The sequence below is a fragment of the Furipterus horrens genome, unplaced genomic scaffold, assembly GCF_987537825.1.
Source record: "Furipterus horrens unplaced genomic scaffold, mFurHor1.1.pri manual_scaffold_7, whole genome shotgun sequence".
NCBI classification, from domain to species: domain Eukaryota; kingdom Metazoa; phylum Chordata; class Mammalia; order Chiroptera; family Furipteridae; genus Furipterus; species Furipterus horrens.
The window spans coordinates 134,113,019-134,242,500 of NW_028327177.1; the positions used below are offsets into that span (position 1 = coordinate 134,113,019).

The 129,482-nt window shown below is 52.2% G+C and overlaps 1 protein-coding gene and 1 long non-coding RNA gene across 4 annotated transcripts; one reads left to right on the forward strand and one right to left on the reverse strand.

Moving 5' to 3' along the window:
* Positions 1-7,818: 7,818 nt before the first annotated feature.
* On the forward strand, positions 7,819-16,754 carry LOC150005270 (uncharacterized). Its single transcript, XR_016512431.1, has 3 exons — positions 7,819-7,951; positions 15,688-15,871; positions 16,449-16,754. It is a non-coding gene; the product is annotated as an uncharacterized LOC150005270 (long non-coding RNA).
* A 2,905-nt stretch (positions 16,755-19,659) lies between these two features.
* SCN5A (sodium voltage-gated channel alpha subunit 5) lies at positions 19,660-96,568 on the reverse strand. Of its 3 annotated transcripts, none has more exons than XM_090284523.1 (27): positions 96,246-96,568; positions 93,728-93,846; positions 84,838-84,927; positions 83,369-83,497; positions 76,660-76,751; positions 73,265-73,495; positions 71,645-71,708; positions 70,239-70,380; positions 69,523-69,720; positions 68,373-68,552; positions 67,414-67,785; positions 62,512-62,644; positions 61,412-61,650; positions 53,970-54,143; positions 52,189-52,545; positions 47,544-47,987; positions 45,874-46,035; positions 43,056-43,176; positions 42,032-42,186; positions 35,659-35,832; positions 31,845-31,967; positions 29,854-30,135; positions 27,640-27,693; positions 26,904-27,041; positions 26,204-26,308; positions 24,770-25,040; positions 19,660-23,220 (listed from the first exon to the last, which is right to left on the reverse strand). In XM_090284523.1, the coding sequence occupies exons 1-27, from the start codon at positions 96,516-96,518 to the stop codon at positions 21,980-21,982; spliced, it is 6,063 nt and encodes a 2,020-aa protein (XP_090140649.1). In that variant the 5' UTR covers positions 96,519-96,568; the 3' UTR covers positions 19,660-21,979. The 3 variants fall into 3 exon arrangements, with proteins under 3 accessions (XP_090140649.1, XP_090140648.1, XP_090140647.1); XM_090284522.1 differs by having other exon boundaries at positions 45,874-46,038; XM_090284521.1 differs by lacking the exons at positions 62,512-62,644; positions 67,414-67,785; positions 68,373-68,552; ... (7 more) ...; positions 93,728-93,846; positions 96,246-96,568 and having other exon boundaries at positions 45,874-46,038; positions 61,412-61,646.
* Positions 96,569-129,482: the final 32,914 nt, after the last annotated feature.

Below are 129,482 nucleotides of genomic sequence, written 5' to 3' on the forward strand. Positions count from 1 at the left end.
GAAAAGTTCAAGCAAATTCTTACATTTTTCCATCTTAGTGATAATTCACAAAATACATCTGGTGAAGACAGACTATATAAAATTAGACCTCTTTTGGATTACTTTATTCCAAAGTTTCAGTCTTTGTATAGACCTAACCAGGAGTTATCCCTAGATGAAGCAGTGGTACCATATAGAGGACGTATCAGCTACAGAACATAGAACCCAGCAAAGATAACAAAATATGGGATGTTAGTGAGAATGTTTTGTGAAAGACTGGCTACAGTTGAACTTCAAGATCTATTTGGTGAAGGCAAAAAGTTAAAAGAAACTATATTATTTGTCTTAGAGCTGTATCTTGATTCTTGGCACCATATATATCAAAGTAATTATTATAATAGCGTTTCTACAGCTAAAATATTGTTAGAAAAGAAAACAAGAATCTGTGGTGCCATAAGGGAGAACCATGGTTTGCCAAAGGTACTGAAAGAAAAGTCAAAGAATCTTCAGAGAGGGGAAGTGGCATTTTTACAGGAAGGACCCATTGTTGTTATATCATGGAAAGATAAAAGACTAGTGAATATAATATCAACTGTTCACGATGCCTCTATGAAATCCACTGGAAAGCGAAAGAGGAATTCTACGGAAGACACAGTTAAACCTGCGTGCATATTAGACCACAACAAATACATGAAAGGAGTCGATCAAGCAGACCAGTATTTGGCGGAGAGCAGTATCTTTCAAGAAAGTAGAAAGTGGTATAAAAAAGTAGCATTCTTTCTGATCAGTTGCGCTTTATTCAATGCATTCAAAATGTACTGTAATTACAATTTTCAAAATAAAATAAGAGACACAACTTTTCTACTAGAAGGAGCTAGGGAAGGGAAGGGAGCGGATAGCCGCTGACTCAAGTGAGTGCGGCCCAGAACCTGGCACCTCTGGTCCCTCTGACAGCGCTCCTGACGTTGATTCACGTTCAGGCTTTCAGGACAAAGAAAAGGCCACGTTTTAGAAAAAACAGTCACTGGCATAAAACAGAATCCAATCAGAACATGTAGAGTATGCTCTTCAGAAGGGAAGCGTAGCAAAACCAGATGTATTTGGAAAACCTGTTGTGTACCGGTGCATGTAAGTGATTGTTATACAGTTTATCATACCAAAAAAATATTAAAATTTATATATAGAAGATATGTACAAAGTTTCAGTTCGATTCATTATGTATGAATAATGTACACTGAAGTTTATTAGATTGTTTCACTTTTATACTCAATTACGAAATAATAGCCGGTGGCATGAGATAGCTTCTGCGTAAAATTGCAGGTCAACAGTGTGTTAATACAAGTAACGTGATTACAGGGATATGAGGGAAATGGGCTGCTCCTATGTAACCATTCATAAAAGTTTTATCTTTTACTGATATTGTTTTGACAATAGAAGTGACTAATCCATAGGTATTATAAAAAGGAGGTAGATAAGAAAAGGAATGGCCTCTACTTTCTAATGGAAATATTTAGCATTCATTTACATGTAATTTATTTTTCCATTAATTAGCCCAAACCTCTTTTCTATGACAACCTAGAACAGGACACTTGCCTTTTCAACATTTCTAACCTTCAGATGTTTGCATATAATTGTTTTTCCCCACAGACCTCTCCTTTTTAAAATATTTATTTTTATTTGTTGGTTCGGGGTGTACAGCTCAGTGGTTAATCATACACTTTACATAGTGTTCCCCTCAATATTTTCAGCACCTCAGCTGGCATCATACGTAGTTATCACAATATTATCGACTATTCCCTGTGCTTTACCAACGTCCCCGTGACTATTTTGTAGCTACCCATTCGTGCCCCTTAGTCCCTTCACTTCTTCCACCCTGTGCCCCACTCCTCCCTCCCCTCTGGCAACCTCCAGCTCTCTCTATGAGTCTGCTTCAACTTTGTTCGCTTGTTTTGTTCTTTTGATCCCACATAGAAGTGAAATTCTGTGGTATTTGTCTTTCTCTGACTGACTGATTTCGCTGAGCATAACGCCCTCTAGGTCCATCCATGTTGTCACAGATGGTGAGATTGCATTCTTTTTATGGCCCAATAATATTCCATTGTATATGAGGACCGCTGCTTTATTGATGGCCGCTTGGGCAGCTTCCATAGCTTGGCTATTGTAAATAATGATGTAATGAACATAGGGTGCATATGTTCTATCAAATTAGTGTCGTTTCTTTGGATAAATCCCCATCAGTGGAATCGCTGGGTCATAAGGCAGTTCCATTTTTAATCTTTTGCAGAAACTTCATACGAGTTTTCACGTTGGCTGCACCAGTCTGCATTCCCACCAACAGTGCACTAGGGTTCTCTTTTTTTCCACATCCTCGCCAGCACTTGCCATTCTGACTGGTATGAGTTGGTATCTCATTGTGGTTTTAATTTGCATCTCTGACAGCTGGTGATGTTGAGGATCTTTTCACATGTCTGTGGGCCCCTCTGTATGTCTTTGGAGAAGTCCATTCAGATCCTCTGCCCATTTTTTAATTGGATTGTTTGGGTTTTTGGTGTTGAGTAGTATGAGTTCTTTATAAAATTTGGATATTAACTCCTTATCAGATGTATCATTAGTGAATATGTTCTCCCATTTAGTATATTGTCTTTTATTTTTTGATAGTTTCCTTTGCTGTTGTGACACCAATGTTGTACGCAGCAAAGGTGGAACTTATGCAAGTGGCAAAGGTAGAATGAGTGTGGCAGTCCCTTAAACACCTGCTAGCAGTTCCGACCTTGTACCTTGACCTCCAGGACTTTAAATAGAGCCCAGCAGGAAAGACTTGGAATGGCTTCCTGCAGAGCTGGGCTCAGCTGCAGCCCTTCTCTTGGAATCACCCTGAGTACTGCCCTGTCACCTGTGTTCCCTAGTCTCATCCTGGTGAGTACATGATGTCATGGGCATCAACATCATGAATCTCCAACTTCCTATCAACAGGTCAGGCCCATCCCTGACCCCATTTCTGCATCAGGGTCTGCTGTTGTGTGTCCCTCTCATGTCCTCACACCTCCACCTTCCTCCTTGATGCTCAGTGCAAGTCGTCCCTGTGGGACTGGTCAGGGAAGGCCTCCCAAGCATGGAACTCCTGCCCCTCCTGCCTCCGTGCCCAGCCTCCCTTGGCCTGCCTTTCTGGGAGTCATCATGGAGATGGTCAAGGGATCCGGTGCTGTTATATCTAGTCCAGCCGCTTCTCCAGGGACCCAGGCTGAGGTCATCAGAGAGGGCCAACAGGATGAACCGCACCTTGACACGGGCCCTGTGTAATTTGGGCAAGGGAAATGTGTGTGGGGGCTTCTCTTTGGTGGTCCTGGGCATGCCAATATGGCCTAGGACCGCTAGAGGGACACTGGCCTAATGCCACACCAAAAGACTCCAGATCTGATGTGAGGCCAGAATTATATATTTTAAACAAGCAACACTGGCGGTTCTGATGACCAACCAGGATTTGGAACCAGCCCATGTCCTGCCTTGCCCCCACTCTCCCCAAACACACATCCTCTAGACAGGTGTCCCTAGACAGGAGACCTGTGGCAAACAGGTGATCTTTGGAGCTTGTGACTGTAAAGGGAGAACTTTGTCCCATCGCTTTTGGCCCCCAGTTACCCAATTTCCTTTGTAGTAGAGCTTCATAACATTAAGCTGAAACCTCCCCCATAACTGCTACCCATCAATGACAGGCCCATTCCAGGCTACACAACTGGCTGGCACCTGCTTTCACCTGATAGTCCTTTAGAGATAGGAAGCTCCTAAAGGCATCAGCACATCTCATTTCGTGCTCAGGCATTCGCCGATCTCAGACCCTTCATTGTGATTTTACATGCCCTCATGGTGTGGCAGTCACGTCTGCGCAAGCATTCAGGCTGCGGTGATAGCAGTGCTGGGCTGAGTGGGAACTGACCTCCCTTGTTAAGGACAGTCCACGCTCCTCACTGTGCCATTGGTTCGTGTTAACTGCCTCGGGACTTTTTCACATGATCTACTGTCAGATCACTTTCACTTCATGCACATACAAAGTCAGTTTTTGGAGCACAAACGTGGGATTATGTTTATGCCTGACTGTTAAGATTTTGTTTTAGTATAGTTTCTACCCACCTTCCAGCAAGTTCATATTTGTGATGATCCTGACTCGGCTGACGTGTTAACTATGCGTCCCAGCTTTGAGATTGCAGATTGGGTAAACAAGCGTTTAGTGTGTCTGTTAAAAACATTGAATGAGACAGAGCCAAGGACCAAGGAAGATCCCTTCGGTTAAAGAAAAGAAAATCATTTTATGTGGCGACCTACTTCACACCCCCAGCAAGTTTCATGGGATAATAATGTGCTCTGATATTTTCTTTAAGTTCAATTCTCTTCTATTTCTTTAAAAAGAAAAAAAAAAAAATACCCACTGAATTGATTGCACAGTGCAGCAATACAGCTCCATCACAGTTTGCCTGTGAGTCACTCTGGGGCAGGGACGGTGCCTGCTGCATCTCTGGGGGCACACAGCATGGCTGGGCCAGTGCTCTGGGCACCTGCAGTATGTACTGAGGCACCCTTGGGTCCCCATCCAATCCGCCCACTGACCAGCTGGGCAGCTTTGGCAACTGACTTCATCCTTCTGAATCAAGTTCTTCATCTGGGGACAGGTTGAGGATTAAGATGACATGTAGTTTGCTGAGCCCTTTGATAAATGGTAGCCAGTTACTGTGAATTCTTCGGAGTGATCATCAGTTACTGCCACAGACAATATGTCCCCCAAAAGTTTGTATGTTGAAAACTAATCCCCAATGTGATGGTTTTAGGAGGTGGGGCTCTGCCCTCATGAATAGGATTAGTGCTCTTATAAAAGGTACCCCCAGAGAGCTCCTTTGTGCCTCCCATCACGTGAGGAGGCACTATGGAAAGAGCTGAACCGGAAAGCAGTCACCAAGTCTGCCAGCACCTTGATCTTGGACTTAACCTCCAGAACTGTGAGAAATGCATTTCTGTTTATAAGCGGTCCAGTCTGTGCTATTTTGTTGCAACGGCTCGGGAGGACTAAGACATGGCAGATGAAAGTCATCTTGTCCTGAGTGAGAGACAGGGCCTGACTCAGTATGGTGTTAAGCTCCGGACCAGGTGGAAGCAATTCCATCAGCCCCAGTCCTAGGACTGTATCATGTGTTGCTACTAACCTCCTGAGCAGGTCGGTGGTTTGCAATTTGCAAAGTGCTTTCACATCAGACTGGATTCAGCCTACCATTCAAATAGCTGCTATTCCTCCCACTTGACAAACTGAAGAAACCAACTCCAGGACTTTATTACTCAGGGAGATTTCCTGGCTCCCACTCTAATGTCTGTCTTCCACTCTGCAAGGTTGTTGGTTATTTGCTTTGTAATTCTGCCAGTCTTGCATTCACTTATCTTAGGCCTTAAGAGGACCTGTTAACTCCTGGAGGCAGGCAGGTAATGGAGTTGCCTCCTTTCTGGGGCCTCCAGAGGGTTCTGTAAATAGTACATGCTCAAAAAATGTTTTGGAATTAGCAACAACTCAGAAACATTGAATTTGTCCTGCCTCAGTCCCACTGTGCTCACTGGGACCTGGGAAGGGTAGGGACTGGGGCCCCGCTGTGGGTCAGCACCTGTGGGGACCAGTTAGACACAAGCTGGGGCAGAGTGAGAAGGGAGGCATCTCAGAGGGGACAGGAAGGCACGTGCATTGGTCTGTAAGTCTCTCTTCCTGGGGCTGGCTCTGCCTGCAGGCAGGCAAGTGTCAGTAGAGGGGAGCTGGGGGCCCTGTGTCTGGGATAGCATCCCGGGGTGCTAAGCATCACTTTCTGCAGGCTTGAGTTCCCAGGGCTTTTTCCCCAGGGCCCTTCTTCAGGCCCCCTGGCGTCTGCTCGCAGGTCTGAGCAGCCTGCCCCGCGGGAAGAGCTAGGAGGCAGCAGGCAGAGTGCTGAGCAGGGGCTTCTGCGTGTTTGGCCCTGGGGGAAGCAGAGCTAAAATTAGGTCTCCCAGCTGTGTGCAGGTGTGGACCCCCGCCCTCTCCCAACCCCCAACCAGGACATTGGAATCATTCTCATTCTCTCTCTCCCTCCGCCCCAGTTTCTCCAGAGGCACAGGATGAACTGTCCTCCCTGTGGTGATGCCAGGGGCCCTTCCCACCAGAATGTCCTCTAAAGCTACACACAGGGTGACAGTGACAGGCAGGGGCCGTGCGTTTGCCAAGCCTCCCCAGCATCTCTGAGGTCGAGGTTCAGCTGGGGCCCAAGTGACTCCTTCTTAGGCCACCAGACACGACAGATGATTTCGTTCCCAGCCACATTCAGGCTGGGCCCCTGACTGTCCGCACTGGCCTCCCAGTTTCCGTGCTTTGTGCCCCTCTCACTCCTCTGTCCCTTCCTGCCCACTCTTCACAGGGAGCCTTTCGCCCCTTGTCATCCATTGCCATTCAGACACAATTGGGGACCGTATCCAAGGTCAGCAGACTCCGGGACACTGGCATGTGTGTGTCCTCTCCCTATGTGAGGCTGAAATTGGGATAGACCGGTGCTTCTCCGGGATAAATGTGCCCCTCACACCCCCTTCACTGTGGCCCTCGGGCTGAGAGGTGCCGACCCTTACGTGCCCTGGTCTCGGGTCCAAGACTAGCTCTGCTCTTCTGTGTCCTTGCAATATGATTTTAAGTGGCGTCTTTTTCCTCCTAGCTTGCCTATCTGTAAAGCGAGGAGGGTCGGGCCAGACAGCCTCCAGGGCCCCTCGCTGTGGTGTCCCCTCTGTGTGTCCAGGGCAGAGCATTCCCCTGGGAAGGCGGCCTGCAGGGGAGGCAGGTGGGGCAGGCTGGAGGCCGCAGGGGATAAGTGGGCTGAGGGGCCTCTGAGGAGGTGTGAATGAGGGAGGCAGAGGGGGGCCGGTGCAGACAGCCCTGTCCCAGCCCTATCTCCCGTCTGCGACACCCTCTCCACACCCCAGCCCTGATAAGCAGGTGTGAGACACAGCTGCCTTGTGACAGGCCCTTCAGCAGGGAGGGGATGGCGGGGGTCCACTCCACTTCTGAGTTCAGACGTCAGCATCTTCCTCCCCTGCCACCCCACCCCCCGCCATTTCCCTGCCAGACTGGACAGGCCCAACCAAGGGGGCATCCTGCCTGAGGCCGCGCCCCTTGCTGTGAGGCCTGAGCCGCCTCCGGGGTGGTAGGGAACAGACCTCTCTCACGGGGAGGAAGGCCACCTCACCAAGCTTGCTCCCGCTGGTGCTGGTGCGGGGACTGGGCACACTGGTGCTTGTCACTGGGCACACCTCAAGGCTGGTCCTCTGGCCTCCTCTCCTCCTGTCCCTGTGGCCATCTGCTTTGTCATCCTTCCTCAGCTCTGGCTTTGGAGTCACGGCTCCATCTGGGCTCCCCTTCTTTCCTCCAAGGCCCCAGCCACTGTCACCAGCAGGCCAAAGCCAGAAACACCTTGTATTTGGGTTTGTGGGCAAAGAATGGGGAAAGCAAAGAAGGCTGGGGGGAAGAGAAACAGAGCTGGGAGCCCCAGGGAAGGGGGTGGGGGCAGGTAGGACTGGGCCGGGGTCTGCAGGAGACCTCCTCAGGAGGGAGGGAGGGCCTTTGTCCAGGCCCCCATCCCCACAGGTACTGAATCAGAACTTCCTTGTACTTGCTCAAAGGCTCCATCTTCCACATCCAGATCTCAAGACTGTTTTAGTTCTCAGGCCGCAACCACTCGGTGCCAGGCGGCCCATCTCTGTGTGCTGGGTAGAAGTGAGTGTGTTCTCGTCCTTTCTCAGGCTCAGGGCGACGGCTTCCGAGGCCACGGAGACACTGGCTGAGATCACGGACGCTGAGCCAGGCAGACTGACCCGGGGTCACCTCTGAGCTCGGCATCTTACCTAAGTGCTCTGTGTCTCAGTTTCCCCATCTGTAAAAGGAAGATGACAGCAGAGATGCTAGTGCTATACACCTCGTCGGTCTGCTGTGAGTAGCAAATAAGTTAATACAGGTAAAGCGTGGTGAACAGTGCCTGGCACGGAGGAAGCACTGCCTAAGTTTTGGCCATTATTATTTTTTGAAATTTTATTTTAATGCAACTTCAAACTTAGAGAAAAGTTGCAAGCGATTCCCGTGTCTCCTTTATGCAGCTTCACCGATTATTTATATTTTATTATTCTCTCCATATGTGTGTATAATATCCCCTAGACCCTATATTATATATGTCCTGTAGTCTATATACATATAATACACATTTATTTTTCTGAATCACTTGAGAGTAAGTTGAAGACATTTTGCAGTTTTACTCCTAAATACTTAAGGGTATATTAGTAAGGACAAGGATATTCTTTTACAAAACCACAGTACGCTTATCAAAATCAGAAGATTTAACATTGATAAAGCACTGTTATCTAATCCACTGTCCCTATGCAGATTTCATCAGTTGTCCCAATCCCGTCTTCTTTGTGTCCCCGTGTTTTCCTGGTCAGGGGCACCTGTTGAGTTAGCTGTTATGTCCCTTCAGCCTCCTTTCATCTGGAAGAGTTGCACAGCCTGTCTTTGTGTTTGTTGAACATGACATTTTTGAAGAGTCCAGGCCAGGTTTTTTGCGCAGTGATGTCACCCCACTTCTGTGTGCGGTTTGCTCACCCTTGGTTTCAAGTTGTGCTTTTTCGGTGAGGTGACTGCAAAGGTGACATTGACTCTTGCCTGGAGAGTCATGTCAGGACGCACCTGAGGTCCGTGTCCCTATTGGTCAGAGACGTTGTCGTCCCTCGGCTGATGTAGGTGGTGTGTGCCAAGTCCCCCCACTGCAGAAGTGCTGTTTTCTTTTTGTAATGGAAAGGTAACTGTGGGGAAATGCCATGTTCCTCATCAACGCTTTACCCACTAGATCTCACCCGTTGGTGATTTTCTGCGGCACCCTTCCTTCTAAACTGACTAATTGGCTTGTTGAAACCGGCCCCCAGGTTTTCTGACACGTCTCCCTCCGTCTCTGAGCACGCTCTCACTTTTTGGCACAAGACGTTCCAGGCTCCTCTTGTGTCTGCTCGGGGCACAGACCAGCCATTTCACCAAGGAGTCCCAGCACCTCCTGTTGGAGAATGGTACTTAGAAACCAAGGTTTGGGTGCCACGTGTGCTCATCGATCCTGGTGTATTATTGCTTCTTGTGGACCATTCTCGCCATCGGTTCACCTGGGCGTGATGGAGGGGGGAGCACCGGAGACACGGAGCCAGGAGATGGGAGGGGGGAAAGGAGTGACATGACCCAGCGATCCCCGTCTCCTCCTCCAGCTCTCTGGCTCTTTCTGCCTTCCCTTTCCTTCCTTTCCCTCTTCATCGTGACCTCATCTCCTCTTCCTTGGTCAGAATTCCTCTTCAGATTCCAGCAGTGGGAACCTCTGAAACCGTTTCCCCAGCTACGTGTGCGCTATCAGAGGCGGACAGCTATGTGACCTTTGTGTGTGAATAGCCAAAGACAAAGATAATTTACGAGAAAGTTTTTGCTTAGAACAGTCTGGTGACAAGGTGCTTGGGGAAGACACATTTGGAAGATTTCCACCTGGAAGCGTTCCTTTTTCCTGCATGGAAAGCACTCAGACCAAAGCCTGTGCTGAGGTGGGGGATGGGGTGCTCGTCAAATCAGCCTCCGCAAGGCTCTGGGACCAGGAAGGAAGATTAAGTGTCCGGGACAACCCACTTACCATGTCCACAGGTAGCAGGTACAGGAACAATTTAAAAAGAAAGTGACTGGAGCCCAGCGAAGGCCCCTTGAATGGCTTTCTTAGTTAAGCAAAGGTACAGTGAGTGGGTAGCCTTGGTTCCCCACTGGGACTTAGTTAACTGGTTTGAGAGTAGATTCAAGGCTTCTTCTCCCTGAGAGCCCTGGTATGCAAAGCTTGTCCCTGGGGTGGGTGCATCCATTTACTGAAGAAGCCCAGAGCCTCTGAGAGGGAAGAAGCAGTATTAGTATGAGACATGAAGGGACAGAGACCCACTGGGGTGGAGTGGGGTTAAAGGGAAATTATCTTGAGGAAAAACAGGAGTCTGGGGTGGTGACGGAGGTTTGTGACAGCCCACCTGTGTGTTCTGGTTGAGCGTGGAGTGAGGCTACCGTTCGGAAGCTCCAGAGACTCTGCCCTGCTGAGATTGTGCCTGTGCTCTCGACTGGGGACTGTGGCTGTTCCTCCACAGGACTGTCACCTAGAGATGAGGCAAAGTGGGGGCCCCCGGGTTCCCCTTGACTTTGAGGAATGGTACTGCTTTCTGGTTCCTGTGCTGGGTGGAACCTGTGAGGTGTCTTAAGTGTCCTCAACAGAGACATGGCCGGGCTGTTCAGCCCCCAGCCCCCAGCCCCCGCCCCTGTACTGGTTTCTAAACAGTTCAGGCAGAAGGCGACGTTCCCTCCGGGGAGGTGCCGGATAGATTGTGTAGATTCTTGATTGGTTAATAGAAAAAATTACAAGTGAATGGAGGCCGCCTTGGAGTATTCTGTGCTCAGGGGACAGTTCCTACAGCTGCATTTGCAGTGACCAGGAGGCCGGTGTGTTCCCTGTCACCGTGAGGTCCTGGGAACCTGCTCTGCTCACGGTAGGTGTAGGAGGCAGGAATAGGGGAGCTGGACCCTAGAGCTACTTCTTGGATAGAAGAATGCCTTGACATCCTTGCTGCTTGCCAAATGCTCCTTAAGGCAGATGTAGGAGATCTGAGGGCCACCCTGGGAGGTGGCCCGAGGAGGCCTCTTGTGGCACCTTCCCCCTGTCCTGGCCAGAGACCAGAGGAGCCTCCTCCCCTACCCTTGGGTGCCGTGCCTACCAATTTAGTCTCGTAAACAGCCCCTTGTTTTCCTGCTCTCCACTCTCCCTGTCCTGGTCCAGGCCACCATCATCTGTCCCTACAGAGGCCACTTGGCCTGCTTCCTCTTTTCATTCTTGCCCTCCACAAACCTTTTCCTCAGAGCAGGCGGAGGGATCTTTCTAAAGTACAAATCCAGTCAGCAACAACCTCCTCCCTGCAAATAATTACAAGTATCTACAATAACCCCGTCCAACCACTCCATGGTGCCTCAAGGTCACTTTCCTGACCTCGCCAGGCTCGGTCCAGCCACATGCGCTGTCTTTCCCTGGTGGACTGGGCCACGTACCCTCCGCCTTGGGACCGTCACGCCTGCCCTTTGCCTGGAAACGCCCCCCTCAAGCCAACAAACATGCTACATCTTCAACAGACGTCTTCCTGGGCCCGTCCCCTGGATACTCTCACTCATTGCTCATGGCATTTTGTTTGTGGATTTTGAGGTTAACACCTGGTTCCTGAACTTGACAGTGAGTTGCATGAGGGCAGGGGCCTTGTCTATTCCGGCTCATTGTTATAACTCCAGTTATCGTAGGCTTCAGATGTGTTTGCTAAAGAAAGAATGGACAGGTGCCTCAGTTTCCTCAGCTGGTCCCATCACTTAGTGGGAGTGAGTGAGGAAGCGGACCTCTGTCGCTCTGGGTCCACTGACACCTGCCACTCGGTCCTGGGGTGCACCGCTGGCGTCAGCCCTGCTGGCTGGGCTGTGGCCCCACTGCTCAACTTTCATTTATGCACCGGAGAGGGGGCAGCTGGGTACCGTGGCAGGTAGGGCTGGTGGGGGCAGGTGCATGGCTTCGTGTGGGTGTATCCTTGGGGCTGGGTGGTCTTTTGCTGGGACACAGGAGCAGAGGACTTGACGTGGGGGGCTCTATGGCTGGGGCCTGGCAGCAGGTGGATGGTGAGGTGGGGGGGGCTGCCCCTGGGCAGAGGCAGTCATGGGTGGCCAGGGTGCCAATGGAGTCTTGGCGGGGTGATGGCTGAGAAGGCTGGGCGGGGCCGCCCACAACTGAGGAGGTGACAATGAGCGTGAAGTACATGCTTAGTGGGAGTGAAGGACTGGGAGGGTGGAAAAGGCCAGAGCCTCGTCTCCCCCGACTCCCTGCCCCCCAGCTCGCCATGCGCCTTGCTCTGATCTTCCTCACCCCTCCTGCACTCCGCTGCTCAGTGCCTCCTGTTCTCCTTGCCCTGGACTTCTAGAGCCCCCAGGCCTCCAGCCCCCCAACCCCCTCAGCTCTCCCAGCCCCTCCGTCCCTCAGCGCCCCCGGTCACCACCCCGGCCCGTCCCGCCGGTGGCCGGGGCCCTGCTGGCCTGCCCTTCTCTCATCACCTCCTCCTCACTCCCTGCGGCACCCTGGCGTCGGCCCCAGATCCGTGTGCCCTGCTCCTGCCTCCCTCCCCACGTGGGGACCCAGCTTTCCTCCAGAGGTCGGGTGGGGTGAGGGTGGGGCTGGGGGAGGGCTTGGCCCACGCTGAGCTGTGGAGCTGAGCTAGGGAGGAGGTGTAGGGGGACCCTACTGAGCCACTGTGGGGCAAGTGGCGTTGTCCCTGCAAGACCGCGCGACTTTTCACAGCCTCCCCGGGTCTGTTGGTCTTGCCTGGCATCATCTGCTCTTCTCAGCTCTTCCTCAGTCTCCTCTGTTTCCCCCGCCAGACCTTCTGGTTTCTCACAGCCCCTCTCACTGGTGACTGAGGAGCTGGGCGCTGGGCCATTCTGTGGGCCAGGAGTTTGGGGAGCTTTCCAGGGCTGCGTGTGCTACTAGTGTCCATTGGGGGGCGCCCCTGGGTGGAGGAAGGAGTCTGTAATCAATATGTCGGGGTAAACAGAGAGAGATGCCTGAAGTCAGCGGATGTTACTGTAGATTGTCCCCAATAATTTACAGATGAAAACACAGGGCTCTGAAGAGGGAAACGGGATGGACCGGTCATGGAGGGATTAGTAATAAAAATTATTATCTTGCTGGACATTTATGAAGTGCTTACCATGTACCAGAGATTGTTGTAAACTCTCTCCATGTCTCACTTTACACGATGGTCACAGTGTGTGGGAGGTGGGGGTTGTCATGCCCATTTTACAGGTGAGGAAATGGAGACTAGCACAGTGAGGTCGGTTTCTTTGGCTCATACAGAAGGCCCGTGGCAGAGCAGTGGAATGTCGTCACGCTGCCCAGGAAAGTCTTGCTCCTTCAGATGATGATGTAAGTACAGAAAGCATTTGCTTGACGCTCCTTAAAAACAACGGCAGACATTTCACCAAAGAAGATGTAAGAATGGCCAGTAAGCCCTGGCGGGACAGCTCAGCTGGTTGGAGCATTGTCCAGGTACACCAAGGACGCAGGTTTGAGCTCCGGTTAGGGCACGTACCAGAAGCCACCAGTGAGTGAATGCATCAGTGAGAGGGGCAACAAATAGATCTTTCTCTCTCTCTCTCAAATCAATAAATAAAAAATTTAAAAAAGAACTGCCAATAATTGCATGAGAAGATTCTCAAAAGCCTTAGTCATCAGGGAAATGCAAATTAAAATTATGGGATACACCCATTCATATGGCTAAAATTAAATAAAATAAAAAGACAACACCAAATGTTAGCATGGATATGGGGCAACTGGAACTCTCATCACTGATGGGAATGAAAAACAAGCACCCATTTTGGAAAACATTTTTATAATTTCACGTAAATTTAAACACACACTAATCATATGACCTTGAAATTCGATGCCTAGGTACTTATCCAAGAGATAAAAACGTATGTCCACACAAATACCTGAACACAAATGTTCACAGCAGCTTTATTCATGATAGTAAAAAATTATAAACAACTCAAGCGTCCCTCAACTATTGAATGGGAAATGAATAGTGGTACATCCACGTAATGGAATACCACTCAGCAATGAAAAAGAGCAAACCAACACATTTGAGTCTCAAATGCATTATGTTGAGTGACATCAGCTGGACACAAAAGGCTGTGTGCATATTAATTCACTTACTAGCACTGTCCAGTAAAAGCAAATCTGTAGGCACAGAAAACAGCTTGGTGGCTGCCCTGGTTGGGTTGGGGAAAGGGTTTCCAAAGCATCACGAGGGAATTTTGGAGTATTGGAAATGTTTGAAACCTTGATTTTGGTGGTAGCTGTACTGCTTGTGCATTTGTCAAAACTCATCAAACCATGCATTTAAAGAGGGTGAATTTTATTTCATGTAAATGAAACCTAACCGAACCTGCTTTAAGTGTAGAAACAGTGGGCTGGAGGGGTAGGAAATCAGATGATCATGGCTGTCTCATTGCCAAGGTGACATTTGGGAAAAGGCTTGAAAGAGAAAGGAGGTAAACAAAGGGAAGAGTGTGATAAACAAAGTGAACAGCGGGTGCTGAAGCCCTGTGGCCGGCGGTGCCTAGCCTGGGTGGGGACCGGTAAGGAGTGGGTGCGGCTTACGTGGAATCAGAGCTGGCCGTAGAAGGGCGTAGACCTGGGGACTGGGGCAGGTCATGGGGGCTGCAGAGGGGCTCAGGCTGTTCTCCAAGTGCGACGGGGACCACTGAGGGTTTGAGCAGAGCAGTGACATCCTCCTCCTGGGCTTTGAACAGACCCGCTGGCTACTGTGTTGGGAACAGTCTTTGGCAGGACCAGTGGGGAGGATTTTGCAAGAAACCAGGCAAGAGATGATGGTGGCTCAGACCAGCACGGAGGTGGTAGAGGTGTTGAGAAGTGGTTGGACTTGGAATATATTTAGAAGGCAGAGCCAACAGGATTTCCTGCCGGATTGGATGCAGGGTGTAAGAGAGAGAGAGAGAGAGAGAGAGAGGGAGGGAGGGAGAGAGAGGGAGGAGGCAGGGGTGACACCAAGGTTTTTGGCCCTAGCGGCTGGACATTCAGCCAGGCATCACTGAGGAGGTTGTTGACCAGTTTTAACTGTCCCCAGGGGCCTGTGGCTGAAGTCAGGACAGATTCAGAAGGGAGGGGGTTCACATACTGGTTATTCCATTACCCTTTATTTATTGGCCTTATTGGCTTTTGTCATTTCCTCCTTGTCTCCTGTCGGGAGAGGACTGTAAATTTGATGGGTTGACACAGGATACAGGAGGCCCAATTATCGCTGTTATGCCGGCCTGTCTTGGTCAAGCCTCCCCGCCCTCCGCGGTCCTTGAGCTCCTCCCACAGCCTTGCACGTAGAAGCAGCCTGGTCCCTGGCCTTCCAGGAAGAGAGGGTGTAGCCTGTGAGAGTGAGTGACAGACAGAAGGACACCCAGGAAATATGGCTCCAAGGACAAATACTGGAGGCAAGCTCAGCCCCCTGGTCAGTCACACCTGACCCAGCACCCACTCCCCAAGGCTCTGACCACAGAGGCTGGGCATGGCTCAGGATGGGAGACAGGACATACTGCCCACCGGTCAGTCCATGTCTGGGGCAGGGGGCTCTGCTTCGACCCATTTGTGGAATCCTAGCCAGCCTGTCTCTTCATAAAGGCTGGGATGACGGGGCTTTTCTCTTCGACAGCAGGTGCCTGGCAGCTGCCCAGGATGCCAGCCCTGTGAGCTGGCATGGGAGGAAGTGCCTGTCAGTGTGGTCATTACACGTGCTGGGCTCAGGCTGGCCGGGCCCAGCCTCTGACTTGGGACACTGTAGGGGATCGGTGCCCCCAGCAGGGCTCCCAGGGTCCCTCTGATAGGGATCCCCCCATTCCAGGCTTGGCAGCTGCCAGCCCTTGAGCGTCATTTCTGAATGAAGCCCGCTCTGGCCTGTCTGCCTGCGTCTGTCCCTGGGAATGTCCTGAGGTCCCTAGTCCAAGCGGGGTTGGGACAGAAAGCTGGAGGTTCATTCTTGGGATTTTGGGCATCTTGTGGTAACACCCCTCCCCCTTTTTAACAGGGACCCTCATAACTGAAACCTGAGAGTATCTGCATGTGAATCCACATGTCTCCAAGTAGGGGAGGCTCTCCAATGACCCTGCATCTGACCTTCCAGAAGAAAGAAGTGCGGAAGGGGGACTGCCAGTGAGAAGAGGGCTGGGGACCTCAGGACAGGAAGGATTCAGATAGAGGAGGGGATGCAGGTGAATTCAGCAGACAGTGAATTTGACTGGGTTGTCTCTTCTGCAGACATTCTTGGCTCCTAGTCTGTTCCAAGCACAGTGGGGCGGGGGGGCGGGGGTTAGGGGTGTGGAGAGGGTAGTTCAATGGCCCGGCTGGCCTGGCCGTGCCTGCTGTCAGAGTTGAGGCCAGCCATGCCATGCAGTGGGCTCAGAGCCCTGGGGGGGCGGAGGTGCTGCACCAGCCCAGATGGCTCCAAGGGCCTCCAGGGCATCGGATGCTGGTCCCAGGCTCCCTGGGCCCCTCAGTGGTGGCCTGTGGTGGCTCTTCACTCTCCATTGCTGCCCATCCCCTCCCTGTCTGCCTGCGCGAGCACCTGCGCTCTGTCCTCTCCCCCTCGCGGCCTCCGCTCTGGGTCTCGTGGCTGTCAGGGCTGGTGGGCGGAGGAGCTGCTGGCACGGGGCACTGGAGCTGCCAGGGCCGAGGCCCCAGGGTGACAGCTGAAGTCTGTCCAGGCGCATCTCTCTCCCTGCCAAAGGCCGAGCTCCCGGCGGCACATGCCTTCCTGCTGACATAGAAGCCGATGTCTGTCCCTCACAGAGCTGCTCGCCGCCTGGACCCCCGCCTCGCCCCAGAGCAGCTGGCGACAGCTATGGCATTGCTCCGAGCACAAGGCCCTGCTCCAGCCTCCCTCCAGATGAGCCCACCACGTCCCAGGCCAGGGGAAGACCCCACAGGACGCCTGAGAACTTCAGCCTTCAACCCTTGGCTCTGAGAATGATGGGGAAGCCGCCGCGCAGGCTCTGACACCGTGGTCACATCCTGGAGCTTGTGAGAGAAGGGGCTGACCCCTTCGCAGCCTCATGGTGGGCACAGCCTCCTTCCTGTCCCCTCCCACACTGCCACACAGGCGCTGAGCTGCATCAGTGAGCAAAGCAGACTCAGGCCCTGTCCTCATGTTGCTTCCGCCACCTTGTCACTGGGATCTCTGATAAGAAATATGTTTCATACCAGGTACACACAGGCACTCACTTAAGGTTTATGTGTGTCCGAAACGAGTTCCACAGAACAGCACTACTCCTGGCCACATAGGACACACAGCTATTTTAAATCTGATATATATATTTTAATCCTCACTGAGGATACGTGTATGGATTTTGAGAGAGAGATGTGAGAGAGAAACGTTGATCGGTTGCCTCCCGTATGCACCCTGACTGGGCATCGAACCCACAACCTAGGTTTGTGTGCTGCCCAATGCTCTGCCCAGTGCACAGGATGGTGTTCCAGCTGAATGAGCCACCGGCCAGGGCTGACACTCTATTTTTTTTTAACAGCTGGCCTTGGCCGACTGCACTGGATGTGACCTGCTCTTTGAAAAGCCCTAATCTGGTTGGGAAAAGATGATTAAACAAGTGTCAGAGGAGGTTAAAGTGGACTGTCTCGGCCCTGGTTTTGACCAAAGGGCTAAAATCAAGGGTTTCGGGATACCAAGTGACGAGTCTCTCCTATGCAGATTGTTTATAAGGGGAGTGGCGCTAGACACTGGGACATGCAGTCACATCAAGTCATACGTAAAAAGGGGTCCAACAGCGTGAAGGGCCTAGGAATCTGTTGGCTGGTTTCTTTGGAGAAACGTGTCCAAAGATTCCAGGACCCTGTGGAGCAGAGCCTGTGGGCAGGATGGTGGCACCTTCTAGCCCAGGCCTGCCAAGGGGGCTTCTAGGAGACCTTGAACATGTGGGAGATGTGGAGGACAGGGTGTCACTCGGCCTAAAAAAAGCTCAGGTGGATGGGTGACAGGGTCCTGACTCGCCCTGGGACCTGGAGAGAGGGTCTCGGGCCAGCTGTCCTGGTGGTGACCGTGGAGCATGCTGGGGCTGGGCAAGTGCTCTGGGTGCTTCCTGTGGACAGAGGTGGCAGGCCAAGAGGGCTGGTGTGTGCCACCATGATGGCCACTTGGAGGGTCGAGGGCCTTGGCAAGAGGCTGGGGGTGGACTCACAGGTGCCCTGGGGCAAAGGAAGGGGTCACAGGGCACCCGGAAAGAGTGCATCTCCTGGGCTGGGAGGTCTGCAGGGAGGACGCCCCGAGAGAGTCTTCAAAAAGCCCGCAGATGCCTGTGTGAGCGTCTCCTCTGGCTCCTGCTGGCCCAGAGGGAGGAGATGCCTGGCCACCACAGCCCTGAATGTCCATGGGCCTGGACGCCCTAATGATGAGGCTGAGACTCTTTACAAGGTCAAGTGACTGGAGGCTGCCATTCCTTTCCCCACGGCTGAGCTGAAAAGCCAGGATCCACCCGGTTCTCATCCAGGCCCGGGGAAGATTATCCGCACTGAACGAAGCCAAGAGGGACCGGGAGAGACAGAAATAAAAGTTGGGCTTGATGACACCGGCGGTCATGTTTGTTTATATACGGGCTTTGCAGGTGTTTGCAATGAGAAGTGATAAGCACTGTGACAAGAAGTGCTCAGAGGGGGGCCAGTGATGGGGCAGGGGGCTGGGCGGTGGTCAGGGAGGGCTCCCAGAGGGAGGGGACATTAAGATGAGGCCTGAAGGCTAAGTGGAAAGAAGAGTATTCTGGGAGGCGGGTACAGCAGCTGGAAAGGCTGAGAAGGGGAGGAGCCTGGGCCTCTGAGAGGTCAGAGAGACTTGTGGTTACAGAGGTTGGCAGGGCTGGAGGCCCCGCAGGGGCTTGCCTGGATCCTGAGGCAACAGGAAGCCACTGGAGGGTTTTATCCAGGAGGCAATCATCTTGGATTAGAATGTCCTGGTAGCTGAGTGGATTTGGAATGGCTGAGGTTAGAGGAAGGGAAGCCATCAGGCAAGACGCTGGCCTCAACCAGCAAAGCAGCAGCAAGAAAGACCAGGTGTGGAGGCTTAGAGATGCTGAGGATGGAGTGGCAGTGGGGCGTGGACTCGGGGAGCGGGCGCGGGAAAGCCTGCAGTGGAAGAAGGCACCTGTGGGGTACCTGCACCCGTGGGCTCGGGGCCGAGACAGATGAGTCAGTGCTGGCAGCTCTGGAGATGCCCCGAGTGGAGTGGGCAGCCTGATGCGCTGGCCAGGGGCTCAGTGGCGAGGCCGGGCCTCCAGACATAGGTCGCAGACTCTTCTTTAAAGCATAGTGGGGGTGAGGGGAGGTTTCCACTCTCTTCTCTTTAGGCCCGGGGCCTAAAGAGCTTAATCACGCAGTCTGATGCTGGAAAACGTGCCCCCATAAGAGGCAGTCCAAGAGAATGGAGGACACCCTGGAGGGGGCGGTGCCACAGCAGGCCGAGGAAGGGAGGACTTCCAGAAGGGGCCGCCATCCACGGGATTCAGTGCTGTGGATGGATGGGACCCATGAGATGAGGAACGAGAAGGCTCTGCTGGATCCAGCCACAGGGAGGGGCTTGTGGTGGGGGCTGGGGCAGCAGAGGCAATGGACTGAGACATGCGGGGGAGGTGAGGGTGAGGACGCCAGTGTCAGGTGTCACAGGTCCAAGCCTGGCGTGACACACAGGTGCCACCATCTGGCTGTTCTCCATGGCAACTGCCCCTTCCTACAGCCACTTTTGCAAACCCTCCCCAGGGTGTGAGCCCCAAACCGTGGTCCTCCCTCTGCCGTGCCCCAGACCAGAGTCCTGGAAGGCATGGCCCGGGTGTCCTCTGGGAAGACATCTTCCTGGGAAGACAACAGGGAGTCCTGTGTGGGTCTCAGGATATGACCCCTCTCTCCTGCAACACCACTGCCATCCAGGTTTGCTCAGAACGAGGCCTCCTCACAGGCTCCTTGGGCTTTCAAACCTCAGTGCAAGAACAGAGCCCAGGCCAGATCATGTAAGCCATTTATTGGTTTGTTTTAAAAATATGTATCTTATTTATACACGAAGTTTGGTGAGAAGTACTCGATTAGTTCAGACAACAGCTGGCACTGGGTGCTTGTCGCTGCCTCCTTTTTCCTCCCCTCTATTCCCCATCCTGCTGGTCATGGTGCAGTTCTAGAAGAATTAAAAAAAAAGAGAGCAAGCCACCCTAGAAGCTCAGGAGTCAGGTCTAGCCCGTCCCTGCCCTCCACCACACCGTGCGCAGCCACTGGTGCTGTCAGCGGCTCCGGGGCCGTCCACACAACACCACAGTCCCCTTCCGGCCAGCTGGGCTGGCGGCCTGGCCACCTCCCCAGGCGCATTCCTGCCCGCGCGGGGTGCTCAGTGCAGGGAGGGCACACACCCCTCCAAGCCTTGAGAGCAAAGCACAGAGATCTACAAAAATAAGATTTCCACTCAAGAGAAGTGTCGCTGGGACAGTTAAAACCACGCCCCACACTGTACTCAGAGGGAACACAGGGGAGAAGAGAAATTGCTGGGGGGACGGAGGGGAGGGGGCTGGGGTAGCCACCGCGGAAGTCTGAGGTGGCAGGAAGAAATGTAATACTTTGCTCACTGGCAATGCCATCAGCACGGCCACGAGCTCAGAACGTCCAGCCCTCTGACAGCTTGGCGAGGTAGGTGAGGAAGAGCCGGTTTCCGGCTTCCTGGGCTGCCCGAGAGGTGAGGTTGGATGCCCGGTGGAAGACAGCCTTGCTGGAGAGCTGGCACTGGGCAGCCAAGCTCCGCCTGCCCGGGCTCCAGCAGCCAACGCTGTCACTCTCAGAATGACAATTCTCTACATGAAAAGGCTTGCATATGCTAAATAGGATTGTCAGCAGCTGAAGAGGCTCCCCAGGATAATTGTACTAGAAATAGTAGTTTTCCCTGAAAAAGCCTTCTCACAAGACCTGTGGGACAGCCTGGACCCTCCCCTAGGAGGTCCTGCATGCGGGTGTCTCCAGGCCCCCAAGCTGAGCCGGAGGGGCTGGTCCAAGGCCACACTCCTCCCTTCCCAAGCGGTGCTATGGTTCATTCTCCCCCCCAGGGCACGGGAACAGGGCCTGACCATGCCGAGGCCCCTTCCCTGCACGGGACCCACATGGTCCTCCCCACTCCCATGCCACTGCATCTGGAGAGGAGCTGGGGACCACGCAGGAGTCCCCTCGCCCCCATGGTTAGAGCAGAGAGGCCAGCAATGATAACAGGCTCCCTTCTTCAGCTGGGCTGAGGGCTGTTGGGCTTCGTAGCCCCAGCCCCATGTGCTCAGCCTTCTCTCCCGGCCCGTGGGGCAGGCTCTGCCGGGTTCGGCAGCAGGGACAAGCCGGATGCCAGGCTGTGAGTGGGCTGGCTCCCGCAGGCCCTCCAGTTTTACGTCAATACTCTAATAAGAGGCCAGGCTCTCCTGGGAAGAAAAGGCAACCCCAGTGCCTAGGACCAGCCCTGGGACCCCGACAGCTCTCTCCTGGAAGTCTTTTATTTTTGTGGCACTGACCCTCGCAGGGCCTGCCTAAAAACACGGGGGGGAAATAGGGCCTTGGGGACAATGGAAGGCCAGAGTGAGCCCCTGCTGACCTCCCTTGGGCCTGGGAGGGAAAAGTCTGTCTCCTTTAGGCTGGGGCAGGGGTGGCTACCTGACATTCATCCAAGGGGGCGCAGAGTTGGCCTTTGTGTGTGAGTGTGTGCACATGTGGGCATGACAAACGGGGTTCAGCCATGCTGGCCCTCAGCCCAGGTGGCAGGGCAACCGCTTTCTGCCCCTGGGCATGGAAGGCCTGTGGGAGCCACACCGGATTCCACTTCCACTTTGAGAACAGAGTTCCAGCAGCTGCAGACACTCTCATTCGGAGTTCAGAAGAGGCGGTAGGAGTCGCTGCTGATGTCCACAGAAGAAACGTTAGTTCTTTGCTCAAGTAAAAAAATATCAAATATAATAAATTTATGAAAGCCCATTCACAACATATACAGTCTCAGTTTTATATTTTGCCGCAGCAGCTGGGGTGGGGTCGTTTTTCGGAGCCCCACGGTGTTTCCTGACCAGACCAGGCCACTGGCATTTGTGGGGCCTCCAGGGAAAGGCCGCCCGAGTGGTCGGCTTAGCCAACTGCTCCCGGCCATCAACATGGGCGCCACAGAACTTTGCCTTGTAGATCCACGGGGCTGAGGCTCACCTCTCATCCCCGAAGCCCAAAGCAAGAAGGCCCAGTGGATGCCGGTTTGTGGCTGCACTTGGGTTTGCCTTGAGGCAACAGGCCACCTTTCAGTGTGTCCTGACCAGCTAAGGAGAGGCTCACACGATAGACTCTCGGTCCCTGTCTGGGGATGGAGAGAACTCTGCGAGGTCTTCACTGCGGCTGTAGTCAGACACCCGCACCTGGAGGTTATCGCTGGTGGCCCTGGTGACGCTGTCATAGGAAGGCGGGAAGGATGTGGAGGAGATGGAGGAGCTGGAGGGCGGGCCAAGGCGCTGGGAGAAGTTCTCATTCATCTTGAAGGCAATGAGGCCCTCTTTCTCAGGGGCATCCTCTTCGGAGAGGCCGCTGCTGCCTGCCTGCTGGCGGAAGAGGAAGGAGGCATGCTTCACGGAGCGCTGCAGCAGGTGCCTCCGGAAGGCCCGCTGGATGATGGTGGCCGACACCTCCTCGTGCTTGCGCCGGAGCGTGGTGGTGATGGGCTCATAGGAGATCTTGGATGGGTTGGCCGCCATAAACTTCTCCTCCATCTGGATCTTCAGGGCATCCATCTCCCCAGACTCACCCAGGACCCTCTTGGTGAAGGCAAAGAGGATGTCCATGCAGTGGATACGGTCCCCGCTCACCATGGGCAGGTCCATGTTGATGAGGTTTATCTGGTTGGGCTTGGCGATACGGAGGGGCTCAGACAGGGCATCGGCGAAGTCAGACAGGGCTGTGTACTCAATGAACTGGGTGGCCTCCGGGTCGAACTTTTCCCAGATCTCATAGAACATGTCAAAGTCGTCCTCGCACAGGGGCTCGGTGCTCTCCTCCATGGCCACGCTGAAGTTCTCCAGGATGATGGCGATGTACATGTTGACCACAATGAGGAAGGAGATGATGATGTAGGTGGTGAAGAAGAGGATGCCCACAGCTGGGCTCCCACAGTTCCCCCGGGAGCCATTGTTGTTGGGAAGACTGGGGTCACAGTACGGGGGGCCCGTGTTGAGGATGGGGCTCAGGAGACCGTTCCAGCCAGCCGAGGTGGTGATCTGGAAGAGGCACAGCATGCTGTTGGCGAAGGTCTGGAAGTTGAACATATCGTCGATGCCAGCTTCCCACTTGACATAAGCAAAGTTGGCCATCCCGAAAATGGAGTAGATGAACATGACGAGGAAGAGCAGCAGCCCAATGTTGAAGAGGGCAGGTAGGGACATCATAAGGGCAAAGAGCAGCGTGCGGATCCCCTTGGCCCCGCGGATTAGCCTGAGGATGCGGCCGATCCGGGCCAGGCGGATGACTCGGAAGAGCGTTGGGGAGAAGAAGTACTTCTGGATGATGTCTGAGAGCACAGTGCCTGTGGGAAACAACAGAGACTGTGGCAACCATGACATCTCTGTCCTCCCTCCAGCCCAGCAATGCTGGGTGGGTGCGAGTCTCTGAACAGCAAGGAGCCAGGAAGAAGAGGCCCTTCCAGGAGGAATGGTTTTACTGCAAAGCCCTGCTCCCCCTGCCTCTCTGAATCCCCACTTCTGCATCTGACCCAGAAAATGAGGACCCATGTCCTTTGAAAATTGCCTTCTGAGAACACTGCACAACAGAGCTGTACTAGGTCCATCTTCTAGATCAGCGGCTCTGAGGCCTGAGGGAACTTGCTCAGCATTTTGGTGCCCTAAAGTTGGATCAGAACTCAGGCCTCTTACCTCCTTGCTACTCAACATGTGGTCTGAGGGCCAGCAGCCTTGGGATCTCCTGGGCACTTACCAAAAACACAGAACCTCAGCTCTGCCCCAGACCCACTGCATTTTCCCAAACCCGGGTGGTTCATGTGCACACGGAGTGCAAGAAGCACTGGCTTGGAAGTCAGCACTCTCTTTAACACCACACCATGCTGCACTGTGCTGGGCCACGCTATGCCACGCCACACCATGTCACACCACGCCACACCACGCCAGTTGCTGCTCAGCCTCCCTGAGTTGGTTTCGCTCATCCTCTCAACTCCGCCAGCTCCCAGGGCTTGCCCACCCCTCTGTCTCTGTTGACTATTCTGGGTTGGAATTTTTAAGGAGCACGAATATAACTTCTAGGAGAAAGAGTAAAATTAACTTGCCTCGTATTGGCCCAGGTGGTCTTTCCAGACTCTTCATGTAATAATAATGTCACTGGCTGACATGTGTCCAGTGTTTACTGTCAACCGGGCACTGAGCTGAACATTTTATGTCATCCATTAAGCCCTTCCAGTCACCCTAGGTTGTAAGCTGATACCATCATCCTCATTTTCCATAAGAGGAAAGTGAGAGGTGAGGTAACTTACCCAAGTGGCCACCTCGTCAGTGAGAAGCTGGGATTTGACTCAGACACTCTGGCTCCAAGTTGACCTGTTAATCCCTGTTAACTGTCCCTCTCTGGTACAGCCAAGCACTGGGACTAGTTGGTGTTCTGAGGTACATGCTGAACCTCCCGAAGCCTCTGAGGCTGGCCCTCGTCAGCTCCATTCCTGCTGCTGATGCCCTGCATAGTCTAGTCCCACTAGGCACACTGTAGCCCTCATCCCTGCCTGGGGCCTCTCTGGTGTCTCCGGATGCTACTCCCAGCTTTTAACCAAATGCCCATTACTGCAGCTGCAGCAGCCCTTGCCTTAGCCCCTACATTTCCCTCTGAGTTCACCAAAGTCTGTACATGGCATTAAGACAAAAAGTCAGTCACTCCAAGGCAGAATTCTGTGTGTGGGGGCAGGGTCAGGAGTTTAAGTGTGTGTTTCTGTGTGTGATGGGGAAGAGGGGGGGGAATACAGAGAGAAAAGAATAAAGGAGTATCGGTGTCCTTGGCATTAAGTACAGACCTTGGTCTGAAGGAAAGATCTGGCCTAGAGAAGGTGTTTCTGTCCAGACAACTGGTATACCCACCCACGATGGAGAGGATGACAACCACAAAGTCGAAGATGTTCCAGCTGTTGGTGAAGTAATAGTGCCGCAGGGCAGCCATCTTGATGATACACTCGCCCGTGAAGATGGCTACGAAGAGCAGGTTGATCTTGGTTAAGATGTTGACCTTCTCAGGGCTCTGGTCATCTGTCTCCACCATCATGGTCACCATGTTCAATAAGATGAGAAACATGATGGTGACATCAAAGGCCTGCTTGGTCACAATGTCGAATATGAAGCCCTGGTACTTGTTCTGAAAGGAGGGGCAAAGGATGGGCTCAGCAGGGACCTGAGCAGGTCAGCAGGCCCCCTGTTGCTGCCTCTTGGCCCAGATCACCCACCCGCAGTCTACTGTTGGGTGAGGCCAACGCCCCAGCAGACTGTCACAGTGAGAGGAAAAAGTCAGGAGCTCTCAAACAGCCTGGCTCTCCTGCTGAAGTGCTACCTGGGCTCAAGGCCCAGCCTGAGGCTTCCTCTTCCCTCGGTCCTTCTCTGATGGGTCTTGAGAAAGAGATTTTTTCCTACTCTGAGATTCCTTAGCATAATGTTCACTGTGCTTCTCTTTTTGTGCCCACTGTCTGAAGGCTCTAAGTCAATTTAAAGTTCAATCCTAGTAATTGTATTAGACCTCAGGTTAATAAATTTTCTCCACTCTTTTTAAGGAATTGATTTTATTTATTCTACTAACTATATTTATATGTATCTTTAATTGTAAGCCACCCAAGATTATTGTGGGAAGAGAGAAGATTATAAATAAGTGAACACACACACACACACACACACACAGACAACCTAGAACAGAGCATGGTGAACAGGAAGAAATCAGATGAAATTGACAACTTGGATTTTAAAGAACCGGGGCTGCCATGTACTAGCTAGCGATTTAGGTTATGTCACCTAATTACTTTGGTTACTGCCTGCCACCCTGCTCTAACAGACACATACTGTTTTTGGAAAATGGCTTGATCAGGCCAGGGAATCAACCTGACCAAGGATTCAGCAGTCCTCCTGGCTCCATGCACCAGGGGACCCTGCCATTCAGAGGGTTGCATGTATGAGACAGTGGATGGGGGTGGGGGCTGTGAAGACTGCCCTGCTCTCCCTGGGGAAAGCCTGAGCCCTTGCAGAAGAGGTGGGGGCTCACTCAGAGGCAGATGGGTTTCTGTGGGAGGGGAGTGTCCCCTGGTTGTCACAGTTTTCTCCTGCCTTCCTCACTGTATCTATGCAACAGGGACCTCTGTGTACAGTCAGATGCTTGCGAGTCCCTCTCCTTCCCTGGGCTGGCCAAGGGCCCCCGTCGGCACTGAAAGACCATGAAGAGGCCGTGGTAGCTGGGCGTGTGGTGTGGGGTCTCCCCAGGCTCCCCTACCCCCAGCAGATTCTGCCCCCTCTTGCTGAGTTGAGAGCCAGGCTCACCAGGGGCCGGGGGATGGGCTTCTGGGGCTTCTTGGAGCCCAGCTTCTTCATGGCGTTGTAGTACTTCTTCTGCTCCTCGGTCATAAAGATGTCCTGTCCCCCTAAGTGCAGAGAGAGGCACCAGACTCATTCTGGGGTTCTTAGAAGCTCCAGCATGGAGGACAGGGGTCTCGCCTCCTTAATGAGGGTGCCATGACTGGCCTCCTCACTTCCTCTTTCCGTAGAGAAAACTATGTCCCTATCCTGCACCACAGCTTCCTCCCCAAACCTCTTTTTCCCTGTTCACCTTGAGCTCATTCTGGCTTTGTGACCTGCAAATCTTATCCCTACTCCCTCCTTCTCCCCTGCCCAACGCAGCCAGGCTGGAGGTTCTCTCTGTCCACTTGGTTTTACCTGCAAACCAATCATGGCCCTTCTGATGGGGCTCCAGGAAGATGCTTGCCTTTGCACAGGCCCACCCATTGTCCCTAATCGTGGACCAGACATAGAGTCCCCAACCCCACCCAGCTTTTCTCAGGAGCCTCATCTCTCAGGTGGACTGGGGTGAGGGTGGGGCCCCTAGCCACACCCATTTCCCACCCTACTCTATCCAGCAGGAGCAAGCAGAAGACCAGGCTCAGCAGAAAGCCAAAATGGGGCCAGAAGCCAGAACTGTTGGCGCCCCGCCCTGCCAGCCCAGCAGAGCCGGCACTCTACGTATCTTTTTCTTCTGTTGGTTGAAGTTGTCAATGATGACGCCGATGAAAAGATTCAGGGTGAAGAAAGACCCAAAGATGATGAATACGACGAAGTAGATGTACATGTAGAGGTTGTATTCCCACTGGGGCTGCTCTTCATACTAAAGGGGAGAAGTTAGACAGGGAGCTCAGACAGGCAGGAAGTGGCCTGCCTGGGGGTGTCCATTCTATGGGAGACCGGGGGCGGGTGGGGGGGCTGTCCAGGGGAAGGTCACCAGCACAGGTGTGATACACAGCAGGGCCAAGGGTGGGTGAGTGGGGAGTGGAACTGAGAAGTGGATAGTGAGGACAGCAGGCATGCTAGGCTCAGGGCTGGCCCAGTGTCACTGCATGAGGTTTGAGAATACGGGATGTCTCTTAGTCTTCTGTGAACTGTCAGTGTGAATGAGTGGGGTACAAAGACGAAGTAGAAGCTTGATTTGCATCTCTGTTGCTTCCACCCCACCCTACTGGGGTAAGACTTTAAGATCTAAATGAACTACAGTGAATTCAATTGGAAAGATATTTGAGAATTTTGGGACTCCTTGGGAGACCATTGCTTCAGGGCCAGGCCTGGGCAATCTAGAAAGGTTCAACTGCAGATTGACACAAGACATCTGGCCCTCATAGGGTGGGCTTTCAGATGTGAAACCTTGATTCCCTGGCGGCCAAGCAGCCCAGAGCCTCAAGTGCCTGACTTGGTGGGAGAGGCCAACTTACGCCCCTGGAGTCCACAGCCGCGTACATAATGTCCATCCAGCCTTTAAACGTTGCCTGAAAGGAAGAGACAAGAGTAAGAAAATCATTCAACTCTGCATGGATTGAGCTACCTGTCTGGACAGGTTAGGCTGGGAAGTAGCCTCCTGCCAGAAGCTAGCAGCCCACCCCACCCCTACAGCAGGGTCCACATGGCTAGCTAGTCAGGCAAAGGCCTTCCTGTTCAGGGCTGGAGGTGGAGGGGAAGCCAGCAAAACAGATACTCCAAGAAGGCCGCACTTGGGGGAGATGTTGGCCGAGAGACTGATGAGGCCTGAAGGAGGTTGGCCCTTCAGGTCCACATTCACTTCAGATTCTAAAATGACAGAGAGTCCTATAGTGGGTGTCAGGGACAGAGAGGTGAGGCTTGGGCTCTCTGTTCCGACCTGGCCTCCTTTGTCATGCACCTCAGAGAACCTTGTGGCCTCTGCTCCATGTCTTTTCAAAGAAAGTCTCTAAAGAATTCCAACCTTCTCTCGTACTTAAGGAAGTCCTTTTGCCAGTGGTGTGTGGGTAAATGGCGAACAAGTGACTTTCCGGAAGGAAAAAAAGCCCCGATTGTTGGGTTTGTCAATTTCCCTGTGTGAACCCTCCCACCATGGCTGATTTCAAGTTGCCAACGTGCTGTTCCAGGACACAGAGGTGGGAAGACATACACAGGAGCATAGTATTACAGGATTTTCTGTACAGATATAATAGCTGTAATAACCTCAAGAGCACAGATAATACTACATGGTAATGGTGAGTTTTCATTTTGTTATAATATCACTTAATTATAAGTTTATAAAATGTAATTTTTAATAATAGCTCGCAAAATCCCTGAAAATGTAACCATCGTCTCTTGTGAATCCACATAGGCCGGCTCTGGTGCACCGTGGCCACGAGACAGGGCCCTGGTGCTGGCTGCGCTGGCTGCCCCAGGCTGGGCTGCCACGGAGATTCAGGAAGAGCCCGAGAGACAGGGTTGGCGGTGAGACCTACTGCCCAGTGGGCCTCACTTAAGTCCTTGGCAAAATTCAATCCCGCCCTGAGCCCCCTTTCACGGTACACGCTTATCCACACAAATGTTGCCCATCTGAGAGTTTTTATGAGGCTGGCAGGGCAGATGGGGAAACTGAGTCTGTCCACAGATGACAAGCTATTTCAGCCCTTTATGCCATGAGGCCCTCACCTGTCCAGAGAGGCCTAGAAATGCTTTGGAAACTGATGAGGACCACCCAAGGTTCTGAGATGCCTGTGACTAGATTCTTCCCCGTCACTATGTTGTTCTCTCTGGAATCGTGGGCAGTCTCCAGTCTATAAAAGGGGCCTTTCCTTCCAAGTTCTGACATTTAGAGGGACAGTCACAGGGATCAGAGGACCCCTGGGTTTGGGCCTGAGACTGTTCTCCATTTGGTTATTTCAGGGGAGTTTTTGGAGAAAGCTATTCCTAGGATTTAAGAGGTGCGTGGAGGTATGAGTGGACGTGCGTTAAGTTGTCAGGCGGGAGTACCGCTGAGCTTACCTCTGCCATGGGGACTGAAAGCAGGTGCCTGGGCTTAAGACTGGGATGGTGCAAAAACCAAGCTGCAGCTTCATGAGTTATGGTTCTATTTGCATTTCTGTTGTTAAGGCTATTCGAAGGTTAATTTTATGGCATCTGTTATATTCACAGAAGCCACTGTCCATAGAAATCAATGAAAACTTTGGAAAGACGGCAGGGCTGTGTGTGTCTAAACATCAAGCATCTTGCACATTAGGGATGGAAGGAAACATTATTTTAAACAACGCAGGAGATATCACTACTTTTTGTAACAGAGGGATGGCCAGAGCCACAGTTTTGCTAACAGTTCATCCCCTGGGTCCCTGTGGTCTTTCATGTTTAGCCATCACCCTGCTAAACTGACTGCATGTTGGGGTGAGCTTGACTGCTGGCTGGAGGGGTCATTCTGCCTCAGTGCTGAATCTCCACATCATGGATCTTAGAGAATGGGGCATCTGCTCTAGAAAGGACAATCTGGAGACTTCCCAAGGAGCCCAGAAGTCTCTGGAGAACCTTGGCTTCCTTTGGGCAATGTGTCCCTACTGTGAGGATTCAGAGTTGGCCCCACTGTCCCCTTCTGGTCCACACCATGGGTGCAGATGCCAGTTGCTAGAGAACCCATGGGAGGAAGGGGGTCCCTTCTCTCTGAGACTTACCACCTGCAGAAGGGCCAGGTACCCAGCCCCCACGTTGTCGAAGTTGACTTTCACCTTGGTCCAGTACAATTCGCCGGTCACATTGGAAAACTCACAGTCACTCTTGTTGTTCACGATGGAGTAGTTTAAAGGCAGGTCCCCCTCGGTCTGGTTGATGCACCTCCCAAACTTCCCCGCAAAGAGGTTCACACCCATGATGCTGAAGATGAGCCAGAAGATGAGGCAGACGAGCAGCACATTCATGATGGACGGGATGGCGCCCACCAAGGCATTGACCACCACCTCAAGTGGACAAAGAAGAGACTCAGCTCCTGGGGGTGCCCAGACAATAGGCCCTTTTCAAGACCCGCCCACCCCCAACCTACTGAACTCCCTGGCCACAGGACCCTGTGGGGAAGGGGGTGCAGAACAGTTCCTGTCCTCAAGGAAGGGCCACCCATTGCTGGAAGCCCTGGTGGGGACTGAGGGGAGTGAGAAAGAACACACACACCTGTCCCTTTGCACCCCAAAGTCTGATGTAACTCCAGAACATCTGCCTTTCTCTGCTTGGCCCTGCTTGAGTCCATGACCTTGACACTTAATGTCCAGCAGGGTAGTTTAGTATGCCAGAGACAGATGGGAAGGGACCTCGGAGACTATTATCTGAGCTAAGTTTCTGGTTTACCTTAGGGTTCGGTTCCTAGACCTTCGTGTGGGGTGAGTAGAGAGTATCTGAGATTCCTCTGTTGCTGTGGGGGGAGCAGGGCTGGGAGGGCAGGAGGAGGGGTGTTCCCTGTGCCTCATGCTCTTCATCTAAAGTCACAGCACCCAGGAGAGACTTCCTGGGCAAAGGCATATGGTTGTCCTTCCACTACCCACGCCCCTAGCTGTCCACGAGCCAGAAACACGTTGGCCACAGACTGGAAGTGAAGCTGGGCAGGGCTGTGTGGTGAGTATGGGGCCCAGATGGGTAATGCTGACATGTGCGAAACAGAGGGGGATCCCTGGCTCCCCCGCAGGCATGAGGATCCCGGGAACAGGGTGGGAGACTCAGCTCTCAAGTGTGCCCTTGGCTGGCTCAGTGGCCGAGAGCAACTAGCATCTCCCCCATGTCCCTCTGGAATCAAATGTCCTTGCTCCCAAAGAGACATTCAACTAAGGTTGGATTAGTCACTTGGGAGTAGTTTCCATGGGGAATAAGCACTTTGTTTCTCCATAAATGGGGGGGGGGGGGGCGGGGGGATAAAGTTTAAAACTATCAACCAACTGGGAGCGGTGTGAGGGTGCCGGCCGGCCCCGTGAGAGGCACAGAGACGTGCTGCCGAAGCCGCAACAGAACTGTGCACATTTTGGAAAAACAAGAACGCTGCACATGCACAAGCACACTCAGGGTTAGTGTTCTCGCCATTATGATGAGTAAGGTTTCTCCTTGGTGAGCTTTTAAATTTGCTTTATATGAGCACTTAACAAAAGAAAACTTGGTGACGACAAAGACGCACAGGGCTCTGTGCTTAGAAAACCAAGTTCACTCCTTTGCAAAGACAAACTGGTATCTGATGGTGAGGATGCCGTTGGCTCCTTCCCGCTCGCTCCACCCTCCCTGCTCCAGCCCTGCTGCCCATCGCAGGCACGGGGAAGGCGGCCTGTGTCTGTCGGGAGTGGGGACACACACAGAGACGAGGCCCCGCGGGACAGCAGGAGCTGGGGGGCCGCGGAGACACCTGTGCCCGAGGGCCTCACCTCCTCTCCTCTGTCCAGCGCCCTCCTGGCCCTCCAGGAGGCCACGGGGCTGGGGGGTGGGCAGGCCTGGGGGCATTTCTCACAGCTCTCCGCCCTCCACGTGCCCCCATGCCCAGCTGCGCGTCTCCTGGAAGCTCTGCCCCGTGCTCCTACCAAGTCAGAGGCCGCAGTCCTAGCTCCAGGCTGGGCAGCTTGGTCAGCAAGTGAGCATAGGGGTCCCCTCCGTGGAGCCACCCCCCACGACCCAGTGGGAAGGCAGCCACCCCTCTTACCCTCATGCCCTCGAACCGTGACAGGGCTCGGAGGGGTCGGAGCGCCCGCAACGTCCGCAGCGACTTGATGGGGCCCATCTCGGAAAAGCCCAGGGTGTTGGCCACCAGGCTGATCAGCGAGACCTGTGGGAGGAAGGTGGGGCGTGGGGATAGCTCCAGGGACGGGTGGAAGGGCTCTTGGTCCGCCTAGAACAGCCCTGGGTGTGAGAGGGCCAGCAGGCCTGCCTGTGTCCGATCTTCGTTGTTCCCGACGGGCTCGTCTGCACGTGCATGAGGCCAGCCTTCCTGGGGCCCCGGAGACGGGGTGGGGTGGGGGGTGGGGTGGGGGCAGGCCCACGTGTGTCCCGACTTTCAGACCTTAACTGAGAGCCTCCAAAGCCACCCGTTGGGGTGCAGGAACAAAAATACAAAGCCTTTAAGTCAAATTCTTGGGCCTGTTTTGGGGAGGGAAGACCTGTCCTGGGTTGAGGATGAGCAGACAGACTCTCTGGGGGGGCATTTCCCGAAAGTCAGACTTCCCCACATTCTGACAGCTTCCGAGAAGGGAGGCGGGGGTGGAGACTATGGGGCAATGAGAGCCGCAGCTCTCTGCTCCCTCGGCCCCACCCCCGCCGTGGCATTTCCTTCCCATGGACGTTATCCGTCTAAAGCTCCATGGGCATCCAGTCCCTCTTACTTCGCTGCTGGCCTGGGATCACAGCCTGGAGGCGGCCCCCTGCCTGATCTCGCATGCAAACAGCATAACAGCACCTTGGCAGTGAGGGCAGCCTGCGGGCAGTGAGGAACTGGGGGCAAGGGCCTGACAGCCACAGCCTCCTCCCAGGCTGGGAAGCACCGGGTGGGAGGGGGCTGGGCAGAGGGGGCACCCCTTGAGGATGGCCAGCTTTGGGTCTCCGTTCCTAGAGTGGCAGTGGGACATCTCCTAGGGACCATCTCCTGAGGACAGGGCGCAGTGGGCAGTCAGCCCGTCTAGCTCCCAGCAGGCCACCTGACGTCTGTTCTTGCCCCCACCTGCCCCACCCATAGCCCCCCCCAACCCCCATCCGAGTGACGGCAACTCCATCCTTCCAGCTGTCGGGCCACAGCCTTGGCATCATCCCTGTCCCTCTCCGTCGCTCACACCTTACATCCAACCCATCAGGATTTCCTGTTGGCTCTGTTTTCAAACTACATCAGAAGTTCAGGCATTTCGCACCACGTTCACTGCCACCACCCCGGCCAGGCCACTGTCACCTCTCCCCTGGATCGCTGCTGTGGCCTTCCAACTCTTCTGCCTGCTTCCACGCTGGCCCCCTCCCCCACCACGCAAAGGGTCTTCTTTTAATGACATGAGTCAGGTCATGTCACTTTTCCATTCAAAGTCCTGCCATGTCTCCCCATTTCATTCTAAATAAAAGCCCCTGTTTTCCAAAGGCTGCTGCCCTTCTGTGCTATGCGTCTGGTCTCACCTCCTGCACCTGTCTTCCCCACTCACTCTGCTCCAGCTGCTCTGGCCTCCTTGTAGTTCTGCAAGTGTGCCAGGCACGCACTGACCACAGGACCTTGGCACTGCAGAGCTTGGAATGTTCTACAGACGCCTGCCTGGCTCACCCCAGCTTTCCTCAAACCTACTCAAGTGTCCTCTCAGTGGGCCCAACTCCTGCCAGCCTATTTAAAGTTGAGGTCTACATCTTCCCCCTCCCCGACCACCTGGCTCTCCTAACCCTTCCCCTACTTCTGTTTCTTCCTTGTACAGATCACCTTGTGACATAATATAAATTTGGCTTATTTAGGTTTATTGTTCCTCGCAGTGGCAGGAGTTTTTGTCTGTTTTGTTTCCTGAGGTCCCCAGCACCTACAACAGCCCTTGCCCACAGGTGTTCAATAGGGTTTAATGAAAACAAAAGAAAGCATGAATTGATCCTGAAAATATCCTTCTCCAGACCCTGAGGCCTGAAGACCACCTTTCCCACCAGGTGTGGGGATGGGGGGTGGGGGCAGCATGGCCAGTGTCAGGAAAGCTGGATTCCAACACTCACTTCCTTCTGCTGGAGCCTGGGCAGAGCAGCCCCTCCCTGCTGTGAGCCTCCGGTGCCTTCTCCGTGAACCACCTGTCCAGTCTTGGGACTGGGTGACAAGCACTGACAGTCCCCTTTGCCTGGCCTCAGTAGGGCTCCCCAAGGCGGCAGGTGCTGGGGTGGGGGTAGGCTTCTCCAGAAGTCTTTGCAGACTCCCTGGGGCCTGCCCTGGGACAGCCCCTCAGCAGGTCTGATTGCTGAGTGGGGGGGTGGGGTAGGGGCGAGGGGCCGCCAGGCTGAGCTGCCAGGGTCTGAGGTCCACCCAGGGTCCCTTGGCAGGGAGGCCTCGGGGGTCTTCCCCTTTGTTTCAGGGAGGCTCCGAGGGCTCCAGGCTGTAAGAGCACCCAGCACTCCCTCCCTCTTGAGCACCCTAGCAGCCCTCACCCCAGCATTAGCACCATCCTTTCAGCCATTTGGGGGGACAGAAAGAGGCCTGGGCTGGAGGTCCAACGAATTGGTCGGTGTCCCCACACACATGCGAACCCAGTGAGCCTCTCCCGCCACAGCCACTCAAGGTCTGACCTCCCACCCAGCCTGGACCCTGGCCAGGCCTCCGGGGGATTGAGTCCCTTCCCTTGGTGACAGAGTAGGGCGTGGGGACAGGGCACAGGCCTGAGCCTCTTCTGCAACTGCAGGAAAGATGGCCCCTGCCGGTGAGCAGAGCCGGCGGCCAAGCCCAGAAGCCATGGGCGGCTGCTGGGAAGCTCTTCCCTGTCTGCAGATCCCGACCTACGTTCTGTCTGTGGGACCCGCCACAGCCAGATGGCGGGCCCTCGCCTGAGCCCTGGGCCTTCGCCGCGCCCCCCGCCCTCAGGAGCACAGCTCCAAGGCTGCCCTGCACCCAGTCTCATTCCCTCCCCTCCAGCCACTGTCCCACTTGACAACTCAGGAAGCCCATGGGTCCCAGCTCCCACCCTGCTTGGCACCCAGCAGTGTCCTGGGATTGGGTAGCCACGGGGCAGGTGTCTCTCTCCTCTGCCAACTGGGTACTCAGCGGATGTGTCAACCTCCTGTCCCAGGTCCTCCCTGGCCACAGCCGGGGCAGGTAAGCCCTGCCAGCTCCCCAGCCGTCCAGGGCAGCTGCTCAGAACCCTCTGGCCAGGTTCACGGCTTTCCTCCTTTTCACAGGTGACTCCACCTCTCTATTCCTCCGCAGGTGGTATGTTCTACCTAGCCAGGAGGGTCTCTCCTGCCTGCCCAGCACCTCTTCACCAACTCTGTCCCCTCTGGCCTTCAGCTCACTCTATGCCCTGTGCAGATAGTCCCCTCCTGCGTGCGGAACAGTGGCTCTTCTCTGGCCACATGTCTGGTGGGCCTGACAGACATTTCACAATATGCCAAGAGGGAGCCCCCACTCCTGCCCTGGCTCACACCCCTGCCTGAAATGCTCTTCCCCCTTTCATATGGTGAGTCTAGTCTCCCCCAGAAGCCAGGGGGATCCTGAGGACAGGGCCTATGTCTCCCCCTGCTCCAGTCTCCCCAAATTGGGGGTCCTGATGGTAGGGTCCAGGTCTCCTATTTCTCCCCTTCCTCCCAGATTGGGGACCTGAAGGGCAGGGCTCAGGTCTCTCCTTCATGTCCCCAGACTCCGGCCTCCTTCCCCTCTGCGCATCCTATGACGCAGCTGAGTATCTTCTCTTTAGCCCAACCCCTGCCAGCCTGGTCATTCTGTCCCCCTACCCCCACCCTCTCTCTCAGCTCCTGCTCACACTGGCAGTGTTGCCCCCTCCTTCCTTCCCTTCAGGGGCCACACTCACGTCCACAATGAGGAAGTCCAGCCAGCACCAGGCGTTGGTGAAGTACTTCTTGAAGCCATAGGCCACCCACTTGAGCAGCATCTCTAGCACGAAGACGTAGGTGAACATCTTGTCGGCGTATTCGAGAAGAGCCTTGACAGCCTTCCGCTCCTCCAGGTAGATGTCTTCGAAGGCCTGCAGACCAGGCAAGGCAGATGGACATGACATCCTGACCGTGGCCCGTCCCACGCTGCACGAGACACCAACCCTAGCAGTAACTGCTACCCAGGAGGGCGGGAGTGGGGCAGAGGTGAGCCGTGCAGGGGAGGGGACCCCCACACCGTCGGCATGCTCCCCTGGAGTGTGTGCGCCATTGCTGGGCCAGGAAACAATCTGGCATGGTGCACGGACACCAGCGCAGGACGTGTAGCGAGAACGCTTCTTCCTTTACGTTAAAGAGCAAGTATCGGTTCTGGGCTAGGGTATTTTAAAGAACTTCCTAGAACTTGCTGATCTCCCATTTTAATAAGGAGAGAGGAAGGCTTAGCTCACTCAGAACCTTCTGCTGGAAACAATGTGAAACTTTTTCTTGTTTTCACCCCCTTGATGCAGTTACCTGCTTTTCATAGGACATAATATTGGTTTCCAACTGCAATCATCATTAGAAGTTCCCCTTTATAATGAATTTGTTTAACCAAACAAAAAACAATGAGAATTAAGAATTAATCTAAAGCAAGACCTTAAATAAATAAGGACAGTTTATAGCTATGAAGTTCAGGAAACACAGGACCTGATAAAGCCAAACCTCCTAAAACCCTCAGAATCGAGGAGTCCACGTTTCTAAAATGCTCCAAGCTGTCTTTCTCCTCCTCCTCGCTCCTGCCTCAACCGGAATTCCTGAGCCAACTAAGAAACCCCCATGGTCCCAGCTGCCCTCTTCCACCTCCAGCCGTCTGATCTATACCTGCTCCACCTGCGCTACTGCTCCGGGTCCAGAATGTGCTCTGAGCCTCCCAGTCTAGGCAACTGAACACGTCACTGAGGGCCCCGGGGAGCTGCCTCCACCTGCGGCTCTGGGCCTGCCGGTCTGACTGGGAGCTGCAGGACCCAGGTGGCTGGGACTGTCCAGTGCATGAGCAGGCACTGTGGACGCATACGTATGACTAATCACACCAGCGTACATGGGACAAGGGCATAACTCAGGTCCCAATATGGACCGGGGGAGTTGTTCAAGTAGGTTTGCTTTTTCTGATGATAAAAAATGTGCGCTTCTTATAAAACATAAATAACATAGAAATTATAAAGAAGAGAATAAAAGGCACCTCCAATAGCAAAACACTAACGTAACCACCGCTAACATTTAGGCAAACATTCTTTTCGACACGGTGTGTGCGTGTGCGTGGGCACACACAATTTTGTAAGAAATACTAAATATTTTGCTTTGAAACTTCTTTGTCCCCTCAACAACCTTTTGTGAATTATTATTGACTCAATGATGTGATTACATACAATACTGTTCTGTTTAAAGGCTGCGCCACATTGCATTAGTTGCATTGGTTGCATAAACAACTGTTTATTTAGCCAATAACCCCGGCAATGAACGGAACTGTTGTTTCCAATCACGCAATGAACAACCGTGTCTCATTAGCTCTTGAGGATGAATTTCTAGAAGTCTAGAACTGGGGTGAAAGTCAAAGGTACACTTAGGTCCAGATTGGGAATAGGCCCCCAGAAGGGGACACCTAGTGACGCTCTCTCCACAATGCCTGAAGGTGGCTCTTTCCTCACCATCGCACCTGCACTGATGATGATGCTTCTCCTTTGTCGCTCTTCCCAGCCTAGTGAACAAAAACTGCATTTTGCTCCATTTTTATTCATTTTATTACCAGGGATGTTGACACCGTTTCCTTGGATATTTATTTGCAGTGTGCATCTCTTTGGCTTATTTTTTTTTACTTGAGTGTCTGGTTTATTTGGGGACATTAACTCTATTGGATACATTTTATCCTAGTTGTGTACCTTACAATCTTGTTTCCTCTTGTTAGCCATACTGAAGGTCTACACTTCATCTCCATTTATTATATAATTTAATATAATTATATCATTATTATGACTTTTACTTAGTAAAACCTTTGGCATGTTAAGAAAGCCCTTGCCTATTCCAAGGCTAGAAAAAAAAAATGACCCTTCTTCTTTTGTTCTTAAAAATACTTTCTGGTTTCATTGTTTTATATTACAGTTTTAAAAATCTAATTTTGATAACGAGCAAATATTTTGATTTTTTTTTTCAGAGTGGCTGGTCAATTGTCCCAATACTTTATTTAAGAATCACTTCAAATCCATAGATTAGAAGTCAACTTTATCAAACACTGCATTTCATTTCAAACCACTCATTATAGTTCTTCTCTATTTCTGAATTAATATTTTTTGAGTTTTCCTGGCCTTTTTCTTTTTTTGAAATTTCCAAGATAAAAAATTTAGCAATATTTTGTCAAATTACCTCAGAAATGTTGGAAATTTATTGTTAGTACATTAAATTTATTAACTGTTTTAGGAACTAATACACAGCCTTCCTACCCAAGACTAGAGTATATTTATAGTATATTTAACTATTTGTCTTCTACATTCCTTACCAAAGTTTTATAGTTTTCTTCATGAACCTCTTATAACATTTCATGTTATATTTATTCCCAGTTATTTTGTTTACAATGCCTGGCATGTAAGAAATATTTGAGAAATTTTACCTGTGACTAAAAGGTTTCGGTTAGTATAAAACAGCAATAGCAACAATTCTTTGTGTATTTTATGATTGGCCATATAATGTTTTTAATACGTTTTAAAATTTTTCTAGGCAATAATTATCTAAAAGTAATGATATATTTATATTTTTATTATTAACTCCTGTTTTGTACTTGACTATATTAACTTTAATTCTTCTATTTTCCTTTTTTATTTTTATTGTATGTTTAATTTTCTTCATTAATTGCACTGGCTAGTACCTCAAGATTATCAAGTAATGAACAATAGATAAAAAGTAGTTAAATCATCCTTTTTCTTATTTCTAACTTTAATTAAAATGTTGACGTGATGATAACAGAAGTTAATTTGGGAGTAATTTTTTCACTAAATTAAGGAAATATATTTTATTTCTATTTCAGTTTTAAAAATCAGGAGTTTGTTGACATAACTTTTATTTTTGTCCTATTTGTATAAATAAATTTTCTAATATGGCACTACTTTGACATATATCTAGCTGTGACTTATTTCATCTTTTAAATATATTGTTGGATCCTCTTTGTATGTATCTTAAGATTTTTGCATCACTTCATAAACATGGAATATGAAAACTGGTCTATAATTTTCCTTTTGGCATGCTTAAGGTTTTAAAAATCAGCATTATTTAGCTTTCATAAAAGAGAATTTGTAGACTTTCCATCTGCTTTCATACACTAGAATATTTTAAATAGGACTGGGATTATTTTCTTTCTTGAGAATGTGAATGATTTCACCCTTGGAGATGTGAGTTTACTTATTTGATTGTTTCACTCTGAACTTTTATCAGTTTTACTATTTATTTTCTAATTCATTAATTTATGTTTTTATTTTATTAATTAGTTATCTTGTTGTTATGGTTCCAATTTATTAAGTTATTAGTTTACATTCTATTTAATAATGAAATTGTTTAGGTCTATGAATTTTACTCTTATTACAGCTTTGGCTGCATCTCACATGCAATATTCTCAATATTGTTATTTTCTAGTTTCTCTCCATCCAATTACAGTGTTTTTCACTACCTCTATTTTTCATTTCTCATTTTTCTAGATTTCAGGTAGACAGAACAGGCTGAGAGTCATCGTTGATCCCTGTGTAGTCTCTTTATTTTATTTCTTTGCTTACTTATTAATGTAATAAATGCCCATGAACTTATCACCAAATTATTTTTTGTTTAATCCAAGATGTATTTTAGAATGACTTTTACATTTCTAAGCGTTTGGTTTTAATCTTTCTATTTTTTCTATATCTAGCAGTGTCCTTATCTGTAAGATAGGCTTAATAATAGCACCTACTTCATAGGGTTATTGTGAGATTTAAATAAATTAATGTTTCTAATGTGCTCATAACAGAGTCTGGCACACAGCAAGTGCTATTTAAGTGTTAGCTATTACTTTTATTATTATTAGGGTAAATGAAATTATTAATTATATTTTTTAGTTTTCTTATTCTTTCTGTTTGATTTGCCAAAAGCGAATAGGTGTGTGGTCAGATCTCCCTGTACTATTGCCCATTGCCACTTTCCCCACCAATGATTTTTGTTTTACATAATTGCTATGCAATCCCAAGCAAATATATTCATAATAGTTATGTTTTTAATATAGGTTGGATTCTCCTTCTATCTCCAGCTTTTTACCCTGAATCAAACCTTGTTTAACAAAACAAAAGCACTTTTGGTCTTTGTTGTCATTGTTTTCATTTGCTCGATATATCCTACTATTTCACTTTGAATATTTCTGAGTCATGGGGTTCCAGGTTCCTCATTTCAGAGCAACAGCTGCCATTTAAAAAAAATTTATTCAGAGTCCTTTTCTTTTAAAAGATGAATTTTATCCTGTTACATTTATTATTAAAGCACATGTTTGAGCTTGCCTCTGTCATATTATTTTGTGTTTCCTGATTCCATGCTTCCTTGCTGCTTATTCTTTCTCCTATCTTTTGCTGTAAGATCTGTTTTTTTAAAAATTTCTTTTCCTTCAGCAATTTGCAATGAATGTATAGTCTGCTTTCTGTTAACCAAGTTTATAACTTTAAATAACACATTCAGACTTCTTTTTCTCAATATATCATTGGCTTTTTTTTTTTTTAAACAGTGCTTGGCTGTCTCCCCTGATTGGATTCACCTTTGCTTGCCAAAACTCCTCCTCACTGATGCCAGGCTGAGCTTCTCCTCCACAGCCCAGACTACATGGCTCTGGCTGCCCTTGTTTGCGGTTGTTTAAAAACAAAACTCGTTAACATATTGTCAAATCATCCCCTGAAGACTGCAGAGATTTCACTCTAGCTGCCAATGGTAAAACAGCATGCAATCTGCAAGTCATGGCTCCAGGCCAATTCTGGAACCAGAGTTGTGGCAATACAGGGTGACGTGGGAGATGCAAAGGTTTAGAAGTGACAACCACAGTGCCTCCCCATGACCTGCCCCCACAGGGGGCATCACAGACTGAAGGCACAGAGTCTTGGATCAAAGGGGCCCTCTCCCACTCTGTAGTCCAAAGCATTTCCCTGTTGGTTACTCATCCCCAACAGTGACAGGCACTTGCTCCTCCTGGGTCAGGGAAGTGTTTTCCTTCTGATTTCTTGATCATCCCTCTCCCTGCTCACCAGCACCTTCCAAAACCCTCTCCAGGGCTATTTCATCTCTTCCAATAGGGATGTGAGAGATCAGAGTTGGGTGCTTGCGACCCAGACGAGGGCAACCCTGGAAGGCCTCACTGCTTCTCTTGGGCTCAACAAACCTCCCTGTCCTCCACAGTCCAGTTCTATCTGCTTCTTCCAGGGAGTCTTCCTGATTGCTTCAGCTCCCCCTCTGACCTACCATCACTTGAGTCATCTACTCCATTTTTGGTCCACTTTCTTGAGCTCATCTCTGACTCTTTGAAACTCGCTGAGTCTGGTTTTCCCAACTAGACGGGGAACCCTTGATGCCAGGGCTAGGGTCTCCTCCTCCTGTTGCCCATTCCCCACCCCGTGGCTCACAGAGGTAGATACAAGGAGAGTTTAGAAAAGAACTATGAACAAATGGGTGGTCAAGACAGAGGACTCTGGAATCCGACTATTTAGGTTCAGTGCTGCTTTGGGTGGTGGGACCTTGGGCAAGTTACCTAATGTTTCTACAAAAGGTTGTTGTGGGATGAAATGTGATCATGTGTGACCCACACAGCTTGGTCTCTGCCCTGGAAAACCGGGCATAAGTGGGGCCACCAGTGCAGACTCAGCCAGCACAGTGAATTGCATTGGGTCAGCCTGGCGCAGCCAGAGCCTGAGGCTGGATGCGGAGGAGGGGAGGGGTGTCACCAGAGCTCCGGTGTGGGAGGCTGGTGACCTGTGACCTATACCAGTGAGGCACTGTGATGTGGGGCAAATCATTGCCCTTTCGTGGAACAAGGGGGCCTGGCCAGAGAACCTCTCTGAGTCCTTTCCACTCTGACCACTACATGTGCTATGGATGCTGAGAGTCTGTGAGTTGATTATTGATCTGGGGCCCCGAGGGAGCACATTTTCAGCAGAGGTACTGCCCCCGCTGCTGACCTGGCTTTCCAGCTGGAGACTTCCTTTCCCTGCCCTCCCCCTCCCCCTCCTCCATCCCTCCCTGCCCAGCCCTGCATCCCCGGGAGGGTACCAGCGCTCCACTGCTGAGCAGAATCATGAAGATGATGAACGTCTCGAACCAGCTGTGCTCCACGATGCGGTAGCAGGTCTTGCGCAGTCGCCACCAGACCTTCCCTGGGGCCTCTGTGGTGTCCACAGCGCAGCAGGGACAGCGTTGGACACAGCCTGTAGGGAAGGGAGAGGGGTCAGGCCCAGCCCAGGGCCTGCAAATGCCCATGTCTGATGGCAGAAGGTTGGGTAGTTGAAGGGATTACTGAGAGAGAGAGATGACAGTGATGGGTGATGAGCAGGACAACATGGGGGGCGGGGAGGACTGTGGGTGCTGTCCACAGGGGCCCCCACTCAGCAGGTACTCTGTGGAAAGGTCACATGGCCCAGGCACCCAGAGAGTGGATGAGGGGCCTGGCAGGTGTGGGCAGGGGCAAGGCTGGAGTTGGATGGGCTCCATCTTGTCCACTGCTCATCTGGGAAACCCTCCTTCTTCCGAATGTTCTAGAATTCTCTGGGCTGCTCTGTCCCTGGGTCTTCTCCATGTTTGCAGTTTCTGAGACGAGGACAGGATGGCCCTTCACTGGCACCCCCAAATGTGCCACATGGAGGTCAATCCCTCATTTTATCCCTAGCTGCCCTCGAAATACACCACCAAGACACCTTAAAAGTGACAGGTGCCAGTCCCCACCACAACCACAAGTCACACCCACCTCAAGTATTTACAGAGGGCTTACTATATGCCAGGCACCCTGCCAGGGCCTGAGGGGACAGGAGTGACTTACACCCTGTCCCTGCTGCTGTGGGGACATACAGTTATGCCACCATCCCACAAACACAGTGTCAGCGGTCCTTGGTGCAGCTGCCCCACAGCTGCCCAGCCCAGGAGACTGTTGGCTGACTTGCCATGACCCATGTCAGCATGGAGGAGCCCTGAGGGTCATGGTGAATGGGGAATGGAGGGCAGGCAGCCGGGCCAGCTGCTGGTCCTTCTGCCCCTCCACGGCAGCACTGAGGCTGGGGTGCAGGGCCACCCAGGGCAGGACCTTCGGTGAAGCAGTCTTCTGGGTCCTTGACATCCTCGCCGAGGTCGGGGATCTGCTCCAGGAGGTCGGCGGTGTTGGTCATGTCTGCTGTGCTCCCCTCAGAGAGGCTGTCCTCGTGCATCTGTGGGCAGGAGTGTGGGGCAGGGCGGGCAAGAACGTGAGCGTGGGCCACGTAGCAGCCTCCAGCCTCCAGACCCCAGCCCAGAGTCCGAGGGAGCCTGAGGCTCCCAGAGGGGAGGTGCCCAGACCATCTTCCATTGCACTCCCCGGGGAATCTGAGCCCAAGATGAATGAGAACCTGACCCAGAGGTCACCTGGGGCCAGTCAGGACTGGGCTGAGACTGGACCTCAGGGCTTCCAGGTCTGTGGTTCTGGTCTGCAGGGGCCTAGGGCCGGGTGCAGGGGATGTGAAAGCATCTGGGAAAATACTATGGATAAGGGATTCGTCCAGCTGGAAACAAAACAGACATGGATAGCAACACAGACACACACTGGGCCATGGATGCAGGGCGGTAGCTTGGCACACGCAGAGCAAGCAGGCGTGCCATTCCCAGGACAGAGTCAGAACCAGCATCACGGGCACACAGAAGCTCAAGGTCAGACATGCAGAGAACAGGCTGGCAACCCGCCCAGTCTTCTCACCCAGTTCCTACCAGTGCTGGTGTGAGGCGCAGAGCCTGGGGTAAGAGTGAGAAGGTGCTAGAACATTCCCCGCCTGGCCATGCAGGGCTGTGTTGCCCTGACCTCACTTAACCTGATTATAGAGAGATGTGCGCATGCGTGTGCCCTGTGAGTATCTGGGTGTGTCACGTGTGAGTGCTGGGCTATCGGGGTGCTGTAGCAGCCACTGCCAGTACTCTGCCCAGTTCCCCCCTGTTAGGCCATTTGCAGAAAACGTCATTAGCTAGGGAGCTGCCATTTCTGGAGATTGCTTGGGGGTTATGACTATAGTCAGGCGTGGCTGACACCCAGTGACTGACTGATATGAAGGGAACCGATCTGAGGCTAGAATCCAGCTCCCATGCCTCTTGGAGACGTTCCCTTTGCCTCATCCTGCTTCTTTCTTCCTTGTGGGTCTCTCCTGAAAGCACCCCCTCGATGAGTCCTTTGCAAAGGAAGCCTGTCACAGGCATTGCTTCTAGGAGCCCCCCTAGGGACAAGCGTGGAGGGCAGGGTTTCTGTGAAGGAAGAGGAGGCTTCGTTGGCTTCAGATCACATCTAAACCCCCAAACCCCCAGCTCAGTCGGCCCGTCTTGCTGCTCAGGCTTCATGTAGAGATGCTCAGGTCTGCGATCTTGTGCCTTGGCTCCTCAAGCTGCCTTCTTCCCTCTTCCTTCTATGGCTAACTTCGCTGGTGCCCTGAAGTCCTCTAACACTTAGGTTCGCTAAGGGGAAGTGCTGAGTCCCGGTGGGAACGGAGAAAGTGCTGCTCTGTGCAGGATGGGTCCATGGCCCAGGGGTGAGGCTTCGCCTTTGTGGTCCCCTTGGCCTGAAGGGTCATTCCTTTTCCTCCCAGCTTTGTTGGGGGGCACTGAGCAGGGAAAGGCACCGCCAGAGGTCTTCACCCTGCTTTTCTTTTCAGACATAGGAGCTGCCTGAAGGATGCAGGCTTGTCTCAAGGGAGGACAAGGTCTCAAGATCCACTGCAGTGAGAGGACAGAGGCCTTCTCCCAAGAAAGCCCCAGTCCACCCCACTCCCCTCTTTTATGGGATCCAACATGAACTGATTTGAAGGCAGGGAGAAGTCACAAAAGTCATTCAAAAGTCAACATTCCGGTATAAAAGCCCTTCTCTCCATGACTTTCTGCCCCTCCCGTGTCTTCCTGTCCCCACGTGCCTTTGTGTGGCAGAACCTCCACAGGTTGGGACGATGGCTCCACCAGGCCCTCACGCTCCCAAACTCGCCACGACCGCAAAGCTTCTCATAGGCCCATCCCATGAAAGGGACGAGGCAAAGGAGAAATGTTCCTTTGGAGCAAGTCACAACTGCTGGACTGAGGGCTGAGGGCAGGCTGCAGGACAGTGGCCTCTAGCATGGCCCCTGAACACATGACCTCCCCCTTCCACGGTGTTTGGTATGAGCAGGTGTGGGGTGCGGGGTGTAGTGAGCAGTGCCAGGGCAGGGGTTGCAAACGCACATGCTCGTGGGGGCCAGGCAGGTGATGAAAGGAATGAAGTCAGGCAGGTGGGCTCTGAGCAAACCAGAGAGCTCCCATCAGGAGGCAGTTACCACTTGTCCCCAGCAAGACGGCCCTTCCAATTTTTTTTTCAAGAGAAGCCAGAAATGCAGATTTTGTACATAAAATCTCTCGGGTTTTAAAGGTTGGTAGCTAATTCAAATTAAAACCCTTTTTGTGGTCAGAACAAAGCCCTAGAGTAGGCCTCCCATTTGTGGCCTCCGCTTTCTAGTCCAGGTGATAAGTAGCTGGTGGCCAGTGTGCCAAGAAGCCAAGGATTTGTTTTCAGAGCTGCCCAAAGTCCCCTGCGATGGGGCCATTCATGGGACAAATGTTTGCCAAATAGGACCCAAGCACAGGTACTGAGTGAGAGGGGTGAGCACATGCAGGTTTGGGGTTAGCCCTGCATCAGGGTCCTGGGATGGCTGCTTTTAGAATTTCCCTATGGCTCGGGACCCCACGCCATCCCATCCCTCCTCTGTAAGGACAGGGCTGCCCATGGCCCCCCTCTGCTAACGGGGCTCCCACGCTGCCTGGGACAGCTGCTGTGGGTCCCCTCAGCCCACGCAGGCATGTGCTGGGACCTCTCGTGGCCCGAGAGGCAGCACCCCGCTAGCTTCAGGGACAAAGGTGTGCGTTACCTCACTGCACCCTGGGGCCTGGGCCTCCGCTTTCCACTGCTGCCGCCAGTCTGCCTGAGCCGCACCGGCCTGGGCCTGGGACGAGGGGGCGGCCTCTGACACCTGGTTCCGGGCCCTGGGCTCCGGGAGGGCCTCTGGGCCGCTGGACACGGGCGGGAGCTCCTGCTGAAGAGACCTCCAGCCCATGAGCTCCCGGCCCAAGCGTTTCCAGGGCCCTGGCTCTGCCTCATACCCTGCCTATGCCTCCTGCCCTCCTCCTGGGGCCTCATCTCACTGAAGATCCTCCCTCAGAAGCCCTGAGTGGGTACCAGGGAGGCTCCTGGTAGGTGCAGGTCTAGGACCGATAGCCCGACAAAGCCTCTGGGACAGCCTGGCAGAAATCTCCTCCTCTTCCAGTCCCTAGAGGGGTGCGGCTAGGCCACCCTGCCCGGCTCCCATATGTGGCATCTCTACTTCGGAAGGATACGGTGATTTTTCCTATGAGTTCCCATGGCACCCCCAGCTTGCTTGTGTACGTACGTACACACACACACACACACACACACACACACACACACACACACACACACACACACACACACACACACACACACACACACACACACACACACACACACACACACACACACACACCCCCCCCCCCCAGGGAGCCAGAGCCCACAGGCTCAAGAGAAGCAAAGGAGAGGGAAAAGGAGGGGCAGTCGGGATTCCACTCTCTGCTGGGAGCATCCTGGAGATAACTGGAAGCTGCTGCCCTCCTGGAAACACTGACACTTCCCTCCCCCTGCTGACACGGTCACTGTCACTGTCACTGTCCTGCAGCCTGACTAAAAGAGTTGAAGCTGGCCTCGGGGACCATAGGGAGGCAGGAGGCTGCGGAACCAAGTCCGAAGCCTCAGATCAGATTCCAGCCGGGGGGAGCAGGTGCTCCTCACGGCCAGACCCACCCAGGACGGGCCCAACTAAGCAGAGCGAGCCCGCCTCCACTGTTGGCCTAAAGACCCAAGAAGAAGCCCCATGAGCTCGGCTCGGGCCACGGTAAGGCTGAGGGAGCAGTAGGGAGGCCCTGTCTCTTTCGTACAGACTCTGCTCCTAAGTGTTAAAAATAACAGGTTGGGAGATAAGATAGTGCTGTCTCTGACACCTGCCATCTTCGGGATGCTTATTTTTAAATCTCAGAACGAGACCCGGGCCTGGGAGGAGGGGAAGGGGCAGTCGAAGGTCAGGAGACAGCGCTTTTCCCTCTCCAAGACATTCCCCACTGGTAGTCCTGAGGGGGACAACAGTCAGAGGGGGTCCGGACCAGGGGTCCTGGCTCTAACCAGATGCACGAGGAACTCCCAGCACATCTCCCTCTCTTTTTCTGTGCCTCAGTTTCCCCTTCTGTACAAACAGCTGCCCATGAGTAGCCAGAGGATGATTCATAGACAGGAGCCCCTTCCAAAATCCCTTCCAGGGCTGGGTTGGGGAGAGAGCTGGTGTCAGAGCCCCTCTACGAGGCCCGCTGATGGGGGACACCCTGTCTTCTACGTCCACCCCAGTTCTGCTGTGGCAGTCTGGCAGGGGCAGCTGCTCTGAGCGGGGCCGGGTGCCCTGCACAGCAGAGCCCAGGTCCTACGTAAGTGGGTGCTGCACAGAAGTGGGGGAAAGGTGGCCCAGCGGGGGCTCACCTGCTTGCTGGACTCTTCCTCTGTGTCCAGGCTATTCTCCTCGTCGTCCTCCTCTTGGTCATCCGTGTCTGACTCCGCCACAGCAATGGGCACACACATGGGCTCCGGATCCCCAGGGGTGCCCTGGCCTGGCCGCTTGCCTTCCTCAAAGCGTGTTTCCTTGCGGGCCAGAGGGGCCTTCTCGGTCTCTGCAGGTGGTGGGGAGCTGGTGGCAGCGACGCAGCTGGGCAGCTGGCCCTGCGTGGCAAGGGCGGCGGGCTTCTGAGGCCGCCGCTGCAGGAGCCCATAGCAGAAGTCCCAGGTGGTCCGCTTGAGGAAGCGCAGGCCCCTCTGGATCCGTGCCAGGGCCAGCTGCAGGTTGTTCATCTCCCCGTCCTCGTCCGGGGCTGTGAGGTTGTCTGCGCTGAAGGAGCTGAGCAGCAACGCCAGGAAGAGGTTCAGGACCTGTGGAGACAAGGGATCAGGCTCACCACGCGGGCGCCATGCCACGGGCGCTCAGCCTTGCCTGTGCTGGGGAAACTGAGGCCCAGCAACCTTCAAGACTGCCAAAGGCCAGCCCTGGCTGCTGCAGCTCAGTGGATTGAGCGCCGACCTGTGAACCAAAGGGTTGCTGGTTCTAGTCCCAGTCAGGGCACATGCCTGGGTTGCAGGCTAGGTCTCCAGTTGGGGGCACACAAGAGGCAACCATACATCGATGTTTCTCTCCCTCTCTTTCTCCCTCCTTTCCCCTTTCTCTAAAAATAAATAAATAAAATATTTAAAAAAAAAATAAAAAGACTGCCAAAGGCAAACAGCTCTAGGCTCAAAGCCTGGGCCCTGGGCCTAACCCTCATTCTCTTGACTAAAGAGAGCTTGGCTCTGAAAGGAGAGACAAGTCCTAGTCCTTCCTCCCAAGGTTCAGACAGTGTGAGTTGAGGTTGAACAAATCCAGGTCTCTTGTGTCTTGGCCCGGGTTCCATGGGAGAACCTTGGGTCCATTCGGTGTCAAAGCCTAGAGATCGGGCTCTGCTGCCTTGGCAGCAACAGGGGGCAGTGTGGTCAGAGTGAGCCCCGGGCTGTTCCTGGGAAGTGGGGTCCAACGTGGGGTCACCTAGAGTGTGGGGGGATTTCTGGAGGAGGGGCCTCCACCACTGTTGGTGAAGGAATGGCAGGGGTGACCCTCTGGGTTTCCCACTGAAGCTGGTTTCCCACTCAAAACCCAGGGATCCTACTGTGGAGCACCCTCTACCTGTGTCCTCAGGTCTGACTATGCTTTCCAGCTGAGGCACAGGGGGCACTGGGCAGAGAAGGGGACCATGGCAGGACAAGAGCCCAGGGGGCAGTCTTTGGGAGTCCGGGACTAACTGCTGGGTCAGGCTACTGAGTCAGGGTTAAGTCTAGGTGGTGAGGGGTACTTGGATGGGTGCTGTGTGGGGGACCCAACAACTGGGGTCGGGTGAAGGGACCCAGGGTTGGTGCGAGGAGCCAGCCCAGGCTCCCAGGCCCATTGTGTTGCAGGAAGTCTGGGGAGGGGCTGAGGTTTCAGGGGTTAAGGATTTGAGACCCCAAGGGGGGGGGGTTGCATAATTCCTGTGTTTTTGGATGGTCTGGATTACTGCTTGTTAAACCACCCTGCAAGGGTGAAGTGGAAGCTTTTGTTAGAAAACTGTTGCTGAGAGACGAGGCTGGCACGGGCCCATTTCCCAGGTTCCTGAAGGTTAAACGAAGATGGCGGGGTCCTCCTCCCCCAGTGGGTCAGACAGCTCCTGAGCACCGACCACTGCCAGGCCCACAGGCCAGAGACACACCTCCCCACGTTGGGCTTGGCATGTCCTCCTCCCGGAAGGGAGCTCGGTTGAATGGGGTCCCCTCCAGCAGGGTGATGTGCAAAGGTGAGTGCACAGTTCTCAGTGGAAACCCACACTGAGCCCCTGCTCTGGCTTCTCAGAAGCCCTTTTGATGCATCTGTTGGAAAGCTGAGGATGAGAAAGCAGCGGGGAAGGTTGGGGTGCCCAGCCTCTGAAACTGGCCTTTGGTTTAAAAAGCAACACACATTCACATGGATAGCACCGGAGGGTTGAGAAGTGGGATCTCCAGGTCCTATCTCTAAGGAGCCATGATTACTTTTGATACCTGGCAGCCCTTTGTATGTTGGCCCTGGGCGGGGGGCATGTGATGTGATTCCGAGCTGCCGTCTACACCTGAGCTCTGGCCTGCCTCTGCCCCTGGCGGCCTGCCCTGGGTCCTTCCCCACTGCCCTTACTCATGCCCGGCCCACCTCCCCTGAGCCCCAGGCAGCACAGGGGGCAGGGCAGGGATCACCTGGGCAGCCTCATCCACCCACACAGGACTCTAGGGCCTCCCTCATCGCCAGCTTCAGAAGTTTGTCTTCTTCCAGTGCTTTCCCTGTCAATCACGCTTCTGCTCCCCAGCCCCTGCCTGATCATCACTTCCCATTTTAATGGCAACTGCTTCCTCCCACGCCTGGGCCGCAGCCCAATTCCCGGGCTGGAGGCGGGGGGTGGGGGGGGGTGGGGGGGGCAGCAGTGCGTGGGCCGTTAGCTTCCCTCTCCCCGCAGCCTCTAATCTTCTCATCCCCAGACAGATCTGCTTGCAAATCGCAGGGCTGTGTGTTTGAGGGCAGCTCGGCCTGGCTGGGGGCTGAGAGCTCCGAGTACTTGTGCCCTTGTTGGCACGCACAGAGTCTGGGGGTACCCAGGGCTAGGCCAGGGGCGAAGGCTCCACCCTGACCAGCAGCTAGTCTAAGGAGATGGAAGGGAGTTGTGGAGCCACCCAAAGAGCTGGGTTTGATCAGCGCTGTGCACCAAGGCCCTGCTTCCTCTCTGGGCTCCTCCACCTATGGGGCCTGAGGGAGGCTGACCCCACCTTGGCCTAGGCCTGGTTACAGCACATGGGGGTGCAAAGCAGTCGGTTTGGGAAAGGGCTCTAGAATCTGCAGCCCACGGTACTCGTGCCACCTAAAACCTCTCTGAGCTGATGGGAGCCTGGGCTGCCCAGGGCCCTCGGGAGCGAGACCATGCAGGTGTGATGTCAGAGCACGTGTGGGCCACCTATGTCCCAGGAAGGTGGCCCTATGTCCATAGTGGACACTGACTTATTCCTGAACTACTGACTTGCCTCAGCTTTGCCTCTTGCAAAGGCCCCTTCACTGGCATTTAGATTTTGATCTCTCTCAACTCCAGAATTCCTCACATTGTAAAGACACAAGGCAAGAAGCACTTGCCCTTGGCAGACAGGTAGCAAAAGTCTGGATCCCTCATGACAGAACAGCAGGCACTCCCACCACAGCTAACCAGGAAGGCATACAAGACTCCTACAGACCCCGCCTCCACCGGACCAACACCTGCTTGCACCTGTGCTTTGCTCACCCTTCCCTCTCTAGCATCTCTTGCCTATTAGGTCAGTTCAAAATGCTCCTCCAGGAAGCCTTCCTTGATTTCCATATGGAGGGGGTCAGCACCCATGGGCTTCCCCTTAATGGTTCTGATTGTTCTGACCAGTTTGAGAGTTATTTCCTGCTTTTTTGAACTGCCCACCTCCCCACTCTCTCAAGTTTATGAGTAATGTCAAGGCCACATACACCTCTATATGTCCAACAGCATCTCACACAATATTTTGCATGCAACAGGGGCTCAGCAAATGTTTATAAAGCTGAATTGAAAAACCATTGATAAATCATTGCTAGTGAATGACTGATAAAACAATGGGTAGATGAGTAAGTAAATTAATGAATATAAAATGACTAAATAATGAATAAAGAGTCAAAAAAGCAGATGAGTGAATGAATGAATGAACACATGAAGAATTATATGAATGGATGGACCAATGAGTAAGTGAGTAGATAGGTGGATGGGTAAGTGAGTAGTAGGTGGGACTGGTGAATGAGGGAATGCATGAGTGGGTTGACAGAGGATGTGGGGTGGATGAATGAGTGGAGAAACAGATGAGTGAGTGGAAAGATGGGTGATGGATGAATGGATGAATAGAAGGGTGAGCAATGAGTGATGGGTAGATAAATGAATGGGTAAAGGAGTGAATAAATAGGTTATGTGAATACGTTTGTGTATGAATGAATGGGGGTGATAGATTAGGGGTGGTAGACAGAGAAATGGATGGACGATGGATCAGTAGATGGATGGTAAGTGAATGAATAGATATGGGTTGATGGATGGATGGCTGGGCGAGCAAGTGAGTAAATGAATATGAAGCTTTATAACTGAGTAGATAGATTGATGGAGAAGTGAACAGATGGATGGGTGAGTGAGTGAGTGGGTGGTTTATGAGTGGATGGCTGGCTGGGTAGGTAGATGTATGGATGAGTAGAGAGAGAGAAGAATAAATGGTAAGTGAATGGATAAATTGATACAAAGTGCTAAGTGGGTACGTTGGTGGGTAGATGAACGGATGGATGAGTAGAGAGATGGAAGGATGGGTAAAGGAGCAGGTGAATGGATGGGTAAACGGATGGACAGATGAGAGATGATGGGCGGGTGGGTGGTTTGATAGGCAGATGGCTGAATGAATGAGTGGATGGATGGAAGGAGGGGTAAGTGAATGGACAGATGGAAGATTGGGTGGATGGGTAGCTGGTGGATAAATGGATGGGTAGTTGCATGCGTGTGTGGGAGGCCATTGGCCAACTTACCACAAGGTTGCCAATGACCATAACAAGCAAGAACACCAGCAGGCACAGGGACTGCCCAGACACCTCCATGCAGTCCCACATGGTCTCGATCCACTCGCCACAGAGGATGCGGAAAATGATGAGAAAGGCATGGAAGAAGTCCATCATGTGCCAGCGGGGCGGCTGGCCCGAGTCACTGATGCGGTGCTGCAGCTCCGAGTAGTTCTTGCCGAAGAGCTGCATGCCCACCACGGCGAAGATGAACACGATGATGGCCAGCACCAGCGTCAGGTTCCCCAGCGCCCCCACGGAGTTCCCGATGATCTTGATGAGGGTGTTCAGCGTGGGCCACGACTTGGCCAGCTTGAAGACCCGCAGCTGGGGAGGGAGGGGTCCTCGTGATGGGCTCTGGCTTCCGCTGCCAATGGACACCCTTGCCTCCCTTCCCTAGTTCCCATCTAAAACCTAGGGAGCCCTGGGAGGTCCCTGACACCCATTTCTCCAGGTTTCTCCAGGAGCACACACAGCCCGAAGGGGGCTTTAGCAGGCTCTGCTCTGGGAGCCAGGTCAACAGATCCAGCCTCATCTCCCCCCCTCAGCCCTACTCTTTGTTCCTACTCCCCTTGGTCTCACTTCAGGGACTTCCTAGGTTCCCCCAACACGGAATGTCCTTCCTCTGCCAGACCCTTATTCATCAGATACCCTTCCAGGCCAGCTCAGACCATCTCTGGCTTGCCCAATAACTGCCATATTTCTCTCCTCTTAGTTATAACAGAGAAAGGGAGCCAGTGCTAGCATCTAACGAACATCTGCTGTGTCAGACCATGTGCCTAGGATGAATCAACGCTTTCAGAACTCCCGATAACCACATGAGGTTGGCACTTTCATTACCTCCTTTGACAGATGAAGAAACCAGTCCTTAAAGGTGGAGAACTTGTTTAAGTCCCTTGGCTCATGGCAGCGGAGTTGGGATTAGAATTCATAACCTAGGTTTTCTCTACTGCTCCCACCTTTCTGCCTTCCTGAGCACCAACAGTACTCAGACTTCCTCCAGGAAGTCCTCCATGACCTGCCTTCAGCCCCGTGTCTGGACCTCTCAGCATTTTGAGCTTAAAACATGGTCCACAGACCAGGAGCTCTGGCATCACCTGAGACTTACTGAACTGTCATCTGCAGTTTAATAAGATCCTTAGGTGATTTGTGTGTGCATCTGTTTCCAAAATACAGGTTCTGAAACCAGCAGGCAGGACCCCAGATGAGCTGTCAGGAGACCTGGCTCCATCTGTCCCCTGCCACGTGGTTTTGGCAAATTATTTCTGACTTCTTCCTGAACCACTGAATTGCCTCAGCCTTGCCTCTTCCAAAGGCCCCTTCTTTGGCATTTAGGTTTTGAGCTCCTTCAACTCTGGAATTGCTCATACTTAAAGACACAAGGCAACATGCACCTGCCCTTGACGGACAGGTGGCCATGGTAGCAAAGGCCTGGATCCCTCATAACACCACAGCTACCAGAGTAACAACCTCTCTGAGTCTCAGCCTCCTCATCTGTGCAACGGGGATATAGTAATCCCACCCCACTCCTGGGATCCTGTGAGGACTAAAGGGGTCACGGTGAATCATAAGAGGCTGGAGGGATATTTCCTTCTGTCTTGCCCACCTCTGTGTCCCCCTCACAGCACCATACTGGACCTGGTACCCAGGGGTAACCTAGCCAATAGCTGTTGGGTGACTGACTGGTCACACTGAAGGGAGATGTGCCACGGTGCCCCCACCCCACCTCCCTGCAGGGCCCAGCCGGGTACCAGGCGGAAGGAGCGCAGCACAGACAGGTTGCCCATGCGGGACAGGCCCAGCTCCATGAGGCTGAGGATGACGATGATGCTGTCGAAGATGTTCCAGCCCTGCTGGAAGTAGTAGTAGGGGTCGAGAGCGATGATCTTGAAGGTCATCTCTGCTGTGAAGATCCCTGTGAAGACCTGGGGAGGGAGTGGAAATCAAGGGTTCCCACGTTTGGGCTGGAAAGACCCCCTGGTCATCAGGGGCACCCTGCCCCCTGACGCTTGCTCCAGCAGGGTCTCCCTTCTGGCCTGCCAGCTCTGCCTGCACCCAGGCCTCCAGTGGGGGCTTTCTTGGCCATGGCTTAGCCCCTTAGGACTACCTCTGGCCCGATGCCCCCAGCCCTCTCTGTGGCTCACCAAGCATGACCTGCCAGCCTGTCCCTCAGAAACAGCTGGGCCCGTCGAGGCCTCTGTAGAGACTCAGTTAAGGAAGTACCTGAGGGCAGGGGACCCAGCCTCAGACTCCTTCCAGCCTCTGTTGCCGCAGGACACGTCCTTGCCCCACATGTGCCAAATACATGCATTCTTACAAACACTCATGGCTCTTGTGGCTCAGGACCTTGGTCCGCACGGTGCCCGCTTCCCCCTTGCCCACACGCTGAATGCTTCTCACTGCGATAATAACCAGCCACTGCTTCTTGAGGGCCTGGCTATGTCCTCAGAGCTGGGTGCACTAGAATGCTTTGCATATGTTGATTCTTCTTATCTGTGCAAAAACTCGACAAGGAAAGTACCATTATCCCTGTTTTACAGGTAAGGAAACTGAGGCACTGAGAGGTCAGGCAGCTTCTCTCGGGTCATGTCGCTAGTAAGCTTGGGAGCCAGAGATGAACTCAGTGCTGCTCATCAAAATTCAGAGCGACTACCTCTCTCTTCCGGAAATGGTTCTGAGGTGGCAGAGGCTGGGCTTCCGCTGGTTCACGGACTCAGGAGTCCTGCGCTGCCTAGCCTTTGCTAATTTTTTTTTTCTATTAGGGTATTTGCCTTTTCTGTTGTTGTTGCTTATAAATATGCTCTATAAATTTAGGGTATAACCTCTTTATCTACTGTATGAATTGCAACAATTTTCCTGGCTTGCCATTTAGCTTTGTCATTATATTTTCTAAAATAAAATATTCTGAGCATTAGAGAAGCACAGACTAATATAATGGGACCTTTGTATCTATCCTTGAACTCTGCCCACTATTAACGTTTTGTCATATTTGTATCAAACCTTGTTTTATTTTTCCCTACAAAATAATGTTGAAGACTTAAACAGCATTTACTATATGCTAGGCACTGCACTAGCGCTTCACAACCTAGTAAATCACTCAGTCATCACAATAGCCCTACAAGATATGGATTGGTGTTAACCTCCTTTCACAGACAGGGAAACCGAGACACTGTAAAGAAGTTAGTCCACCAGCTCAAATGCCGGAGCCTGACATTGAACCCAAGTACTTCAGCTTCTACCACGAAGAGTGAACCCTGTGCCATCACAGGGAAAACTGAAGCCACTGTAGGTCCACATTCACTCCAAGGTAATCCCTATCCTGAATGTCATGTTTATTTTTTCAGGCACATTTTTTTTTTTACAGTTTTAATGTATATAATAACAATATGCAGTCTCTTTGCATTATTTTCAGCTTTATATAAATGGGCCATGTTGTACGAGGAGGGACACCCCAAAAACACAGTATTTATAAAAAATTGTGTATTGATTTCTATATGTTTAAACTTCAGTTACCTTCAAAGTACTCTCCATTTGATGCAATGCACCTATCAACATTTTTTTTTTCCACTGCTCAAAACAGCTTTTGAACTCATCGATGCTGATGCCTTTTAGTGCTTCTGCCATTTTTTGTTTCACCTCTTCCACATTGGCAAAACATTTCCTTTTGAGGACTGCTTTCATCCAGGGAAACAAACAAAAAAAAAACTTGCTTGGGGTGAGGTTGGGTGAGTAGAGGGTGGGGCATGGGGGTCATGCCATTTTTGGTCAAAAACTGCTGAACACTCAGTGGTGTGGGCAGGTGCGCTCATAAATCACCCGTCATGAAATGGGCAAACGCGCTAAAAGAGTTTTCAAAAAATAAATTCACTGACACCAAACGCAGCCTCTCACAACAACACCAGATGGTACACTGATAGAGACGGGTTCCTAGAACACTCACCTAGTGAGGGAAGCCTGTACTACAAGAAGCCTCACCTCCAGAAGATAATTCCAATTTTTGGGGGGTCCCCCCTCATATGCATTCTTTTGTTCAAAGTTCATTTTATTCTAAACGGCATGTTTATGAGATTTATCCATATTGATACATGCACAGTGGTACCTCGGTATTCACCGTTAATTCATTCTAGAACTTGTGAGGAGAGCTGGAACAGGTGAGTACCAAACAATGACGCATTTTCTCTTGCGGGGTGGCGTCATGACTCAAAAGTTTTAGCAAGTGCCACAAGACCTGAGCAAGCACCTAGTGCTGAAACATTTTTTTCTCGTCAAAATGCAATGAGTACAGGGTTTGACAAGTTCTGAAGCCAACGAGTACTGAGGAATGACTGTACGTGTATTCATTCTAATTATGTACAGTATTTTATTGTACGAATTCACCACAACTTATTTAACTTTTTTAATGGATGGATGGACATTTATGTCAATTTCAATTTTTCCCTATATCTAACAACTTTCTTGTACATGTCTCCCACAGACATGTGAGACTTTGTAAAGAATATATATATCTGTGTGTGTATATATATATATATGTATATATACATATATATGTGAAATATATATATATGTATATATACATATATATATATATGTGAAATTGTAATCTTGCTCCCTGTGATGACTGTACTAAATCCACACTCTTACAAAGTGTGAGTTCTCACTGTTTCACACCCTTGTCAACACATGGAAGTATAGTTTTCATTCTCTCAGGGGTGAGAACTTGTATCTCCATGTTGCTCTAAATTGCATTCCTCTGTGCTTCTTTTCATTTGTTTACGGCCATCTGCATTTCCTCGTTGTGATTTGCCTGTCATTCCCTTTGGCCACTGTGCTTGTCTTTTTGCCAGTAGGTTGCCCCTCTTTTCCTTACTGATGTGTAAGCATTCAATGGCTATTCGGGATTGCATGTCTTTCTAGTTAACATACTTTTCACAATATCAAGTTCTAGTTTATGGTAGTGATTTCACTTCGCTTTACTGTATCCTTTATTTTATGGGTATTTTAAATTTTAACATAAGTACATTTACCAGTATTTTCTTTCATGGTATAAATTCTTTATATTGTTGAAGAAAGCCTTCCCAACACCAGGATTTTAAATATTTTTTCCCACTTTTATTCTAAAAGCTTCAAAATTTTGCTTTATCACAGTTAGGCATTGGATCCAATTCCCTACAACTAATTAATGAGTATGATGTGGGATAGGGATCTAAATGTACTTTCTTCCCTCCAGATAACCACGTGCCCAGCATTATTTATTATTAAGTAAGCTATCATTTTCCTACTGATTTATAATTCCATCTCTGTTATTTATCAAGTCTCCAAATATGCCTTTCCTATTTCTGAGTTCTCAGTTCTGTAGCACCGGTCCAATTTTCTATCTGTGCACCAATACTATAACGTTTTCATTACTAGAACTTTATAATACATCTTAATACATACATGCAGGGTAAATTCCCCACCTTATTTCTAATTTATCTTGATGGACTTTACTTTTCCATATGAATTTTAGTATTACATTGCCAGCTCCCATAAAAATGTATTGGGATTTTGACTGGAATCACATTAACTATCTAGGTTAATTTGGGAAGAACTGCTATCTCTACAATATTGAGACTTTCATTCACAAAAGAGGTGTATCTCTCCACTAATTTAAGTCTTCTCTTATGTTTAAAAATTTTTTTCATATAAAATTTATGATCTTTTGCTACATTTATTCCTAGATTCCTCATAGTTTTATTGCTGTTTATTTTTAAGAGTGTTAACTTTTAAAAACTACCTTCTCCACATGGTTACGGTGACTAGGAGCAGAATTAATTTTGGTAAATTGAGCCTGTACCTACCAATACCGATGAACTCTCTTATTAGTTCTAATAGTCTTTCTGCAGATTTCCTTAACCTGGAAAACGATGTTAGATCTGCTTGTTCCTTCTTTCCCTTCTCTTTCCACGGTGATACGGTCCACCAGTATAATTGGGACTGGAAGCAGGAAGACAGGCAATGTAGTACCCTTGGTTAGAACATGGGTTCCAGGTACAACTGCTTGGTTCTGAATCCTGGCTCCACTGCTTCCAGGCTGTACAATCTTGGTTAAGTTATTTGGCTACCTCATGCTTCTGTTCCCTTATCAGTAAAATAAGGATAATAATGATAGCATCTCCCTTACTGGTTATTATCAGTTTCAACCATCACATCTCTGTTCAGTTCCTGATTTTGATCAGGAAGGTCAGCACCCCCCGGTGTTACGTTTACCATAGATTTCTGTAAATATTTTGTCAGATTATTTCTAGTTTTCCAAGAGTTCTTACCACAAAGAGTTTAATTTCATTAAGATGATTTTTAGACATTGAAGGGAAGATCATATGTATCTGGAATAAACCCAAATTGATCAGGAGGAGTTTTCTCTTTATTTATTTGATTTTTCTTAACCACACACTGCTGGATTTGTTTTGGTTTATTTTTTTCTCTTTTCTTTATGGGATTAGAACTCTTCTTGGTAACTTCTATTTTTCTAGAAAAAATGTTCACTTTGTTTAAAATTTACTGGTGTTAAGTTGTTCCTAATTTTTTATACTGTGTTCATCTCTGTGTAGTTATGCTCTTTTTCCATTCATAATTTGTTTATTTGTGCCTTCAACTTTTTTATTTTAATCTTGCTAAAAATTAATTTATTAGTCTTTTTTAAAAATGTTTTTTTAAACTTCTTCCTAATTAAACTTTTAAAATTACTAAATTTCTGCTCTTTTCTTTAATTTTCTTTGAGGTGTTTTTTTTTTCTTTCTAACTACTTGAGTCAAATGATTGGCTCGTTAATTTCCAACTTTTCTCTTTTAATGTATACAGATTGGGGCAAATGTAGGTTTACAGGTGTGAGTACACAAAACAGTTTATTCTTGTATTATTATTTATTAACCATTGTATTATTTTCTATATGAACAATAGTAAACCTACCTTTGTGCCCCCCTGTATATTTCCGGCTATAAATTTCCCTCTAAGGACCGCATTTGCTGGCTGAGATGCACAAGCTTCTTTCTGTATCATTTCCCAGGGCCAGTGTGTGGATTTTTTCTCGTTCACCATTTGACTGGATGCCGGGCCATATTCCTACGGGGCTACTCAGTTCCAACCCCTCCTCACACTGTCTCAAAGCCATGTCTCTACATGTTCACTGAAATCCAACCCCCCAGATTACTCAAATCATCAACTAGTGCCTATCCCCCGAACCCCACGCCCCTCCCCTCCCCACCGCATCCTTATCTAGGGCAACTACAGAACCATTTCACATGTTTACTGCTGTGGTTTTTAAGTCCCTCTTTGTTTTGGGCACTTGGACATTTTTGTTACTTTCTCATGAACTTTGCTATGCCAAAGAATGTCCAAGAATGTTTGCTATATTTTTGTTTCATCACCAGAGATTTTTCAGGCTTTCTGGTCTACAGTATTGCTAAGAACAGATGTTTCATTTGCCTTTAACTTTTTGATTATAGAATGGGCTGAAAGTTATTTAAATCTATAGGTCTTTACCTTTCTGGAGTTTGTCTTTAGTAACACACTTCAAAAGGCTGTTCCCATCCCAAGGTTACATAACCATGCTTATTTTTGTGGTTTTGTTTCTTTACATTTAATATTTAAACCATCTAAAATATATTAACTGCAAGACAGTAAAAACCTTACATATTAGCAATACAGCTATGCAAACAGAACTAGATATAGCTATAATCCAACTCCGTGACCTTTTAATAATAATTGAACCACAATTTTAACACAGTTGCAATTCAATCACTACTTAATGATCCAGGGAAACCAAGAGAGCTCTTTATCACCTTGACTTGCTTCTCAGTCCAAACCAATGGTCACAGTCCATTAAAACTGCATTCAACTGAAGCCCTACGTAACCACCATCTGAAGACCAACACAAGGGAGGCACAGCTGTGTCCTGTGGCTCCTACAGACTGAGATACAGCTTTCCCTTCTGTCTGTATAAAAAGTAGAATTATAGCAAATAGATGCTGTAGAGAACTATCTAGAGACCTGGATATGGAAAGTAATAAGAGAAGATGGTCTTCATACCCCACAGTGTGGGAAACCGGCCTGTCTGGTTGCAGGTGGGCACCTATGCAGCTGGGACAAGACAGGACTGGGTCTGCAGTGAGAGGTTAGAGCAAATGACCCCCTCCTTCCCCTCAGACTCAGTGATCATCCAGCCTTGCCCGAGGATCCCCTGGGAAGGGCTGACTCTGTGTATCCACAGAGAGCCAATAGGGCTCTGCCGCTCAGAGTCAGGAGACAGTAGCTATATGCCCAGCTCTGTCACCACTACGTCACCTCTCAGGCCTCAGTTGCCCACCTTTATAGTGAAGAGGTAGGACCTGATTTAGTCTCAAGAGAAAAGAAAAAAATCAGAATTAGAACCCAGACATTCTGACTTCTGGGGACAGTCTCTTCAATAACAACAACAATAAAAAGCTCAGCTATCATTTATCTTTAGTGCTTATTGTTTATCAAACTCTGAGCCAAGTACATTACACACATTATCTTATTCAGTCCTCATTAGCTTCTTAGGAGGCTGATTTTGCCATACTAATTTTACTTTTATTAAATTCAACAAATATGTTTTATGCCAATTACTGAGCCGAAGAGATTTGCTTGAGGTCACATATAGTTAGTAAGAGCTGAGTCAGAATTCAAATCTGACTGTGCTTGGTTTACTCACTGCTCCCAGCTATCCATCTGTCCATCTGTCCATCCATCCAACCAGCCAGCCAGCCAGCCAGTCAGCCATCTTTCTATCCCTCTGTCCCTCCTCCTCTCCATCCAATAATCCATCCATCCTTCCCTCCAACCAACAAGCACTGATGTTCACCCCTTTCTGCATATACGTCCCTCCTTCATCTCCTACTGCCAGACCTCATGTCCCCGCCCAATGTAGGCTCACCCCCACTTTTGTTTTGCTTTCTAGCCTCTGGACATGTTCATTCACCTTTATCCCCAACTTCTCACTCCCACCTACATCTCTCAGTTCCTTCAAAGCTGATTCTGGAACTTCTAACTTCAAGATGCCTTGCACCACGACTTCCGGACTCAGAAGGTCCTCCTGTGCTCTGGATCCCTCCTCCCCGAGCCATGAAGGCTGTGACAGTTTGCCGAGAGCCTTTCATACCAGGACGCCCACGTCAGAGTCAGCTTCCGGGGCTCTTACCAGGTTTCCGACCTGCAGCATGTCCTCGAATTCAGTTGTCATGTTGTAGTGTTCCAATGCCATGAAGAGCGTGTTAAGCACAATGCACATGGTGATGGTGAGGTCCGCAAATGGGTCCATGACCATGAACTTCACTTTGTGTTTAATGGACATCCACAGTGGGCAGCACTCCCAGATCAGGTAGTGCTCGGCGAAGCGGTTCCAGCATGGCGGACACTTGCGGTGAGACTCTTCTAGCTCTGGGTGGGGGACAGCCAGTGAGTGGGTTTGTTTTATGCTGACTGGTTCATACATATCTCACGGTAGCCCGGAAAAGATGTGTGACTTAGTTGGAGAGATGACAGGGCTGACACATGACAGGGGCAGGGAAGACTAAGGGAAGGGGTAGCCCTTACCCTGGAAATATGAGAGGAAGGGCTACAGGGACAGGAGGCTAGGGTGGATGTGGGCAAAACTGGGACAGGACAGATTAGGACAGATGTGGGCTCTCTTCCAATAGTCCCACATAGACAAGGGGACAGTCAGAGCAGGACAGTCTAAAAAGGAGCCCACATGTGGGACAGGCAGGTTCAGATATGAAGGACACCCAGGACAGAACAGATAGGAATAGAGGTAGACATCTGGGACAGATCAGAAAAAAATGTGAACACATAGGGGACAAGATGGAGGATGCCAAGTTCAGACCGGACTGGATGTGGGCTGCCTAGGATGGGACGGGCTAGGACAGATTTGGGATGCCTGGAAAAGCCTGTGGTAGGTACGGGGATGGCTGGGACGAGGCCAGAGTGAGCATCCTTGTGACAGGATGGTCCCAGGCAGACATGGAGATGCTTGGGAGAGGACAAGGTGAGACTGATAGGCATCGGGGACAGGCCAGGACACTTGCAGGAATGTTAGGAAGAAACACAGACATGGCTCCTGAGAATGCCTAGGAAGGAACATGCTGAAACAAATGAAGGACACCTAGGGCAGGGGACATAGACCGAAAAGTCTGGGACAGCTGTGGGGATGGCTAAGGCCGGCCAAGCAGCTGGGGGAGAACACTGCCTAGCCCAGAAGTGAGGAGTGTTCGGTCGACACTGGGGGGGAGGGGTGCTGACCTTCCAATGCGCTGGTTAGGACACTGACGGCGCTGAGGGCCCGCTGCCGCTCTCCTGGCCCCTCGAAGCCATCTACGCATGGAGCCTGGGGGCTCAGCATCTGCGGCCTGCCCGGCTCCTCCGAGGGCGTGGTCTGGGTACAACCAGGAGATAGGTGTCAGCCTGGGGACGGGTTTCTGATTGACCTGGGGCAACTGGCCCAGACTCAGGTTGGGTGTGCCACAGGGGGACAGGACGGGGGGTCTTGATGGGACACTGGGTGCTGGACTTCTCTGCTCTCACCTTCCTCCCAGTAACTCCCCCTTCCCTCCCACCAGTTATCATCTCCTTCATTCTCGATTCTTCACCGTCTCTCAGCAGTGGTGGCTCTTGGGTGTGGACAGGAACTATATAACTAAGTTCTATTAACCAGGCGCTGCGGTACACATTAGTCCCTGTGAAAACGTCCTGGGAGTCTTAATTGACCTCAAGCTCCCCGGAGTCAAGAGCATAAAGAAGCTGGAAAATAATCCACTGAGCTCTAAGGTGACATTGATAGAAGCATAAAGCACAATGCTCCGACGTGGCTGGTGGAAAGCTTTGGTGGAGTCAGTTTGGCTCTGTCTACCAAGAAAATTTTAAACTGGCTCTGCAAGTCCTCATCTAGTAATCTAACTTCATAAATAATTATGCACGTGCACCAAAAATATACATACAAGGATGTTCATTGCAGCACGGTTCCTGTTACTGTAAAATCAATAGGAAGAATTTTAAAATCATTTATGGGTATAATCTGACTCTGGACCCTGATACAGATAATAAAGAGAACAAGGCAGTTCCACGAGTGTTCCCCTGGGAGCACATCTAAGACATCCAGTCTGATGGAAAGACAAGAAAAAGACTTGGCAGATACACACTGAACTGGTAGAGTGGGTGTATCTGGGGAATGGGGCTGTGGGGGGAGGGGAAGGAGAAGGAGAAGGAGAAGTTCCTTCTCACTCCACGTACTTCTGCACCATGGGATCTGTTTGCAACATGCTCATATCATTTTTGTCAGTAAAAGAAGCAGGTCTGCAAATGGAGACATGTCCTGATGAAGTCAGGTGGCAGTAGGATTCTCTGGGCTTTCTCAGCACCCCTCACAGAACCAAGGGAGGACCCATAAAGGCTTCATATCAGCACAGCCCTGTATCACCACAGTCTATGAGCTCGTGCTGGGGGCTGCTGAAGGCACCTGGCTGTTCAGTATGCAAAAACGAGGATCTATCACCTCTATAGAGCACAGGATGGATGGACCTAGGCTACCCAGGGTGGCAGAGCCAGGGCCTGGGGGTGGGAGCCAAATCCATCTAGGTTCAAGTACAGGTCAACCTTTGTTAATTGGCAGGACTGCCCTGAAATGTTGCCTAATAAGGTAGTGAGCCCTCAGTCACTGGAAGTATTCAAGAAGCAGAGGCACCTGAGAAGTGTTGAGGTGGCTGGTGTAACAGTAGTATCCTGGGTACTACTGACCAGCTTAACTCACCAGCTTGCTTTACATTCTCCCAACCTCTCTTCTCCTCCTTTACAGTTGGATGGTTGTAGTTATCATTTAGCAAATATTTACTCCTTCCCCTTCCACTGTGGGTAAATAAACTTCCTTGTCCCATTGATGACACACTTGCTTTGGAAAAGACAATATTAGTGGACCTGATGTGAACAGAAGCCATCTGCCTTGCTCTGGTGCTCCAGTAATCCTCCAGAAAAAGAGCTTCCCCAGGGAGCTGCCACTCCTTCTTCCTGGGCCTCAGCACAAAGACAAGAGGAGCAGCCCTGAGTCTAAGTCACAGTGGGGAGCCAAGCCAATGAGAAGTCTGAAGCACAGCTGCCCAGCCAAGCCCAGCCAAGCCCAACCTAGACCAGCCAAACTACCAGCAATGTGCAGATAAGCGAGCGTGAGAATAAAAACTTCTTGTTAGCCATTGACTTTGGGGGTAGTTTGTTATACAGCATTACTGTGGCCATAGCTGACGGATACACCATCCTAGCGCAGGCTATCATCATCTTTCCTAAAACCACCACAGCCTCCTAACTGGCTTCTTCTTCTCTTCTGGCTATCCTCTATACAGCAGAAAGGGGGTCTCTTAAAAATCAGATCATAATACTCCCCTGATCAACAGCTCCCCCCAGCCCACTGCTTCCCTAGATTACATAGTAAATAACGAAATTTTCTATCACCTACAAGGCTCCGCATAGTCCAAAACCTAACTGACCAAACTCATTCCAGATCCCTTTCTGTCGGTTCCACCACACTTGGTCTTGCCCGGCTCTCTCATCTCTTGAACATGACAGGTTTCTTTCTCTTCAGAGTCTTTGCACTTTGTTCCTTCTGTCTAAAACGCTATTCTCCCATGTCTTCCTGGCTGGCTCCCTAAAATCATTAGCCTGTCAATTTTAATGTCACCTCTGTTGGAAGGACTTCTCCAATTATTCTAACTAATACCCCCATTCCCTAAGCTCCCCATAGCTATCCTGGAAATCAGTTAACTATCTGTCTTCTTGAGTACTATGTAAACTCCCTGAGGGCAGGGCTCTTGTCTGTTTTGTTCATTGCTATAGCCCTGGAGCTTCAAACACTGCTGGGCACTCAATGCAGTCAGCTGGCACTGGATAACTACTGGCAGATGGATAAATATTTGGGAATCAGGAGGCTTGGGTTAGAGTTCTAGCTCTGCCTCTAACTTGCTAGGTGACCAGGGGAAGGGGGATGAAAGTCTAATGGGTGGCTGTTTGGTGTGCCTCACCCAGCCCCATGTGTCCTTCTAGGACAGGCATTCCCATGCAGACAGTGGACAAAGTCAACCTTTACCCCCCTCCCCCCAAATCTGGACAAATTAAACCTGAGCTGTCTGTTGGGATGGCCCTTCCTGCCTCCCCTCCCGTGGTGACTCGGCAACCTCTGTGTGCCTGGCACTGTGCTTTGTTATCAGACTAGAACTGGACAGCAAGGTCTCACTGGGAACTCAGTAGAAGCCAAGAGGGCATTCTCAGGGCCTAGCTAATCTCTTTAACTTTTCAATGTCTCCATCTCCGTCTACTAATTCCTTTAACTTTGCAAATGATCCCCCTGGCCAGCTAATCCCCTTAAGGTTAAAAATGGACGCTACAGAAGTGAGAATGGGTGAAGTCAGAATTCCCGGTAATGAAGTGTTTGAACTTGGATTCCTCCCGACATGTGCACTACAATGAGATGATTTTCTCCCTAATGAGATTAGGAAATTCTATTAGCTTCCAGGCTGCTGACTTGACTCCACAAGGATGAGACTCCTGGGCTGGACAGGAAGGGGGTTCTGCAGCCACTGGGATTTGGTGTCCCTGGGAAGTCAGATACCCCGCCCTACAGGTGATGGCCAGGGGTCTCCCCAAGCCCACCCAGAAGCTGTGGTCTGCCCCCAGTGGGTACCTGGAACCCTCTCCTTGACTTCCTGTCCCAGAAGAGTGTGAGGGCCCCAGGCACTCTGCAATGTGTCCAGGAGTCTTGATTCCTTCCTGCTCAATAATTATTACAATAACAGACAATAATAATAATTACTGGAATATGAGGCAAGTCCTGGTTTACGCATCAGGCAGATTTTAACTCTTTTAGCCCTCACACAGCCTGCTGACGTGGATATTAACTTTATTTTCCCTTTACAGATGAGGAAATGGAGGCACAGAGAACAGTGCAGTCTCACGGCTAGACCAAGTGTCTGAGCAAAACAGGCTCTTTGGCCCTTGGCCATTCCTGACTGTTTCCTTGTCCCGTCCCAGCTTCCTCAGAAAGTCTGCCCTCTTCCAGTTCCATGTGGGCAATGGGGTCTGAGCCACATGTTTGCTTTTTGCTGGGGTGGGCTGCTCTGGGCCCTGTGTCCACAAGGACACTCCATGGCGAACTGGGCAGTCATCTGTCTGCTATGGCATCAGCTAACTGAGAGATCAAAACTGTAACTGGTCTTTCCTGAACTGGCAGGTCCCTCCTCATTACCTTTTTGACAATAGCTCCAATCTCTCTCCTCTTTGCTCCCTGGGTTCCAGCCACACTAACCTCATGGCATTTTCTCCAATAGGCTAGCTTGTTTCTGCCTCAGGGCCTTTGCACTTGCTGTTTTCTGGGCTCGGAACTTGCTGTTTTCTCCACCATGATGCAATGACAGTATGTGATTATGAAGTTATTACAACATTAACATACTCATGCATGTCCTTTACCCATATTAGCTCATTAATCCTCACAACCATCCTGAGATGGATATTTTTAATCTACTTTACAGATGAGGGACACACAGGGAAATAGAGTAACTTGCCTGTGGCCATCCAGCTGATAAGCTGGGATTCTCTAAACCAGTTTGTCTCCAGGACCCAGGTGCCATCCACTCTTCTATATCACCCCTCCCAGTTTTAGAAAGCAGCCTGGCTCCCACCCTTTTCTCCTTCTGGTCTTCGTTTAAATGCCTTCTAATGAACAGGGGGCTCCTCCTCCCTCTTCTCTGCTTCTTCCTTCTAGAGGACTTACTATTTGGGTTAATATCGAGTCACCAGTTGTAATGCACTGAAATGTTTCAAACTTGGTGAATACTTGTTGCCCCAAGTCTGGTAAGTGTCCTCTTGCCACTCTGGCCCTTCCACCCAGAGCCTCTGGGCGGCCCAGGATCCAGCGGCTCTATAGGGCTAACACCTGGCACACACAGCTCCTCCAGGACATTGCTCTGTGCCACCATGGCGTCTCGATGCCCAGGCCTTACCAGTTGCTAAATACTTAAGTATCACCTCTGTTTTTCACCACAACACACCCACAGAACCCAGCACACACCAGGTGCTCACTGAATGCTTGGTATTTTTGGACCTGGCCCTGATGGTGAGTCGGGAGACCAGATCTGCCCTGGCGCTGCATCATAGGGGTCAGCTCACCATGTCCTGGGGGCGCTCCAGCATCATAGGGCGGAGCAGGCCGCTCCCTGGGGAGGCGGCCTCAGGGTCACCTGCCCCCAGCAAGGAGACCACGCCATTGCAGTCTATGGTGCTGTTCCTTTTGCCGTTGAGGGCGTGGCCGGGAACGGAGGTCCCGAGACCGGGCTGTGCCTGGGCACTAGGCCGGCGCAGGGGCCAGGGCACCAGGAGTGACGTTCGATGGCTCTCGCTGTCCCCCGCCGTGCTGTGTTCATCGTCTGCAAAATCCGTCTCGGAACCCATCTCTCGCCGGCGAAAGGTGAAAATGCTCCCGCGCCTGGAGCGTGACTTCACGGAGCTCCTGCTGAGGCCCTGGGTGATGCCGAGATGATTCTGAGGGCACAGGGAGAGGCGGCATGACCAAGACAGCTCTGCAAGTGCTCCCCACGCATCTTTCGCGGCACCGGCCCCAGCTCAGCTTCTCGGAGCGCCGAGGGCTTTAGCCCGTCACTCGAGTCTGGGTGGGCTGAGCCAGGGGGTACTCAGGGGAGGGGTGCAGGGCAAAAGCAATCTTGTAGCTTCTGGGATCTTTGCCCACCTGGAGCCTTTGCCTCTGGGGCTTTGACATTGAAGCTCACCTGGGCCTGAAGGTGGGGCTTGGGGTGGGGCAGGAGGAGAGGAGGCAGGAAGGCTCCTGCTGTGTAGACCAGCCTGGCCTGGACAGCCACGCACCTCACTCATATGGGCATGTCCTTAGTGTCCAGCCAATTTAGACAATGGGGTGTCTCTGAGCCCCGTCCTGCTGCCCAGGGCTGCTCCGCTCCAAAAATGGCCACGGGAAACAGGAATGGCTGGGAGGGTCTCGAGGGTGTCCTCCTTGGGGAGTAACCATCGAGGCTGCGACTGTACCAGGGGCCTAGCATGAGGGCTTCTGATACCAGACCTCCCACGAAAGGGTCAGCGCCACGGCTGGGGACTACCATTGCTCTGGGACCATCCTCCGAGTCCGACTTGGGGAACCTGTCATCCCCACACTCTTCTGTCCCCGAAGACGATCGTTTGCTCCTTTTGCTTCTTTTCTCATGGGTGGTCACTGGGGCCAGAGGGGACATCTCCAAGGAGCTGCGGGACACGGTGTCCACACCCCTGATCGCGAGGGCCTGGAAAAGGGTGGGAGAAGGGGGGTCTTGGTTATAGGGACTCCATGCAGCCTCAGGCTAAGACTGGTCAGGTGACTCCCAGTGTCCCAGTTTTCCCTATCAGTGAGAGGACCTGGACACTTCCTGTCACATACGGGTACCTTGGAAAGATGAGCTCAGACAGACCTGGGTTGCTGGGAAAGGCCCAAGTCCAGGGAGAAGGAGAGTGTGGCTGATATGGGTAGCTCCTGGGCGAGGGGTCAGTGGGGGAAAGACAGAAGGGCTGTGAATGAGCAGAAGAAGTGACAGAACTAGAGCTCAGAGAATCTTCTAGAAGGTTTGGCTGGCCGAAACAGGTGCTGGGGGCAGTGAGAAGAAAGATGTTCACAGCCTGGCTTCCAACAGGCTGGCTCTAGAGTTATTTCCTGAGCTGGCTCAGGCATCTGATCTTGGACCCTCACTGCCCCTCCAGAAGGCATCCCTTGACCAGGATAACTGTGTCCATGGATACATGGATCTCTCTCTTTTTCTTTTTTTAAAGTTCTTACCTGAGGATATGTTTATTGATTTTAGAGAGAATGGGGTGGGAGGGGCGAGAGAGAGAGAGAGAGAGGGAGAGGAAGAGAGAGACAGAGAGATGTGAGAGAAACATCAATCAACTGCCTCCTGTATGTGCCACGAGCAGGGATTGAATCTGCAATCTAGGTATGTACCTTGACTGGGGATTGAATTTCCAACCTTTCTGGTGTACAGGACAATGCTCCAACCAACCGAGCCACCCAGCCAGGGCCACATGGATCTTTTTTACCCAGCATGCACTATGCTCATAAGAAGCACCTTCACCTAGAAGACACTGCAGTCATAGGGAACAGCTTCCCCAGCAGGCACCCCACTCCCAGGGCCCACCTTTGCCAGCAGGCACCATGCTTACAGGCACCCCAGTCAGGTGAGGGCTTGGTCTGGAGGCTCCTTGGCTGCATGGCTCACCCACCTCATGCTCTTTCTTGAGCATCTCCATGGTTTCCTGGAATCGTTTTTCCTTCTCCTCTGTCTCAGCGATGGTGGCCTGGTTTTGCTCCTCATAGGCCATGGCAACCACGGCCAGGATCAGGTTCACCAGGTAGAAGGAGCCCAGGAAGATGACAAGCATGAAGAAGATCATATAGATCTTCCCTGCGGACCTCAGGGTCTAGGGGAGTGAGGGGACAGAGGTAATTTTCCCTGGGGCCCCTTCTGGGGCATGGCCATGGTCTTTCCAAGTGGTCTAGGTGGGTGTGCAAGGAGTCCCAATGGCCGTAGCCTGGGGAGCAGTTGAGAGTGTCCCACCTATAGAGTGAAGTGTGCTGCCCTACAGAAAATGACCTGCACACAGGATGATGTCCCACTCACAGAGGGAGGCAGAATGTCACTGTCAACAGGGAAAGTGCACCTACAGAGGGGACTGTTCCACCACATGCAGTGGAAGAGGGTCCCACTCACAGAGCACAGTGTCCTATATAAAGGGATGGGTACCTGATCATTAGCAAACAGACAGTTTCTTTTCTGAGCCTGCATCTCTCAAGTGCACGGGTCCCCTGTCCCCTACCCTCCTCAGGTCTCGCCAGTGGAAACGCTTCTGGGACCACTGCAGGCAGGTACAGCCTGGCCCCTGTGCGGGGTCCTGAGCCCATTCTTGGTGTCCCTCGGCTGGCCCATGCATGCACATACCTGCTGGTAGAGGCGCTCCCAGCAGTCCTGCGTCATCAGGCGGAAGAGTGCAAGGAAGGCCCAGGCGAAGGAGTCGAAGCTGGTGTAGCCGTGGTCAGGGTTCTCGCCTGCCTTCAGGCACCGGTAGCCCTCAGGACATGCCCTGCAGCCAGACACACAGACTCTGTCTCATGCTGTGAGGGTCCTCTGTCCCCTGAGACCCTTGCCAGGCCTGGCTTGTCTTCCTGGGCAGCCCAGGGTGTGCCTGACTGCTTCACGGGGCTGAGCCTCACAAACCTAGGGCCACGCTGCTCGGTCCCACTCCACCACATTTCACCCTGTGCCTCCTCCTTCCTGGGCCACTGTCTCCCCCTTTTCTCTGCCCCCAAGACACACCATCCCCGTTGCTGCCCCAGTCACCTCTCCCCTCACAGAGGACGTGCTGAAGGCTTGGCTCACGCCTCTCCCTCTCCCTGCCTTCCCCACGGGGAACGGGCACAGTGCAGGCACACAGGGGCATGGTGAGGCCTGGCCGAGCTGACCAGGATGGAACAGGGCGAAGGCTGGGCCATGGGATTGAGGGATGATTCTGTGGTGGGCAGGCTGGGGCCTGGCCATGTCTACAGAATGTGCCCGTTTGCACAACTGTACACCCAGGGGCAATGAGGCAGACCCGCAGCGCACGGAGCTGGAGGAGAGGACAGCCTCTCTTCCAAAGAGGGAGCACTGGGCCGGACTCATGCGTGCTTGCTGTGCATGAGAAAGAGACGGGGCAAGCCGGACTCAGCACATGGGAGGATACAGCCAAGGGGCCTCTGTGCCTTGCTAATGTCCTCGGGCCCTGTGACAACCTCGTAGTGACACAAAGGGCTCCGGAACTTCATACAGAACACCTTCCCCACCAGGGGAGCCTGTCTGCCCCCTCCCCCTGACAACCTATAGCACAGTCATGTGGCCCCAGCCCCTGGTGTGCACATGTCTAGTGGGCACTCTGGGGACCACGCTCAGAGCAGGTCCAGGGCCTGAATGCCCCAGAGGAGGGGCTAGGCTGCCAGAGAGGCCACACTCATCCAGACCCGATGGATATGTCTGCAGGGAGTGAGAACACTGAGTGAGAAGGGCAGCCCTGGAGGGCTTCTGAGAGGGAATGGGGCCAGGTCTGAGCTAGTAGGGGGCCCCTTAGGCGCTCCTGGGCTACCCCCCAGGCCCATCCCATTCTCAGGCCTCTGATCACGCTCCCTGCAGATCTGTACTCCCTACAGCTATCTCCCCTGTAGTGGGAGAGGGGTGGGGAGGAAGGGGAGGGCCTCACTGCCCCTGGGGTCAAGGGCAAAAAGTGAAAGCACCGTCAGCTGAGAAAGCACCAGGAGACTGCCCCAGCTGGGTGAGCTGGCCCTGGGCGGTGGGGCGGGGGGAGGGGCACATACCCGGCATCGGAGCTGTTCCCACACAGCAGCACATCGGAGGTGCCATTCTTGAGCATGTAATTTTCTGGAAGAGAAACATCCGGAGGCGAGGGGCATGGTGGCCCAGACTCCTGGGTTCCCACCGTGCACCCAGGGCTATAGAGGGGTAGATACACTGGTGGTTGTCTTCCCACCTCCCCGCTGCCCCTGCCCAGCCAGACCCGAGGTTCCTTCCCCGGCTTTCCTCCCTCTCCTCCCCAGGCATTTGGCTGCCAGTGTGCCCAACACTCTCCAAAGACTCAGGAAGTCTCCACAGGGAGCTTCTGCACTTTGCCTCCTGCCACTCAAGGGGCCAATGAGGCCCTGAACTAGGAGGCAGGGGTCTGGGCAGGGTTCCAGCTTGGCTGCTGAGTCACTGCCCAGCTCGGCCTGGACCCACTTTCTTGTGCATAAGGTCGTGGAAGGGATGCCTGCCAGTCACTGTGGCCATAGTGTGGTCTCTTCAGACGGGGCTGGGGCTGGACCAGGTGAGACCCAGGACCTTTCCTCTTTGTGGCCGTCTGTCAATCCCCATCACTCATGCTACCCGCCTTAGCCTTCGGCAGCAGTTCCCAAAACACAGTCCCCGAACCCGCAGCATCAAGGCATCAAGTGCATTAATTGAAAACCAGATAGAAATATAACTTCCTGAGTGCACTGTCTCCCCTTCGCCCCCCAGCTCTGCTGGCTCAGAAACTCCGGGGGTGGGGTGGGGATGGTGGTGTGTGTTTCCCAAAGGCCTCCAGGGACTCGGGTGCATGTACAATTTTGGAACCCCTGCTGCGTGGCCACAGCTGAACCATAAGCAAATTTCCCCATTAAATTTCTTTGTTTCTTTTTCTAAAGTGGATTGCTGATGTTTGCACGAGCCCCTGACTTCATACTGGCCCTCAGGGTCCTGACAGTCTGGATATGGATGGCCTGCAACAGTGTCTCCCTTTGGTTCAGCCCAATGACAGTGGCCAAGAGATGGGCTGGCCTTCAGCCCGGAGAGTGGAAGTGTCAACCACGGGGCAGTGAAACAAGAGGGGCTCATGTGACTGTACAATCATTGAGCTGGTCCCATCCCTCTCACGAGGTTCTGGGCAGCACGTGTATGGAGTTAACATCCTGGCAAGGAACCCTGATGTCAACTGAAAAATCGCATGCCAAGCCAGTGGGGCCCCCACTCCGAAACCTCATAAGCTACCCCAGCCTCGTGTTCCACCCTTTCCCAAGCTAACACTCCTGTCCCTGTAGGCAGGACGGCCTCCTCACCACTCCCGACACTCTAGGGTCAGTCCCACCTCCAAACATCGCAGCTGCTGCTCCTGTCTGGCTCTCCATCAAACCCCATCCTTCCCGACCTTTAAGCGCCCGCCATCTTCCCGCCTAGCCTGAGAGCTCACAAGAGCAGGCCCTCAATCTGTCCCCCTTCCATCCTCTCTTGGAGTCCAAAGGGCAGGGGCTGGGGTCCCTGAGCACACAGCTGCATCTTGGGGGTCGCGGGTACAGTTTGGACGGCCCTGCAGGGAGGCCTGCACCGTGGCAAGGCCTGCGTGGAGGTGGCCCAGCTCCGGGCGCCTCATAAATCCTTGCCTGGGCCCCAGGGCGAAGCCACACCTGGATCGTTGAGGTAGACGTCCAACGATATCCAGATCTGGCCATCGGCCTCCACAGAGCCATTGGTGCCGTTGAGCTCCGTGAAGTTGCGCACGCACTTATGCCTCAGGTTGCCCATGAAGAGCTGCAGGCCGATGAGTGCGAAGACGCTGAGGCAGAAGACCGTGAGGACCATCACGTCGGCCAGCTTCTTCACAGACTGGATCAGGGCCCCCACGATGGTCTTCAGGCCTAGGGGAGGCGACAGCAAGCGGGCTCACCCATGGGCATCTGCCTCCTGCTCCCCTGAGCCAGGGCAGGCCCGAGGGGATGCCAGGCCAGGTGGGCAGAGTGAAGGAGGCCTCTCGTGGGCTTTTCAGACCCAAGTCCCATCTCCTTCACTCAGATTCTGTCCTGATGCCCCAGGGTGGGAGTCCAGCCTGGCTGTGTATTTTCAGAGCGCCCAGTCCTCCTGGCTCTCCACTAGCCACGCATATGAACTTGGTGTGGAGAATGCTGTTTTCTTAAGAAAGCAAAGACTCAAAGCCTGCGCCCCTTTGGCTCTGCCCCCAAGGTACACCAGGCCTGCCCCTTTAGATGTAGCCCATGGAGGGGAGATGGAGGTCAGGCCCATTCCAGGGCAATGGAAGGGCCTCAGCCTTGGTCCTGTGATGGGGAGAGACAGAGCCATTCCTGGGGGAGGACCTAGTTCATGCGCTAGGGGGACGGGGGGAGGCCTGGCAAGGCCATGGTGAGTAATGCCGGCCCCCGCCACCTTGGGAAAGGTTCAGGAGCAGGGGAGGCATTGACCTATATTGTATTGTTCTCCTCTGCCCTGTACCCCTGGGACCCAGCCCACCCATCCCATTCCCCAAAGCACAGAGGCCGTGATCTGTTAGTTGCCCAGCTCAGCTCCCTGCAGAAGCCAGCGCCACACAGTGCGGTGACAGACAAGCATGTGTAGACACATTCTGTCTGACACTTGAGCTACTGCCGTACAAGAAGTTCAAGCACAGCATGGGGAGCGAGGGGCTTCCCCTTTCCCCGTCCACCTCCCCCACCCCACCCCACCCCACCTCATCCCACACCCACAGGCGGCCAGATCTCAGATTAAGCTCCATCCATCCATCGTCCAGCCGGTTAATGTGTTAGAAACACCCGTGGCAGCTGTGCCTGAGGCTGCTGTGCCCATGACCCAGAGACAGGGAGGCAGCGATGGGCAAACACGGGAGAGGAAGTCTCAGCCATGGTGCCAATAACGCTGCTGCCAGCCCGGGGCTCAGAGGCACTCAGTGTGCTCTGTGGAAATCGTCCTGGCAGATGTTGGCAACCACCTGGGTAGACCTTGCAGGGGTCTGGGCAGGGAGTGATGGGGGGGTGGGTGGATTCATGAGGCCCTTGTAGTCCGGAACCCCTCCTCTCTAGTGGAGGTTCTAGGACCCCTCGGTGGGCACACTCTGGTTCTGCCCACTGGGCCCAGAGACCCTGTCCCTAGCATGGGGGTGGTGGGGAACAGAGCAAGGGGTAGTAGGCAGCAGCTTGCACACTCAAGTTGGACTCTGCCTCAATGGCTAGGCTAAAGCATCTTTGGCCTAAAGCATCCAGTTCTAGGTCCAGCAAGGCACCTCCTGGTCTGTAGAGATGGTGTCCGTGGGGACAATCAGTTGCTGACAGAGTTCACCTCTGGCAAGAATAATTCTGATGAAATAAAGGGATTCTTTCTGAAAAGACCGAGAAAGAGCTGAGTCCTGGGAACCAAATGAAAAGCCCTCTTGCCACTAAAGTTCTAACAGGCTGGGCGAAGGGCCCTCAGACACCAACTGTCCCTATTCCATTCCCACTTTATGGGGAAGCAGACCAAGATCTGGAGACAGCCAAGGCTATTTAAGACTCAGCCCAGCGGACACCTCCTCCAGGGAGCCTTCCATAACACTGACCACTTTTCCCAATGCCCACTTTCAGGGTCTGCTCTCTGCTGCTTCCCTGGGTTGCTGGCACCTTGAAGAGACCCAAAGGGGCTGGGTTGAGATTGACAGGCTTCCTACTTTTCCCCAGGACTGAGAAATATTTTCCTTTGTCAGCCTTTCTTACAAGCATGCCCTTCCTTAACTGCAATAGTCAGTGCACTTATCTTATCTTGTAAGGTGTGTGCTGTGAGGTTGTCCCTGGGACCCTAAAAGACAGACCCTGAGGCTTCTGAGCATGCAGGTGTTTGCCAAGGCAAAGGACACCTGCCTCAGTGGGGCAGCTCTATGGGAGTGGCTGGGAACGGACAGCCCCACTTGCTCCTGGCTCTTAGAGGGGTCTAGGCCCTTGTGCACATCCCACGGTGGGTTCAGAGTCCAGAAGGAACATTCTGAGGCTTGGTGTGAACACAGCATAAGGTGAGGCTCCTCTTATAAGATGACTAACCCCACTGGGAAGGGTGGGGGTGTCTGAACTCCTCCAGAGAGCTCAGGGCAGGACCCTTGTCTCCCTGGGGACAGTAACAGCCAAGGGGCCAGGACCCACCAGCTTTCCAAATCAGGAGAGGGTGCAACCATCCCTCAGCTCTGACCCGTCTCCAGATCAGCGGCATGCGACCAGCCTCCAGCTGCTTTCTTAAAAGAAGTGTCTTCTCCAGTTCTGAGAGCAGCTGTGTTCAGAACGGGCTCTAGAAAGAGCCTCCGGGTATGGCCCTCTGGGCTCTGAAATCCTCGGAAGCCTTTTGGGAGCTTTCCGGAATCGATGGGGCTGACTGACTGTCTAGAGAAGCTGCCTGGTCTTGGGGGATTTCTGGGTGCAATTGCCAACATCTGTCGAGGAGAATTTCTTCCTGAGGCTACCATGCGCGGTTTGCTAAACCTCTACCGCACCATGCAGCGAGGGCCGTTAGACGCCAAGGCCGATGACACCTGTCCTCAGAGTACACTCCACTTCACCAAATGGGGCCGGGGCTCCGGCTCTGCACAGACCACCGGCAGGGACGCAAGGCAGGGACTGGGCACTCCGCCGTGAAAGACCGGGCCTCAGTTTTCCTTTTTTGTTCTGGGGGTGTATGTGATTTCCTTATGGGAGGGGGACGCTTCAGGCAGAAGCAATTCACATACAAGCGTTTAGCTATGCAAACAGCGGAGTTGAGTTTGGCGATGAAATCGCTCTCGGGGGACAAATCTGGGTTCAATCCAGGGCCTGCCATGGGGTGCTCTATGCCTCTGCGTGTCTTTCAGAGTGGGCTTTGCTGGGTGGGCAGCCTGAAGCCCAGTCTGAAGCTTGGAGGACACATCATGTCCACCGCCAACCACTCCCACACTCGAACTCTGGGGAAGGTATTCTGGTGACAGGCACATTCGGGGCGGGGCGCCTTCCTGAGGGTCACCTTGACTCTCGGGTGGCTGGAAAGTCCCTCCAGCCTTGGCGTTTAACCTGATTTTCACCTGAAATGACTGAAATAGTTTTCAGAGCCCGGAGGACGCGGAAGGTGCGTAAAGCTGAGACATTGCCCAGGTCCACAAATTCAGTTGTGTATCTGTAACAAGGGAAATTCACACACGAGACGGTGACAACACGCCAGGAAGAGACACACGGGAGGCGGGGGAGGGGGAGACAGAGAGAGTCACTTGTAGTGGAGACCTGAGAGGCCACCCTGGGCATCTTACCTGGGATAACTGAAATAGTTTTTAGAGCTCTCAGGACTCTGAAAGTTCGAAGAGCCGACAAATTGCCTAGTTTTATATTTTCTGATACATACCTGCAGAATCAAACCACAGTTATTGGGAATTACAAAGCAGCGCCTCAGCCTGCCCCCTGCCCCCCACCCCGACCAGACCTCTCCCACAGGGAGGGATGTGATGGCCCAGGGCTTTCCTCAGATTTTCTTCCTAATCTCAACCCCCCTGACATGGATGCCTCAGCCACGGTGCCTTGAGGTTGTTCACACAGCAAGCCCCAGGCGGCTTTCTTGAGGCCGGTCTGTGAACGACCGGTGCCAGGAGGCAACTACGCTGCCACCTTCTCCAAGACACTGGGGACCGTGACATAACCCATGGCAGGGTTTGAGGCTGGGGACACTGCAGGATGCAGAGGGAAACTTTTCCAGGTGGGCCTGGCCAGGTGAGAGAGGGCTTCTGAACTTGGGTTTGCTCTGAGTCTTCTGCAGTCTGGTCGCTTGTTCCTGCCTGCTCTGAACCACAGGACCCTGAAGCCCCAGCTGAGATCATCTTGGAAGTGTGGCTGAGCCTCTTAGGGCTGTCCCCCTTTCTCCTTCCAACCACAAGTCTCTGTGAGCAGTGGCTCAGGGGTCCCTGGGTACTCAAGGGGAGAAGCAGCATTCTCAAGACGATGCTTTGGAAGATGAGAAGGGAGTCTGCCTGGCTGTTCAGCTCTTCAAGTTCTCAGGGGTAGCAGACCACCCAAGAAGAGGAAGAAGCAGGATGAAGGATCCTGGGGAGACTCTACCCCCTAGCCCATGAGTTCACCCCAATTAACCCCAAGACCCTCGGTGTCCCCCAAGGATAGCCCTGGGTGTCCACAGGAATGACCTCTGGAGGTGAGCAGCCATCAGGGTTTGCTTGGACGCAGTGGCGCCCCGCAGGGCTCCCAACTGCAACTTGGACCTCTGTGGCCTCCATGGGCATAGGAGGAAGGAGTCATCTCTGGGTCGGGGCAGGGCCCTGCCCAAGCAGAGTGTGAGGACACATGTGGATGGGTCGTATGACCATGGTGTCTGAGGGATGGAGGGACAGAGTGTGACCAGGGCCATCGGGACAATGGCAAGTGACTTGTGATATTTTAACCAAAGGCTCCGCATCCAGGGTGTCTGACATTTAACCGAAGGTGTCTGATGTTTAACAAAGGACAGCGGCCTCGGAATGTCTGATGTTTAACCAAGTGTGTCTGACTTGGTGTCTGAGTGATGTCAGACCCAGGACGTCGGCCCAGCGAAGCCACGTGAGGGCCAAGGATGGGCCGGCAGCACAGCTGCGCTAACTCTGCCAGGCGGCCTGGGCCTCCGGGCACCTCCACTCTAGTCAGAGCTTCTGCGTCCCTCAGGCTGCCGTGGGTGTCCACAGGGAAGGGCTTGGCAGGCTGTGTCAGGGCCTCCAGGTCTTGGGCTCAGCAGGGTCCAGTCTGGCCCAGCCTGAATTGACACTGGCTGACACCGGCTTCCTCTAGGCCCACTGAGAGGGGCGGTCCCTCTTCCTGGGGTCTCTTCCTCCTTACTCACTCCATCCCTTCAGGGGTGCGAAGTCATCAGAAATTTCCTTCTGATCACGCCACAGATGGTGGACTCATTTTCAACCCCTGAACTCACTCCAGCTTATGAATCTTCTTCCAGGGCAGTGGTTGGATGCAGCCCCACCTGCCGCAGGGAGCAGAAGTCACCTCCCTCGTTCTTGCCCACACGGACCTATTCATTTGGCCCAAGCTCCCTCTCAAATTTTGATGGTTATTCTACTCTCTTTGGCGGTTCAGACCCTCTGGCCTCTGTTCCACAGTCTTCTCTCAGGCTCCGACTCTCCGCTCAGACACGATGCTGCCACAGGACTGTCAAGTTGAGCCTGAAACGTTGCCAATCTTGCTGTCCCATGGAAGCCATGGTTCTCGCTGGCTGGTGGCTTTGGGCCCTGTTTCCGGCTTCTGGCTAAGCGGGCGTGGCCTGGGGAAAGAGCTTTTCTTGCTCGGACACTGGTTGCGAGGCTGCCTCTTCTGGGTGCAGGGAGTGAGTGGAAACCGTGCAGATGGGAGAGGGAGCCAACTGCCCCTGCTTTTCCCCTCCTATACCTTAAGGACCCTGTCTATCCCCTGGAGTCTCCCATGACGGAGATGCTGCCTGCCTGTGCCTATCCCGGTGTAGAGCCTGCCTTCCCCACCCCTGCAGAATCCCCAGCTCGTTTGTGACACAGGGTTTTTTCCTCTGTTACTCAACCCAGGGCCCGGAGCCTGGCTGCTTCCCAGGTTGGGGCCTTAGACCCGTAGTGAGGCCTCTCTTGGGGCCCGGGAGTGTGGCCAGCAGGAGAGACCATAGCTGGCAAAGGGCCAGCTTCAGCAGGGGTGGGTGGGGCTGGGAGTGAAGCTCTGCCCATCAGGATGGCAAAATACTCCTCCAAGCCATTCTATAATACTTTTTCTGCCGGGGCCAAGATGCTAGGCAGGGGCAGGTGCCTGGGGTGGGGTCACGGGCTTGGACACAGGACGAGCAGAGGGTGGTGGGTGAGAATTCCACCCCAGCAAACCAGCCCCAGTGCAGAGGGAGCCTTTCTGGAGGCTGAGGATCCCCAAGGAAGGGCAGACCTGCGCCTTCTTCCTGCTCCACCCCAGGTCTTGCTGTGCACCCTCCCATTCAATGCAGATGGCCCCTCCTGGGCTGCCAGGCAGAGGGTACACTCCGCACTAGCTACTGCCGTGATTGCCACCCTCTCCTCTCTGTCCTCCCCTCCTTCCCCTCCAGGTCTGGTTTCCATAACAACCCCAGATAGTGGGAGGCTGTGCTAACTAGTAGGTAATGCCCAGCTGGGAGGGGGCCACAGGAAGAGCTCCGGCTGGTGGGCTTCCTGGCACCCCCTCCAGTCCTCCCACAACCTTTAAATCACGTTGAGGTGGGGTGGGGGATCAGGTAAAAACCTGGCCAGAAACACCGGACTTGAGGTGCCTCTCATGGTTATGAGCTAGAAGGCTTGGTTTCAGTCCCAGCATTGCTGATTCATTCTATAATTTGGGGCAAGTGCAGGCTCTCTCTGAGCATTAGTTTTTCCAAAATGGAGGTGGGATGGGAGTTTCATGGAATACAACTTTTCCGCCACTTAAGACTCCTTTGGTTATCCTAAGAGCGCCGTATCATTGAACCATTTTGGCTAGCGCAAAATGCATTTCACGGCATTACTACGGTGATAATTAATCGTGTTCAGAAGGCCGAATTGCTGTCAATCAAAGGTGCCAGGCCAATCCTGTCCAGAGCACGAGTTGACATGCCAGTGGGTCCATGCAGCCTAAGGGAAGTGAGCATGCCATTTCTGTGAGACGCTGGCAAACATGGAAATAGTCCGGTGGCCTCAGAGGCCCTGTTCTGCTTTGTCACCTCCCCCATTCTGGTACGGAGTGAAGGCAGGCAGGGCACCCCTGTTCTGTGAATCTGAGCAGAAGGAGTGGTTCCCTGTGGGATCCCATGGGGAAGGAGACTAGAATTCTGTCCTGAGACAGGGCAGGGGGACTTGCTAAGGGCCTGAGATCATGCAGAGCATCTCCCAGAGTCATGGGTTGAAGATAGGTCAGGGTCAGGGGCACATTGCCACGAAACTGTCCTATTCAGGCTCCAGGATGGCAAGGTAGGAAAGGCTCAGGGGGCTGCTGTGCCCCGTGACACCTGGCCCGCAGGGGCCCATGGATCACTGCACCCTGGAGCCTAGGTCCAGCAACCATATGACTCCATTCCCAAGCCAGTGTAACCTCTGGCTCCCACTCTCCTCAGACCTCGTGTTCTCAGTTGCTGATCCTGCTTCTTGTCACTGAGAAAAATAGAAGCAATCAGAAGAGAAATTTCTTCTTCTCTCATCATTGACTCTATCAGTCCACCTCCGTCTCCACCTGAAATTCTGCCTTCCCTGCACTTCACACTAACGCTTCCCCCGTCCCCGGACTCCACCCCTGGGACCAGCGATGGGCTTCGCTCCTGCAATTGCCCCTCCTCCACCATCAAACGGCCCCTTTCTCCTGAATGCTTCCCAGCCGCCTGCAAAGACATCTCCCTTCACTCATCCTCCTCTCAGGCCAACACCCTATTTTCAATCATGTATATAGCAAACCCCACAAAATTGATGTCCACACTTGCTCTACTGGCCCCTTGCCTCCAAAGCCCTCAAGCCGTCTGTAATCAGGGGTCCGTCCTCCACGCCACCAGACCCTGTCTTGTCAAGGTCATCAGCAACATACACTGTGTTGGTCCAGCCTTGGTTCTCGTCTTCCTCAGCCGCCTTGTGATGTCTTTCAAATTGAGTCACCCCCTCTGTCAGCTTTTGGGACACTGCTCCCTCCTGATTTCCCTCTGCCCTCCATGGCGGCTCCCTCCAGTCTCTTTCCCTCGGCCTTCATCGTTCCTGACCCCAGGACATCGGAGCGGCCCGTGGTGCAGTCCCCAGGCAGCTTCCCCTCTCTGGCTACACTCACTTCTGGATGATTTCATCTGATCTCCTGGCTTTCAATGCCATCTGCATCCTGATGGCTTCTAAATTTATATCTCCACCTCGGACTGCTATCCTGAGCACCAGACTGGAATGTCCCCATTGCTGACTCAATATGTCACCCTGGATGCATTCAAACGTAATGCATTCTAAACTGGACCTTGGATTCCCTTCTTCCCCCAGCCAGCTCCTCTCTCCATTCTCCATTTCAACAAGTGGGAACCACCATTCACCCAGCTGCTCAAGCCAAAGACTGCCTTGGGGTCTCCTGTCAGCCCCATCTTCACAGAATATCCAGACTCTGACCCTGTCACTCACCTTTTCACGTGGACCCTGGTCCCAGCTACTGTCCCCTCTTGCCTGGCTACTAAAATGGCCTCCTAACTGCTCTGATGCATCCACCCTTCCCCTGTAGTCTGTCCCGTCTAGAGATACCCTTACAGAATGTAAATCAGATCACGCACTCCCTGCCCCGAAGCCCCCGCAGCTCCCAAGGCACTTGGCTTTTCACGTGGGCCACAGGGCTACACAGCCTGCCCTCTAACCCACCACTCTCTGCCCTCCTCTCCCACTCTTCTTCCCCTGGTTCCCTCAGCTCTGCTCAGGCCTAAATCTACGCTGGGTTGGGGCCAGTGGTAGCCTTTCCCTGAGCCTCGGTTTCCCTCCCTGTCAAATGGAAACAGCGGTTCTGATGCCCTTTTTAAGCACTGGGTTCTCTACCTAGCTTCTTTCTCTTCCCTCCCTCATAGCGTGGCTGAGCTCAGGGCTGCTCATGTCTGGGGTTCAGTAAAGACTTCATTGCCCTGGCCGGGTAGCTCAGTTGGTTGGAGTGTTGTCCCGATACCCCAAGGTTGCAGGTTTGATTCTCGATCAGGGCACATATAAGAATCAACCAGTGAATGATAAACAAGTGGAACAACAAATGGATGTTTGTCCCTCATCAATAAATACAAAAACTTTTTTAAAATAAAGATTCTGTCATAAATAGGTTGATTCTGTGAATCTGAGTATCATATAAAATGGGCGCTGAACCGAACCTCTGATGTCACCCAGCCTAACACTGTCCTTTCACAAGTCGGGAATCTGAGGCTCTGCAAGGGCAGGGAGGATAAGCCTCACCAGCTCTGCTCCTTGCCGAGGCATGGTACCCAGCCCTGCATGCACTGGGTCCTCCACACACATCGGGCCATCAGAAAGGGTTCCATGGCCCAGCCCCAGACCACAACTCCTGCACAGGAGGCCTGCCCTGATCAGTCGTCTGCACCAGAGCACAGCATCTGATGCCTGAGACACCCGGCGTGGCAGGCTCCCACCCAATCCTTCAGCAAGGGTCTCCTCCCAGGCGAGGAGGCGGGCCTGAGCGTACGCGGCAGCAGGCCAGGGGCCCCGTTCACGTTCCGGCGGGCTCCCTGTGTGTCCTTGGCATTAGTTTTCTCATTTGTAAAATGGGGCCGAGGCACCCCCATCCAGCCCACCTGTCTGGCTGGCACGAGGACCCACTGGGTCCTGTCAGTGACCAGGTGCCTTAAACCACGATAGACATGGAGTCTATGAGTGCGGAGAGCAGACACGCTGGTGGGCCTGGTGTGAGTTCCCGGGGATGCCCGGCCCCTTCTCCAGGCTCCTTCTCTCTCTTTACTGCAGTGTCATCCTTAATCACCTCGGAATCCAGGTCATGGTTCACAGTGGTCCAGGGATGGCAGGCTGTAACACTGGCTTTCCTTGGTGGAAAGGGCAGAGGGTGCACAACTGGGATCTTAACGGTGCCCCTTGAGAACAGGGCTGCTGTGGGGCTGCAGCTGAGGCGGTGCACCTGACCCCCAGGGGCCGCCTCTCCCCCTGAGATGGGCGAGCTGTTATACAGACCCGTGCCGAGCTGCAGGCTGGGAGGTGCACAGGGCGGCGTACCTGCCCTTCAGTGTGGCCCGGCACGGCTCAGCACAATGCAGCGGGTGAGCAAGGTACTTACGCCATGACAATCACGCTGAAGTCCAGCCAGTTCCACGGGTCCCGAAGGAAGGTGAACTCATGCAGGCAGAAGCCTCGAGCCAATATCTTGACCAGAGACTCAAAGGTGTAAATGGCAGTGAAGGTATACCTGGGGAGAAAAGACGGGCAGTGTCCTTCAGGGAGGCGGAAGCCTGAGGGCCAGGTTCCCCAGATTGCCAAGAAGGCACGAGTCCTAGGGAGCCCCTCTCTCAAATGGCCCTCGGACCAGGCTCTCGGCAAGGCCCCATGACAGAGCAGGAGCTGCGGGCTGGAGCTTTGTTTCAAACCTCCAGGTAACCAACCCGTCTTCCCATTTGTTTATTCAGCATTGAGTGCCTGCCATGTGCCCACCTGAACCTCCATCTTCTCTCTCTTCTACCTCCTCCCCTCACCCTGGGGAGTCCATGTCCACAGGCATATGGTGGCCACTGGGTCTTCCCTGTGGGACAACCCACAGTGGCCTCTCACCCTTGTTTGTGGGTCCTCAGCAGCTAGTGAGGAGTGTATGGTCTGTCCTCAACCGCCTACAGGGTAGGTGGCTACAGATGTCCACCTTGACCTTGGAAAGGGGGTTGATGTTCTAACACTTGAGTCAGGGTGGGGGAGCTATTCTCTCTGCCTGGGGTGGGCTGAAGGATCCCAAACGCCTGGATGCTGGGACTGTGGCCCACAGGGCTGGATTGGGAAGGGGTCACACCATGTGCTTCCCAGGTCTCAGCAGCTGGATATAGGCCCCAGCACTGCTGGTCCTCTGTGAACAGGGACAGCCACCAGGCAAGCCACTGTGTTCTCCTGAAAAACAGGAGCCAAATGCACCAACAGCCCATCAGGCCTGCTTAGCCCCTGTGGGTACGGGCCTTTCGTTTGGGAAGGGAAGGTCAGAAGCAGTTTTCTAAAACTGCAGATAGTAATAGGAGGCAGGACTTGGAGAGCAAAGGCGGCAGAGGATGGTGCTGAAGTCGGAGTAGCTCTGTGCCTCTTCCTGGTAGCCATACCTCCCAGCTGCATGGTACTGGGCAGGCTACACCTCCAGTTCTGTCTCCTTATCTGTCGAATAGAGATAAGGGTGGCTGTCCCGCCCCTACTGGGTTGCCAGGAGGGTTAGAGGGGATGTTTACTGTTCTATGACAGCACCAGCCATGCACTCAGTGCTCAATCAAGTGCTAGTAATGATTATTTCAGAGCCTTTTCCAATGTCATCAGACCTCTTTGGGAGAAACCCCCACTTTGTCAGCCTGGAAAGCTTCCTCTCCTGAGGGCACAACTCAAAGCAAGAAGTTGGCATGAATGGGAGCAGCAAAAGAGAGTGGGGGCTTGGCCAAGGACCTCTTCCCCCCTGCAAGGTGAGTGAGTCCCTGCGCTTGGACCAAGCCCTCTTCAGAGGTGGCTTTAGGGGCCACGGTATGGCATGGAAAGGAAAGAAGGGAGGGGCCCGCTGGAGATACTCACTCGACATACTTGGTCCAGGGTGGAGGGTCACGCTGCGCCATGAACACGCAGTTGGTCAGGATGGTGCACATGATGAGCATGTTGAAGAGCGTGGGCTTGGGGTCAAGGAAAACCACGTGCTGGGGGCCAGCCAGGCCACCACTGCCAGAGGTCCTGGCCCTGGGGGTGCCACTACCAGGCCAGTGCTGCCACATCAATGAGACAGGGGCTCCAAGCAGACACACTGGGGCTGTGCCTGGTCCTTACCAATGTCCCCAACTGAGGCCGGCCTCTGTCCCTTCTCTGGTACTTGCAGCTGGACACCGGCCCTGCTCCACAGCCCCTGACTGACCAGACACATGAATCCACACCTTTAGCAGGTCCCCTGCAGGGTCCATCCTGGAGGGAAGGGAGGAAGGGCCGACCCCCAGATCTCAGAGATTTTTACGCACAGCTGTGTGGGAACACTGTGCTCAGCCACATCAGAGGGAGATGGTATTTATAGAGTTCCTCAGGGGCCACTGTTGGAGAGGCAGCCCATGGTGCAGGGTCTGAGTTCCCTCCTGCACTTCTATGAGAGTAGTCCAGGCTGACCTTTGGCCTGGAACTTCTCTGAAGAAGTGTTCTGCTAACAAAACTTATCTACCTCTCGGGACACACTGAACCTGGGCTGCTTCCCTGGTTGCTTCCTGCCTTTGCACATGCTCTTCACTCTTGTCCTCTGTTCCACCTAATACACCCCTCTCCTCCAAGAAACCCCTCAACAGGAGCACCCCTCAGCAGGAGTATCATCAGCAGGAGCACCCTAGCATGTGGTTGCTCTCTGACTGGCAATGCCCATCTGTCCCTGGCCAGAAGGGGAGCTCTTCAAATGCTGGGACTGTGTCTTGGGCATCCTTCTGAGCTCTTGGCCTTGAACTGAACTGCCTCAGGCCTTGTCTGAGCCCTGACTCTTTGGCTACAAGTCCCAGCTGCTGTTTCAGGCTGGACTAAGCTCCAAGTGATTGACACAGCCTCCCTCACCTCTGTGAGACCTATAGAAAAGCAAAGGACAGACTTCCGGCCAAGATGGAGGCTTAGACGGACACGCTAGGTCTCCCTCTACAACTAGAGAGGAATACAACTACTTCAAAACAAAGGATAACTAGAAATTCCAGAAAATAAAACTACACGGAAGTCCAACATATGAAGTTATAAACCAGCGGTGCCATTTGGGCAGGTAAGAGTTAAAGAGGGCAGTGCTGTTTGCGGTCGCACCTGGACAGCGGCAGGGCGGCGAGGAATTCCAGCTGCGGTCAAGCCCCTGGCGGTGCGCGACTCCGGCGCTGGGGAGAGCGGCTGCCGCATCGCCTTGAACAGTGAGGCCCAGGGGGGCGGGAGGACGGATCCCGGTCTCCTAGCTGAATAACTGTGTGAATCCATCTTGGACCCCCGCCCCCAAAGAAAGCACCACAGGGCTGCGAAATAGGTCGCGGACAGGCAGGCGCCGGCCGGTCGCTGATTTGTGACGCGTACACAGGCACTGCCCCGGACAGCCGGCCCAAGAAAACAAAACGCATCTGTCAAAATGAGGCAGACAACTATAGAAATCCCGGTGACACAACTCACCAGGCAGCAGATAGAGAATCTGACAGATGAACAGATAAGAAACCTGTCAGAGGCTCAGTTCTGGGCCATTGTTATCAGGTGGCTTACAGAATTCACAAAAGAGCAGGAAAAAGATAAGAAAGAAGCGAAAAACTTTCATAACGAAAGGAACAAAACCGCATACGAGATAGATGGTGAGAAAAAAAAATCCGGAGTTCATTTCAACAAACTGGAATATGGAGAAGGAACAAGCAGTCAACCAATGCAGCGAGAGGAAATGGGAAGCAACAATGAGAGGATCAGAAACCTCTGGGACAGCTATAAAAGGCCCAACATAAGAATCATTGGTTTGCCAGAGAATGAGGAAGATGAACTAGAACTTGAAAAATTAAGTGAAAATATAATAAAGGAAAACTTCCCAGACTTGGGGAAGGGAATAGACTTGCAGGTCCAGGAAGCAAGGAGAGTTCCCAAGAGACTGGACCCAGTGAGAACCACTCCAAGACACATTATAATCAAAATGTCAAAAATTAAAGATAAAGAGAGAATCTTAAAAGCAGCAAGAGAGAAGAAAAGAATTATGTACAAAGGGGTCCCAATTAGACTATCAGCTGACTTCTCAAGGGAAACCCTACAGGCAAGAAGAGACTGGCAAGAAATATTCAAAGTAATGAAAATCCAAAACCTACAACCACGAATACTCTATCCAGCGAAATTGTCATTCAGAATAGAAGGACAGAGAAAGTGTTTCCAGGACAAAATAAAACTGAAAGAGTTCATTAGATCCAAACCACTGTTATATGAGATGTTAAAGGGACTGGTTTAAAAAAACAGAAGCTAGGGAGATGAAACAAAGGTAAACTAAATAGGCAACGAGAGTGGAAAAGGAACTGTGGGTACGGGAAGCATATTGGGGGGAGGTCAACAGGGAGGGGGAATGGGGAAAGGAAGGGAGATGATATAGGAATTGGGGATCAAGGTAGGAGGGAATGGAATAGACGGAGAGAGGTTGGGAGGAACTATATGCAAAACTAATGGACATAATCTAAAAGGGGGGGACAACTGGAGGGAGGGGGGCCACTGGGTGGAGGGGAGCAGAGGGAAGGGAAATTGGCACAAATGTAATATTTTAATCAATAAAACACATTAAATCTGAAAAAAAAAAAAAAAAAGAAAAGAAAAAAAGAAAAGCAAAGGACAGACCTCAGGCCTCCTGTGGGCTGGGGCATCCCCAAGGGGCCCGGTCGGGAACAGGAATACTCTCTGCTGCCCTACAAATCCCCTCCCTGGCCAGAGAGGAGAGGTGGGGCCTCCTACTCCCCACGGCTGCCCCCAGGGTCCCCACACTGCCCCAGCCTCAGCCCCTCATTCCCACAGGCTGCCCCTCCCTATTACAGCTCCACCCTGCTCCGCAGCCTGACCCAGCTTTGGCCGATCAATGGGGAGGCCAATGCTGTCAGATTGGAGGTTGGGCTGAGCTGGGGTGCCGACTTCTCAGGGGAGGGGCCGTCCCAGCTAAGGAGAGAGGTGAGGCCTCGCGAGGATTCTATGTGGATGCTCACTACACCTCCAGTCCTCCGTCCAGAGAATCTAGGGAATCAGGCAATAGTTTGCCAAACCTGGCCTCCAGCTTACAACCAATTCTCCATTTTCTTGCCTGGATAAGAGGGATCAGGCTTTGGAACCCCCTTTAATCAAACCAGAGCTGCTCAGCTCAGAGGCCATGGCTCCAGAAAGCCTTGATTTCTTCTTGGCCAGGGGACACCTCTACAGGCACTGGGGTCCCTGCTTCAGCTTGGTGTTTGCATCCCGCAGCCTGTGTGACAGTCTCCAGGGCAGATCTACCTCCTGCTCCAGCTTTCAAGGGCAGGATCGGATACCCACCTCCCTGCCCGTCCCCCCCCCCCCCCGCACACACACCCACGCACACATGCGCGGTCCCCACACCTGGCTCCATGCCAAGTCTTTCCTCACTGGGTAGACCATTAACAAGCCCCTCAACCAGCCTTTATTCATCCCCACAGATTCACTGCTAAGCCCTCTACTGAAGATCCCAGTTGATTCCTGACATGTGAAATGATGCTAACAGTAAGCATTTTGGGAGCCCTTCCTGGGTACCAGGCTCTGCTCTCTGTGTCCACGAACTAATTCGATTCTCCCAAGAACCCACGAGGTGGGGACTTTGTCTCTCTTTCATAGGTGAGGGGACCAAGGTGCAGAAGTTAAGTGGAAGGATATTACAGTAGGCAGAATAACAGCCCCCTCGTTCCTGGAAACTAAGAACGTTAATTGATATGGCAAAGGGACTTTGCAGATGCGATTAACTTAAGGACCTTAAGATGTGGAGATTATCCTGGATTTTCTGGGTGGGCCCAGGGTCATCACAGGGTCCTGACAAGTGAGAGAGGGGGGCAGAGAGCCAGCCTCAGAGTGATGCGTTGAGAAAGACAGCACCAGCTGTCACGGGCTTTGAAGATGAAACAGGGCCGTGAGCCAGGAATTCCCGCAGCCGCTACATACTGGAGAAGCCTAGAAAACGGATTCTCCCCTGGAGCCTCCAAAAAGGAACACAGCCCTGCCGACCTCTTGATGTTAGCCCAGTGAGAACTTTTTGGATTTCTGACTTCCGGAACTGTAAGGTGGTAACTTCATGCTGTTTTAAGCTGTTAAGTTTGTGGAAGTTTGTTACGGCAGCCACGGAAAATGGCTGTGGGTCCAAAGCTGGGCGATGGCAGAGCCCTGCGCCTACACCATCTCTGCACGATGACACCAGAGGTCACCTGGGCCGTTCCCCTGCCTCCGGACTGAAGAGCCAGCATAAGTCATAGTGCTTCAGGCCCTCGCCCACCAAGGGGAACATTATCCCACACTTGGCCTCTGCCACGCCCAGGGCCACATGAAACCCAAAGGGGCGAAGGGCTCACACGGGGTGTAAGCAGACTGCCGTGCAGGAGGAGTGGACTTCTTTGTTGTTTTTAAGAACAACTGCTACCTGGGCATGTGTGCCTGGCCCTGTGTGGGAGACAGGGAGGCCCCAGAGCTGCTGAACTGCCCTGAGACAGGATGTTATAGGAGACCAGACCCGCCTCTGGCCGGGCTTCCTGGAGGAGGCATGTAGACAAGCGCAGAAGGCTGGCTGGGCTTCCTCTAGCAATCACTCAGCCCAGCTGGTCGTGGCAAAGCAGGGTGCGCTGAGGCTGGGGAGCCCCCTCTCTGTGGAGCCAAACTGCTCCTGGCTACAGGGGAACCATACACAGTTCTCACCAGAGTGGAGAAAAGGCCCCTCGGCAGCAAGTGGCAGGGTGGACAGGCCACTTGGGACCAGAGGACTTGACTGGCCACAGATAGAGGTGAGCTGAACTCTAACGGCAAGATTTAGGGACAAGCCAGAGCAGCTGGCCCTCCCTCTGAGTCCTGCCAGGCAGGGCCTGGGTCCCGTGGTGGGAAAGGACAGGGGCTGCCTGTCTGGGCTTCGGCTTTTCCAGACACAGCCATGGCTCAGGGTGCAGCAGGCTCTCGTTTCTGCCGCTTGGCTGTTCAACCCCTGCCGAGCTCCCCTGGCCTTGAGGACAACTTTTCCACTACTCGCGGCCACTCCTGTGTGTGCACCTGTGTGGTGTGTGTATGAGTGTGTGTGATCTCTTCCTACCTAGACTGAGCCTCGAGTCCATGAGACTTGGCCCAGAGCCTCCCCAGCCTCCCCACGGGGCCCAGCACACAGTCAATCCCAGAGAGATGAGTCAGGTGCACTCCTGACGGGCACACCTGCTTGCCCTGCCTGGTTGTTTCAGGCCAGTGGCTGAGCTGGTCCCCTGTGTGGGCAGAAGCACAGGCCAGCTCTCCAGGCCTGAGTTCAGCCGAACATCTTCAATCCTGTCGTGTCATTGTCCCCAAACACCCACTCCCAGCCCCGTGATTAAAATGCCAGCAAGATCTGCCTGCATGGGTTATGGGGAAGGCCTGAAACTCAGCTGCATGTCTTCAGATCCCAAGCGGTCAAAAGACTTCCAAAGGGAAGGAAATGTACTGTGGGGGTATTTTTCATAGATTTATGCTATTAAATGAACACACACAAACACACACACAAATATGCGGTTTGATTGCCCATTTGAATCTGCTCGAGAAATGTGGGAGGATTTTGTGAACAGAGCTGCACACCCAGGAAAGCAAAATGCCTCTTGGCGTGAACATGAGGACTCTGAATGTGACTGCAGTGGAATCTGAAGTTCAGTTGGTTTCTTTTATTTAATCCTAGCAGGAACACATCCTGCAGTATTTTAACAAAAACACACAGGGAAAAATAAGTCCATATGCCCCTCTTTACTTTTTAGGCACCTTCCCAGGGACGCACTGCTAGCGCGGAGCGCAGAGCAAAGGGGACCTGAATTAGCGTGCGCTCGCTGGCATGCCACCGTGTGCACCTGCGCTGTTGCCCGTGAGCAGGGTTTCTTCCCTGAGAGCATGGGCTGCATTCCTGCGCCCTTTAAAGTTGGTCTCTGCCCCTCCTGCTCTTTCCAGAGGGCCTGACACAGACCTCTGGACATGGAGGACTTAGATGTTTGAAGGGCGATAAAGATGGAAGCCAACTACAGGTAGACAGTTTTGCAAGATGAAAAAATTCCCAGAGATCTGTTGCACAGCCATGTGCACATAGGCAACATGCCTGTAGCGTACACTGAAAAATGGTTAAGATTGTATATTTTCTGGTATATGTTTTTTTAAACCACAATAAAAATAATGTAAGCAGAGAGAAAGTTCATAATTCCAAACATGAGACCTGTCTGTGTGCACTAGAAATGCATAGTGACTGCTAATGGGCAGGAGTTTCTCTTTGACCTGATGAAAATATCATGGAATTAGATAGCAGTGATGTTTGTGCAACCTTATGAATACACTAAAATCCACTGACTTGTACAGCTTGAAATGGTAACTTTTATGGTATGCGAATTATATCTTGTTAAAAAAAAAAAAGCATGGAAAAGCTATAGAGTCCCAGGCCTCGCCCAGGTGCCTCTGGCCTGCAAAGGGCTAGGAATCTGCTATTTTAACCAACTTTCTAGGTGAGACTGAGGCAGCCCTCACAGACCGACGCTGGCCTTAGGGCGGTGTGCTCAGGAATCCTGGGGACTATGCTAAAACGCAGGTTGGGCCCGAGAGTTGGCAAGTCCTACAAGACCCTCGCGATGCTGATGTCACCGCTGGGTGTACCACACTTTGGATGGCAAGGCCCAGGGTACAGGGGCTGCTCCCCAACCCTACGGATCTCAGCCCCTTCCTCTCCGCCAGTGCCCCCTAAGCCCACTAAGGGGCGCTGTTGAGGGCCTGCAGTGAGCGGCTTCCATCCTTCCGCAGGCACTGGAGCGTCAAGGCAGCCCCTGGGAACCCAGCGCAGGGCCTCTCTCAGGCTGAGCCACGTCCCTGGGGCAGCTGCCCTGAAGCACAGGCTGGCTCAGAGCCCACAGGGCCCATGCTGTGAGGGGGTCCTAGAACCTCACAGCCTCAGATCCGCTGCTCAGTGGACCCTCTGGCCAGGCTGGGACCTCCAGTGCCCCCGGCCCCGCTGGCCCCACACCGCGCCCAGAGCCCCGCAGGAACCCTGGGGCTGCTGGTGCATCTCCGGGGGCTGCCTTGGCTGCCAAGCACTGCTGGGTTGGTTAGATACCAGGAGGAGAAGCCCCAGAGGGAGCCAGAGCAGGCTTTCAGGGAGGCCCGCCTTGGAGCGAGGCCCAAGTCAGGCTCAGAGCAAGAAAGAAGGCTGGTCCTGCCTCCTCCCGCTGCGCACTCCGCTGTTCTCACCAGGCTGTGCCCACACACCTGCAGGAATGACAACCATTCCTGTAGCTGTTGTGTCACTCTTAGGAGATGATAAAATTCCCAAGGGGGGCAAGGACAGGGTCTTATTCATATTATAATCCCAGGGTGCTCAGCAGTCCTTGGTTTCCACAGAGGGCTTGGGTACAGTGGCAGAATGGCTCAGAATTAAGTCTAGGACCACTCTTGTCTCCCAAAGTAAGATGCAGCTGTAAATGGCAGGCTGCCCCCTGAATACAGCCCCTCCCCACGGTGTCTGCCCACCTGAGAGGCCGCCCTGCTGATGCCACTGCTGCAGCCCCAGGGGGGGATTTTCCCTGGACTTACACGTGTCTCCGCACAATCTCACGAGAAAGGCAGGAGCCGGGAGACGGTCTGTGTGCAGAGAACAAGTTCAGTACTAAGCTCCTCCGGTTCATCCCTGGAGTGAGAATCAGGCATGGGGCCCAGGTAGGCAAAAAGTGGGGCCGGAGGGAGAGGTTCTCCCCCGCTGCCCGGACAGGAAAACCCCTGGGCTGTCAGCGTGGGTCGGTCTTGGTTACTTTGTCCCTCCCAGGGCGGTTGTTTTCCTGAAGCCTCCTGCCTGCCCAGAGGTTAATGGGTGAGGTTTCCTCCTTGGCCACCCTGCCTCCCAGAGTGGGGAACTGAGGGGGACCTTCAGGGGCTGCATCAGGCAAGCCAACCGCACCCACAGCTAATCACACCTCTGGGCCCAGCCGCATGGATTCCATTAACAGCAGAACCAGCTGCCCATCGAAAGCTGTCCCGGCCATCGCAGTCAAACAGACGCCTGGCCTCTGCAGCCAGCACCCGCCTCTCTGGGAGGCTCTGCCAGCGGGGCCCCTTTCCTGAAGTCTGGGGAACAGCCATGACTGGGTGCTGGCACCCCGTCCCACGGGTGGTCTGAAGACCAGCTCGTGTCTCCTCTGCAGCCTGCAGCTTTTTTAGGCTGCAGTTTATGTAAGTGAACGCTAAGCAGAGTTCTTTGAGACACTCTGGAACTGCAAACATTTTGTCAACACCTAATCAAAAAAGCAAGTGTTGCGTCCCTCGAAAGATGCCCACATGTGAAGGCACCAGAGGCCTCTTTATGGGGAAGTGCTTTCTCCTTGGCTGAGCCTCGGTGACCTCCTTGAGGTCCCTGCAAGTGGGTGAGGAGTTGCAAGCCAAGAGGGTGCAGTGGGAGGGGACACCTGGAGCCAATCTCAGAGCCAGGGCACACGAGCAGGCCTCATTTTTTCCGGGATGCTCATTAGTCCAGCTTCTAGGATGTCTCTTTCCTGAAGAACCCGAGCAGGGTTTCCCAAACTTTCCTGTGCCCAGGAATCTGCTGGGACCTCAGTGCAGGTGCTGACTGGCAGGGCTGGAGGGTCTGAGACTACATTTTTAACTGGCTCCCCGGTTGATGACTGCGCTGCTTGTCTGAGGAATATCGCCCCCCTGCCCCCCCCCCCCACTGCCACCCACGTGGGGCCCTGAGGTACAGACAGCAGCCACTGCCTGCAAAGGATATGAATGAACCAGAATCTTCACGGCCGCTCTCCGGATGGGATGGAAGGGACTGAGGACATACAAGGCGTTGGTGGCACTGAACCGGAAGATGGTCTTGCCTTTGTTCAGCACGATGAAGGTCTGTGGACAGAGAGCTGCTTTAGGTGGGGGTGGCAGCCCCGAGGCCCTTGTGGAGACAGGTTTTGGGGGCAGCTGTTGGCTTGAAACCTTAGAGTCCTGGCTAAAGGGGGGGGCGGGGAAGCAAAGGCCAGAGGGGCAGGGGAGAGTGGGGAAAGCAGCGCATTCAGCAGGTCAGTGGACCCTCATTGGTCACCAGGGCTGGAGTGGGATAAGGTCAAGTTTAGGAGAAGGTTAAGGGTAGATGGGATTTAGTTTACATCCTTTCAGAATTACTGTGCCGTCAAGAAGGGGCCTCTCACGATCCCAGTTGACGTCCCCTCCTTCCCCTTCCCCCTTCTCACCCACCCCCTTGCCTGGTGTGGCTTTCCCACCAGTCCCACGGGGGAGTGAAGACTCAGGGGAGAGGAGAGGGGGTGAGGAAAGGGCAGACCCCAGCTCAGCACAGAGCAACATTCCCTGGGACCCTGTCTCCCAGAGCCCTGGACAGATGTCAGCCCCACGCCACGCCATAGGGTCTCCCCCTGGAGCAATCGTGAGCAGCCCTGGGTGGACCCTTCCCCAAGGTCCCAGCAGACACTGTCCACACAGCACAATGGGGCATGAGTCTGGGGCTGAGCCACATGCACGTCAAGTGAGTGTCTGGGCCAGGCTTCGAGGAGAGCCGCCCATGCCCTCCCCATCCCCCAGCCCCAGCTGTCTGGCCAGCCAAGCTGAGGTGGCACAGCTCTGGGGGCTCACTTCGCCCAGTTTGTGGTTGTTGAGGCCAGGTGTTGTTTAATCTGGGCTGGGGAGACAAACTGGCCAGATATATCAGGACCCGAAGTACTGCCGTGGTGCCTGCGTCATCCCGTGGGGCTGTGGGCAGTGTGACCGGGAGTCAGAGAGGAGAGACAGAGGTTAGAGGCCAGAATCATCCCTGGGCCATGGTTCAAGTATTCCCGGTCACAGGGACAGAAGAGAGTGTCCCTGACTCCTTCCACACTGTCCCCAGACGCCCAGCCCAGCCATGACCACACTCTCCACTGGTCCCCTTGCCGTGACTCCTGCCTGTCCCCACTAACTACAACCTAATCACCCCTCTGACTCGCCACTGTGACCTTGACCAGCCACTAGCTGTGGTCTTAACCCCAGCCTTGATTCTTACTTCCAGTTCTGATGAACCATGACCTAACCCACCCTGACTCAAACCAAATTCCAGTCTAACTCTGACCCAGACTGTGGCCCTAGCAACTGACCTTCACCCCATGGGAGTCACTTCAGCCAGGCAGAAGCAGAACCAGGTCCCAGGTCTCCGCTCCCACCTGTGTCTATACACTAAATAGCTTTCCCTTCACCCTCACCCACTCACAGGAGCATTCACGCATGATGACAATCTCAAACCATCCCCGCCCTCAGCCCCCTGTCCCCTAAATGAACTCTCGAGCACCGTCAGGCGCCCTGCGACACAGACCCACAACACTTCCACCTGCCACAGACTTACACTCGCCCTGGGAACACGGATCCCATCTGAGCTCCGCTGCTTCTTTGGCCCCGGTACTGACTGCAGTGATGTGACCAGCCACTGTCCTCGGTCCCCGGCCTTCCGGGGCAAGTCCTCCCCCCAGTTCAAACCCACTTTCCTCCAGCTGTGAGGCCTGAAGTGAGGACAGCTGGCTTGGGGACCAGTCTCCTGCAGGAGCCTTGTGTGCCTGTGGCCTGGCCGGGTGCAGGCCTGGGCAGTCGGTCCTGAGAGGTGAGGCCGGAGCGGGGGACCCAGGTGGGGGAATTTACTTTCTGGATAGAAATCCATCCTGGGAGAGATCCTGATTCACCCTGCCTAGTGCACAAAGGCTACTTCCTCTTCTGACACTCAGGAGGGACAAAGGCAGAACAAGCCCCTCCCCATCCCTCTCAGATTTCCTGCAGGCTGGCTTGGTCCCCTGGCCAGCCCAGGGAGCTGCAGCTGAGGTCCCCAGTTTGGGCCACCCTGGCCCAGCCAAGGCCCAGCAAGTTCTCCGAGGCAGGCTGTGGGGGCTGCCCGCTGTCCCTAGTCAGGAGAGGGGAATCACACGCTGTGCTTTGGGGTCCAGACTCAACTCAGCACGGCTCTGGGGCCCACCTCCATTTCACACACACCAGACAATTCCCGAAATAGGTACTCTGCAACGAGGCAAGATTTTAATTGTGGCTGCCCTCTCTTTCTTCATAACACCAAACAGTCTCGGGCTGCATATTCCTGGCCTTTTATTCTGGAACTCCAGAATAAAGGTGATTGGAATATAGATCACCAATGACTCACTCCCTTGAAGCCCAGAGGATCGCGCCAAACAGAGCCCAACCTGGAGGCAAGGCCTCCCCCCAGCTGCTGTGTAGTCAGGGGAGCTGTGTGGAAGTGTGGGTGCAGGGGTGGTGGCAGTCACCTTCTGGGTGCTATAGAAGGGGTCCAGGTCCTCCAGGGGCTCCCCAAGGAGCTCTCGGGGTGGGTTGCCATAGACATCCGGCAGCTTTTTGGAGGCCTGCAGGTCCAGCTGGGGCCGGAGAGCCTCCTCCTCGGGCAGCCCGTCACGGCTCTCCTGCGGGGTGGCCGAGCCTCGGGCTTGCTTCTCTGCCATGCGCTTCTCAATGGCCGCCAGGGACTCCCGGGTGAACCTGTGGAAGCTGCAGGGGCCCCGAGGTAACAGGAAGTCTGCCATCTTCTCATCCTGCTTCTGGGGCCCAGGCTGTCCTCACACTGTCGGTGGGGAAGCTGGAAGACACAAACATTGGGCCTGATGCGAGGCCTCGGGCCAGGGGGCAGGCAGGGTGGCCGGACCGCCGGGGAGTGGCCGCGCTGGTGGAGGGGAGGGCTTGGCTTGCAAAGATGCTCCCAGACCACAGGTTCCATCTCCACACAGGCACTCCTGGTGGACACCAGCCTGGTGAAACCCAGAGCCCTGCAGGCTGTGGGGTGTGTGTGGGGACCCGCCAAGACGGTCACTTCTCCTTTTTCCATCCCAACGAGCACGTCTGAGCGCAAGTGGACAAGAGGGACGGTGTCACCCAAGCCCCTTCATTCTGCCCCACTCAACACGAGAGGAAGCACTTGCATCTGCTGATTCCCTAACCAAACACTCTTTGAGACACTTCTCACGACCGGATGGCACACTATCGATGGAGAGGGACACCCCACGGGGTGGGGACGGGGCCTGTCCTCTTTTTATCCCAGATCTCGGGCAGAGCTGGTGCTGGACAAACAAATGAGGAACTACGTGGTGAAGAACACAGAGGTGAGGGGCCAGGGCATTACAAGGCAGCCACAGCAGCCCCTCATCCCCAGCGTGCCCTGTCTCTAGGAAACCCTGGGGCCCTATGAGGATGATCGGAGGCCTCCCGGGCCAAAGCCCACACTGGGCTTCTTTTCCTGGCAGATTTCCCAGCCAGGGTGGTGGGGTCACAGGGTGGGAGACACTCTGTCTGGTCTCCCCCCAGCACCATGGGGCTGCTCTGGGGAGCAGGCCCAGACTTCACATGGGGCCTGGATGTGATAACATCTGGCAGCAGACAGAGGCACCAGTGTCTGCCAAAAGAGACCCAGGTGAAATCTGTGGGCTCCTGGAAACAGCTGGAGTTGTCATCCAGATGTTGGCACCCTGGCGTACACAGCTGCTGCGGAGCCCTGCTGAGAGGATCCTCAGTGAAACCCGCAGGGTGAGGCGTCCTTGCAAAGCTGAGAAATGCTGATGGAGAGGCTCAGGCACCCCAGGCCACTCACCCCCTCCTCCCCCGTCTGAACAAACCCGGACCAATCCCTAGTGACAGCGGAATCGGAAAAACGGAGACCACTTAACCACTAGGACGTCCAGCCGGCATATGTGTGTGGCGCCAAACCGGGAGAATGTGGCCCCTGGTGGCTTCCAATGATCCAGGACGTGGTGTGAACATGCTCTGCTCATGACACAGAGACCGAAGAATGTGCTCCCGACTGCCCCACCAAAACAGGATGTGGTCGGCACAGCTCCTGACGAGGACACCACCGGGAAGCGGTGTCGCTAGTTACATCAAACCCGGGAACAGCCCGGCACCCGCCCAAGAGCACAGAGTGGACACCTGTTGGAGAGCTCTGCCAGGACAGGATCCCTTTCTGCCAGCCGAGGGCCAGCTTTGCCTTGATCTTACTCCTGCAGCACATGTCACCAAGGACCCCGATGCGTTGCTTCCCGGCACACAGACCTCAAAGGGCCCAGCCCCGAGCACTGTGGCTTCCTATAAATTAGGCACCTGGCCAGGTGATGAGTAAACAGCGAGCACACACAACACAGGTAGGCCTCCAAAGGGCACCTCTGGTCCCTGGGAAGTGCGGGCCGAGGAGGAAAGTTCCAGAACCTCTGCTTTAAGCTCCGCCCTATCCTTCAGCCTCTTGTTCTGTTTCATTCAAGTAAAGTTAAAGAACCATCTTTGTTAAAAAGAGCAGGTGAGGGGGTAGCTTCCCTTTCATAAAAGCATGTCTCTGTCTGCCACCCATCTTTGAACAAGACAGGCATCTATAATATTCATCACCAAATGTGAATGGTGATTTATTTTTCCTTGGCTGGTGGAAATTTGGGTAATTTTAAACTTTTTTCTTTGTACGTTTCTTCAGTGTTTGAATTATTTATGCTGATCTTGTATTACTTTTATGAAAACAATAATGTCATTATTCTTTTTATTTAAAAAAAAACAACAACCAGCCTGGAATGACAGCAGCCCCTGGCAGGGTCATCCTCTCCACCATGAGCAGTCACTAGACCTGTAAATCAGGAAGCCTGTTTGCTTGGAGTTATTTCCTAAAAGTAGTGTCTCTGCCTCTGTCTCACTGTATCCATCTGTGTCCACACACCTGCAAGGGTTCTGGAGACATGTGTATTCATGGACCTGCAGAGGCTCACTGGCACACAGCAGCTTGCACCTGCATACACATCTGTTCTAGTAAAGGTGCTATTAAAATTTGTATCGAAACCAACTATGCATGCAGATTGGTGCACGGATCCTAAATGTACAGGCGGATGAGTTTCCACAAACTGAACACACCTGGTGACCAGCATCCAGGTGAAGAAATAAATTACTCCCAGTCCCTCAGACTGGGGTTCCCCTCCAGTTACTAATGAAGTACCCTCCCTCGCCAAGAGTAACCACCCTGCCAACTGCTAATAGCATAGATTAGTTTTGCTTGTCTGCGTCGTTTAGGGGCTCCTAACAGACCTCTCGGAGGGATGGGGAAAGAATTTGGGGGGAAAGTGCACCTCATTCTCATTAACCTTTCACTGACATTTAGCATTTCCTTCCATTAGGAATGTAGGCAGCAAAATGGAAGTGTTTAGCAGTACTCTGACCAACAGAAACTTCGGAGGTTGTCTTGTCCCATTACAGGGGCAGCAGATATCTAGAATACCATTAATGCTCATCAATACTTCTAAATTGCAATACTCATCAGACCCGCTGCTAGATCTTATTATTTGACACGTTAATAAAGAGGCCCTGATGATGGGACCCTGGGTCTTAGGAAGGATCTTATCCAGCTGGCCCCCAGGAAAGCACCCAAAACCTTGGGGTTCAATAGCTTCTGAAACCAGATTCCAGATGAAGTTCCCTGCCCCCAGCAGCCGGGCAGCCTCAGGTTCCAAAGTAAACCAGCCCCGAGTGTCCTTTGTCTCTGGGGCCTACAGGTGGCTCGTGCTAGGCAGGCAGGGCCATTTTTCTCCCTTGTTCCTGCACCTGGCTCTGGCCCTGCCCTTCCTACATAGCTCAGGACCCGTGCCCTGCTGGGGCTGAGACTGTTTGAGCCCTGGCTGCAAGGTTTCTGGTAACGAGGTGTCGGGAGTGGCCTGAGGCTCAGGCTCAGACCCAGCCATACCCTGCAGGCTTAGGAGGTCAAGTCCCCAGTTTCCCCAGGAGGACCTACCTCCGGGTGGGGAAGGCCAGCAAGGGGGCCTCTCTTTCTCCAACATGTGAAGCAGCCTAGACTTGATTGGATCCAAAGACCACAGCTACTCTTAGATACCATGACACTCCTCCCTTGCCCAGGACAGCTTCTCCGTCCGTCCGTCCGTCCGTCCGCACTAGCCCTACAGCTCCTCCCCAGGCTGGGCGGCTTCTTCCAGCTGATGCCTCTTTGGGGGCTAGTCTTCCCTGTCCTGTCAGCGTCTCTTGAGCTCCAGGGACCGCCTGCTCTACCCTGTACCAAGTTCATCAGCTCCTGGTTAGCGGATACATCTCTCCCCAAGTTCTTCTCACTCCCAAGAATTAACAGAAACAAACTGTGAACTCTCCTTTTCAAACTGGTTCCTCCTGATGTCCTTTCCTCTGACACTGGCCACAACACCCCCACCCCCGCCAAACATCATGGCCTCCATCCGCAGTGCCACTGCCCTGGGACAGACCTCCCTGTCCCAGCTGGGATCATGTGGATCCCGCTGCTACCCTCATCTTTCCTCTTTCCTTCCAACCTCCGCCTGTACCTCCCACCACTCCCAGGCTCGGACATCCCCAGACCCTTCCCCTGTCCTGTGTAATAGCGCTCACCTCTGTTCTTTTCACTAGCCCATCCACAGTGACCTCCCACCTCTGGGCCAGGAGGCTGAGCCCTGCCCAGAGCCCTTGACCCCTCCCTGGCCTACTGCTCTGTGACAGTTTGTCGGGTGAGTCTGGCCTCCCCAAACAGCCTGGAAGCCTCTCCTTAGGACAGGGCTGCCCCGCCACGTGCTTCTGAGCACTGACCTGTACGCATGGGTATTCACATCAGGGCAGAGGTGCTATTGGGGGAGAATACTGGCTGTCTACACCTGAGAATGGATGCCCCTGTAGGGAGATTTCCCTGAACACACTGGGCATACAGCTGGTGCTCAGTCAGTGGTGGCTACTATGGCGGTTCCCTGACCCGGAGCACGATGGCCCGGGTGGCTGGGGGGACTGCGGAGGTGAAGCGATGCTCAGGACTTCACTAGTGTTAGCACTAAACCCTCTGCCTCCTGAGATGCCTTTCAGTCCCAGACAAACCAGGACACCTGGCCATCCTAGGTGATGGCCGGCCTGACTCCAGCCAACCCCTCCTTGCGGCCCCCTCCTGCCCACCACTCCCCTTCTTATCCTGAAAGCAGGTACAGGCCTGCCTGTGTCCTGGGTCACATCTGGCATCTTGCTCACCTTGGAATCAAAGCCTCGAGCCATGTAAATTTATGCAAAGTGCCCTGTGGAAGTGGTTCCCAGCCTTCCTAGAAAATCTGGGCAGGTTTCCTAGAAAATCCCAGCTGGCTTCCTCTGCTGCGTGACCCTCTCCCGCCCTGCAGTCCCGGTGACCTCAGGCCAGAGCACCCACCACCTTGGGCCCTCATTCCACCTCTGCCCTGGCCCTACGGCACTGCCTTCCACTTCGCCTTCTGGGAGAGGGTGTGGCCACCCTTTAGGCAGGGGCTCACTCCAGACAGGTGGACGGAGGTAAGGGTGCCAGGAGCGACTTCATGTCTTCCTTGAGATCACATTAAAACTAATTAACATCTCAACTTGTGGACTCATCTTATTAATTGAATAATTCATTAAACATTTAACCAGTACCCACCGTGTAGACGGCACTACAAATAACATCATAAAATACGTTTCTGCCCAAGGTGATGGATTTCCAAATCAACAGGTGATGATACACAGACAAATGAGGAAAAAAAGGCATCAGCAAAGACAGCGCGCCGGCTTGAAAGGAAATTTCCACTCAGCCTTGCTGAAAAAGGCACTGAGGAAGTGCTTGGGGCCACCGAACCCAGCCCTGTGTCCAGCTCTGCTCCCTGCCCCTCACCCAACCTCCCTCACACACAGATCCCCACTTGGAAGATTCCTGCTCCTGTGTGGGATAAGGAAGTGGTTAGATCTGTGTCTTGGAAGCAAGATTGCGTGTGGATCTGGTTCCTGGCCATGTGTTACTTGCCATGTGCTCCTGGGCAAGTTAATTGATGTTTCTCTACCTCAGTTTTCTTATTTGTAAAATGGGGTTATTAATAGACCTTACTTATTTCACAGGGTTATTCTGAGGCATGCATGTCATAGTACTTGTACACGCTGGGCACACGGGAAGTGTTCAATGAATGTCACCTGTCATCATGTGGTATTGTCATTACTTTTCTCCTAAGAGATCCAGCTCAGAGAATCTTTCTTTGAAAGCCTTCCTTGCTGCCCTCTGCCTGGCTGGCCCCTCTCTTCTCTGTGTTCCTGGCACACCTGCATTCCCATACAAACTTCATCACAGGGTACAGTAATTTACTTCCACACCTGCATCTCTCTTTGGCTGGGCCCTGAGCTCCCCAAGCATGGTCTGGCCCAGCTGAGTGGCCTACAAGGGCCTGGGGAACGAAGGAATGAATGACTGAATGAATGAATGTCAGATCAACCTCCCCATTGCCCAGCCACTAACCCACACTGTGACCTTGGACAATGTCATCCTCCTTTCTGGACCTCAGTTTCCTCAACTAAGAGCCGGGGTGGGGGTAGGGGGTGGCTCATCCCAGCAGTCTCTTGTGCTCATTATATGTCAGGGGCTGCAGCCAGGCCTTTGAGCCTTAACCACTCACTACACTGCCTCCCACCTCTGAGTGCACACAGAGCAGAAGAGGAGGGGTCATAGCTTACCTGTGGCCCACCCACCTGGACCAAGTGTGTCCAAGATCCCTGTTCCAAAGCTACAGGACTGCCCGGTGTACCTCCTCTAAGGCTGGTCCTCCCTCTATGCCGCCTGGCCATGCCCACGAGTGGGCAGATGCTCCCAGGGAGACCTGGTCGATTTCTGCCTGCGCTTCAAGACTCAGCAGCTTCCCTGACAAAAATGATTCCCCAGCAGTTTTCTCTCCAGCTCAGGCCCCATAGAGCTGCCCTGTCCAACAGGGTAGCCACCCAGCACATGTGGCTGTCGAACGCTTGGGATGTGGCTAGAGCCAATCCAGATGTGCAGTTGGAAATCCACACCGATTCTGAAGGCTTTAGGACAATAAAGAATGTCAACTATTTCATTAATAACTTCTAGATATTGACTACAGTTTAAACTGGTCATGTTTTCAATATATGGGATTAAAGAAACTATGTTAAAAGTAATTTCATCTGGTGCTTTTTACTTTGTAAAATATGGCTACCGAAAATTAAAAGTGGCATGTGCAACATGCATTTGTAGCTCACATTGTATCTCTGCAGGATGGCGCTGCCAGGGTTCGAGCCACCCGCTTCTCCCTAAGCCCTTACAGAACTCCACCTGCTTTGGGGCTGGGTGGCCTGCTAGCCTGGGGGTTGGGGGAGGAGAGGGAATGGGAAATAGAAGGGAAGGACGGGCGGGCGGGACGAGTTGAAGGAGACTTGTCCTCAGCAGACTAGAAAGGGTCCACCCACGTTTTTGGCAGTGGCTGTGAATGGCTCAAGCCACAGGTTGGGACAGTGGGGGGTGGGGGTCGACAGCATGTTCGGACCATCCCTCCCACCCAGGCAATTATCCGCACAGTCCTGGCTCTCTCGGGGTAAAGTCTTGGACAAAGGCTGGGCGGGGGGGTGCCAGCGGGTGCTCCTGGCCTGTGCATTCAGATCTTTGCTCCCAGATCAAAGGCTCAAAGGCACGTCCTTGTGCAGGGCCTCAGCTAACCGACTCCCTGAAGCTCCACTTCTTAGAAGCTGCACAGACATTAACCCTGTCCAGTCCGGAGCCCAGTCCCTGTGAAGGGGGTATCCTGAGGGGGGCTTTCCTTCTCTAGTCCCCATCCCCACCCACAGCCATCTGGAAAAGTCCTGCAGAATCACCCCCATCCCTGCTGCAGGCAAACGCCCACCCCAGAAGCCGGGGATGCCCTCATTTACATGCATTTGCATCTCATGTATTCCAACAACCAGGCTGAAGCCCAGGGAAATTCAGCTGACTGGAAAACCCCACCTGCTTGCTCTGCCCAAGTGATTTCCCAGGCAGGGATAAAATGGGGGTGGTCCCTGAGACCAGACGCCCCTCCGGAGTGGAAGCTGAGAAGACAGCTTGCGTGGGGGGGGGGGGGCACCTTTGGCCTGAGCCCTGGATTCAGCCCAAGACCCCAGCTTTTTTCATCCCCCCCTTTCCACAATAAGGACAGGAGTGGGGGCCTTGGAAGCAGCTCATTCATCTCACCAAACTCCCGAGGCCATTCAGAAGCCCCTCCACAGGGTGCCCAGCACCCCCATGTCCCCCAACTCTAGTCTTCCTGTCACCCCCCTGACTGCTTCATGCATAGGGGACCTATAATGTGCTGAGTGGCACTGAGCTGTCAGTAAAGAACCAACACTGAGATGGTCAGCAGTTCCCCCTTTTTCATGGGGGATAAGTGCCAAGAGCTTCAGCGGATGCCTGAAACCTCTGATAGTACCCGACCCCGTACATACTATGTTTATTCCTATACATATAAACCTAGAATAAAGTTTGACTTATAAATCAGTCATAGTAACAGATTACCAGCAATAACTAATAATACAATGGAACAATTATAACCAGCTACTGTGATAAAAGTTATGTGACTGCGGTGCATCTCGCTGGGATAACCAATCTGATGATGGTGACGGCCACTGGGTGACTAACAGACAGGGAGCGTACAGAGCATGGAGACGCTGGACAAAGGGAGGAGTCACGTTCCTGGTGGGACAGAGCAGGATGGCTCGAGATTTCATCTCGCTACTCGCTTTGGTGCACAACTTAAAACTTATGAATTGTTTATTTCTGGAATTTTCCACTTAATATTTTCGGACTGCATTGGACCGCGGGTCACTGAAACCACAGAGAGTGAAACCGCGGATGAGAGGGACTACTTCACTCCTCCCAGAAATCAGAGAGCTGGCTCAGTCACCCAGACCATCGAAGTCCACACAGTACGCACAAATGGGCCAGAAAGGTGCCCGCTCTGGTCCAGGAAATGCCCAAGGCAGTAATCAGCATCCTAAGTCTCTCTCTAGCCCAGTTTCTTCCAACTCATTTTTCTCCATACCTCGGCTGAAAAAAGACTTCACAGGGGAACTGTGCACTGATGCCATGGCAACTGGGGTGTGTGTGGGGCACCTACTGTGTGCACCAAGAGAGGGAGAAGTGACCCCAGAGAAGCCGAGAGGCCTAAACTACAGGGTTTCTTTGCCCCCAGAGGGAGATAAGCCAATCCACCGATCCACAGGATCTATGCCACACCTGTGCACGCCACACGCTAGCCAAATGTGCAGCCCTTTTTCCTTAGTACTCTTTTAAACTGGGGTATAGCAAAACACACAGATTTCAGGGGTACAGTCAGGTGAGTTTTAACAATTGTATGTACCTGTGTAACTACTACCCCAATGAAGATAGTAAACATTTCCATCATCCCAGAAAGGTCCCCATTGTCCCCTTCCAATCAACTCTTCTGACTTCTACCACCGTAGGTTACTTTTGCCTGTTCTAGAACTTCACATACATGCAGTCATATCGTACAGGCTTTTGTGTGTCAACTGTTCTTGCTCAACATAACACTTTTGCAATTTTTACTTTGTGTCTGCTGGTAAGTGCCATCTAAGTTACCTGCGCAATGCACTGTGAACATAAGTGACCCATCTGGGGACAAGTCCTTAATTCAATCATAAAGGCAAGGGCTGGAAAGGACCCAAAGTCCAGCTATCTCTGGGCATGATCGGCCCCGGGGGATCCTTCGGGAGTTTTTTCTCTCCTTCCCTCAGACATTTCCTGAAACAGAAGCTCAGCAATTATCCATCTAATAGGCACCCGGGCCCAGCAAGTGAGTGGAGGCTTTCCCTGGGTTTCCAGTTTTGCTAGCAACGAGCTGCTGCTTTATTTCACTGAGTGTCTGGGCTGCGTCTGACCCAGCCCCGGTGGGTCCTGTACTGCCTTCCACTCAGTGCCGGATGTGGTGAGCAGGCCTCTGTCCCTCGGCCTCCCTGCACCCCCACACCAGCTGGGTGTCCATTGGGTGGGCTTGGGCCCAGCAGGGAGTGGACTCAGGGATGGGATCTTCCTGGGAGTAGGCCCAGAGGCAACAGAGGGTGGGCACCCAGGCTCCGAGGGGCTCGTTTGGACCCCTTTCCAGCTATTGTCCCAGGTCGATGAGGCTAGGGCGTTGATGGCCATGCAGGAGGTATTGATTGAGCTGGGCTGGTCCTTCCCAGGATCTGACTTTACCCTCCATCTTAGATGGTTTAGGGCACACCCCGCCCCCCAGCCTGGCCTGGATAGGGGCACCGCTAATGTAGCCTGAGAACTGGTTTGGTGCCTGCAGCCACAATACTTCTCCCTGACCTGCTATCCCTCTGAAAACTGCCTCTTGAGCCAGGTCCTTCCTTCAAACAGGCCTTCGAGGAATCGATACCCGCCAGAAAGGCATTTACTACCCTCCTGATGCCAGGAAGAGCCTTTCTACTGTTCAGAATCTATTCCCAGAAAGCATGGGTCTGCTTGGGCAAGACCTGGGTGGGGCCAGGCAGACACAAACCCTGGGCTTAGGGCAGCTTGTATCCTTGGGTGACCTTGAGCCTATTGGGTGGCCAGCACTGGTCCTCAGCCTCCCAGGGCTATAAGGGTGGATCAAAAGCCCTTGAGATGACAACAGCGGGTTCTCCAAGTGGGTCAGGGACCTTCCCAGGGCCCACACGGATGCTGTGAGAGTAGCTCCGTCCTTCCACTTCGTTATTACCCCTATTGGGACTCAACTTTCCACTGCCTCCCTGGGAGATTTAATCAGGAGAAGAAACTGAAGAGGAGGGAGGGAGAGGGAGAGAGAGAGAGAAAGGGAGAGGGAGAGAGAGAGGGAGAGAGAGAGGGAGAGGGAGAGAGAGAGAGAAAGAAGTCTAGCATCAGAGCAGAAACATTCTATTCCCACAACAGGATGGCAAACACAACCTGATCCCTTTCACCTTTCCAAATCATGTGCATCTTCCTTGCCTGGGCTCCAATCCCACCTCCTCCAGGCAGTCTCCCCTGGCTCCCTGGGCCACACTGACCTCCCACCAGGGCGGTCGAGCTCTTGACTCCAGCCTTGCATTTCCTCTGCCCTGGACAGATTCTCTGGCCCATGCGGTGAACCCGAGAGGCCCTGAGGGTCCTTGGTATCCTTTTCTGCTTACTCAGAGTAGTTAACAGAGCAAGGAATGGGCATGAGAGATTGAGAAACTGCCCCATTGGACTCTGCCTTCAACAATCTGTTGGGCTTGGAGCACACTGGATACCCCTCCAGGAACTGAAGTTGGAGGTGGAGAGGCTGTGGGCACCCAGCTCCCCCGCCCATGGTTGTGATTCTGCAGGGATGGGGTGAGGCTGGCCCATCAGGCAGGGGAGGTGATATAAGGTTCAAAGAATCCATGAGTCAGGTGGCTCCAATGTAGTGCCAGCATCGGTGCCTGCCCCGGCAAAGCCTGGTCCTGGACTCCCTCCCCCATCTGAGGGTCTCAGGCCCCAGAAATTGACGTGGGGTCCCTATAAATAGCACCCATTCCATATTGATCATCTTTAAAAGACACGGTATGTTCTAGGCCCACAGAGAGGAGAGTTGTAGCTAAATATAGTCTCATCCCCAGGAATCACTGTGAGCTTGCGTCGAGTGGTGTGCATAACCAAAGGGGCAGTCTGAAGGGCCAGGTGACTGAGAGGGCAGGGGTGGAAATGGAGGGAAGGAACCTCTCCATCCCTACCTCATTTCCTCTGCTCCAGCCACAGCTGCCAACCCTGCCTTAGGAGCTTGTGCCTGCCCCAGGGCCTTTGCACCTGCAGTTCTCTCTTTACAAGAGATCCTTTCCCCAGGCCTCCTCAAAATTGGTTTGTTCTTATTATTTGGGTCTAAGTTCAGGCTCCTCTTTCCAGAAGGCCTTCTTTGGCCATTTGAGAGTGACTCTCATCTCTGCATCACATCATCCTGTTTTACTTCCTTCATCACACGGGTCACTATCTAAAATTATGTTCTCTATTTGTTTGGAAGCATCCAGTCTGTATTGCCCCAACAGTATCTAGACTTCACAAGAACAGTTACTGTAGCTGAATTGTACACCTTCTAGAATCTTCCATGGCACAGAGTAGAGGCTGAATGTCCTATCCAGGCTCTCCCCCACCATCCCAGGCTGAATTCTGCCTCAGACCTCTCTGCCTCAGGGCAGTCTGGGCTGGCAGAAGGCAGTGGGCACCCGGTCCCAGGCTCACTCTGCAGCCCCAGCCACCCCCGTGCTTGCTTTGCTCCTTGCAGTGTTGGGAGGCCGCCCCTGGCTTTGCCTTCTCCTCTCTGCCTCTGTGGATTCAACCACAGGACTTTTACTCCAGCCCCTCTGCTCCTGGATACCTGCTCTAGACGACCCCATCTTGTCCCCAGACATTGCTTTCTGGAACATTTTCCTCTCCTCAGAGTAAGATCACCCTCCCCTTGCTGCCCCCACCCTGAGCAGGAATCACAGTTTCTGCCACCAAAATCTCCCTCTCAAAGATCCATGGGAAGAGTCATTTCACCCCAGGCCTTCCCGACTGGCCCACCGGACAAACCAGAGCAACCGAGACCCCACGGGCTCAGTTTTAACTCACAGAACTCCTGTCTCTCGCCTTGAGAAACAAGTGTTTTCCCCACCAGCCCCGCAAATGGGCACACTGCATGCACACCTGCCCCCTTGGAGGGGAGGGTCCAGCCTTCAAGAAGGAGACTTGGGCGGGAGGTGGAAACTTGGGATCATCCGCAGACTGGTTGTTGGAGCCATGGTAGTGAGTGAGATTGTCCAGCAAGAGTGCTCATCAGTGGTTCTCAATCGTGGTGACATTAGCATCACTTGGGAAGCTTTGTAGGCTCTTCCTACAGGTCTCCCTTGACCCCACCCCCACCAGCTCCCTCCCTCTCTCTTCTCCCTCTTAAATCATCAAACTCCTTGAAAGAGCTGTCTGCCCATGCTCTCTCCATGTCCTCACCTCCCCCTCACTCCTCAGCCCTCTCCAAAATAGACTTCCATTCTCACCAATTCATTCATTCATTCATTCATTCATTCAACAATCAGTTTGTGCTGGGCATCACAGGCCATCAATGTGAAGAGGAACATTGCTGTTGTCAAAATCATCAATATGCTCACTGTTGCTCAGTCTAATGGACATTCTTTTAAAATTAAGCATTCCTTTAAAAAAACAAATCTATCCATGAACTTCTCAGAATGTACCTTCTTAATTCTCTCAGCAGAGAGAGACAGGAGAGTCCCTTCCTCTGGGACAGGCACCGTCCTTGCTTTCTGTGACACCTCCACTCTGAGCTCTCTTCCCGCCTGCTTCCGCCCAGCCTCCTGGCAGACTTCTCCTGCCTCCATGGTTAGCGTGCCTGAGGGCTCTGAACTCCACCCTCTTCTCTCTCTCCCTCTTCACCACATTGGGCTCACCTGGGTGCTTTCAAACCTGCTGATGCCCAAGGCTCACCTGAGTCAAATGAATTAGAATCTCTGGGGTAGAGCCTAGCATAGGTTTTGGTGTTTTAAAGCGTTCCAAGTGATGCTAATGTCACCAGGATTGAGAACCACTGATGAGCACTCTTGCTGGACAATCTCACTCACTACCATGGCTCCAAGGACCAGTGTCTGCGGATGATCCCAAGTTCCCACCTCCCACCCAGGTCTCCTTCTTGAAGGCTGGACCCTTCCCTCCAACTGACACTGTATGTCCGCATCCCTCCCTGGAAGTACTACAGATTCAAATCAGAACCCTGAAGCATCCATCGCCTACCCTTTGTTCTTCATCAAGTTTGCCAACTCATACCTGACTTGCCCATTGCCTCGTTCACAGAGTGATACAGCAGCAGCGAACTTCACTTAGTGAGCAACCTAAGTTAGGGATGGGAGAGTGGCATGTCCCTTACCAGAGAAGGCAGTTGGGATGCCACAGGTTCTATCACTTGTGGTAATCTGCCTGACTCTCTCCTTCAATTATAAGACTTTCAATGCCCCCTCTGGTCTGCACTGGAGAGGTGGTATAGCACAGAGCAGATATATTGACACCTGGGCTCAAACTCAAGTCCTGCTATGTAGCAATGTGTGACAGTGAGCAAGTTACTTCAGCTTTCTGGGCCTTCAGTTTCATCAACCTGCAAAAATGGTCATTATTATGGTCTCTACCTCCAGGGTTGATGCAAAGATTCAGTGAGATGAGCCTTATAAAGTGCTTAGTGCTCCGCCTGGCTGGCAGACAGCACTCAGTGAATGTTGGCTATTTTTAGTACCATTACTGAGGATAAATTCCCAATTCCTGAGCAGAGCTCACAAACGGCCCTGGGATTGTGACCTTGGCTTTAGCTTCTGCTCTTCTCTCCCTCACACCATGGGACCTAACGGGTCACTGAAGTAACAGTTGTGCTGTTTCACCTCTCTATGTACTGATGCCACATGCTAGCACATACTAGTTCTGATGGCTAGACTGTACCTTCTCCTCCTGGAGAACTCCTACTCATCCTTCAAAACCCAGGTGAAAGGTTGTATTTGTTAGGTAGATACCATTGACTCTCTTGGACAAAGCTATTCATTCCTCTTTTGAATGGGCCGTGGGGACACACTTCTGTAATTGTACACTTTCCCAATAACCTTCCCAAAGGTCAGCAGGAATCAGCCTCCTGTGAACAGAGCAGAACAGAACAGAGAATACCATTGACCACAGCCCCAGGCTGTCTCCAGGACTCCTTTCTCCTTGGATTGCCTGGGATACCAGTCTCCCCTGCTCCCTTACTCTCAGTTGTCTCTGATGCTTCCTACCACTCCACTGAGCTTGATCTTCATGCTGAGTGAGTCAGTCCCGGAATTTTTCCAGAGGACTTTCAATTACCACACAGAGACCAGGCCAAGCAGCCGAGAGGCCCAACGGCCACCCATGCCGCAACTGGGGCCAGTTCCCCTTCTGCCCATGTCCTCCTTGGTCAGTCCTAGGTTGTTGGGCCCTGGGAAGTAGATCTCCAGGAATCTTCACCCTGAACGGTGTACCAAATCCACTGACTCTTTAGGTGACCTTGTATAAGTCTTTGACCCACTCCCGGCCTCAATTTCCCCCTATATGATGTAGTGGCGATAGAGCAAGACTAAAAATTCAGTGAAGCTCATTTCAGTATAGGACTGGAAATCCTAGCATAGAATCTGTGTGCCACACTCTGGCCCTCCCCTCCCCACACTCCTGTGACTGCAACGTGACTTGAGCCATTGGCCTGTGTCACCTCATTCCACCTTCCAGTTTCTTTACCCCCCACCCATGTGCACCTGCCCAATTCTAACTGGGAGCAATCGAGGGCAAGGAGATCGAGTTGAAGGCAGCAGCAAGGGCCTGGGCCACAGTGGCTCCAGCCTCTGCTTCTCAAGGTCCCTCTGGATTGTGATGGGGTGGTGGGAATCGGGGAGAGGGCTGAGGAGCTGTAGCATGGTAGGATCATATGATGCACCTGTTTTCATGGTGTTCTCTTGGCTCACTGGGGCTGGAGGGCCTCAGCAGGAGGTGAGGAGATAGCTGGGGGAAGGGAATGTCAGTCCTAGGCAGGACCCCAAGAGGAGATCATTGATCCCACCACTCCAGGCTGGTCTAAAGGCACTAAGGAGAGATGATCGATTCCTGCCATGGCTTCCTGATTGGGCTCTGCGCTGTCCTCAAACAGGTGTTTCAACGCAGATGGGCCCAGGGCCAGGGCCTTGTCCCCAGCACTCCACCCACCACTACCATGCTCCATACCTCCAACCCCCTACAAGGCAGTGCACCACCATTTCTTCCCAAGGCGTCACCAAAGGCGATCAGATAACACAGAAGACAAGAGCCACCGCCCGTCAGGGCACGTGGATAGGCACAGGTCAGAGCCAGGAGGGCAGAGAACTCGTCCCAGCCCCAGCGCACAGAGATCTCCCCTGGTGAGAACACACGCAGATCTCTCTGCCTTCAGGGCGCACGGAGACCGTATGCTGCCCCATTAGGGCGTCAGAGGGCTCAGAGATCTCTTCGTGGCGGAGCGCGCCGAGATAGAACACACACAGAGATATCTCTCCCTCCCTCAGGACGCGCAGAGATCTATCCCTGGTCAGGACAAGCAGAGATCTCGTCCCATAGAGAACTCCCCGGGCAGACGGCTCCGCACGGGCCAGGGAAAGGGGGTGCTTGGCCCCCTCCCCCATTACCAGCCCTGCTCGGTCGGCTCCCCCGCTCTCTGGAACCATACTCATTGCGCGCCTAGTCGCCGCTCTGACCTTGGGGTCTCCGGCCTCGGGAATCCGGGTCCCAGTCCCAGACCTTCCCCGAGCCTGCGCCGGGGTTGGCGGAGAAGCCGGGGCCGCAGCTCCCCCTCCCCGGGCCCTCGACAGCGCACTGGGAAACCCGGAAAGAAAGGGAAGGGGAGGGGGCGCGCGGCTATTAGAGATGCCCACCCCCGGGGATCCCCTCCAGCCAGGCTTATCTGCGCCCCTTCTTCTCCCCTTCCCACCCTTAGGGGCTGTGATGGGGGAGGGAGCTGCCAGGCGGACCCGGGTCGAAAAAGGAAGAGCGCAGGGGCTGGAAGCTCCGACCCTCGGGGAGGAAAGTTGGGCGGCGGCGGCGGAGGGTGTTCGGGCCGGGCCGGGCTGCCGGGCTCGGGGACGCTCGCTCACCTGCTGGTCCCCAGCTGGGGCCCCGGGATGGGTGGCTGCTGCTCGGCGCGGACGCGGCTCGGTGCGAGGCTCGAGGCACTGGGCGCAGGCTCAGCGGCCCCGGGGTCGCGATCCCTGCATCCCACGGGCGCCACGGCCGTCTCGGCACCGCCGCTAGTCTCAGGCTCCGGGACTCCGAGGGCGGCGCGGGCTCGGGCTGGGGGCGGGGTCGGGGGCGGGCCCCGCCTGGGCTCGGCCTGGGGCTTGGGGCCCCGGGATGGCTCCGCCCCAGAGCGACGCGCCTGGAGCTCCGCACGTGGCGCTCCGCCCGCTCGGAGAGAGAACACCTCGGCTCCCGCCGGGGTGAACACCCCCACACTGACCTGGGCGCGCCCCGCCACAGACAGCCGCCCACGCGGGCACGGACAGACACAGGCGGACGCCGGCACCCGGTGGGGTACAGCCACACCGAGTTGGGGATGTTTCTCCACAGAGAGCCACCCACGCGGACACCGAAAAACACTGGCCAGAGTTCATACACATATCCTCACTGGCTTGGGGACCCTACACCAGACACCCTCCCCCGCGGACTCGGACAGACAGGGCACCCTGACACATACAGACAGCGATGCTGAGGCCGACGCAGCACACCTGCGCACTGACACAAACACACACTTACACACACACCCACAGGGACACACAGGCAGACACATCATTGACACACGCTGTCACTGAGGCAGACGCTCTGACAAACTCAGTGACACCCACATGACTCAGAGGCACAATCCACTGACACACTGACACACATGTGCCGATGGAAACACACACCCTGCCCCGAAGAAGGACACGAGTGACAAACATGGACACCCACACTGAAACACACACATGCTCACATTCACCCACATACAGTCCACACCTTGACACATGGAGACACATGGCCGACACTGAGGCAGACACCGTCTCTCATGCAGGGACACAGGGATCCGTGCACATGATCACTCTCACACCCAGACTGACCAGCAGAGAAACATATGCAGCAACACAACCCCTTGTTTAAACAAAACAGGCGACAACCATCAGATCAGCAACACTGTTGGAAGAGATGACATGCATCACCCTGCACCGTGGCCATGGCCTAGAGTGTCATAGCAGCACACCCATGCACGCGCGCGTGCGCACACACACACAAACGAGTCTTTCTTCCCCAGCAGCATTTGCTCTAACACGTCTTCAAGGCTCCTGGCAGTAAGAATTGTTTTCGGAGGGCAAAAGGGTATTGCGGTCTCAAAGGGCACCAAGGTACTGTGACCTGCCCGCCAGTATTAGGATGTCGAAGTCACCGGGAGACTATCCTCCCCTTGGGACCTTGGTGTGTGCAGCTCCCGGGGTCACTGAGTGCCTTGCATATACACTGAGGAGCTATCTGTACTTGCAGGTAGGGCCTGAATGAGGAAGAAAATAAGTCCACAGAAAAGTTCAGGACACAGGACTCTTTCTGGCCCTGCGTCTAGTTGAGTAGCTGGAGGCCAGACCGATGAGCCACCTGCGGGCTGCCGGCTTCTCGCCCCCGGCGGGCCTCAGGTTGGCCACCATCTCCCACTAGTGGCCAAAGAGGGGAGTGCAGGCAAAGTCAAATTTTCACCCGAGGGGCGGGACCTCCTTTCCTGCATTCACACCTCCTAGGTGAGAGGAGAGGGGAGCAGAACTGGGGTCCTCCCTGAGATCTTCCACCGCCGGCTTCTGGGCTCCAGAATGAAGATTCAAACTTGTAAATGGACCTTGGGCCGATCAGGAGACTGAGCTAGAACGGAGTCTGCTGAGGGTATCGGCGTTAGCAAGCCCCCAGCTTCACCTACAGCTAGCAGAGGTGGGCTTGCCACAGTCCTCTTTAGTGCTGAGCACTGAGATGTTGCCGGCAGGAGAGGTGGGCTAAGCCCCGTGAATCTACATGCACCCCAGATTTAGACGAGAAGCCCACAAGGAGGAGGAACCAGAGTTCTGATCCCGGGGAGATTGAGCCAATACATCTGGTGGTTTGAGAAAGGCCCCAGGGAGGCAGGAAAGGCCAATGGGCCTGAGATGGAGCCCTTGCCAAGATCAGGGCGACTCTCTTCTCTTCGCCAGACCCCATTTAATTAAAGCAGGAATGTGCATTCAGCAGCTTGTTCAGAGAACAGTCAAAGGGTTTTCAAACTAGTGTTTCCTTTACCCAACCCTTCCCGTACCTGAGCTTCAAAGCTGGGGTAAGCACAGTGCTGTGCATCCATACACGACTCCTCTCCAGTATTACTTTTATTTCTTCCCCTCGTCACTGCCTTGTCCCTGCCCACACAGGCACCTTCTCCAATAGGTAAAGCAGGTCTTTCAATACGTACACATCTTTATAAAGTGTGCACTATTGCTTGTGCCTATGTGTTTTCTGTTTTTACTGCCCTAGGCCTTTCTTTTCATTTTACTTCTATTGCAGTATAACCTACATATGGAAAAGTGCACAGACCCTCAGTGTTCAGTTCAAGGGCTTTCACTAGTTGAATGCATCCCAATACCCAGCACACAGGTCAAGGAACCAAATGTCACCAGCACCTCAGAACTCCCCTTCAAGTCCTCTTCCTGTCACCACCACTCCCTCATCCCCAGGGTTATCTACTACACTCACATTGAATTCCCTGTAATAGTTTTGCCTGGTTTTGATATTTATTTAAATGGAATCCTATAGTAGGAGCTCTGGCATCTTTTGATCAGCTCTAGGTTCGTGAGAGGCATCCATATTGCGTGTAGTTTTAGTTCTTTTGTTCTCATTGCTTTGTATAATTCCAATGGGTGAATATACCATACTTTACTCTCCCATTCTAAAGCTGATGGGTGTTTGGTGCTTCTTAGTTTGGGGTTACTATGACTAGCACCATCATGAACATTCCAGTACAGGAATCTTGGGGAATGTATATACGCAGTCCTGCCAGGCACACACCTGGGCGTGGAATTGCTGGGCCATGGGAGACAGTGTGTTTGATTTTTAAAGAAATCCTCACCAGAGGACTTTTTTTTTTTTTTTTTTCATTGCTTTTAGAGAGAGAGGAAGGGGTGCAGAGAGAGAGAGAGAGAGAGAGAAATGTTTATATGAGAGAGAAACTGCCTTTTCATACATGCCTCGACTGGGACTTGAGCCTGCAACCTGGGTATGTATCCTGAACGGGAATAAAATCCAGACCTTTTGGTCCACAGGAACACGCTCCAACCCACTGAGCCCTACCAGCCAGGGCGAGAGTCACAGTTTTCCAAAGTGGTTCTACCAACATACACTCCATCAGCAGTGACCATATGAGGATTCTGGTTCACCTGCATCCTCCAGCACTTGGTATTTTTATCTTGTTCCTTTTAGCTACTTGAGTAGGTGTGCAGAGGTTTCACATTGTGGCTTTAATTGGCACTTTCCTGATGACTAATGAAATTGAGCACTCTGTCATGGTTTATTGGCCATTTGTGCGTGTGTGCTTTTCATTTCTGGAAATGGCTATTGTTCTAACTTTCATTCTTTTTCTTATCTTTCTCCCTCAACACTCTGCTTTCAAGCTCTGTCCATGTGGTGGTGTAGGCAGCTAGTTCTTTGCTTCTGACAGCTGCGGGGTACTCTGTGTATGCGCCCACCAAAATGTATTCATTTCCCTAGATGGATGGCAGGTAGGGCTGAAGATGATGAGCGGATGGAAGAGTCCTAACTGGCTTGTGTTCCTCTTTTCTTAACTCTGCTGATGGTGGAGGTGGGGACAGGTGAAGAAGCAAGCTGAATTGGGGTTCAGAACCCATAAACACTCAGGACTAACCATCTTAAAAGGCAGCAGTGCAGGTTGAAGCCTAAAACAAGAGGACCAGTGAAAAGCTCACACAAAGGCCTGTAGATGCAGAGACTCTCTCACCTGGCTCTGGGAGAGGGCAACTGGCAGAGAGTAAGGGGATCAAGTGAGACCCCTGGTTCCCTGTCTTTGCTACATGCCAGAGCTCTCGCAAAGGACTGGGGAATTCCACATTGTGAAAATGATCAGCCCAAAAGAAAAGCCCTCTCTGATCCTGGGTACCTGCCCCCCACCCCCGCTCCCCCCTCTTCCTGCCACCATAAAGCTCACTTGTCAAGGAGCTCTACTTGCTCCACATTCATTCCCACCTTCTTATTCCCTGCCTGTCTCTCCTACGAAGGCTCTACAAGCTAAGAATTTGCCTCTCCGGTTTTCCCTACTCTTAGAGCCGGCCATGTGACTTGATAATGGCCAGGAGTCATAAGCAAAGCTTTGCTGGGGAAGGATGGCTGGGAAAGCACCACTTTCCTGGTCAAAGAGGACAGGAGCAGCCGGATGAGCTCTCTTTCCTCTTCTTCTCCCTGCCATGAATGAGGGCACGATGCTTGCAGCTAAGGATGAGGCCGGGAGGTTTGCAGATACTGGCTCCATGGCAATGAACCCCAGAGCCCACACCTTCTTCATACTTCGCTTCCACTCTGTGTAAACACATGAGCTGGGATTCTCTGTAATTGCAGCCAGATTGTGTGCTGGGTGGGGAGGGCCCTCTCTGTAAGCCCAGGTGCTCTTAGTACAAACTGTTTACCAGCCCTTCGGTTTCTAGCCACACCCTCCTCCCCTCTTTCAAAGGAACCTGGTGCCGGAGCCCCGGAAACTTCGCAGGGTTTTGAGGAGAGCATCCTTTGCTTTCTTTTAGCACCTCCGCGGGCACTTTGAACTCAGCCTTCTCTGCTCTGCTAAGGCAGTTACTGCTCAAACTTCCCAAAAGTTCTCCTCGCATCTATTGTTTCTTTCTCCTCTACACGTTTTTGTCCTTGTAGGGTTTATTTATGCCTTTAAAAATTATTTCACTGTCATTGAATGAAATTTCAAGAGGTATCTTCAAATTTACTGTATTTTGAAGAACGTCCCCCATGTCAGATTCTACCCCAGATCGTTTTAAGGAATAATCAGGTGTTACTCCTGCAGGTGGTCAGAGTTCTCCCAAGAAGGGACTTTGCTTTATTTTGAATGCTTGAGTGGTTGAGACCCTCTATCCTAGGAGGGGTAGAGGAAAAGAGAAGTGTATTCATGGTCAAGGGCAAGGACATGACCTGCTTCCAAAGGGGGATGATTCCCGCTTTATACCTAGATAATGGTCAGGCTAATGCTCTTACCTGAATCAGGTGGGCTCTGCTATCTCCTACCTGTGCCCTCAGCCCTAGTCACAAACACACACACCCCTTGCCTTTGTCAGCTCCCCAGGAGCCCCAGTAATGCTGGAATGCTAATGAGGAAGAGCCTCGGGATCCTCAAGACCCTTGACTGCCATCTGCTGGAGAGTTGAGAGAAAATAGACATAAAATCTGATGACAGGAATGTGCATCATGCCCGAAGATTGTGTGAAGCATAATAACTGTATGTGGCAGCCTGCCGCTGCTGCTGCCTGTCTCATCTCCTCCTGTAAAATGTTGCCCCTTGCCCGTCAGCTCTGGCTATTGCACTGAGCTAGACAGCAGAGCTTGGAGGGTCAGAAGTTTCGATCAGATTTACCACCATCTTTCATGTGACCTTGGATTAGACATATAACCTTTCCAGATCTTCCTTAACTCATACATAACATGGAATAACTTTATATTCACCTCACTGAGGTGTTGAGAGGATCAAATGAAGAAGGCCTGGAGAAGTGCTGGAAATGGCATAAATACAGAACCCAACAGTGGTACTAACTGAATCCTGTCTGTGCTTTGCCCTCCGCTGGGTTCCCTAGACACAGACTCTGAGATGGAGATTTGCATGCAGGAAGTTTCTAGGGCGTGCGTGTGGGAACAGCATCCGGAAGGATGGGAGGGGAGCAGAGCTGGGCAGAGGGAGAAGGTGATCTGATCTTCAATGCAATTACAACGAAGGCCCCAGCCACACCGACAGGAAGCCCAGCGGACAACATGTTGGGAGTTGTGCCAGACTGAGGCCTGAGGAGAGTGAGCAAGCTTTTCTCCCTCCACTTCAACCAGTCATGGGCAGTGGGCTGCTGCTGTGGGGTGGGCATAACCTTGGGTGATGTGGATCCCTTGAGGCTAGGGCAATGCCCAGCCAGGGCACAACTGGGAGCCACCAGCAGCCACGCACGCTCCCAGCAGCCGGAGGAACAGCTGTATGTGGATCCTAAGAGGGGCTCTGGGCAGCTCACTGCAGTATCTCCTGGGCTCTTGGTTGTGAACGTGGGGGAGCATGTAGGCTTGCTGGATGCAATATGACGGCTATAAGAAAAAAGTCAAAGATGGATTCTGCACGCCAAGGTTGGGGTTTTGCAGAGGAAGAAGCACCAGGCTGCTGTGGCTGGGGTGGGTATCCCAGGCCTTATCTCTTCCTCTGACAGCTTTACCAGCTCACAGCATATCCCATAGCAGCACCCTGAGTCCACATAGGGCAACCTGTTCTCCCATGTTCCATCGCATGACATGGAGGACACGTGGTCACCCTGAGTTCTGCCACCCTGATAATGGTGACATGGTTGCCCTATGTCCTGTTGTATTTTGTATCAGTGCAGTGGTGGAGTCGAGGAAGATTCAATGTGAGAGATTCAGAGGCTGCAAACTGGAATCCCGGCACCTGAATGCAGCCCACAGGTGTATTTGGGGTGGGGGTGGGGGGCGGTACAGTGTATCTAATAGTTTCTAATACTGTGAATGTCTTTAGCTGGGCCATGTACTCTCTGGTTCTCTTCAGTTTCCACCCTTTCTTGTTGTATTATGCTTCTGAACATTACCTGCATGGTCCTGCAGACATTTCGTTTTTTTCCCCTGGACTGGGGCCAACCAGCCCCATGAGGACTCCGGAGCTCCCAAGTGGTCATGGGAGCTAGGACCAGAAGTGGGTTGTTGCAATGGGAGGGCTGGGAATGCTGGACTGTGGGTTTTGATGAGCAAAGCCAGTCAGGGTCAGGAATGGGACTGAGACTTGGAGAAGCATGATGCTAATTCTAGGGGAGCTGGCAAGCTGGGCTCAGAGCTGGAGACCCCCACCAGATGGGCACTGAGTTCCCACCACCAGTTTTATTGTTATACCTTTAAGAAGCATTTTTATTGATAACGCACAACAGGGATGAATCTCAAATGTGTCATGTTAGGGGAAAGAAGCCAGACTCAACAGTTACATATACTCTATAATTCCATTTATATGACATTCTGGAGAAGGTAAAATGAAAGGAACAGGAAACAGATCAGGGGCTGGGCATGGAGGGAGGTGCGGGGTTGACCATGAAGGGGCAGCGTGAGGGAGGGAACCTTTTAGGATGATGGAACCGTGGTGGTGGTTACATGACTCTGCATTTGTCAAAACAGCTAGAAATGTAAATTTTAGCAAGAAGGGTGAATTTTCCTGAATATAAATACATAATTTTTTTACAAATAAAAGGGAAGGCATCTTTACCTTTCTGAGCAGAAGTGCTACTTCCTTCAGGGATGTGTGAGTGTGTGGCTGTGTGGGTGTGTGAGTGGAAGAGAAACAGGAGGTAAATGTGGTTCTCGAAGAGCCGGGGGTCAGAGCTGCCGTTCTGAGCCCCTGCGAGCTGGAACAGTCCCTGGACGTCCCCTATTCCATCTCCACCGCTCTGTTCATGAGCTTGAATTGGAGGCTCTGGTTGCCCAGAAACAGGGGTCGTGGACTTTGAAACGAAAGATTGTTTATTTTTTGGTTCTATTCTGTTTTGTTTTTCTGGTCCAACATTTCCTCCCCCAAGCTGCTGTGTTGGAGCAAAGGGGAGTGGGCCAGGGACCGAGTCCCGGCCTTACCCATAAGAAGCCTGGGAGCCGCCCCAGCTCCTGCCCCTGCCTGGTACCCACAGCTTCCTAAAAATGAAAATCCCATGAGTAAGAAAGAGGACTGGATGGGGGCTGGGTCAGCAGCTCCAATAGACTCAACACTTAGTGCTGAGCAGCCTAACTGCCAGACTCCTCTGGACCTCAGTTTCCTCATCTCTAAGAGAAAAGCCTTGGGATGATGAGATCCTCCTCCAACCTTCATCAAGAACATGCAGGAATGGAGGAAGGAAGCCCACAGCTCGGCAGGCACCCGAGGAGCATCCCTGCCTGGGGCCTCCTCCCTCGTCTCTGTGTCCAAGCACGGACATGGGTCCCGGTGGCCCTGCCTGGCAAACTGCCCACCCCATAGCAGCTGCACACTCCCCAGAGAAGTGGATGAACAAGGGAGCCAGGCCTGACAGGAGAAGGCAGAAGACTTTGTAGGGAAATTGGTTTTTGTGCTGAGAGTCAATGCTTGGAGCCAGAAAGTGCTCAGAACTGGCAGCGACCGACAAAAGCAGCCTCTTGTCTGCGAGTGCATCAGCTTCCAAAGAGATAAGAGGCAGGGGCTGGAGTGCAGGTGTCTCAAGTGAACAGTGACAGGAGAACAGAAAAGCTGCCTCCCACTCTCCCCAGCACTGAGCCTCTGGGCTGCCAGGGTGGAGACGGTAACCACTCCAGCCCCCTCATGGCTCTGATGGTGGGAGGCAGGCCCAGGACAAGGAGTGACCTGCCCAGGGCCTGTAAGTTGCAGTGGCCATTGCTGGGGACCCAGAGGGAGGAGGCTCTGGGGACCTGGCATCCCAGATGTGCACTGTGGGAGTGCAGAGCTCCCCTGGCCCCCTCTGTTGAATGGAGGCAACCTGATCGGTTCTGAAGGCTGCAGAGAGCTAGATCTCTATGGCTCTCATTCCAGGAAAGGAGTGCTGGGACCAGGTTGGCCACACTTCCTATGGAGCTTGGTTTCACCTTGGGACAACACCAGGGCCACACTCTTATCAATGGGCCTTTTCAAGGGACTTTAAAGGTGAACACTAGGTTGGCTTTTGTTTTTTCAGATGGTCCTACTATTGTAAATAGCTCTCACTCATCTTCAGGGTCCAGACATCGGCTGTAAGACCTTTCTCTATAATCCCAGGGTCCCTTCTGGGATGCCCCACTCAGGCAGATAAACATCCAATAGGAATGCGTTCTGCTATCCAGCAGGGTCTTCCATCTGCTTTCTGGCTCATATGCCTGATCAGTACCCGTTGGACCACACCAGGGAGGGAAACAGAGTTGTTTGTGCTTCTGACATTATCCAGCCTCTGCTGTGATGGACATAGTGGGCTGGGAACTCAGCTTCCACTTTAACATCCTCCAAATGCACATTTCTGTACTCAAGCCAAAAGGTGAGCAACTAGATTTCCCAGATTCCTTTGCCAATAGAGTTCTAGGTTTGAATTTCAGTGCCAACAATTAGATGTGCTGCCATGAGGTTTAAATAGCAGAAGCCATCTGGGTTGTCCTGTGACTTGTTTTGACCAACAGAATTTAACAGAAGTTATGCTGGGTAACTTCTGAGGCTGAACTTTATGAGGTCTGGAGGTTTGTCTTCATTTTTTGGAGCAGTCTCTTGGAAGTCAAACACCCAAACAATCAAATGAAAAAATGGACAAAAACATGAACAAACATTTCACTGAAGAGGATTTACAGATGTCAAATAAGGGTATGAAAAGATGTTCAACATCAGTAATCATTAGGGAATTGCAAGTTTAAATCGTAATGAGAATCCTGAAACACCAATTCAAAAGAACCTGTGTACCCCTGTGTTCACAGCCGCATTATTTACAATAGTCAAGTGCTGGAAACAGCCTAAGTGCCCATCAGTGGATGAGTGGACCAACAAACTGTACGTTTACACAATGGAACGCTACACAGCAGTAATTAACAGTAAAAATGAATGCTGAGTTCAAAAGCAATATTCAGTGGAAAAGAAGGAGCTTCTACATTTTACGACAGCATGGATGGAACGGGAGAGTATTCTGCTAAGTGAAATAAGCCAGGAGGTGAAAGACAAATACTATATGATCTCACCTATAATAGAAACCTAATGAACAAAACAAACAAAGGAGCAAAATAGAACCAGAGGCATGGAAACAAGGAACAGACTGACTGTGACCAGAGGGGAGGAAGGAGGGGGAGAAGGGGGGAAAGAAGGGGAAGGGTTGAGTCAAGGAACAGATATAAATGACCCATGGACATGGACAGCAGAGTGGGGATTGACTGTGGGAGGGGGATGGGGCAGGGGAGAACAACGGGAAAAATTGGGACAACTGTAATAGAATGACAATTAAAGAAAAAGAAATTAAAAAATAAAATCCTAATGAGATATCACTATACATCTCTTAGAATGGCTAAAATAGAAAAAGTGGTAACACTAAATGCTTATGAGAACGTGGAGAAACTGAATCACTCATATGTTGCTGGTGGGAATGGAAAATGATACAGCCATGCCATGAAATAGTTTACAATTTTGGATAAAGGCAAACATGCACTTACCACATGAACCAGCAATGGCATCTGTGTTAGTTCATCTGGGCTGCCGTAACAGCATGTCATAGACTGGGTGGCTTATAATCAACAGCTATTTATTTCTCATGGTTTTGGAGGCTGGGAAATCCAAGATCAAGGTGTGAGCAGATTTGCTGTCTAGTGAGGACCTGCTTCCTGTCTCACAGATGCCTGTCTTCACTGTATCCTCAATATGGAGGCAGCAGGGAGCAAGCTCCCTGGGGTCTCTAATAAGGGAACTAATCCCATCCTTGAGGCCTCTGCCCTAATTGCCTTCCAAAGGTCCCACCTCCCAGAACCATCATATTGGGAATTAGATTTCCACATATGACTTTTTTGGGGAGGGGGGCACCTACATTCAGTCTATGCTAGCACTCTAGGACATATATTCCAGAGATATGAAAACTCATGTTCATACCAAAACCTGTATACATGAGGCCTGTCTGGGAAAAAGTCCAGCCGTTGTTCATATAACAACAGTTGGTGCAACATCGATGCAACCCTGCAGCCAAGGAGAGTGGACTGGAATGCTCATGCGTGAACAATGACAACTTCACTGTACTAATCAGTGGGGGTGGTAGGTACAGTTGAGTGAACATGTGTACCGTGTGGCTGTCACATTCAAAAGGACTGAGCGAGTAGAGCAATAAATCTGCATCAAATTTTGTGTTAATGCCCTGGCTGGCGTGGCTCAGTGGATTGAGTGCCGGCCTGCAAGCGGAAAGGTCATTGGTTTGATTCCTGGTTTGGGCACATGCCTGGGTTGCAGGCCAGGTCCCCATTTAGGGGCGTGTGAGAAGCAGCCAATTGTCTCTCTCGCACATCACCCATGGATGTTTCTCCCTTTCTTTCTCCTTCCCTTCCCCTCTCTCTAAAAAATAAATAAATAAAACTAAAAAAAAATTTGTGTGTGTGTATGTTAAGCTTGAACATTCCTCCACGGAAACTATTCATATGGTTCAGAAGGCTTTCGGGGATGATCCAGTGAGTGCAGCACAAATAAAAGTGCGGCACAAACACTTCAAAGATGGTCGAGAATCTGTTGAAAGTGATCTACATTCTGGAGGGCCCACAACAAGCGGAACACCTGAGGATGTTGAACATGTAGGGGTTGCAGTCAACAAACATCAGTGGCTGACGGTGCGAGAACTAGAAGCGGATCTTGGGATTCCAAAAACTACTGTGTTTGAGACTTTGATGCAGGATCTTGGCATGAAATCTGTCATGGCAAAATTTGTTCTGTGGCGTCTGCTCCCAGAGCAGAAGGAACATTGTGATGCAGTCGCTAATGACTTGATTCAAACTGCTACCGATGAACCGGATTTCCTCAGGAAGGTCATAGCTTTGAAGGGGACTGAGGTGTCATTGTCCTAGGTATAATACAATGTTTTTTGTATCTTATATCTTCTTCAATAAGCGTTTCTATTTTTGCACAGTACATGGGTGGGTACTTTGTGGACAGACCTCACAAATGTTCATAGCAACTTTAGAAGAAAAAATAGCTGAAGACTGAAAATCACCCGGTTGCCCCTCAGTGAGTAAATGGTTAAACAGTCATGATGCGTCTGTACCATAGAAAGTTATTCAGCAATAAAAAAGAATGAACTGTTGATATACATAATGACTTGGATGGATCTCAAGGGAATTCTGTGAAGTGAAGAAAACCAGTTACATATCAATCAAAGATTATATACTGTATGATTCTATTTATATAACCTCATTGAGATTTCAAAAGAGTAGAGACAGAGACCCAGTTAGTGGCTGCCAGGGTTTAGGGGTAGAGTAGAGAGGGTAGTGACGATTCCTGTTAAAGGAAAAGAATCCTGGCCATGATATTGTTCTGTGCCTTCACTGTAGTCATTATACAAATCACTGTAAGTAATACAATTACGTAGAACAAGATACACACACACGAGTGCATGAAAACCTGGTGAGATCTTGATAAGATCAGGGGATTGTATCAATGTAAATCTCCTGGTTGTGATATTGTGCTACAGGTACGGAAAAATGTTTCCTTTGGGGGAAACTGGATGAAGGGCATACACGATTTCTCAGAGTGATTTCTTAAAATTGTATGTGAATCTATAATGATCTCACAATAAAAATGATTTTTTAAACTGATCCAGAAGAGTCAGACTCTGTGAAGTTTTACCTTAGTGATTAGTTTTGCTTATATCCTCTAATTTTTCATGTGTTCATAGCCATGATATATGCATATAATTCATGTCTAAAAATCTAAAAGACCCCAAGAACATTTATGCGCAACACATGAACATGGAGAACAATGTGGGGGTTGGCTTGGCGTGGGGACAGGGTGGGGCTGGGTAAGGGAGGAGGAAGCGAAAAAGTGGGAACAACTGTAACAATAATAAAAACAAATAAATAAAAAATCTTAAATCTAAAAGAGTAATAAGTGCAAAAGAAAAATTCTCAGTGATACAAAAAAAAGGAATCATGAAAGTACAATTGAAATATCAATAACTTACCTTCTCATTATATTAATGAACATTAACATTTCTGACATCTGAGTGTGGAGGATGATGTAGATAAACCTTCTAAACTTCTGATGTAATTTGGTCTGACCACTTTGGAGTACATATAACCCTTAAGAGTGTGTACATTAAAGAAACTTTCATATATATGCACAAGAAAGGATATATAAGATTGTTCTGGGCAGCATTGTTTTTAATATAAAAATTAGAAACAGTGTTCATATTCGCCAATGAGAAGTCGTTTATTAAATTGTGGTATATTCATAAGATGAAAATAATTAACAGTAAAAATGAATGATGAGTTCAAAAATAATGTTCAATGGGAAAGGTGTGGAAAAAAACATGAAATAATATGTCATTTATGCAAATTATACAAAATACCCATGATGTCATATTACTCATTAAACAAATTTATGTCGTCATCGGCAGCCGTCCGTCTCGAGAGACGATGGTGTAGCTTCTTAAGAGTCTATCTGCACCGCCGAGAATGGCTGTGCAGTCCGACTCGGGAGTGACACGGTATCTGTCTCCTCCCGTGTTGAATCGACATCTTGCGATGACGCTGGAGTGTCCTCTCCAGTGAAGCTGAAGCTACAGAGCCTGGGCAGGGTGATATGGAGGGTCTGCTGTTGCCCATGCAGCAGACCCCCCCTCTCTTCGCAGCTGAAGGATCCAAGGGAAAGACGGAGTCAATACAGCTTGGCTTCAGGTGCGCCGCAGGAGTTGCCGGTGTTGACTACAACGTCAAACCGCCTTAGGGACTCCGGCTCCGGATTTTCTGTCGGGGTTTACTCCCTTAGCCTTTCCCTTGAAGAGGTATGCCGCAAGGCAGCGGAGGTTTTTTGGAGTCAGAGTTTTCCTTCTCTGATGTGCCCTGGCTGGAAGATCGAACCAGCGACACTTAGCTCGCAGGCCGACGCTCAATCCACTGAGCCAAACCAGCCAGGGTCTTCTCAACACTAGCTGTTGGGTATTATACCCAAATACAAATACAAAACCCCAGCAAGAATATATGTGCTCTAAGTTTATGATAATGATTGCCTCTGGAAAGAGAGCAAAGAGAATTGGATTGGGAAGGGATACAAAGGGCACCTCAACTCATCTTCAGTGTCTGAATTTTTTCAGAAAAGAAAAGAAGAGATCAGAAGCAAATGTGATGTCTGACATTTGTGAAACAGTTACAATACTTTAGGCACAGAGTATTATCTGAGTCTTTGATTTAGTTCCTCCACATTCATAACAATACTGTGATGTAGGTACAATTATCATCCCTTTTGGCCGATGAGGAAGGTGAGACATAGAAAGATTAGATGTCACTCAAGGTCCCGCCATGGGCAGAGTCTGGCTCTGAATCCAGGCAGGTTGGCGCCAGAGCACCGTGCTTCCCTACTTACTAAAGGGCTGGCATTTGTTGTTCAGAGAAGTGGGTAAATGGGGGTTAGTTTGTGGAATTGTTCTTTGTCCTCTTCTCTAATTTTTAAAGTTAGAATAAATATAAAAAAAAATTCCATCTAAATCAACTAACCAAGCAACCAACCAACCAAACCAGAGTTAAGTAAACGGAGACAGTGAGTCTAGACAACTCTTTAGTGTTGCAGGTGAGCAGAGGCGGGAGAAGGGAGTGGGTGTGTTTTAAGACAGGGAATACAGAGCATATCTGAAGGCTGATGGGAATGATGACATTGATGAGAAGGAGGTAGGATCACTATAGGGTGGATGAGGATGTATGTGATCTGGAGCGTAGACTGATGTTTGATTGTAACAGAAACTCTTTTTCCATTTTAAGAGGAGGAAATGCAGATAATATGCTCATAGAAGCAAACAGATTCATCTATTGTGCCAGTGGGAAATGTCTGATAACTTTATTCTTTCAGTGAAGTGTAACAGGATGTTAAATTATAAGTGCTGATCAAGACACCAAAATATAATAGATCTGACATACTAAAGTGAGGTGCTAGACCAAGAAGCAAATTTTTGAAGAAATAGTTATATGACTCTTACTCCACCCACACTGAAGGAAGGAGTGAGCCTGTCAGAATGAAGGTGGAAGGAATTTTGAAGATGACTCTTTGATGGGAGGTGCCAGAGTGTACTGAGACAATGTATAGAGACCTGTCCCCACCTCCACTGGGGAAGTGTTGTGTGTGGGTGCCTGTCTTTTATATGAATCTTGAACTTGGGGACCACTGTGCATGAGAGATGTAGTGGCTGGTGTTTGACTCCTGCCTGGAACATAAAACAGTTAAAGATGGGCTGCTTAGATCCTGGCAGAGGAACTGATAGGCATGGCCTCCCAGAATTTGTCAAGGTACAATAAGAGATCTGTGAGTGCCATGCATCAGATGTGGGTTCTGAGACACACACAGACACACACACACACACACACACACACACACAGAGGGAGAGAAGGAATCATCTACCAGGGCCCCTCAGCAGACAGAACATGGAGGTGGACCACCTCAGGGTTTCTCAGGGCTGCGGAAGGAAGTGAGTGGGCAGATGAGCTGGAGGACGGCATTTTACTTCAAATAAAGGAACTGCAGATGAGAGACCTCCAGGGGTGAGAGCTTTTAGATGAACTCATAAAAGCTCCCAGAGAATTACCTTTAAATGTTGGCCCAGTTCAGAGAGCAGGAGAATTTTCCAGTTCCCTTTGCTCTCCAACCCCCAAACCCTGTATGAGTAAGAGATGGCATCTAGGAGAGAGGGAGAAGACAAGCGAGTGATAAAGTAATTGATGACCCCTGCCCAGGAGCTGGCAGCCCACGCGGCCGGCCTCTGCTGGAGGGGCGGGAGTCATCAGACCACTGAATGGAGTTGGAAGCTTTGGCTACCACACAGGATTGACTTTCTAACTATCAAATCAACTGCGTTTTGAGACCAAAAGTGGCCAATGGACTTCTTACTGGATAAGAGTAATTTAAAAAGTTATAGGACAATTCAAGATTTCATTCAGAAGTATAAAACTTCTATCCTGAGTAAAATTGGAGGGATGGTGAATGACAAAAATGAGGTTGCATTATTGAATAGAGAGGAAAGTGGGAGCTGAGAACACAGACTGAGAATGAAAGGGGTGGGGAGAAGGCGGGGGTTGAGAGGCTTGGAAATTTGAGAAGAGAAAGAGGCACAAGTGTATCATTGTGGAGGGTAGGAAAAGTGAACTGACAAAGAAATGCAATAGGATCATTGGACGGTAGTTAGAGACCATCCAAGGTTTGTGGTCATGATTATTAGCCAATCTCACCTGAATAAATTTCATAATAAAACAATAAGGTTTGTGATCATCACATTGGAATGAGCCTGGTGACCATCTGGAACAGGAGCAGAGAAGATAGACATTTGAGTTTAACTGGAGTAGTTCAAGGTTTTACCAGGCAGGTGGGATGTAAGCAAGTGATTATAAAGATAGACCATGATGTCGAAGTGGGTAAAGGGAGTGATGGAAAGTCAAAGGATGGAGGACCCACAGCATGTGCAGAATTATTTAAGTGAAGGTCATAAGTTAAGTGTACCGGGGAGTTGGCAAACTTGCATCATCACTATTATGTTGTTAATAGTGATGACAAGAATTTGTCAAGGTATGACCACCTGAATGGGTAGTAAATGTAGAATAGAAATTATGATTGTTGGATCACAGAAACCTGTGTCCTGGGTGAATCACTCTGTGATGAAGGACAGGCATAGGGCTGGGGACAATGATTCAGAGGCCATGGCATTAATGAATGGTGAAGAATAACCTCATACTGTTACAGTCGATGATACCCAGAGTTCAATGGGTGGATTAAAAGCAGTAATCCTCAAGGCCAGAGCTAAGACAAGTCAAGAATTATGCCAGGGTGCAAAATTTAAGAAGGCACGCACTCTGAGGTTTACGCAAATGTAAGACCAGCACTCGAGAATGACTTCTCTCCTACATCTTATGCCCGGCTCACCTGGCTCACTCTCGTCTGCGCCCTGGTAGACAGTCCTGGAGGGGCAGCACAATCCCTGTTAGAGGCAAGGACACAGGTCTTCTCTTCCAGTACTGATTTGGAAAAGGTCAAAATTATTGTATGGGAGCTTCTTGAACAGGGAGTCCTTAGGAGCACAGCTCCACAGTATTGAGGGCAGTCCATGGTGACTGTGGGCACTCAGGAAGAGTTTCAACTAGAAAACAACTTCTGTGGTCCAGGATGGCGAAGGATTCTCAGCCAATATTCAGTGTTTCTGAGGATCTGCTCTGGTGGGCTCCAGCTGCAGGGCCAGGAGGCTCTACAGCAATG

Coding starts and splice junctions, on each gene's coding strand:
- SCN5A (XM_090284522.1), bottom strand. CDS start 96,518: ATGGCAGACTTCCTGTTACCTCGGGGCCCCTGCAGCTTCCACAGGTTC. Junction 70,381..71,644: donor GGGAACAGCTCCGATGCCGG/GTATGTGCCCCT, acceptor GTCTGGCTGCAG/GGCATGTCCTGAGGGCTACC. Junction 47,988..52,188: donor TGGTCATTGGCAACCTTGTG/GTAAGTTGGCCA, acceptor TTGTCTCCACAG/GTCCTGAACCTCTTCCTGGC.